This window comes from Fistularia commersonii, chromosome 26 (genome assembly GCF_037954325.1).
Source record: "Fistularia commersonii isolate RoL2024-O1a breed Wild chromosome 26, RoL_Fcom_v1.0, whole genome shotgun sequence".
In the NCBI taxonomy this organism is placed as follows: Eukaryota; Metazoa; Chordata; class Actinopteri; order Syngnathiformes; family Fistulariidae; genus Fistularia; species Fistularia commersonii.
In genome coordinates this window covers 13,888,885-14,032,011 of record NC_141309.1, presented here as the reverse complement: position 1 = coordinate 14,032,011, position 143,127 = coordinate 13,888,885, and the positions used below count along the sequence as shown (strand labels likewise).

The 143,127-nt window shown below is 40.0% G+C and overlaps 7 protein-coding genes across 20 annotated transcripts; 3 read left to right on the top strand and 4 right to left on the bottom strand.

Moving 5' to 3' along the window:
* The first annotated feature begins 1,228 nt into the window (after window positions 1-1,228).
* tas2r202 (taste receptor, type 2, member 202) lies at window positions 1,229-2,209 on the top strand. The gene has a single exon (XM_086174367.1). The coding sequence runs from the start codon at window positions 1,229-1,231 to the stop codon at window positions 2,207-2,209; it is 981 nt and encodes a 326-aa protein (XP_086030493.1).
* Window positions 2,210-3,926: 1,717 nt separating this feature from the next.
* dock5 (dedicator of cytokinesis 5) lies at window positions 3,927-47,577 on the bottom strand. Of its 5 annotated transcripts, none has more exons than XM_086174019.1 (51): window positions 47,414-47,575; window positions 38,688-38,771; window positions 38,406-38,446; window positions 38,271-38,326; window positions 37,905-38,001; window positions 37,613-37,761; window positions 37,328-37,463; window positions 37,056-37,213; window positions 32,476-32,557; window positions 31,787-31,916; window positions 30,954-31,026; window positions 27,933-28,075; window positions 27,661-27,786; window positions 27,402-27,526; window positions 24,499-24,597; window positions 24,212-24,284; window positions 24,000-24,103; window positions 23,604-23,784; window positions 23,173-23,270; window positions 22,964-23,053; window positions 22,363-22,463; window positions 22,087-22,221; window positions 21,890-22,001; window positions 21,631-21,701; window positions 21,326-21,432; window positions 21,020-21,156; window positions 20,328-20,423; window positions 20,025-20,123; window positions 16,807-16,977; window positions 16,584-16,684; window positions 16,451-16,509; window positions 16,055-16,209; window positions 14,483-14,568; window positions 13,985-14,141; window positions 13,841-13,881; window positions 13,672-13,762; window positions 13,434-13,553; window positions 13,049-13,138; window positions 12,526-12,630; window positions 12,131-12,272; window positions 11,810-11,891; window positions 11,631-11,715; window positions 11,384-11,470; window positions 11,113-11,289; window positions 7,949-8,032; window positions 7,723-7,860; window positions 7,319-7,491; window positions 6,986-7,130; window positions 6,688-6,847; window positions 6,377-6,495; window positions 3,927-6,256 (listed from the first exon to the last, which is right to left on the bottom strand). In XM_086174019.1, the coding sequence occupies exons 1-51, from the start codon at window positions 47,454-47,456 to the stop codon at window positions 6,155-6,157; spliced, it is 5,616 nt and encodes a 1,871-aa protein (XP_086030145.1). In that variant the 5' UTR covers window positions 47,457-47,575; the 3' UTR covers window positions 3,927-6,154. The 5 variants fall into 5 exon arrangements, with proteins under 5 accessions (XP_086030145.1, XP_086030146.1, XP_086030147.1 ...); XM_086174020.1 differs by having other exon boundaries at window positions 6,986-7,109; XM_086174021.1 differs by lacking the exon at window positions 13,434-13,553.
* An 11,667-nt stretch (window positions 47,578-59,244) lies between these two features.
* neflb (neurofilament light chain b) lies at window positions 59,245-61,864 on the bottom strand. 2 transcript variants are annotated; one of them, XM_086173560.1, is made up of 4 exons: window positions 60,769-61,864; window positions 60,436-60,560; window positions 59,854-60,317; window positions 59,245-59,774 (listed from the first exon to the last, which is right to left on the bottom strand). In XM_086173560.1, the coding sequence occupies exons 1-4, from the start codon at window positions 61,837-61,839 to the stop codon at window positions 59,635-59,637; spliced, it is 1,800 nt and encodes a 599-aa protein (XP_086029686.1). In that variant the 5' UTR covers window positions 61,840-61,864; the 3' UTR covers window positions 59,245-59,634. The 2 variants fall into 2 exon arrangements, with proteins under 2 accessions (XP_086029686.1, XP_086029687.1); XM_086173561.1 differs by having other exon boundaries at window positions 59,245-59,771.
* A 12,498-nt stretch (window positions 61,865-74,362) lies between these two features.
* Window positions 74,363-83,384, bottom strand: spice1 (spindle and centriole associated protein 1). 2 transcript variants are annotated; one of them, XM_086173421.1, is made up of 17 exons: window positions 83,232-83,384; window positions 82,942-83,037; window positions 82,818-82,865; window positions 82,368-82,508; window positions 82,167-82,254; window positions 81,899-82,017; window positions 81,642-81,727; window positions 79,351-79,487; window positions 79,136-79,261; window positions 78,777-79,051; window positions 78,403-78,534; window positions 78,177-78,303; window positions 76,462-76,563; window positions 75,910-76,340; window positions 75,521-75,644; window positions 75,319-75,391; window positions 74,363-74,558 (listed from the first exon to the last, which is right to left on the bottom strand). In XM_086173421.1, exons 2-17 carry the CDS (start codon window positions 83,035-83,037, stop codon window positions 74,513-74,515), a joined length of 2,151 nt encoding a protein of 716 aa, XP_086029547.1. In that variant the 5' UTR covers window positions 83,232-83,384; the 3' UTR covers window positions 74,363-74,512. The 2 variants fall into 2 exon arrangements, with proteins under 2 accessions (XP_086029547.1, XP_086029548.1); XM_086173422.1 differs by lacking the exon at window positions 79,136-79,261.
* A 359-nt stretch (window positions 83,385-83,743) lies between these two features.
* Window positions 83,744-119,480, top strand: cabin1 (calcineurin binding protein 1). 5 transcript variants are annotated; one of them, XM_086173419.1, is made up of 39 exons: window positions 83,744-83,861; window positions 84,422-84,507; window positions 84,619-84,711; window positions 84,802-84,915; window positions 85,422-85,556; window positions 85,703-85,883; window positions 85,968-86,097; window positions 86,898-87,047; window positions 87,648-87,940; window positions 88,057-88,234; window positions 88,430-88,563; window positions 88,662-88,879; window positions 88,996-89,068; window positions 89,376-89,563; window positions 89,660-89,797; window positions 89,911-90,099; window positions 90,210-90,452; window positions 91,358-91,511; window positions 91,608-91,723; window positions 92,460-92,621; window positions 93,098-93,304; window positions 93,487-93,632; window positions 93,778-94,039; window positions 94,662-94,832; window positions 95,339-95,428; window positions 95,578-95,738; window positions 95,841-95,935; window positions 97,906-97,971; window positions 98,620-98,799; window positions 98,944-99,338; window positions 100,390-100,503; window positions 106,638-106,801; window positions 106,912-107,008; window positions 107,132-107,824; window positions 109,799-109,873; window positions 115,154-115,442; window positions 116,868-117,026; window positions 117,421-117,623; window positions 117,704-119,480. In XM_086173419.1, exons 2-39 carry the CDS (start codon window positions 84,505-84,507, stop codon window positions 117,845-117,847), a joined length of 6,603 nt encoding a protein of 2,200 aa, XP_086029545.1. In that variant the 5' UTR covers window positions 83,744-83,861; window positions 84,422-84,504; the 3' UTR covers window positions 117,848-119,480. The 5 variants fall into 5 exon arrangements, with proteins under 5 accessions (XP_086029545.1, XP_086029542.1, XP_086029546.1 ...); XM_086173416.1 differs by having other exon boundaries at window positions 95,841-96,049; XM_086173417.1 differs by having other exon boundaries at window positions 83,750-83,861; window positions 84,426-84,507; window positions 95,841-96,049.
* Window positions 119,481-123,741: 4,261 nt separating this feature from the next.
* On the top strand, window positions 123,742-126,563 carry tbx16 (T-box transcription factor 16). Its single transcript, XM_086174029.1, has 9 exons — window positions 123,742-124,084; window positions 124,175-124,331; window positions 124,419-124,521; window positions 124,903-125,067; window positions 125,171-125,317; window positions 125,420-125,490; window positions 125,587-125,678; window positions 125,843-126,056; window positions 126,140-126,563. The coding sequence occupies exons 1-9, from the start codon at window positions 124,069-124,071 to the stop codon at window positions 126,561-126,563; spliced, it is 1,389 nt and encodes a 462-aa protein (XP_086030155.1). The 5' UTR covers window positions 123,742-124,068.
* A 3,774-nt stretch (window positions 126,564-130,337) lies between these two features.
* klhl22 (kelch-like family member 22) lies at window positions 130,338-137,071 on the bottom strand. Of its 4 annotated transcripts, none has more exons than XM_086173873.1 (8): window positions 136,889-137,031; window positions 136,437-136,786; window positions 135,921-136,086; window positions 135,181-135,504; window positions 133,498-133,907; window positions 133,130-133,322; window positions 132,746-132,979; window positions 130,338-131,926 (listed from the first exon to the last, which is right to left on the bottom strand). In XM_086173873.1, the coding sequence occupies exons 2-8, from the start codon at window positions 136,670-136,672 to the stop codon at window positions 131,588-131,590; spliced, it is 1,902 nt and encodes a 633-aa protein (XP_086029999.1). In that variant the 5' UTR covers window positions 136,673-136,786; window positions 136,889-137,031; the 3' UTR covers window positions 130,338-131,587. The 4 variants fall into 4 exon arrangements, with proteins under 4 accessions (XP_086029999.1, XP_086030000.1, XP_086030001.1 ...); XM_086173874.1 differs by having other exon boundaries at window positions 135,193-135,504; XM_086173875.1 differs by having other exon boundaries at window positions 131,305-131,926; window positions 133,498-133,775; window positions 136,889-137,071.
* Between the last annotated feature and the right edge of the window lie 6,056 nt (window positions 137,072-143,127).

Genomic DNA, 143,127 nt, shown 5'->3' with positions numbered 1-143,127 from the left:
GAATCATTCAAAACGTTAGCTTTTGAGCTATTAAAATGAAAGCAAAGGCTTCATCTCATTTTCATTCAGCGCATTTAAAAAGGCAGATGAAATCTGGCCTTGGGTTGTTGTCATGAATTAGCCAACCTTTTATGCAATTTCTTTAAGATAATTTGGATATAGAGAGGGAAAAATACAGTTGAGGATATCCCTTGCCAGTTTAGCAGAAAATGTTTGGAATCAATAGTTTTAAGTGTAAAACAAAATCGAGTGAAAAAGAACTTGTTTAACTCTTTTTATAAAGATAGGTGATCCTACAGCACAACTCACAGCAATACAGCACTGCATTAACAAAGCTGGTCCTGAAGGTGATTCAAAGGTTATTTGGTTTTCTTATCAGGTAAATGTGTGTTGTTTGCGACTGTGTGGGTGTGTCGGTATGTTCAGATGCGGCCAGGCCACAGAAATAACACATTTGCATGTTGAATCTGGTAATTTTGGTCTGTGGGTTAACTGCTGTCATGGTGCAGTGAGACACATACTGTTCACTCACTGGACAAGGGTCCATATCCTGGCCATCCCATGTAAAGGCAAATATCTCGCCACCACAACCTGTGGTCATAAACTGATGCAAATTATAATGCCTACATATAAATCCTCAAGGAACACTTAAATTCAAGAACTTCACCTTGTTGGTTGTGGAGAACTTCAGGCAAGGATTAACACACAGATAAATGAGGGATTCTTCAGCTGTAGCCAAAAGTATTGAATCAGACAACGTATTGTGGATTTGCAAGCAAAGAGAGAGTAAGCAGAGTCCTTGAGTGGGATTCAGAAAAAGGCTCAACCACCTCAAGGGACCTTTTCCGAGGTAATAATGGAAGATTTCCTTTTGCTCTAACTGCTGTAACAACTCAGTCTTAGCTACTGTTTCTTCTGCATATAGCCACCTAAGTTGTAGATTGCAAATTATAACCTCTGACCACTGAAGCAGATTCTAATTGAGCGTTTTTAGATTTGTTTTATCTGTTACAAAAGCTAAATGTGTAAGACTTTTCCCCAAGCCCCTGACAAACACTGACAGATTCCTCTCTGTAGAAAAAAGAGAAGAATCTGAATATATGTGCCTAATTCTGTCTTTCTTGTCATCTCCTTGAATGCAGCTAAAAAAAGGAAAAATAAGACAAGCCAAGTGCTACACATATAAATATAAAGTTGTCCTTCTCAGGGCAGGTCTAGAGATTTTGCAATGCTTGTGGCAAATAAAAGGGCCATCTGGGTAATGACAGGTCTGTTGGCCATCACCACAGTATTCTTTAACCTCTACATCTTCCTGATGAGTCTGCAGAAGTACAGGTACAAAAAAATGTGGAGCCCCAGTGAAACCATCATGGTTGCCCTGTCTGTTGCAAACACAGCCCACCAGACAATCTCCTACATCTGGATGACTATGGATGAAGTGGACAGCGCATGTCGAATCAATCAGATGCCATACACTATAATGCTGCTGCTGATTTCCAGTCTGAAGTTCATTCTGATATGGGACAGCAGCTTTCTGACTTTTTATTATAGCACCAAGCTGGTAAACACACCCAACAATTACTACACCCAGATCCAAGCAGCCATTCTCAAGCATACAACATTAACTGTGTTCCTCATCCCTCTGCTTGGCTTGGGCACCTGCATGCCAATGCTTGTGGTATTCCAGCCTGCCAATCACACCACAGCGAATAGAGATTGTGGAGTTCTGATGCCCAGCACAGAATCTGGAAAGATTTATGATGCCATCTATCTCCTCCTTGCTGATGTATTGCCAGGAATACTCATGATGAAATGCTGCATCTCCATCTCCATCCACCTGACCATCCATCTTCGTCACATGAAAGCGAGCACCAATGGCACTCACACTCCTAAGCTTGGCTCTCAGATGAGAGTGATCCAGATGGCTCTGTCTTTGGTGGTCATCTTCCTTCTCTTCCTTGTAGTGGACTTGTACGTAAACTATCAGATTGCCGTGTACCATGAAAATGCCATTGTGCTCACGTTCTTCTTCACATCTATTTATACCACTGCCTCAGCTATTGTGCTGATCTATGGGAAAAAAACTCTTTGGAACATTCTGATCAATGAATTAAACACCTGTTTAGATGAATATCCATGTTTGTCTAGTCTGAAAGTGCCTAAGCAAAAGGTCAAACTCAGCAGGCACCCAGCACTAGTTAAGAAATGAATAACATGTTTGCTTTGCAGGGTTGATGTGCTGAAATCAAATGTATATGAATGTAGTAAAATTCTTGTACTATTTAAGAAAACAACAAAAAAAAGTTTTGTTCTTTTGTACTTTGTACTACAGATGCGTCTACATCAATTACATTTTCCCACATCATACCTTTTTCAAACTTTCAGCAAGTAAAATCAGAGAGAACTGGGCAATTAATGTTTGTTACAGCTGTCAGTTCGTCATTCAATCATAGGCTAATCAGTCGTACCTTTGAATATTGATATTTCATTAGAACAAATAATAGGACAAAAGTGCGGTTGCCCAGATGTGATGTATGTCTGTGCCCATGTCAAAATGCTGAAAAATGTATGTGACTGTAGTGAGAGCACAAGCACATCAATAAAACAGGAAGAGGAACCCCAAAAACAGGAACCCCAAAACCAGACTTATTTTCCTCCTCAGGACACAGGTGTTTTGGAGGCTCAATGGTGGCAGCAGGAGCCATAAATGAAGGCTATCAGTGAAAAATCCTGCACCAAAAATACATTTAATGGGAAAAGCCAAACTAATCACATTTTTTTGACAATTGTCACACTTTCAGCAATGGCTGTGTATTTGTGCCCTCAGCAGAACCCAGGTGTAATTCTGTAACTGCGTGTTTGTGTGTGTGTGTGTGGACTGGGTGTGTTTCTGAAAAGTCAACTCTTGCTCAGCCAGCCAACCTGTGTAAATAGGAAGCAAGCTTTAAAAAAAAAAAGTCTTAGCAGACTTCTGTTCCATACTCCATTAGTTTACACCCTCTGGCACCACCTAGTGAGGTTCAAAGCTAAGATACAATAATGCAGCTAATCCAACTTAACACACACTCTAAAGATTCCTACAGCAACTGAGTGGACAAAGAAAGGAATGGGATATTTTTCTTTGATGCTGGAGAGTTGAGTTGTACCAAGACCTCATATTCCTTCACTTCTGTACTCTCTCTCTCCTGAAGGCAACTGAATTAAGTGTGACACAGGCAATATCGACTCAGTATGTAGAAAGATTATCCAAATTGTCGTAAAATTCAAAATCGCAGTGTATTTGAAAGTTCTTTGTTTAGAGGGCTGAGTTTCGATCAAGCTGCAAACACTTCGCACATATTTATGTAGAATGCTTTTAATATGCTTTCCCCTGAGTCCAATGTGAGCTTATAAAATTTAACAATACAAAGCCTGAGACAGATGTGGCCCTAGCTTTTCATCTGACGGGAAGATTTTCATGATCAATGTCCTCAGAATATTTACAACATGATATGACAACTATATCTATATGGCAGTTGGCTTTTCATGGCAATGCTTATGAGCATCCAATTATGCACCACAGTTGCAACATTGTTCTAGTTGCATGAATGAACATCACTTCAGCAGTTATTGTTGCTGGGGTTTACAGTGAGGGTGCCTCTCTTCACCTCGATATGACAAATTGTAACATAACATTACCAATCCTGATTAGCCGTATCACACTAGGCTCCTTCACCCGACAGATATTTTTTTGGTTCAAGCGTTTGTGTAAAAAGGGGCAGTATTATGTTAGAATTGCACACATCTTGCGTGCTTGATGTTTTGAGCTTTTAAGTAATTTTGTCATGATACAAGCACACCAGAGGCATTAAGGTGAATGCACAGAAGAATCTGGATGACAGAGTCACAGTGTCCTTTATATTCATTTGAATAAGAAAGCATTACCACAATGACCATGATTCTTTATTTTTGTTCATTTAACAACAGGTCTTTTCATAAATGTTCATATAAAATCTTATGGTACCTTTCAAAGCAATGTATAAAATTCATTTGATTCCCATTGGGAAATACAAACAGTGGAAAGCACAGATCCCTTGTCAAACTATTTTAAATGTAAAAATATAATTAAAATACTTAAGACCTTGATCTGTTTTAAGGCATCAAAAAGCATGCCTGCATAGATTTAGCAAACAGTGCACCTTAAAGCAGTAGGTTGAAGATTTTCAATTTATAGAAATAAACAATCTCTGTACACACTAAACGTGCAAAACAACAGAAATATTCAAATTCAAAAACAACAATAATTTAAAATTTTAACAATGAGACTAATAGAAAATAAATTCACCAACTCCTGATTATAACAAGTGAACTTCAAAGGCACTGATTCTTGTGCTATACAGTGTTTATGATTCTGTTGAAGAGTATTTGAAATTATGGGGAAATACACTTATATGCTCATTGGGATGATTATTACAACTTGACATATTGCAATGTTTACTCTAACGTAATATCTGTAGAGCAGCTTTTACAATATCTTATGTACACAGTTTATTTCTATCTGTTAACGCCATACCTAAACTAACCCCACATTTTCTGGGAAGTCCAGGTTTTATGATTATATTGTAGGTGGTGATGTTAGAGATCAGCTATTAAATTGGGGTTATTTAAAAAAAAATTGATTGCTTCTGGAATTCCTGATCGTCGAGGTCTCAGACTGCTTCTGGTGCTAGACCTCTCTGTCGCAGCCCTGGAGCAAGCCGTTGCAGCAAGGGCAAGACAGCTGATCTACACTGCAACCACATCTAGCATTAAATTGATAATGGTTGGTATGCCGGATAACAAGCTTTAAATTTTTGCTGGTGCTTTTAAATGTTCCAGATGATCAAAATGTCACGTTTGGGTAGAACTGTGATTCTCTCAACTTGTTTTTAGATATATAAGCTGGTAAAACGTAACAAAAAAAAATACTCCAAAAATGTCTTTACTGTTGAAACAAGAAGCTTGGATAATTGATATTGTAATTCTCGTTAACTGAATACTTCATGGGTATCGCAACAGCAGTTGGTGTGATTAAAAAATGCCAGATATCACAGGAAACTTGAAAAAAAAAACACCAGCAGGGAAAGTAATACGTTTCAGAGGTGCTATTAATGATATAATGTAACATTTTAATTAACTTCTATAAACAGATATAAGCATGGATGAAGAATCTGTAAGTAATAGGCAAAGTAATAAGTATCTCATGCAATGGTCCAGATTTTTCATATGTTCCATAGGCCAAGATGATATTTTTCAGTATGTAAAGCTATGTAGATGCACTTTGTTGTAAGCTTTTTATTTGAGGAGCAGAATACTCCAAACAACCTGCCCGTGTGTCACATGTCAGAATGGCAATTTATTTAACAGTATCTGGGGAAATAACTGATGGCATCGGTATTCTAAACAAACTATTAGATTTGATCAAATAAGTGTATTTCACCAAAAGTTAAAAAAGCACTTAGTAAAAGCTTACTGATGGGAAGCATCAGTTACAATATTCTGATCAACAAATATATACGAAATACAAATGCACATTCTACATCACATTCAATAATGCCATCCAGTGTTTCTGAAATATCATAATTTGGAAAACTACAGTGTGAACATTTTAACAATCGCTGCCATAAAAAATTCTGTATATATATATATATGTGTATATATATATATATATATATGAGTTTGATTTTGTATATGAAGTTTCTAGAGTCTTTCTCCAGTTCATATACGCAAAACTAGGAAATAGCTCAAGTCAAAATTAGCTGTATACTGCAACATACAAAAACAAAAAATAACATTGCAGTGTTACTCTGCTTATTCCTGTGAGTGATCAAGAAATTTCAGTTAAAGTTACTAGCACGATTAAAACAATGAACAATCAAAAAAACAGATGTTCTCTATTCTCTATTTCATTAATTGCTGTAAAACATACAGGATATAGTCGGACGTCAAGTCATTCTGTACAAAAAAAAAACATTCATCCATATTGTTTGACTTGATACCCCATATTACAGTGTCACCACATGTTCTTCCTCAACATAAAATAGCCGAAAGTCTATCAGTGTCCTTACTGACACTGTGTCTTTATGACAGACAAACAGAGTCAGTGAATCTTAAAGTTCAGTTAATGGGCACAGCTCTACTGGGGGGCGTGTTCATATAAAGGAAACATAGACTTCCGTATTTTGGGTGGTGGTGGTGGAGGCTTACTTTCAGTCTTCATTGGCAAAGGAGGAGTAAACTGAGGGGAAGACAGAATGGAGGTCAAGATGGGACTACAGATGAAGCACAATATTTGAAAATGTACATGCTTTAAAAAATAAACAAGTGGATGATTGTGGTTTTCTCGGAGCATATGTACCTCTGAAGAGAAACCAGGGTTCTCAATCTCGTGAGGGTGTTTCTTAGGAGGCATGGGCGGGGGGGTCCCTTGGGTGTCAATGGCATTCGCATCATTGTCACTGAGAAGGGATGAATAGCCTACCAAGGAAGGAGAAAATAAAAGCTTTTCAGACTGCACTCAGCTGTATGTGATGTGATTTGGGCAACAGACCAGAATGTTCTCTGACAAGGTTAGCAGGCATTATATTCTTACATTTGTGTGTATGCAAGGGATATTATCAACAGAAAAAAGATGACATGCAGTGCACCATTTTGTTTTCTGCAACATACTTGAGCAGCGTGGTGTATGAGGTGTGTGTGGAGATGCAGGAAGTGGACTGAGGGGGTTAGAAAGGCTGAGCTGAGCTGAAACACCCTGGAACAGGGAGAGAGTGAGCCGTCTGTCTCCTAATTGTAAACTCTTAGGCCTCTGCTGCTTCTCTGGAGGAGTCTGGGATTCAACAGGAAAACATAGGTAAAAGGCCACATTTAGGGCAAAGAGCCTTAGTTGAACAAATTCCAATTTCCAACTAGATAGGAAAACATTCTAAAAGGATGACATTTCATTAAGACTAAAACGGATTTTCACCTCCTCTGAGTCCAGCCTTCTCTCCAGTAGAACCTGAGATTTGCTTACGCTCCACTCCTTCCTGTTCTTTCGTGCAATCCTGTTGTCCTCTTCTGAGCGGGACAAAACTGAAGTCCTGTGATTGCTGGGGCGGGACAACAAGGAACTGGTGTGAATAATGGAAAACAAACACAGATGTAGAGACATGAACAATCATCAAAACAAACAGGGCATTTGCAGATTTAGAAACCTATAGGATTCATAATGCGCCATGCATTATGAAACCTAAAGGTAATGCAACACAGAAGCACAAATTCAAAAGGGTAAAAGCAAGGAGAGGCTGCAGGGACTGACTCTTGGGAGGAAATACAAGAAGGTCCTTCTGATGATGCTGAGGTACTTGAGAGACCTGCAGAGGCGTTGGACAGGGTTGAGACAGTAGACATGCGACGCAGGGTGGAGGACATGATATAAGGCATCACAGCAGAACCCACACGACTCTTCTTCCTCTCAGCAAGGGAGCAGGGCTGGAATATACAAATGGGATTGAGCATCATCAGGGAATCTTGGCAGGGGAGGATCACAATGAAAAGACAAATACAGGTTGCAATGGCTTGGCTAAAGGATTATGTATGAGCCAGCATTAATATAATGTACACACTGTTCTGAATGAGAAGACTTTGATAGGAAGGCAAGAGGGCCAATGGCTCAAGTTGGCAACCTTTTACATTAAATTGAGTTTGCAGCTGGCAACACACCAAGGTTATGACGCCATACTGCTTCTCGACTTTCTCCCGAAGGTCTTGAAAGCATGTGACAAGACGGTTGTGCAAAGGCTTCAACTGTTCTGTTGTCTTCTCCCCGTGGATGCGGATTCCATCAGCCAACAGAGGGATCTAGAGGATAAGTCGGACATTTTAAGTATTATGAAACATGTCGTGCTTTGAGGGCACATTTCGGGACAATGACAGTGCAAGGATTTACCTGCAGGGCAATGAGTTGTTTAAGAACCTCAATGCGCTCGTGGTTATCTGGGTGTTCTTGGATGTAGGAGTCTGTGAAGAATGCCTACAAAGGATGGAAAGTGGGAGAGAATCGAGAATCATTTAAACACACTTGTTTACAATAAAGCTGCAAGCAAGTGAATAATTTTCAACTGTGTTATAGAAACGGCTACAGTGGCTAATCTGTGAAGAGAAAAGGGATCGAGCTAGTGTGAAATAATTTTTAAAATTTTACAATTTAGAAAAGGGATGTTCAAAGTTACATGTTTGGGTGAACGTAGATAATTTTCATGTGTTGAGGAAAAATGTTATCACTCATTAAGAATCAAAAAAGAAATAGTGTAGTATAAATAATATAGTAGTAAAATGTAATATACTAATAGTATAAATAGTCTATGCAGAGACGAATAAAACATTTTTCAATTAAAACAAAACTGAGGTCAACAGTAAGAGGACATATTTGAGGCAACATGTGATGTTGCCTTAATAGGGGCATGTAGAGGCATCAAATGGACCTTAAACAATCTTAAATGTGCACATTGCCCATAGTTCTAAAGATCAGCAGGAGGGAGTTCCACGGCTTTGCCAAAATCTTCAATGCTCCATCTCCTTTAGTTTTAAGTCTTGATCAATTCACCCAGAAACCCCTAATTAGAGGCCCTATGAGACCTGCTGCTGACATAGGGCTGCAGTAAATCTCTAACGAGGAGAAGCACCACAGGCCTTACCCACAGATACCCACCCACTGTGCAAGTCAGTCAACCATAATGTGGTGTCCCATAGTATCAAATACCGCATTGAAATCCAAGTACCAAGACATTCTCCTGCATCAATATTCACAACAATTACTATCCCAGAAACCGAGAAGAGCCATTTCAGTTCTGTGCAAACCACATAGAGCCTTATCAATAATTCTATTCTGATTTTTTTGCAGTGGTGAGCTGAGTAACAAAAGCTGTTACTTGAATTTTGCCTTAAAGAGCCATAAGTGATGAAGCACTGATTTTGAAGATTGAAGCACTGATTGAAGCAGTAAAAGACAGGAATTTAATGATATTTATATTGATAAACCTTCCAAGATTTTAATGGCTATAACACATCATGTTTGAGTTCTACAAGAGTGTTTTGCATTTCATTTTAGCATGCACTATCTGCAGTATGAGTGTTAATTTTTGATTAGATCTAACTTAGCATTCTTGTAAGTCATTTTAACATCGATGTTAAAATCTATACCCAACCTAAAATTCTAAAACAAACTGATCAGGTACTTAAGGTAACCAATCTTCACCTGTAAATTTTTATATGAACCAACATGTTTGCTGATATATTTCTATTGGGTATGGATAAAAACGGACACAGCCATAAAAACTAGCTTGCTGACTGGCCAGGTTTTAACCAGGTCAGGTTTTGTACTGGGTTTGATGGCAGCTCATGAGGGAATGAATGTTCTCTGGTAGAGACTTTCAGCAAAGGTCTACCTAGTTCAAATAGGTACCACTTTGTTCAGTCCTAAAAGATTTGTTAGATCCTGGGACCAAGAAGTCAACTACACTGTGCATCAATATTCAAACTGAGGTCCAGAAAATGCCCTATATTTTGTGGTGGGCCTGATTCCTGTTAAATATTAAGCAGAAGACCAGAATTAAAGACAAAGAAACTTTGGACTTAGGAAGCTGGTGACTGCCTACTTTTTTTGCTATTAGTATATTTTAGCAATGATATACAATATTTGATTTGATTTGATTATTAACATTTAACTTAGTATGATTACTATGACTGAATTTATTTTGGCACAAATAATCACTGCTTCTTGGCCACTGTAGTGAACCACTGAGCATGAATTACACACAGCGGGTCTTATAGATTTTTACCTTAGAACATGTACCTATGATGCTGCTGCTGTAAAAGAACCAGCAAACAAGATGTCTGTTCTGCTGAGGGCTGAGGCAGACCAGTTTATGTAATTGGGCAGTTTTGATTCATCAAAAAATGCTAAACAGTAAGAGTAGCAGCAGAGTAAAAGGATTTGTACCGGTATTTTCTTTTTTCTGTCTGATTTTATATTTAAATGGAGGGGTACCTTTGCACCGAAACGACACTCTCGGGGGCCTAGTATCTCCCTTAATGACATGTCTCACTATTATCTATGAATTACTTAGTGCTGTTGGTATTTACAATTCATTATGATTACGTTTGTATAACATTTCCTGCAGTGGCTATCATAGTTATAATTCATGTTATATAGTGCATGCACAATGTTCTTTGAAAGATCTTGCGCAACAAGAAAGGTTCTTTTCTGATACATGATGACTATGGATTCTGATACAACTGACCGATTGAACAACTTATATTAACACCATAGCTTCATCATTAAAGTGCACTATCTAACCACTATGTATTCCAATGAATCAATTATTTACTAAAATATAGTATTATAGAATAGAAATAATAATGTTTATGAGGTAAATGAGGCCTTCATATAAAAAATAAATAATTCAAAAGAGTTAATAATGCTTATTTGCAAATCATGTAAGCATAAGAAGTGCAGGGGTCATTGTATATTCTTGTTGAAATCTTGTCGTGGCAACTAGGCTTGAATTTATTCACTTGAAGAAGCCTTTCGGATGAGGGGTGAAATGTCCAGTTGCTACGACAAGAAGATTTCAATAAGAATTCAGGGGTTTAGAGCTTAAATGACCAACTTTACTCTAATATAGATCTTAACCTGATTTGGTTGTGATTCCAGCACAAGTTGCCATGGTAACACATCTACCCTAAATAATAGCAGATTCATAATACAGAAAATCTTTGGATGAACCTGAAGTTTCTTTGCCAACTCGCTAATCCCACTTCCTGCTATAGAGTCCTGGTGTTTGATTATGTGACACTATGTGAATACTCCTATTCTGCTGATATCTGTTTTATGACTCACACATTGACAGTGCTACCAAACCTCTTCAGTTTCTAACATCAATTATTGGTCAAAAAAAATAACCTGATGCATCCCTATATGAGTAGTAATAGCAGTAAATTATTTCCCAAGTGTGCATTAATGCGAGAGATGATTTCAATGACATATTACATGCGCGGAAGTTGGGACAGTGACATTCAATCAAATTCCCATTTTAAAAGTAAGTGTCAAACCTTCTCGTAGTTTGAGAAGCCCCCCATGACAGCAGGGTCAACAATGCCACTGAGCATCATGGATAGTGGATTGATGGACAGTGAGCGATCACATGCTTGCTGCTGGACAAGGTTACTGAGTTTTTCATTTGCCATCTCCATGGTTTCTATGGCATTTTCCAAAGGACTGATCTCCTCCTGTGTATGGAAAGCGCATGTGGAGTAGAGTAACATTTGAAGTGGGGGGAAATATGAAAATAAAAGAACAACTTAGTCCAAGGCTGGTTCTCACCACTGAGACAGATTTGACTTCAAACCACTTCAAAATTCCAGGGAAGCAATAGGCAGTAATATATGTTGTTCTCTCAATCCACATGGTCTGTAAGACAACATTTATATCAATAAAATATCAATGGTGGTATTTTACCTCATAAAAGGCAAAGCGCAGACACAGGAAGCTGTATGTATTTTTCTTATTCTTTCATTTTTTTCAGAATTTATTGGTGTGTGCTCTCCATTAAACATTAAAAAGTACTCACAGCAAATTCATTGTCTGGGTCTTTTTCACCTTTCCTGAAAGGCCTGGAATACTGGAACTGGTCCACTTCATTGGTTCTGTAATAGCTACAAGAGCACAAAGTAGTGAGTTAATGGTTAGACGACAGAATCAAAAATCCCAGTGTATTCAAGGTTTAATAAATCAGTTTTGGTTCTGCACTTTAATATCTGCTCTGGAACTCCCTTGTCTTTAAATTGGTGTGGCACACTGAGAACTGGCTTGACAGTAAAGCACTGGATGTCTACAAGGTTCAACTAAGGATAAAAACAAGGCACTGGAACAGAGGAGGAAAATAGATTTTATCTGATTGTGTTGAGTCACTTTTGTTGTCTGAAATCAATCAGTAAATACACAAATAAAGAAACCAGCAAAAATAATTTATGTGGCTTATACCTCTGCTGCAGCAAGTCCTTTAGATTTGGCAAAAAATACAATATTCATTAAATTGGCCTTGGAAGAAGTCAAGTCATTTAAGGATACACTGTCCAGAGGAATTGCTGATATCATCTCCAGGAGGTGCTGTACTCGTCATCCGAACCGCGTTTGGGAACTGAGAAAGTAGCTTTAAGCTGAAGTCTTCAAGCCACTCATACTCCTTGCCTCTGTAGATGAACATCTTGTTCTGCAGCAGAACAAGTTGTTCAAAAAAACAAAAAAAGGTTGTGGCGATTTCGATTTGTGCAGTGACAGCTATGCAAAGTCTTGACAGACCTGCAGTTATTGTGACATTGTCTTTTGCCATTAAAAAGGCAAAAATACATTATACAACATTATTGCCAAGAGACATATTCTAAAAAGGCAGCTAACTGCATAATTACAGCTGAATGTGGCATTCAAAGAGTCTTTATTTACTAAACTAAATAATCAGTCCTTACCCTGAGGAAGGAGGGGAAACCAAGGCCATAATATCCAACAGCAAAGTACTCCGGTTGTGGCCGCATTGCATGCATTATATTTTCATAAAACTGTGCTTGTTTTTTCTGTGGCAGAAACAAAAGAAGATTTGTATGTAAAAGTAGAAATCTTATGCACATGCAAAAAGGGAGAGAAATTTTGGAAGAGGACATTTATAAAAAATGCATAGGATTACAATTTCATTCACCATTTTATATTACTGCTTAAAGAATAAAAAAAATCATGATGAAATGTAATCAATAATGTGCATAAAACATTGTAGCTATTCAAAGGGGTCTAAGAGGTATTTATGTTCAACTATTGGCATTATCTATTTTCATCAAGCCTTTTTATTTTTGATTCATTTAAGAACAGTAACAACTTCATCAGTATTAGACTTGAGCTATTTTCATGGCAGTTAATGACTGTTTTATCTTAGATATTCTAATTTTCAGAGAAATTTTGGGAAAGTGTGGTATAGTTATTTTACAATAGTCTTTTTACCAGCAGCTGGCTTAGCTCCATGAAGTCAAACATATGGCTCTCATGCATCTTGGCGAGCTGTTTGCCAAGTTCAATCGCCTTCTCCCACATCTAAGAGGATGAAAACCACTCAGTTAAGAGATAATATTTGAGACTTAAACAGTCAAGAGTACAAGCTATGCTTGGCCATCTGCTTGTCATGGCTGTTTTCAGAAAAAACTGTAATATTAGCTTCAACAAGAAAAAAGCACCCATCAGTTAGAGAACAGAATATAATGAGAACTTCAACTACGGTGTGTAATATTTATTTTCATGTTTTAAACTCTAACCATTTAAATATGAGAAGCAAATATTCACAGTCTAAAAAATGTCATGTGGTATAAAATGCAGAACAGTTCGTACTGACCTTGCCCTTGTCTAAGTAACATATGATTTCCTGGAAAAGCCTTTCTTTCAGCTCTTGTTGTGTCCAAATATGCTGACCATCTCGAGGGATTAGGTGAGGTGCACAGGGTTTATCAGACCACTGGGTGTATTTAGAAGCATTGGGATATTACAACTGCCTTAAAGGCTAATTTATAAAATGTGTAACTATTTTACAAACAAACATATAATGTAAAAACAAGACCGATGATGTCAGTAACCTCGAGTAATTCAGCATGTAGTAGAAGAGTGTAGGCCGCCTCTGTGTAGTTTTCACAGTCCAGGTGCAAATCACGCAGCTTGTACAAGTACCTGGTCGTAAGATCGCAGAAAATAGACAGTTAGTGTGCTGACCCATGAATCTGATGGATCAAATTACATCTCACTAACCTGATGTAAATATCCTCCCTCTTCTTCTCTTTGTAGAAATTCTACAAGGAAATGCAAAGTGCTATTGAGCTGAAAATGACACTGCGATTTCAGCAGAAAATTCTTTATGAAGACATAGGGTTAATCTAATGGCACAGGTCGTACCAGCACATTTACAGTGCAGCTCATGCGGTGCTCAGGACTTTCATCATGTGTGATGGTGCGATACGCCAAGAGATTCTCCAGCAGGCTACTAAGCAGCAGAGCCAGCTCCTCACCTGACTGAGACAGGTATCTATGGCGTCTGCAGTGATCCAATAACCTGCACATACAAACAGACATTCAGAAAGAGTTCTTTAACTCTAGTGCATTGTTTCTGACCACTAGTTTGTTTAAGCTTTCCATTTTTTGTGCACGTTCAAATTTGGGATTGCTCAAAGTTATATATTCTATCTCGGGCCTTATTTTGATGATTACATTTTTTTTTTATTTCAACCAACTGTTTTCTCTTTTCTAGCTCTTTTGAGGACCCTTTCAAAAGCATAACAAGAGAAAATGACCAATCGTGTGTGCATTCCCTTTTACAGTGATTGAAAGAATTGAGTGTGTTGTACAGCTAAAACGAATTGCATATCTTGTATTTGATCTGCTCCACTGCCTCACGTTTTCTCCAGTAGGACTTTGTACTGCTCATCTCCTTGGCCTCCTTCTACTTCTTGGTCCAATTGTGTTATCAGTTCATTTTCAAACTGGAAAGACAAGAGGAGAGTTAGAGGTCTATTAAGCAAAAAAAAGTGGATATGAAATCTATGCAGTATATTTTGGTTTACCAATATAATAGATCTTGAATTTGATAACCATTATGTAGCAAATACAAACTACAGGAAGAACATTAACTGAAGTGACCTCACAAGTACGATAATTTATTATTTATAGCGATCTAATCAGCTGTACAATATTTTGACCATAATATCGTAAGCCTCTTTTCATTCTTGACATTATTTGCTTGAAACAAAAAGTGGCACTGATGGGCTTGATGCTTCTCAAAATGTGGACTGATGATCAACTTTCTTTTTCACAGACATTCACTGTGATGTGTGTCTAGTTTTTTTGGGCACAACATAACTGTGCTTGCAAAATTACAAAACGATTCACTGATTTTAGAGACAGGCCAATGTTGTGTTACTATGATGCATATAAGTTAGTCTGCATCATTCAAGATTGACCTACTTTTTCATGCAACACAAGGTATTTAAATATGCTGCTTCACTGCTGAAAAAATGGGCACAATTGTCTTTCCTGATGAGTGATGATTGCTAAACATATTAGGCTTGGGTTGAAATAAATGAAGCAGTGAATGTTTCAGAGATTCAGATATTACTTAGGTCTAAAAGAAATGCTTTTACTAGACTTGCTGCAATTATTGGTCACATTTCGCCAAGAAGTGCAGGTGGACGTGATGACATGCAGCAAGGATTCTGGGTAATGGCTTGTTCTACAAAAAGCTAATATTCCTTAATACCCAATTTAATGACTTAAGGGTACAAATCTAATACAAATATTGCATTTGATTAGTCATTATTGTTTTTAGTAAGATAGCAATCAAACACTCAATCTTCAATATGGGCATTATTGTATAATTTATATTTTAAGAATAAGAATAAGAACAACTTTATTAATCCCGAAGGAAATTGCAGTGCCAGAGTTACAGAAAATATAACAGTAATAAATAATAAAAGAAAGGCAGAATTAGAAATAAAAATAAACTATAAAGTGTTTCAGTGAAACTATAAAGGGTCTTAGTAAGCAGTGATAAAACTATAAGTGTCTTAGTACAGGGGGAGGCCTCATTTTTAGGTAACATAGTTGAATATTTCAACCATTACAATACTTAAGGTGAAGGGGGAATTAGTTGTATTATTTTTAATAGATATAGTTATTATATTATGTTTTTTTTCCAACAAATTGAGTTAATATAATACTATTCAATATGGTGTTTTCATTTCAATTGTTTAGCCAACAGGGATTGAGCGTGTGTTTGCAGATCCAGTCTGAAGAACTTCTAAGTGTATTCGCTAAATGTAAACAAATTCAAGAAAAAGAAAATACTGACAGCTCCCTGATCTGTATGAAAAGCTTATATGCATGTTACCTTCATTGATTTGTGTGGACTCAATATTTGGACATAATGTACAAAAAAAGGAAAGTGCAGAACCTAAGAGTTTGCTTTTTTACCATCTCAAACGTGCGTCCCGGGCTGAAATTGTGTTCACACTGCATCATATCAAAGAAGATGGGGATAGTAGCTTTCCTCACTTCAGGCTCACGTACCAACGTGACTGCCAAAATGGGCCCTACCATAGATGGGATGAACCTCATTTTGTGGGGACCTGAGGGATAGCAAAATATTATCACACAGAAACATATTAGTATGATTTTAGGAGGAAATAAGGAGTGTCTTCCCAATATAGGACAGATGTAATAATGTGGCAAACAAAACAACACACAGTGAAACCAGACAATAAGAACTAGTGTCTTGCTATTCCCCTGCATCACTCTCAGGCACCAAATAAACAATTCTACAATACTTCATTATAATGCAAGTGTTATCAGATGGACTAAAGTACTCACCAAGATTGTACCACATATCTCGGATCTTAAAGCCCATGCTCTTCCTCATATCTCCGTATCTAAATTTAAATCATAGCTTTGTTAAATTGAGTTTCCCTTTTTCACATAATCATTTTAATACAAATTATCTTACTTGTTCAGTATCTTATTTCGCTTCTCTTGAGAGAAAGACTCCAGTTGTAGTGTGTTATGGGCGAGGAATGCCACAGTCAAATGAAAATAGTTATTCCATAGCTGCAAGGGAGGCAGGGCTTGAAATATTAATGCTGTAATTGCTTTTTCATAACATTCCCTTATGATATTCTGTGAAATAACAAGTGTGATATTAACCAAAGCAGCCAAGGACAAACGTGCACCTGTAGTTCAAAATGCGCCTGGTCTAAGAAGTACATGTTGAGGACATCTGAATACTGGTTGACTGCCCTCAGAAAGACCTGCATTTGCACCAGGTTCATGATCATCCAGTCAGCGGGAAAGATGTTCCCCATTAGGTCTTTGAACATGATGAACGTCTCCATGAGGAAATCCTAAGAGCAGAGGAGAACTTCATGGCATGTCAATTTGAAAACACTTACAAGTAATTTGAACTTGGGTAAGGGCTCTGATCCAAATATAAAACTGGGTTCAAGTGTGATTCATTAAATGTTAATATCCAAGAATGTACTGTAAGTTAAGTTATTTGAAACTGTGGTGCCTTTAAAGAACCTAAAACATTTAAATAAGTAAAAAGGAGTATAAGACATGGTGAAATGAAAGCTATCAATCAAAAGCATGCAACATGTTACTGCCCACGGAAGTATATTAATGCAAAATATATGGTGTCTACTTTGTCATGAAACTAAGAGTAACAACACACTGCTGGCAGCAGTGGTTGCTGTTGTTCTTAGCTGGTAGCAACAACAAAATTATAGAAGCAAACAAAAAATAAAAATAAAATTAATGTAATGTAAAAAGAAATACATTTTAGTTCATGACTGGGATGAAGACCGACAGTACTATTTGACCAGCTGAGTCATGAAAATATATTTTATGTTCACTGTCATCTACAGTATCAGCTGAATATTTTTGGAAATATGGCGACAAATCGTTATTGTTTCCAAACTGGAAGAAACTGCAGATTCAATTTATTTAAGAAAGTCTGACAATTTGTGTTTATACAAGAAAAATATGTCACAACTGTTAATGTAGATTCTGCAGTCTATGTATCATTTGGACTTTTTTACATTTTTTGCGCCACCCCCTTAACCCCAACAACAGTTTTGGGAAAATGAAATAGATAATTTCAGGCTTTGCAATTAATATAGTTGTGGCACAGTGGCGTGAGTGGCCTGATGGCACAAAGGACCCTGGTTCCAGTCCGACAACAGGACCCTTCTATGTGGAGTTTGCGGTCACATTACTTCCACAATCCAAAAACATGCAGCAGGTTAATTGGAAAAAAATTGGGAAAATTGTCCCAAATGAGTGAGTGAATGGTTGTACATCAGCATATGTGGACCTCCAGTCCAAGGTGTACCCCAACTCTAGGGGTACACTGATGAAAGCTGGGATAGGTTCCGGCATCCCCACGACCCTGGGTGCAGGATAAGCGGCAGATGATTGATGGATGGATGGATAATACGATTCAAGTTTATTGCAACTGTGGTCTTCTGGGGTCAATTTGACACCACTGATTCTAAGAGGGTATAATGTGAGTTATAAGAGCTTCCTAGCACTTTGAACACTTAAACACGCCCAGTAGAGGACAAGTCACACTCACAGCCTGATGGAAAATAGAACTTTATGACGGTAACATAATTCAACTTCATGAATGCCAAAAACCTTTGAAACTAACTGAAAGAGTATGATTCACCAGCCCAGAGGGATTTATTGCTGTATCATGCTCTCGTGTACAAGAAGAGAGATCTGATGTTACATTTTACTGCTGTCTCGGATACTGATTAATCTCAATGCCTATGTAGACATGATTGTGCACATAGGCATTATTTTATGGCGTAACTTTGTTAAACAAATGATGGCAAATATTCTTTAACAAAACTACAGTATTAAAAAATTAATACATGTTATGCAAACGACAGTGGACATAAGTTTACCCACTGCACAAGAGGTCTGCAATCAATATTCTCTTGAGAAGCAGTAAGTAGCCTGGGATGTTTTAGGGCAGGGATGTCAAAGTAAAAATACACACAGGGCCAAAAAAAACAATTTTAACAAGCCGAGGGCCAGATTAGTTCAGTGTTTCTTAAAACTTATTGAACTGACTGAACATAGCCTATTGAACCAAGACCTAAATATATAAATGAAATGGCATGCATTATAAACTGAAAATGTAATATCGTGCTGCTCTATGATCATATCAATCACTGCTTTCAAATAGTAAATTGAGAACTAAAAATAACTAAATCAAATCAGTTATATTCTTTCTCATGGCTCCTATCTGCAATTTTTCCCATTAACTGACAAATAAATATAAATAAATAAAATACAAAAATCTATGGCACACAGACAAAACAATAATTTCTTCAAAGAAAAAGCTCATGCCTTGTAGAAACAAATATAACAATTTAACTGAATTAAAAACTAAAAATACATTCATGCTCTGTGATGCTCTCTTGTCCAAGGCTGAGCCTGCGACTTGGTGGTGTCTCATCTTTTGTACAAGTTCATCAATGTTCAGGGTCTGGCTCTGAGCTGAGGAAATCCTCAGGATTGAGTGAAGGTGCTTATCACTATGACGGCTCCTGTGTGATGTTTTATTTAGCTTCATCAAAGAGAACAACTGTTCACACAGGTATGTGCTGCCAAACATAGAGCGCTTCTAAGCAGCTTGGATGCGCAGCTGGGGCATTGTGTCAGGGATGAAAACATGCAAACTCAGTAGCACACACTCTCATATTTTTTCTTCAGTGTGTCATTGCAGTGGAGTGCAATCAACTCCATTTGTCAGTTTGGTGGTACGCTTTCCACGTCAACTGCAAAAGGACTGCCGAGCAGTGCAAAACTGCTTTTTTGGCCTTCAAAGCCAGCAAATCGGCATCGGAAGCCGGCGGCAAATATGTTGAGTTTATCGGCAAACTGTGCACTTGGGAACATACCGGTAGAGAGCTTCTCTTTCATGGTCTGGCAGCTGGGAAAGTGGCTCAAGTTTTCCACATCTGCAGCCAAACTTTTTCCCCGTGAAAGACACACAGGTTTGCCTTTTACCTCCGTGAACATGTACTCTGCCTCCCACCTGGCTTGAACCCCCCTGTTCTCAGCATCCACCTTTCGTTAGCCATTTTTGGGGAGGAGGTAGCTGAAATTTGACATCTGCTCTGACTGCTGATGAAGAATGAAGCCAAAGCCCGCTTCCTAAACTGCAGTGAGTTCGCAGGCTACCGTTGCATTGTGGGGAATGTAGTATTGGTGCGTTCAAAACACCAGCAGGCGGCTGCGGCCTGCGGCCTGCGGGCCAGTGCTAATAATAATCAATTTCATCCCAGGGACCAGAGATAATTCGTTCTTCAGGGGCCTTGACTTTGACATATGTGTTTTAGGGCATGCTGTAGCTGACGGGAGAGAGCTGGACACTTACAATGATATCTTGTCTTGTCTTGAAGGTGCTGATGTAGTGAGCATAATGCATATCATCCATTTGCTTCAGGATGGCCGTCATGCAGGCTAAATAGTGACCCTGTCAAAACACAGTTAGATGTTAGTCACATGTTTTCACACTTAAGTGTTTCAGAAAACAGCAATTAGGAAAAATATTTTTTCACTGAATATGTTTGTTTGTGCATATTATTTATTATTGGGGTTGTTCTCATCATAGTATCAGCATGAATGCTGGTTGAATGGCTGAGGAAAAATTTAGCTGTAACACCACACTGAGTCTTACAATGAGAGGGGAGGATCGTTCCATGCTGATAACTGTGCGATTGACCCTGCGAAGCAGTCGTTCCATTATCAGCTGAATGTGCCCTCTGGTTGGGCCCTGCGCAGAAAGAACAGCTTCAGGACTATTACCAGCTGAAACCTACTTACAGACATGTTGCAGCATAGAGCATTTCTAGAGTTGCTTCACTTATTGAAGCAGTACTGAGCCATGCCAGCCTTTAACCCCAACCCTTTTCCCAGACTTTAAATGTATCTTTGATACTTTTATCTCCTAAGAGAGACATCAATCAAGTGCTCTACCAATTATCAAATCAAATAAAAAGGTAAAAAAATGAAAAATGTGAGATATCAACCGAAGATATGATTTTCAAGGACATTTTATTTCTTTTCACTTGTATCTATATCTAGAAAAATGAATGGCTGTTTTCCAGACTTTCCATTGGGCGTTCAAATTTTGCATGTGCCTTTTCAGCAAGAGGTCAAGAAGAACATCTACATCATGCCAAACCAATTCTTCTTCCATAAAGGAGTGGATTTACTTCGAGCACTACATCCCATTCCTATGGGTAGGTCCACCAACATGTAGGTCACTTCAATATGTTTGTGACTTGATTTTTTATATGTAATTTGTGTAACACAACATTTTACATTTGATATCTGCATATATCCTGCAGCTGAATTTTGATTCCTTACTACATCCTTCCGGTCCAGCTTATCCAATGCAGTGCTGAGTAGTTGGACACAAGCGTCATGGTCAGGTTTACTGGAATGGTCATCGAGCTGCCCACTTAGCTGGTCAGTGACAAGCGGCAAAAGCACATCTCGACAATCTGTCACGGAGGGAAAGCGTAGAAGAAACACTAATTGGATGGTTCCGTTATTGTCAACTGATGCAAGTATTCTGACTAAGCTGTTGGAGGTGTACAGAAGGGCATCATTTTCAAGCTTTCATGATGTGTGAAATGTCATTATGTGGTTTTAAGCCTCAAGGTCTACTACCTGGCTGCCTGAAAAGGTCACTCTCCACCATTTTACACATGCAGCCCAGCTTCTGACGAACAAGCTGAGCGTCAGGAATGCTCTCAATGAATTTTGCTAGGAGGATACTAGAAAACAGGAGATAAGAGCCAAAAGAGCAGCAGTCACAAATGATGCTGGTCCAGCTAACATCATGTCAACAAGCAACTCACATGTAAAATATTTAGAACAGTATTCAGTATCATACCCCCTTTTTGTGAGAAGAGATAATTTGTACGAAACTTGGCTATTATCACACTTTCTTTGCAAACCTTCTGGGTTGTTACCTGAGCTCCACAGGATCAAACACAGTCTGGATATCATTAATGATGCTCGGGAGGTATTTCAATATTGCCCCCTAAAAAGGCAAATAATTATCTCATCAAGCTTTGAAACAGGTTTCACTTATCTTGTAAAGACCAAAAAAGACAGCACACTTATATTATATATGATTTTCTAGAACAGTCAGATGCTTTTGTATTTTTTTTTTTTATGGCTGAACCATTTACTACAAAAACACATTTATGATAGATCAACAGAACTTACTTTTATCTTTACTCCCTCATCCAGTGGTCTGTCCATAAGAGTGTTAAAAGACAGAAAAAGGGTGCGAATGGAGTTGAAGAAAGCATCTCCATCTTCACTGTTACCATAAAACCTAAGAATTCAGGCCAGGTATTATATTACAACAAGATAACAGTATTATAGATAGGGGATTTCATTTGTGCCAGTGCCTTTGATACCTTAGATAGAGGATCCGAGATTGGACAATAAACCTAAAAAGGTACTTGAGAGCTTTGAGAGCGGCATAAAGCCTCTCAGTCAAGATGGGCTCTTCTGCATGGCTAACGTAGTAGTGGAGCACTCCAGTAAGCTTCCTGAGAAAGTGAATGAGTCTGGTATAAGGAGCAGCTATTCATTTATGCGTGTAGCTTGAGCACAATAGTTGAAGAAGCTCTAAAATGAACAGTATGAGCCTCTAAGCCATCACAGATGCAAAATTCATGAGGGAGACTTACATGTAGGCTAAAGTGGCACTGAAGTGTTTATTGATGTAAGTTTCCAGGACTGGGTTAAAGTGCTGGAATTTGATGTCAGCGATAAGGGTGATTATGAATACCTGGTAAATCAGATAAAAGAGAGAGAGAAACAAAGGTTTACACAGAGCTGCTATAAAATGCAATGTTTTAGTGGTGAAGATTGGCTGTTCTTCCTTAATGTGTTCATTTATACATTTTATTTGATCTGTTTTGTTATAAGTAGATTGTCGTGAAGTTTCTTACTTATGTTCCAAGTAAAATTAGTATTTCTTTGCTGTGTGGTTTCTTAGCTGCCGTTATGTCTAGTTGCCTCTTCCACTACCTCCATGAAATTCAATTAAGATAATTTTTTCCTGTCTATACTCTCCAAAGCTCTAACCATTCATTAAACCACTCAAATGTAGTCTTTAAATACTGTGTTTTGCAACATATTTGCACATCTTGTAATTCACATAATCTTTGTTGATCGCTAACAAAACACACAACTAAATGTGGATTTGGTCGAGTGAACACCCAACTGAGTACTCTTAATTGGGTCTTAATTGAGGCTTTATCAGATTCTATTTCTACAAAAACTGACCAAAGCATTGAACACCAGAGTGTCATAAGTGTCCTTTTCTGAGGTCTCCATCATGATGTTGAAAAGGGCGTCAAGAGTGTCCTGGAGAAACTGTTAATAAAATAAAAGACTATTAAAAAACTGCGATTAAATTGAGTATTATACAACTTCTCTAAAATATAGCAGAACATTACAGAGTTAGTGCGACATTCATGACATGGAGCACTAACTTTAACTATCTCTCCTCCTTCGACCTCCATCAACCGCTGCAGGATCTGGTCTAGGTCCTCAGCGTTCGATCTCCAGTTCAACAGGCCAAGGAGATCAACTAATGAAACATGGATATAACAAATTAGATATGGAGGGGCCAGAGTACATCTTGGGGACGGAGTACATCTCTCCATCACTTAAGTTTAAATTTTTGAAAATTAATGACAGAATCATGATTAAATATAAATGAATCAGCTCATCTGCAAAATTCAGCAATATAAAAAGTTTCAACACAATGTACAAGGACAAACCACAACATTGTAACTCTAGTTACTGCTAAGTTAATTTTGCATTTAATTTCTTAAAGATGGTTTATGAGAAAAAAGTTTTTAATTGTGTGACAGTGAAAGACGTGAAAGTTGAGAAAAAAAGAACTTATGCCCCATGGTACCATTCTGAGTGAGTTTAGTGGAGCAGGTGAGGGTGGCGATCTGGAAGCTGTCTTTTGTCACAGGAATCACTCCAGAGTGGTGAAACTGCTTGCCTGTTTGCTTCTCCTTCTCTTCCACCTCAGCCCATGTGGCTGGCAAAGTGAGATAACCCTTTGCATCGTCTGCTTTTTTCACATCAACCTAGGACATTCATAAAACTCAGATGATTCATGAAGCATATTGATCACTGGAAAGCTAATTTCGTTTCTATTGACTGTGAAGAGATTCATGCATAATACATCTACCCCGTCAGCTACTAAAGACTCTTGATTTTCTCAATATTTTGGTGTGAAGATCATTTGCCTATGTAAAAGATAAGCTATGACTGAACTTTTATCAAAGATCTACAGATGTACCTTGTAGACAATGAGTTCATGCCTGCCATCTTTGAGTGTAGTTCCATCTCCTCTCATGAGCCGGACAAAGGCCATACCAAAGGGCTTCTCTGACTTGTCTCGAGCTAGAAAATTCACAGGAGTATAACATGAACAGTATTTGTCATGGTAGCAGAATTACATGTGACAGTTTTTTTTTTTTTTTTTTATATGAAGTAGGCCCAGTCACTCACAATCCTGGGAGGATCGGTGTCGAAACATTACCCTGAGGTGAGCACGACATACATCTTCAATTGGAATTGTCACCTTGCAGAAACGACAAAATTAAGAGGACTAACAGGATTACAATGACAGAAGAGATAACATACTGCTGATTTTGAGATTTGTATAGGTACCACATTTCAACAAGAGGGCATCACTCGACAATTATTACACAACACTGAGCTTCATTTTTTGAGAACTAAATGGAGAACATTAAATGTCTTGGCCACTGCACATGCAAGGTTTGACATGTACTTACCTTCACAGTTTCATTCCAACAAGGCTGCTTCACTTGGTAGTAAATGACAGACTTGTACTCAGTGATGCCGTCATAACCAGCTCCAGGGAATACTGCTTTCTGAAAATGTTAATTTGCAAAATAGTAATATTTATTCAGAATTTGATTTTGTTGTGGTTACGTTCTCCTAAACAGTCTAGTCATAGTAGCAACTCTGATTTTAAACTGAGGAATTTCTGCTTTGAACTGAATGTCAAAATGCTAACATTGAGTAATTAGTTCAAATCACAAAGAGGACAGAAAAACCCATTAGCTCTAAATAGCCTCTCGGGAAGCAGACAAATTTGGTGGGCTACTGGGTAGCCAGAAGATATTGAGGCCAAGACTTACTCTTCTATTTGCCAATTAATGGTTATGGTCAATTAAGCAACATGGGACATGAAAATGGAATACAATATGTTTTTCATATCAGTGCTGATAAACTGAAATGCAAAACTACTATAAGAAGGCAGCAGATGGATTGAAATTTTGCATTTCACCCAATGTAACATATAGATAAATTTGTTCGTTATTAGATCACAACTGAAAAAAGGCTCTCCCAGCTTCCTCAGGCAAACTTGTTTTTGAGAAAAACATCAATTTTTAATGCTTCATCTGAATTGTGTAAAGTAAAGCCTGACTGAGGATGATTCATACACAACTTCAAACTCGATTCATCTATGCTTTGTATGAATGGGTTGTGAGATTCGACATGCAGGTTTGATTCACCATCTATAAACAATCTACTCGCTATTGCAAAATCCACATTGTAGAAGATAAACTCACACCAGAGCTTTCATCTTTTAGAGCAGTGGTCCCCAACCTTTTTTGCATCAGGGACCAGCTTTATGCATGAAAATGTTTCCACGGACCGGTCAGAGGCGCGGAGGTTCGGATGATAAAAACTTTTGCTGGTTCACAGTACACAATCTGAATACAATGATTCTTCTTCTTCTCCTTTCGGCTTTTCCCTTCACGGATTTCCATAGCGAATCAACCTTCTCCATCTAACCCTATTCTCTGTACCCTCCTCTCTCACACCAACTACCTTCATATCATCTCTCACTACATCCATAAATCTTCTCTTTGGTCTTCCTCGAGACCTCCTGCCTGCCAGCTACAATTCCAGTTTCCGTCTACCAATACATTCACTGTCCCTCCTCTGTACATGACCAAACCATCTCAGTCTGGCTTCTCTGACCTTTTCTTGAAAACATCTACCATGTGCCGTTTCTCTGATAGACTCATTCCTGATCCTATCTATCCTGGTCACTCCCAAAGAGAACCTCAGCATCTTCATCTCTGCAACCTCTAGCTCTGCTTCCTGTCTTTTCATCATTGTATCTGTTTCTAGGCCATACAGCATCGCTGGTCTCACAACTGTCTTGTGCAACTTTCCTTTCATTCTGGCTCATAGTCTTCTATCGCATAGTATCCCTGACACTTTTCTCCACCCATTCCAACCTGCTTGAGCCTGTCTATTCAACCCTTTTCCACTCTCTCCACTGCTGTGGACTGTTGACCCCAAGTACCTGAAATCCTGTTCTCTTCAAGAGTCACCACTGCAAATCATTTCTCTCGATCTATCCATATTCTCTACAACCTCCTCTCTAAAAACAACTAACTTCATGTGCTCTTTTACGGTTCCAACCCATCTCAGTCTATCCATGTTACTCCAAGAGAACCTCAACCTTTTTATATCTACTACCTTCAGTTCTGCCTCCTGACTTTTCCTCAATGATACTTTTTCTAAACCAAACAGCATCACTGGTGTTACCACCACCTTGTACACCTTTCCTTCCATTCTGGCTGAGATTATTTTATCACACTTTACTCCGTCCGTTCCCAACTGCTTGCACACATTTCTGCGCCTCTTTTCCACACTCTCCATTGTAATGGACTGCTGACCCTAGATACACCTTCTTTTTCTCTGCTACCTATAACCTCACATTTTACACGGGTCCCTCTTATTCAAATACCTGTATTCTGTTTTGCTGTGGCTAACCTTCATTTATAAATGTTAATGCCCACTATACACAACACTTCCAAATCTTTCATTCTTTTTATTTTAATAGCTGAGCTTAATTTCCAAATAAAATGTCATGTTTCCCCAATGGAGTCTTTCTGCAGTAAATTTGTTTTTTTTCTAAATTATGATCCAGTACTGCTGGCATACCAAACATACCTAATGTGTTGAATATGTAAAGAAAACTGTCAAACTTACTAATATGGAGTAAGAAGTTACAAAAAAAAAATCTAATATGCATTGGGTTCTTATGAAAACAAGTATGCAAGTCAATTTCTATAATATTGGGACCGAAAATCTCTGCTGTGATTGCTGATTCATATTCACTGTTCAAAAGTGAAAGATTTTTTTTTCAAAAGTGTTTGATAACAGTCAATGACTACAGTTTCATTTAATGCAACCTTATTTGCTGTTCAGTTGCACAGAACCAAAGCCCTCTTATACTTTAGTGATCAGACTATAAATGAAACCAGAACACTTCTGGGCCCAAAATCTTTTCCCTTGCTAAACAGATTCAGTATTCATGTGCAGATATTCATTTACAGAAATTACATGTCAGACAACCCAATGTACTGAGAAAATGAAGATTTTCAATCTGATGGTGGCACTTGATTAAAACCCAAAAGATCACTACAGAAATTACAATTCATCTCGGGAATGACTTAAATATGTGTGAAAAATCTCATGGCTCACAACTAATTGGTAGTTGTTGAGATTTTTTACTTGAGTGCCACAAGCAAAGGTATGAAGTGTAATATGGGGAGCTAAATGACAAATAACTGCTGGCTCAATCAGGCAGATAAAACTGTATTAGAAAAAAAGTTCAAAACCATTTGTAGAATCTACTAGTCTATCTTACCTCCATGGGATTGCCTTCATCATCATGAACACTTAGTATGACCTCAACATTTTTGGGAGTTTTCTTCTTACCACGGTCAAACTCCCCCTGCAGCAAGGTTACATAAATATCATTCCTTACGTTTCCTGGGAAGGGACAGTAGATGATCAGGTGAATCCACCAAGAATTCATGTATGCAGTTCACAGTTGTGTAGGCACCCTGTTGTTAAATTAACATGGTCAAGGAGTATGTAGAGCAGAAACAATGACATAAAGTCACCTGGGAGAATGATTTCTGGAAACCCCATTTTTCTGACAATTGCTGTAGTACGGTCCACAAAGTGAGGGTAGTCCTTCCTGACTTGGGCAAGATCCCCTGGGAGCAGCTTAAGTGTCACGAAAAGGCCTGCCAGAGAACATGTTAAGAAAATCAATGAGGCAGACACTGGAAAGATACATCCCGTAGATGCACATGCCCCTAAAACAACATGGTCAATTTAAAATGGCTCTTTGAAATCACAGAGGACATAATGTGTGAGCACTTAATTTTACCCTGGCCTTTGTGATTGACCTCCCGTGTGGCAATGACTTTGTTGAAAACAGCAGTGAGTGGCTCAATTTCTCCAATGACTCGTGATGGGATGAGGGGAGACATGATGAGCTGCCTCTGACGGATGTAGGTTTCCATAGCTATCCTGTGAGAGATTAATTGGTTGAAGAACAAAAAAAAAAAATTCAGCAGCCATGATTTCTAACATGATACATATATTAGCAGAAGAACTACAGACCCCCTTGCGTCTTGCAGATGTTATACTATTCCAGCGCATTTATGTACCAGTGGGTAGCAAATCACAAACTGCTAATAACTGATGACTTCAGTTTCCAGTTTATAAAACTAGCACTTAAAACTGATAAAATGTTAGTCTTGAGACTTCCTCTGGCAAAAATGCATTAACAACAACAATAAACAAAATTACTAACTTGGCAATTCACAACTTCAGAAATTATACTCTCGTCCTCTTTTGGGTACTCTCTTCAGGGGTCGCCACAGTGAATGAACCCCCCCTCCCAACCCGATTCTCTATACTCTCTTCTCTCACACCACCTAACTTCATGTCATCTTTCACTACATCTATAAATCTTCTCTTTGGTCATCCTTTTGGCCTATTACCTGGCAGTTCCAATCTCAGCATTCTCCTACCTGAATATTCATAATCACTCCTCTGTTCATGTTCAAATAATCTCAGTCTAGCCTCTCTGACCTTGTAGCAAAAACATTTAATATGTGCTGTCCCTCTGATTAACAGAAAGCACATATTGTCATCACTGGCTCTATTCATCCTTGTCACTCCCAAAGAGAACCTCATCATTTTCATCTTTGCTACCTCCATCTTTGTTTCCTGTCTTTCCTCAGTGCCACTTTCTCTTAACCATACAGAATCGCTTGTGTCAACACTGTCTTGTACACCTTTCCTTCATTTCTGCCTGATACTCTTTCATTACAAATTACCACCTTGCTTGATTTGCGTGACATGATTGAATGCATTTCTCCACCTCTTTTCCGCACCCTCCATTGCTCTAGACAATTGACCATAATACTTAAAATCCTCCTACTTCTGTATCTCCACTCCCTGTATCCTCAAGGTTTTGTTTGGGATAGTCTCACACGAATTCTGTCTTATTGGGACTAACCTACATTCCTCTCCTTTCCAGCATATACAGTACCTCCACCTCTCAAGATTTTCCTCCACCTGCACCCACTACAGATCACAATGTGATCTGCAAAAATCATGGTCAATGGACAGTCCTGTCTCACCTCATCTGTCAGCCTGTCCATCACCACTGCAAAGAAGAAGGGGCTCACAGCTGACCCCTGATGTAGTCCAACCTTCACCAACTTCCCTGTCACACCTATAGCACACCTTGATATAAATGTCCTGCGACATCTAACATAATTCTGTGTCACTCCAGACTTCCTCTTACAGCACCATTGTTCCTCTCTTGGTACCCCGTTGTATGCTTGTTCTAGATCCTGCCTCCTCTGGGAGAAAGTACTTGAGACAGCCATTTTCATCCTTTTTGCCAAGATACACACACATATATATATATATATATATATATATATATATATATATATATACAGTATATGAAAGTTTAATTTTTATCATTACATTATGGAAAATAATTAACCTTATCACAATATGCTGATTTTTTGAGAAGGATCTGTACGCACACACACGCACACACACACACACACACACACACACACACACACACACACACACACACACACACACACACACACACACACACACACACACACACACACACACACACACACACACACAGATATATATTGATAGATAGATGGACAGACGGTAAGACAGACAGGCAGATAGACAGACGAAAAAATCAACAGACGGACAGACAGACAGACAGACAGACACAAAGGGAATTTATACATTGGAGATGCAGTTCAAAAGGCCAGATGACTTGGGTATATATGAAGAAGGGATAGTGGAAACTTGGAAGGATGCTGAGGTTGGAACTGCCAGGCAGGAGTAAGGTCTAGAAGAAGACCAAAGAGGAGATTAATGGATGTACTGAGAGAGGGCAAGTTACTTGGTGTGAGAAAAGAGGATGCAGAGAATCAGGTCAGATGGATGATGTGATTCGCTGTTGCAAGCCCTGAAGGGAGCAGCCGCAAGGAGGAGAAGAAGGTTTTTCGCCAATTGTACCCATGTTAAATCATCGCACAATTTGAAGTACTAATCAAAGGGATAGTTCTCAGTACTATATAAAATATTGTATACAGCAGATAAATATCAGCACACAAAATGACGAATGAAGCTACAATAATATTGTAGCTAATATTTTGTAGTTACTGCGACGGTTAGGACAATTCATATTTCATTGTATTTCTTGTTCTTCCTCCTTTCTACTGTTATCTGTTGCTGTTGTGTTTGTTGCTTGAAACTCTGGCACAACAATTTCCTTCGGGCTTAATAAAGTTGTTCTCATCTCATCTCAATATCACTCTTGCATGCAGAATACTAGACAATTCTGTACTGTAAAAAGACACATTATTGGGAAATATTAGTTTTAAAACAATACATGTAGAATTTTACTTGACCTGGTTCTGAGTGACATTTTTCTTTCTGTTAACACTCAGGAATACATTAAACTGTGACAAAGTAAGAAGTAATAAAAGTTAATCTAGGGAAAAATTGGTTGGATCTTGAAAATCAGTCAAGATTTTATTTTGTTTTTTGAGGGAGTGCTCTTCCATCTTAAATGTTTTTAAACACAGTATCATCGTCATCCACCCACTTGTAGATGTTATGAAAGATAGTATTGAAATCCACCTTTTAGAGGAGGGGACAGCCAGCAAGTTTTCTCTTGAAATGCAAGTCAGGATGAACTATAGCATCCTTGAGAGAGATATGAAAAAAACATTAAAAAAAGAAGGGCTGCCCAAATCCTTCTCCATTAATTTGGCTTCCATTACATTAGTGTTCCAATACGAAACAGTGCTGACTCTGATAACAGCAAGAAGTATGACCACAGACTCACTGCTGAAAAGGGATGAAATGTTGTTTGTCCTCATCGTCTGCTTTACCATGTGCAATATCTGTTATGTCCATCACTGCAATGACAAAATCAATCTGGGCATCACTGTCAATGATAATCAAATTTGGCAGACACAATTAAATTTTTTTATTGCAAAACCACCCACAAATCTAGAAAGACAATGAGCAGACATCCATCAAGGCTGCCTTTTAAGGTGATTTTCAGCACTCTTTACCAGTTTGAGGAAGAAATAGCCTTTTGTTTTTCTTACCAAAATGTATTTAAAAGTCTATTTTCAATTTACCAATTATAGCTCTGGAGCATACTCTGCGTTTGAAACATAAGGTAAGCCAGGTGCTGTTGGATCTCTATCTCCCGTTGTTTGCTATGGTCAAACAGCCAGAATAGTAAGAATTGAGGACTCTTGATCTCCAGTTTAAAAAGATAAATGCAATCTGTCTGAAATTTACATTCTACCCTACTCCTTCTCTGCAGAGTTCTCCAAATATGACTTATAAGTTCAACATTATTTCTGTCTGGTTTCAGTCCATTTGTTAGACCTCTGGGGAAAATAATTCTCATCAAATCCACTCATCATCTGGCCAAGGACAAAAAGCCAGTTACTAGACCAATTTCCACAGGCTCCTTTGCCAGGGTAAAGTGGAAGCATTTTCTAGGTCAGAAGAAAGGTGTTCCCTTTTTTTATTTGACACATGGATTGTTCGTTTTTACACAATAAGATCTAGAACACTTGAAAGAATTTGTATATTTTGCGGATGAATGCATGTCATTGTCATTGTGTAAGCAAACATTCCCCCCTTAATTAAGCTGCTCACCAGCAACACCAAATGGTCTTCGCAGTCCACCCGTGTGTTTCTTTCCTTCTTTGAGCTCCATACTACCTACTCTGATAATCTGACACACCAGGAAGAGACGTTGCCTCATCAGGTCACTCCTGCTAAGATCCTAAATGAGAAGCCAAATGACAAAGTAGATTTATTCAGATTTATTTAACTCAATAAAATAAAAGGAACAATTAACAACACAATGTAACTCCAAGACAATCACACGTCTGTGAAATCAAACTGCCCATTTAGCAAGCAACTGTGAATCATTTTGGCTTGTTTTAAAAGCACAATCTGCTTTTCTACTTCAATTTTGAGTGTGACTTCAAACCCAGACCTCCATGGGTTAATAACTTTGATTTCCATTGATAATTTTTGTGTGATTTTTTTTGACAGCACATTCAACTATGTAAAGACCAAAGTATATAATAAAATATTTCATTCATTGAGATCAAGGATGTGTTTTTTTTAGTGTTCCCTTTATTTTTTTGAGCAGTGTATATCCATGTCACTAGAGCAACAGATAAGGTTGCAAATTTTGCATCTTTCAAAAAAAAAATGTCAGTAAATTCACCGCAATCCAGGAGCAAATTGTAATTTTAATCTTATATTATAAACAGAGTGGGACTGATTGTAGCCAAAGTCGAGAGAATGAAGTCAAAGAGCTGGGATTCAGTTACCGTGAATAGTGCTGGCAGGTTGTTGAGTTTTTCTATTTCTTTAGGCATTCCAGTACTGTCCCACCGCACCAGGAAGTTCTCGCTGCATGAATGTTAATGAGACTGACATTTAGTTACCATGTCATTAGATATATGGAGAAATTTGAACAATACATGAAATAATACCAAAAAATTTCTTATGTCATCTGTCTTAAAAGTTCAAAATCAACAAACAAAAAAAAATTCAAAATATAGGCACATTTTTAGAAATGCTATGAAATATATCCTTGCTGCAACTTTCTACAATCAGTAAATCAACTATGCTAAAATTGAATGCAACTGTTTTTAACCAGTTATCTCACAACCATAGACAGTATCATGTACGATTAATTACATATATTGGATATGGAAATAAAAGGAATTTATTAAATGTCTTCTATATTCAAGTTAGTCACTCTGGCTCCATTGAATTAATGACTATGCTCTGACGGTGCTTCCAGGATGGAATTGAATACTGGCCAGAGAGGCAAATTCACCACACTGAATTTGACCTTTGGTTATAAATGGATCTGCTTCATCATTTCATGTCTTCTTGTTTTGCTGTGATTTTATAAGAGCTGTTTTTTGCATAAATGAGTTTTTGCTAAAAACCTGTAATTGCCCATTGCCTTTGTCAACCAAGTTATTAGTTCATCCTTGAGTCCAAGAACACATTCTACCAAATCTGATTCATTTCACTTGTGATGTTCCCAAAATGAATCTTTTATGAGGCAAGACAGTGCAATCTTGTCTATATAGCAACACATGCAAATACTTTTATTTTCTGTACTATTTACTCTCTGATTTTCTTGCACTTTAAATAACACTGCATCACCTCACACTTCTACCAGAAGAACAACAGAAAACATTCAAGTTTCGCAACACTTGTGTTTGAACTCAAAAGACAGAATTAAGATAAACAGAGAATATGTAATCTTAAACATTACATATTCTCTGTAAATCTTAATTTTTGCTTTTGTTATACTATTCTGAAATGGTCATGAAAAAGGGAGTTTTTGGTATCACTTAATTAATTAAAAACCAGAGACAACATCCTGAAGTCACCAGGGTCCCAGGAGAAACAGGATCCCGTCGACACCCTAGCTCCACCAAGAAAATCAGTGACAAAAGGCCACCCTGGCGGAGTGCAGCCCACATTGGAAATTAATCTGACTTATTGCCAGCAATATGAACAAGAATCTGACACTGGTAATACAGTGCCAGATCCCCCACAAGACTTCCTGATGAGACATGGTTGAATGCCTTCCCTAAGTCCACAAAATACCGAATTTTCCGCACTATGAGGTGCGCCTAAAACCCTTTAATTTTCTCAAAAACCGACAGAGTGCTTTATAATCCGATGCGCCTTCTATATGGATCAATATTGTTTACAATATTGGCTACTGTAGTCAGGGGGCGTTACCGTAGTAGCAGCGGTAAAAACAGTAAAGGGGAATTATAGTCCCACACCACTTGTGTGTCTATAAAGACCCCAAAATGGCACCTTTCAAGAAACACGCTTATGACGCAGTGCTAAAACTCAAGGCGATCAGCCATGCAGAAGAACAGAGAATTCAACATTAATGAATCAATGGTACGGAAGTGGAGGAAGCAACAAGATGACCCGCGCCAAGTGAAGAAGACTGAACAGAGTTTCCGAGGAAACAAAGCGAGATGGCCACAGTTGGAGGACAAACTCAAACAGTGGGTCAAACACATACTGGTAAGAGATGCCAGTACGCATGGAACCATATTGTGAATGCACTAATTTTTTGGGGAATGAACGGAGTTGTCAGAATGTTTGTCTGTATTCAATTAATGAAGTTTGACTGACTGACTTATCTGACGGTTTTGTTGACATTCCCTTTAGCGCAGCTTCATCTAGTGGATGCATAACGCAACCACAGCCACTACATTGGTTTCTATTCTATACGCCTTATAATGTGGTGTGCCTTATATATGAAAACTGTTTTAAAATAGGCCATTCACTGAAGGTGCGCCTTATAATCCGATGCCCCTTATAGTGCGGAAAATAAGGTACATGTAAACTGGCTGAGCAAACTGCCACATACCCTCAAAGACGTTACTGAAGGTGTAGAACTGGTCCACTGATAAACAACCAGGGCAAAAACCACACTACTCCTCCAAGGCCTCACAGAACTCAACTCAGACTGCGAATACCTTGGTGACCACTAAGCTGCATGCCACTTGGCCAGCTGGCTCCCAAGCTCCACAGGCCAAAATGGCGATAGGACTCCTTTTTCAGCTTGATTACATTCCTCACCACTGTTGTCCACCAACAGGCTTGGGGGTTTTACCACTTTGACAGACACTGACAATCTCACGGCCACAGCTCCAGTCTGCCACCTCAACTAGGAGGAATATTGGCCACTCTGACTTAAAGTCCCTTGCCTCCCTCAGAGTTTAAACTCTTTCTGACAGGAGGCTCTGCCAAGCGGTCCAAACAGGCCAGGCCTGAACAGCATCCTCCCCCACAATTTGAGCCAGCTCAGCACCCATCAGTGATCAGATGACAGCTCTGCCCATCTCTTCACCCGAGTATCCAGGACATGCAGCCACAAGTTTAATGACACAACCGTAAAGTTAATCAGTCCAATAAATAAAAAAAACACATCACACGGGTCCATATCAACCCACTCCAAGTCTCATTAGCATTGAAGTGAACTTTGAAGTCTCCTAGTAGAATTTTGAAACTGAGTGTGGGGGGACTAGTAGTCCCTCCAGGGAGTCCAAAAGTAGTTCATAGCCTGAACTGCTGTCCGGTGCATAGACACAACAGTCAGAACCCTACCTCCCACCCAAAGGTGGAGGGAGGAAAAACCTCTTGTCCACCAGGCTACACCCCAACATACAGGCGCTGAATCAGGGGGCAATAAGTAAGTCCACACTAGCTCTGCACCTGTCATTGGGGGCAACTCCAGAGTGAAAAAAAAATCCAACACCTGTCAAAGAAACTAGCTTCAGAGCACAAGCTGTGCATCGAGGCAAGTCCAACTATATCCAGCCGGAATCTCTCGGCCTTAAACACCAGCTCAGGTTCCTTCCCCACTAGAGAGGTGACATTCCAAGTCCTGAGAGCCAGCCTCAGCAGCCAAGGGTCAGACCACCAAGGTCCCCTTCTTCAGCCACCACTCAGCTCACACCACTCAACCCCCTTGGATGGTGAGCCCCAGGAAGTGATTGTATTTATAGGTCATAGATTAAAAATGCTGTTCATTGTTGTTTATAGCCATACCACCCTGAACATGCCCAATCTTGTCTGATCTCGGAAGCTCAGCAGCCCTGTTTAGTATTTGGATGGGAGACCGCCTGGGAATACCAGGTGCTGTAAGCTTAGGGGCGGGGTGGCACAAGAGGTAGGGCAATTGTCTTTGGACATTCATGGTTCGATTCCCAGCTCCTCCTAGTGTGTCGAAGTGTTGTTGAGCAAGACACTGAACCTTTAACTAGTGCTGATGGACAGCAGCCTACTGCTCATGGTTCATCCATGAGGAGTTATTTGCAGAGAATGAATTTTCCCACAAGGGATTCATAAAGTTTAAATTATTAAAATGCATGGTGCATTAGGTGGTCCTACATATGCAGCCCAGATCCCAGTGACCATGAGCTTTGATCATCAACCTAACCACTGCATCATCCTGTCAAGAGTGCAGGAGTGTTTTTAGCAGATTTGAAAAAGAAAAAATCTTTGATGCAGTAAAAAAATATCACATTGGTGAGAAAAAATCCTGAGAGAAAAACTGTGAAAGCTGTCATGAAAGCAGAAAAATACACAAGCAGAAATGTCTTCACCAATGGCCAGGGATATGTGAGGTCTGAGTCAGCCAACAAAAAGTTTGCTACTAGCTGAGTCACTTTATGTTTTTTTTCTAATTTGTGACATACATGGACTATTTTGTTTTTGTAATTAATTTTAGGCATTTAGAGCTTGTGTTCATAACTTTCCATGTAAATGCTTACCCAATTTTTGCCAAGTATAGTATAATGATGCTACTTTTCTACTACAGCCTGATAACACATGGAATGAGTGGACTTCAATATTAATTTACACTGTCCTAAACCATCAGAGCTGTGCAGGTTTATGTGACAGTGATGCATAACATCCAGCTGTAATTATTATTCTCCTAGCCTATGATATAATTATATACTCAGTATAATGAACAGAATTGCAACGACTGTTCTGGAAAGACAATCACTGGGCATATTCATGTATTGGATATAATATAAATTGATGTCACATCAAGATTATTCTAAATGTCGTTAGATTTTTAACCTTCATCATGTAGATGAAACAAACACCTTTCTTCTAACCCACAAAACCCAACCAGAAACTCTCCATTTCAAGTATTTCATAGCCTCGTACTTTTCAGTGGGTTTTTCTGTGTTAAACAAAAAAAATAAATAATAAAATTTAAAGAAAAAAAAAAAACACACAAGTGTGATTTATATAATAAATAATTTGACTAAATAATCATATTTAGTCAAACTGAGGCAATAACTTTGGTGCTTTGCTTAATAATGAGGTTCCTCAAAGAGCTGACCTGATAAATTCTGACTGGTCAGGGTCATACAGAGACATGAGCAGCTCGGCATCTTCGCCTATGTTGCATACAAAGTTTTTCAGGTTCATGAGCAGGCTGTAGGTGTGCACCGAGCTGAATAGAGTCTGGCGTCTCATTTCAAGGTTTTGTAGTCGTGTCTGTTAAGATAAAAAAAAAAAAAAAGATAACATTTAAAAGACATGTAAGAATTTTAATTAAAACAGTTAAGTGTTACAATGTTAAGAAATTGATGGTATCACTACAGCGCTTGCCTTCTCTTCTTGTATCCTGTCATCGACACTTCGAGATGCAGTTTCATGTGCCCGGAACAGACTGATCGTGCTGGTCCAGTCGGGATCCAGAGTGTTTCCTGCCTCATCTCGGACGACCAGGTCCAACCCAAGTATCCTTGGCAACACAAAAGATCAAATAGCATCAGAGGAGTGTGAGCCTACAAAGCCTACGAAGACAATTTTTGCATCAACACACCTCTTTACAGTGGTTTTTCTGTCGGGAGGTCAATTAATTGCAGAACTGTAAGGCAAGAGAATACATACCGGTTTCCATAATCAATTTTTGCTGTGACTTTCTTTTTGAGCTCAACAAGGTCATCCTTGGGCAGTGTTCCTGACACTATCTGGGATCGATATTCTATGAGGCTGTATGCCATCTGCTGAACACTCCTGAAAAGGGTGCCTCTGTTTGCCTGTCAGATAAAGATTTATGTCAATTCCCTTTTCAGATGATTGGAAAGGAAGCTTACTTAAAAAAAGGAAAGCACAGAGAAGTTAACAGTCAGAGTGCTCTTGAAATCGAAAGTCTGATAAGAGAACAGCAATCTATGCATACCACGAAGAGCTTGTGCCATATCTGCGCCCATTCCCTCAGAGTAGCCCCGAGCTCCTGCACCAGTGGTAAATCTGCTGGGATAATTATTTCCTGTTGGCTACCCGCCAGTAAGAGAAAAATATTGGAAATGTGATTCGTCCCTCATAGATCATGTCATATCATTACAACAGACACAAGAGCATTTCGTTTCATGATAAATAGATGGACTGTTTCTCTACACAGCCAATGTAACAGCATTACTGAATCTGCACTTATAAAAGTTACAAGTGTACTGCTATGTAATTGGCAAATGAAAAGACAGGGAAGCAAACAAAAAACAAAGTGGACTATCATCAACATGAAATGTTTACTGATTTGCAATCTTACCCTATTCCCTCAACTGCAGCCTCTTTTAAGTGGATGTAGGAAACAGGAAATATTCCCTGAAGAAACATTTATTAGTAAATAAACACACCGCAAAGAGCAGCATACAGAAAAATTGAGTTATAATGATGAACATACCTTTTGTGATTTCTTGAGTAGCTTGTAGCCTCTATACCATCCTAAAGTGAAATAAATCCATGAAGCTACATGCTGCACTTAATGAATATATGTATAATTGTTATAAGTACTTAAAAGGAAGTAGCAATGATAAGTGAATGGGATAAATTGGAAAGACCATTCCATTACAATGCTAAGCATATTTACAGCCACTTGTTGAACTTATGAATTTAGTTCCTGTGTCAACTTGTAGAAAAATGTTAAAGAGAGACATGTCAAGGCCTGCTATTCTGGCTCACTTACCTTCAAATTTCTCAAGTATGTGCACTGTGTCCCCCACCTGTAGACACAGTTCCTGTTCACCACGGGGATCATAATTGTAGATGGCTGAAGGACAAGACAGGACTGAATCATTATGAAAAATACACGATACTATAAAAAACTGTTAGGAAAGGAAGCACTGTGAAAAGAAAAGTGTGAAAAGATTTGTTCCTTCTCAAGGTTCAGTGAATTAAGAAAGCACTGTTAAATTACTCTCTACACAAAGGAGCAAAAGTTTCATATCAGAGGTTTGCAGTTTCCTCCTCAAATTGGAAACCTTAGTTAAGGTTTTTTGCCTGTAGTGGAGTGATGTTGTTTGATTTATTATTGGCCACATTGTTTTGCTTGAAGTTGTGCATTTGTGCAGCAGGTTTGTGTGATCCAAACAGCTAAAGAATTTTACAATTCTGAAAGGAAGTGTGACCCACAGGCTTTGATAAGTATCAAGTGAAGGCACTGTCCTGGGAAAAGAGGCTTCCTGGTCTGACAATGTCACCAGTCAAAAATCTATGGCAATACAGCCTTGACATTTCTGAAACCATCATTCTGTAACCTTTGCTCAGTAGTTACACCTTACAGGTTTGATTTCTGCCAAGCCATAACTGTGAGCCCATCCCTTCTCTGGACTCTTTCTTCTAACAGCTTTCCTGCACTTGAGTCCAAGGTCTATCAGATGTGAAAATGTTCTCGGTACAACAGCAGATTAATTACTTTTTACTTTACAATACATTCTTTAATCCTGTGTCTGAGGTCGGCATTTTACAAAAATACATGTACAATGAATGCAATCATTATTAACACATTTGCCTCACAGTGTTTTACTTTGGAGACAGTTTGTTTCTGCAGTTAGATTTTGAAATGTAGCTTGACTCATGTCTTTAATTTTTAACTTTTTGAACATTACTTTCAGGAGGAATCACAAAGTAATATGCAAGTAAATGTACATAAAAACCCCACAGATGTTGTAAAACACAATTATTGGTCTTTGTCATGACATGAGGGAACTTTGTAAGTGCACAGCCACTCACTAAAACACTCAAAACGTTGGGGAGATCTCTGCCCTGACTTGCATGGTGATAGTGCGCAGCCGAAAGCTAGATTTCACAGCACGCTTCAACTGGCTCAGCTTATCACACCTTAGTTTGAATACCAACATTTGAAGAAACACTGAATGTGACAAAAATATATTTCCAGTCAGTGACAGATTAGTAGCTTTCACATTTGCACACACAGAGCTAGGTTATGGCCACATTAAGTTTGGGGTTTGTAAGGTTCAGCACTGCCCAGCCAACATCCAAGGAAGCATGTCACAGGTTGTCCATAAACACAGAGATTAACGCAGAAAGATTCATTTTTAGTTAGTGTGAACAAGGATTCGATCATCAAGGAACTCCGACTAATTGCCCATAGATTATTATAGCTATGCTAATGTGTTCTAAAAATAAGGCTAACAAATCATTCATCCCTTGGTAGGGTGGATTCTATCCAAACGTTTTATTTTGTACACCAGTGTGCTTATTGTGTTTAGTAAACTATGCACAAGAAGTACAACACCCCTGTAAGTAAAATGTACAACTGTTTTTTGTTTCCCTGCTTCCTCAATAGACTTACTCACATAAGAAACTGGTCCAAGCAGCCCCCACCATGGTGGAAGCCAAAATATTATGACCAAATGATTCAAAACCAATTAGAAAACATACAAACATACCATGTTTTGAAGAGGCTATTATTGTTCCATGAATGTGGTCTCTGGTATACTTAACATCCAGATGATAATAGTTTTTATTGCTATTCATTTCCAATCTGTTTTGGGTATATTTGAATTGATTAAGCATGATTCAAATAATTCACTTAGTGTCACAACCTAAATCCTACAGGCAGGTATGGGATGTGTGTCCAGTTTAATTGCCACTATTTAGTATTTGATGACGTATGTATTAAAGTCTATCCATCGACCTACCTATCTATCTATCTGTCTGTCCATCTACCCAGGCATCCACCAATCATGTTAAAAAGTTGCTTTTGCATCAATTTTGTTCAAATGAATATTGTGGCAGCACACGGGTCTATTTTCAGAAATAGATTATACCACAGATTATTACAACTTCTTCAGGTCAGGCAATGACACAGAAACAAATTCCTATTGATTACCATCTGTTGCAATTTCTGAAATACCTGAGATAATGATAATACTTCTGTCTGGTTACAGTTTTGAAATATTCTATCCAAAAGTACTGAATACTGCCAAATAAAATGAAACACTGAGTTGCTGTCATGGAAATCAGAGTTAAACTTATTTTCCAACAGCAATAGCAATATTTTCCAAATGGTTGATATTGAACAAATAAACTTTGATTGTCTGTTTATGGATAAGGGTGTAACATTTTCCTTGTTGTTATTTGCGTCAGCATGAATATAATCAAACTCAGGGTGTTGATTGTTAAGAATTTTGAAAAAAAAAACACATTTTCTCCTCCACCTTAAGATGAATCCACAAAACTGTTACTATTACTGGAATTTTAGAAGCTACTGTTTAGATGATGTATGACTTATTTCTTTTTATGGCAATGAACCATATCAAATTCAAGTTTCTTTTCCTATGCTAATTTTGGCCAAACCCTGTCCAATTACAATTCTATTATATTGGTGTGGTTGCATTCTCATGTCCCCATTTCAGTTGTTATAGTATAAAAACACCTTTGAATGTGATGATGCAATTTTTGATTTCCTACGAAATGAAGACTTCTTTTTTTACCCCCTCCCGGTACATTATCGTTGCAGCAATGCAGCCACAGCAGAGCACAAGTCTTTTAGAGACAGCCACAAGCCAAGATAAATGTGGAGGGTTGTGCGAAGGAAGGCATCTGGGGAAAACCTTATGTCTAAACAAAATATGCGAATGATGACCAGAAGGAACATGGATATCCAACAGACCAGGTGGAAAGGTAGCAAGGAGAAGCTTAGGAGCAGGGAAGATGTACTGTCATGACATTGACAGGGAGAAAAATTGAGTAAGTTAACTTGAAGGAGGAGTTTGTTAGGAATATTCTAGAGGTGCAAAAACAGTCAGAATTCGGAGTCTGAAGCTAGAAATGGACGGTGTAATGCTAAATATTGTTACTGGCTAGGCCCAACAGATGGGGTGTGAGTTAGAGAAGGAGGAGGAATTCTGGAGTGAGTTAGATAGAGTGATGCAGAATATCCCTAGGGGTGAGAGAGTGACAACTGGTACAGACCTTAATGGACATGTATGTGCAGACAATAAAGATGATGAAGTGACAGGCAGGTTTGGTATCCAGGACAGAAATACAGAGGGACAGATGGGGATAGATTTTGCAAAAAGGAAGGAAACGGCTGTTGTGAACTTTTTTTCCCCAGAAGAGGCGGGGACATGGGGTAACTTATAAGACCTTCGTATGAGTACACAGGGAGATTACACCTTGTGTAAATTATGTAATCTGAAGGAGTTCAGTGACTGCAAAGTAGTGGTAGGTGACAGTGTAGCCAGACAACATTGGATGGTGGCTTGTAGGATGACACTGGTGACAAGGAGGATGAAGACGAGAAAGGCAGAGCAGGTGAAAAGTGTTTGAAGCAGAAAAGGGGGGAGCTGAAATGCTCTGATTGCTATGGTTTTCAAGGTTTCAAGGAGTTGAGAAAGGTTCTGGGTGGTCAGGGAGACCTTTCAGATCACTGGACAAGTAAGGCTAATGTGATAAAAGTGACAGGTAGGAGAGCACTTGGAAGGAAGGAAGCAAGGAAGAAACGGGGCATTGAGAGAACTGAAGAGAGCAGACAGGAATACAGAGAGATGCAGCATAAAGTAAAGATAGAGATGACAAATTCCAAACAAAGGCAACTTCATGACTTGTATGCTAAGCTGGAAAGTAAGCAGTGAACAAATGATTTATACAGGCTCTGGCAAAATAGTATTCAAGATTTTGGAGATAGGACCCGCACACAGACATAGGACTCCGCACCAAGACAGACTGGGTTCAAAACAGCAAATTTACTTAGACAAATGAACAGGTACACACAGACAAGGTAGGGGAATGCAGGGCAGAGACAGGCAGACCTGGTAGGGGGACGCAGACAGGAGCAGGCAGTCCACATAGGGGGACACAGGGCAGGAGCAAGCAGACCAGGTAGGGAGATGCAGGCAGGAGCAGGCAGTCCAGGTAGGACAGGAGCAGGGAGCACAGGTGTGTGTGTGGGGGGGGTAGGTCAGAAGCGGGCAGACTTGGTAGGGAGGGCGCAGGGCAGGAACAGGCGACTTGGTGGAACGCGCTAGCATACACGAATGAGGGAGAGGCCCGGTTGGGGACGAGCGGCTAGGTGGTAGGCACTTGCATACAACAACGATTTGCTGTGGCGACCCCTGAAGGTTAGACGCCAAAAGGAACTGAAGAGGGACATTATTGTTTTAGCCATAATAATACCAAAAGCCAACATAAAAATAACGTACTTTTCATTAAGCCAAGTGTGACAAGGGTCTATTCACCAAATTGACTGAGTGTCCCTAGCTAGAGTATGGCAGTGGGCCACAAGTAGTAGCCCATCTAAGCATGTTTTGGTGCCACAAACAAATGCCAACAGCTTCGGCCTTGGCAATGCAATTGACCTGTACAACTCTCAGAAACACTGCTTCCTCTTAAAATTGAAATATTGAGGGTGTAGCTGCTGTCATAAATTCCAATAAAGCCTCTATCTGGGCAGGTTCCAGTTAATGTGCATACTGATGTTAAATCAAAGTCAGTCCGATATACACTATAAATGATTTATACTGGAAGTGGATTAGCTAACAATTAAAGAACACCATGGCTGAACAGTTTCAGCAGCTGCTGGCAGCTCACCAGTGGTAAAACAAATTAAGGTCTACTGTTCGATGCTGACTAGGTTTTAAAAAAAAATCAAAAAATATTACATTTGAATAAAGAACAAAAAAAAGTGGGAAAAAAAAGGGTTGAGACATAACGTCATAATGTCACGGTTTCTTAAATGGAAAAAAAACTCAATGACTAATGTTGTCAGACTAATTAGAAACACTCAGATTCTATTCAAATAACAATTATTTGGATTTCTCTAAAAAAAGCACATTAAACAATTAAATCACAATGGTGATGTACCTTAAAGTATTGAAACTGTAACACAGGAAATGACAGTACTTCATGTCAAATTAAGGACATGGGTTAAACATGGTAATTTAATTGGTGGAAGATTTTACCTTATTTACTTTATAGGAGGAATGAGACCAGGAATAATAATGTACCGTCTAAATTTAAAGCTATTCAAGCGCTGTCATTTCTGCAAAATGGAAAGATGTGCAGCATCTCTATGAAAAGTAATTCGATAAAAGCAACTCTATTGAAGTTTTTGTTTTGAGACAATTGAGCAGTACAGTCATGGTCAAAAGTTTTGAGAATGACACTTTCACAAAGATTGTTCCTTCAGGGTTTTTAGGTGTTTGCCAGATGTTTCTATGGTTGTGCCATTCTGAAAACTTTCGGCCATGACTGTACTTTCCATAACATAAAGGTCTTTATGGAGATGCCTTTTGCCTCCCCTGTAATGTCTAGACAGCCAAAAACAATCTTGAGCTTTTAAAACTAGGTTTTAGCTAATGAGTCCTGATACAATTATCTATTAATCAAAGATGTAATTCTAAGATTTCAAAAGCTTCAACTGAGGATCGAATTAGACCAGCATTGGCTTGTCTTTTGCATAAAAACATGCTGCCTCAAGCAAATAAATAAATAAATAAATATATGATTTTCGTGAATGACATAAATGGGATAGATAAATAGGATTACTTTATAAAGATATTTTGTAACAGGTTGCTGAATAATTCATATATCATTGGAAAATATGCAAAATTTAAACATTACCAAGCATATAGCTGGTCCTGACAGACAATTGTGTCTGAAATAGTGAGACAAACAAACCATTTACATCTTCTTCAGCCTGAAAATCTGAAGAGTTGGCAATGTTGTATGACAAAATACAGTTTCCAAGTGCAAGCACAAATCATTCTTTATAAAATTAATCCTTGAATACTGATTCCCTAAGAGAATTTTAAGAGGCAGCAGTGCTGCTTTCAACAGTATGGATACATTCTCTTTCAAGGTGCATTCATGATGCGTTTCATGACCCTCGTATTTTCTTACTTTTTGTCAGTTTCACGTGTTGGTCGATGCAGTTTTTCTTCTCTACAAGCTGATATTTCCTTAATGAGAATGAATTTTAGATAATTTCTTGCTCATTTTAAAATTGATTTTGATGTTTTTTGATAATAGTTTGTTAATTTAAATGTAACACATTGCTGGCACTTTCCCAACATTTTAAAGGAGGTATAAATAATTTAATGAGGGAAAAATATTGCTAATTGGCAGAAAATCTTATCAAATTAACAAAACAACATACTCAAAAATAGTAAAATAACATTCAGGGACTAATGCCTGGATTTAGGCCATGAGACTACAATTTGAAGATAGAGCTATGAAAAAAATGACATCACAGTTAAGCAATATCTAAAATAAATCAGCCTTATCTGACTGTCTAATATCTTCAATAAAGGTTGATGGCAAAACAAATAAAAAATAACAAACCTGAGCCATTCTTGAGCAGGTTTGGCAATTTTCTCTTATTTCTCTGATTATTTAACACTGGATGTAGTACATGTGTATTTTCATGAGTTCAGTTCATTAGTTTACCATAATCAAGTGGTTGGATCTTTAACATAAATAATTAATTGGACATTGTAAAAGATTTACTGTTGTGCGTTTCTCAGTAATAATAACACCACATAATGTGCATGTATGGCCTTCAGTGTGCAGAATTTGACACAAGACAGCTGGTATTTACATTCATCTGCTGAAGGGGGGAAAAGGTTTCTCTGTGCTAACATTGAATATCAGTTTAACACATTTACATGAATGTGTGGAGTGGAAAGTTAAATCCTCCTGCACTGCAGACAGCTTTACCCTCTTGTTAGAGATATTTACTGAATACAAGTTAAAACTGTAAAACTCTATAATCAAATATCTTTGTTGGAAGTGAAAGTTAAAAGTATGAATGGTTGTATCAAGAGATCAAGAGAAAAATGATTTTTTAATTGCTTTGATGAGCACAGTGGAAGACAAGTCTTCCATATGCTCATTGCGGAGACGTTGCTTCAAAATGAACAAGGGCACAGTATATAATCATAAATGTGAGTAATGTAAACCAATATGCAAACATGTAAATAACTTCTATTTCATTTACCTTAATCGCGTCACTTCAGTGAGGTTTGAAGTAGCTTTTTTCTTAAAGTATTATGATGTTAAAATATGACTTTTGAAGAATGTGATATCTTGAGCACATTATTTGCAATTCCTTTTTTCAAGTATAGCAAATACAATAATATCTGAGATCTCACAATCTCTTCTTTGACATAAAAACTAATAATTTGTATCTGGGCAAATCCCTGGTTGACTAATCAGATTAAAACCATACCTTGTTGAGGATGAAATGCCATATTTAGGATTAAGTATGATGTTAGAGGTGTTATAGACCCCTGTCCAGTTTCTGATGCCAACAGCATCACAACAACATAATCTACAGAATCAAGCAGGGCAACAATTTTGAAAGTCATACTGGGATATAAAAGGATTAGCAGAAAAAAAATCCTCAACACCAGCCACTAAAGCAAGGTCACACAGAACTAAGATTGCCCTTGTTTGTTCAGCAGAGCATTCTTACATTAATTAGGCAGCTGAAATATTTTTAGTACAGCAGCACAGAACTTAATTAAAAACTAAAAGATAAATCAGTTAGAGTAAGATACAGGTTTAGCGCGCTCAGTGTCTTTCGATCTTGACCATACACTCAGCAGTGTCTCCAGTGTCTCCATCATGTTTCTCATTTTGTAGCTGATGTGTTAACATCAGCCACAAAATGAGAAACATGATGTAGCTGTAAGAACTGATTTTGCTGCAAGTCATTGTCTTTACAATAACGGACCAACCTGTACTGTTGATAGTGACAAAAGTCACCCAGAGAAAGATTTTCTCATGAAGACTCTTGTACGTTTACTTTGAGGGTGTGTGGAACTAGATGACACACCTTTGTTAGGCTCCAAGTACAAGCACATTCAGCTGCCAGGTGTGAGCAACATGCAAGCAAGGAAAATTATCTTTATCACCGCAATGGTACTAATGACATAAGCCTTTCCAAGAAACACTGGCAAACCAATATGTATGCAAATGGGCTTCTCAGCCACACAGGCTTCCATGTGGCCCAACAGGGGTTCTTTGAGGGGCCTTGCGGAACCTTCCAACACAACGGGGGATATATTTCCGCTCACGGTTACTTCGAAGCGTCACCTGCCAATATGAAATAAAAGAATAGCAGGCATCTTCACCCGGTTCCCCTCGCCCCCTTCTCATTATTCCAGAGCGCTTTGCCACTGACGCTCTTATAAGGGGTCCGTGTGGTAATAATGGTTTCTACAAAACAAGTTCAGCGACGCTCAGCGCGGTCCTCTGGGGGGACAGAACTTGCACAGTGTCAGCAGCGCCGAAGTAGCCCTGAAGTTTCACTTGCCAACTTCCCCTTTCCCCTCTTTCCCAATGGAGTGAGTTCCCGTGGTTCGCTCAATCCCATTCGACGGACTTTCAAAAAGCACAACACACCTCACGTTAAGCTAACTACCTTACACAAATACTACTCACCCACTCCATACTTTTCTCTCTTGGTGGGGATCCAGCGGGTCATAGCCAGCGAGACGTGTTCTGAATCAAATAAAAATAGTATTTACAGTATCCGACAAATAAAAATTAAAAAGTGTTCGGGCCGTTTATACGAGTCCTCCCGACGTCTACAGGTCCGCCATCATGAGTTGTAAACGGGGAGGGGAGGGGAGGGGTGAGAAAGGGAGACAGGGGAGCGCCGGGGGGGAGGGGATGGCCGCGGGGAGGGAGGGGATGGCCGTGGACGGGTGAGAGGCGGATCGGCGCGTCTGTGGCACCAACATCCGTGGCAGGTTTGCCTCCCACGCTCCGTGGCCCGTTCCATGACTCTGGGCACTCTTATACACTTGACATGCAGCAAATATCGAGTTAGTTATACTTGGTCAAATGCAACATTTATCCAAATTTATTGATTGGTTTTTTTTTTTTTTCCTTGTTTGTTCTGTTAATTTGATTAGTGTGTCTTGTTGACATTTCTTAGAACAACAAAAACTAACTTTCCCATCAGTCTCCATTCGTTATGATTTGAATTTTTTCAACATTTCAGTAAACTCAGATTCACATGAATCTGTGTGCGCACGTGAGTAGTATACGCATGCATGGCAAAAGTCTGTGGAGTATTTTACCTTTTATGACGATGTTGTCAATTTTTTTCTGCAAGGATAGAACAAAATAGAAATGTATAAAACCAAGGTTCAACAAGTAAGAATCATTAGCTTCTCCAATGACTCTGTTGACGATCAATCCAAACCAAATTAATTTACAAATTCCTCATTAATTCTCAAATGATCGAAAATGAAATTCAAGGACATTAAAGTGAGATGCAGTTGTTCCTTTTTTGCCCCAAGGATCGCTGATTGTGTTCATTATATTCATTTTTTCTTAGCACACAACCCAACAATCTAGAGGAGACTCCATTAATTAACACTATAAATCTCTAATGTGTCATAAATAAATTATTATTAAGTTATTGATGTTAATCTAAAATGAGATTGACTTCTAAATTGTACTCTGCCTACATTGACCGATTCAAAGTCAACTGGCCTGTACTTGAAGAGTGCTTCAACAAACTTTTGTGTTCACATGTAAGAAGGGTATGTTTGAAATAAATGAGGAGACTGAGTTATAATTCACAATGAAAAGCTGCTCAAACAATTGCTCATCAGTGAAGCTATTTGCGTCATGCAGTTTCAACTTGGCCAGTATGTCACAAGAAAAACCTGGCTACCTCTCTCACTGCCCAGTGAAGAAATTTACAGCTGTTGGCTGAGATCTGTAGCCCAGTCACCTTTTGGTTCACCCATCATGTATGTTTGTGTTTTTCTGCTGGTGTCACTCAGCTAAATGGTGCTGTCAGTATAGTTCAGTCATTCAGTGCTTTTGTTATTCCTCTTGACAAGTCAATATCCATTTTTGCTATTTGCTGCAATGCGATTGTTAATGGAGATTTTCAAAAACACTGAAACCAGAACCAACCCGAAATACTTACTAGACATAACAGAAAAATGGATGAGGCTACTTGGTGGCTTAGATTTTGTTTTCAATTTCGTAATTCAACAATTGTTTCTTGTTTCCCTCATATAGTTTATTCAAAGTATATCAGTGCTAGTTCTTCTGTTCAGTTTAAATCTGGTAGTAATCCCACATAGTAAAGAGACACGGATCACACTGACTGAACTCATGATGAAAATCAGACTCGATAGAGGTTCCACAGAGCTTTAAGAAGAATTTTCCAGGTTACAACCTGAGCTCTTACTCATGATTATTGTGACCTATTTTCTGCTGAGCTGTATGTGCTTACAGAGTGTAAAATTGTTGTAACGGTATGTCAGATACACTCTTGCCCTCTTCACCTCTGAGGCACCTTACATCTTTGGTAATGTTTCATCGTGTCAAATGTAAAACATCCCTGCTGGACCATTGAAAGTTAAAAAGAACCAGATCAGTAAAAAGGAATACAATGTTGCCATCACCTGACTGCTTTGTGCTACTGCGGACAGTTCGCGAAAAGTCTCTGATGGAGACCAACAGTGTTGTGCAACTTTACAGATATCTGCTGATAAATTACTCTTGCTAACTGTTGTGCACGCACCATCACTGAGTGGTAATCCCTGAGGTTTTGTTGATTATTTTTGTTTCAATGATGTGTGTGTGTGTGTGTGTGTGTGTGTGTGCGTGTGTGTGTGTGTGTGTGTGTGCGTGTGTGTGTGTGTGTGTGTGTGTGTGTGTGTGTGTGCGTGTGCGTGTGCGTGTGTGTGTGTGTGTGTGTGTGTGTGTGTGTGTGTGTGTGTGTGTGTGTGTGTGCGTGTGCGTGTGTGTGCTCAAAAGTAAATCCCTTTAAGAAAATACGTGAAATATTGTTCAGAAAAAGAGCCAAATGTAAAGATAAGATAAGAAGTGGTGCGCGAAGCTGAGTGATTTCGACTACATATTGTTGGACTCATTTCAACGCACAGCTTGAGGGAACCAGGCCTCTCATGAGGGGCTGGACTCTTTCATTCTGAAGTTTCCCCTGTTGAGAGGCCCCGGGCAGGTGTGGGCATATTGATTGCCCCCCCCTCTCGGTGCCTGCATGTTGGGGTTCAACCTGGTGAACAAGAGGGTACCCTCCCTTCGTCTTCAGGGGGGGGAAGGGTTCTAACTGTTGTCTGAGGCTATGAACCGAACAACAGTTCAGTTTACCCACCCTTCTTGGGTCCCAAGAGGGACTGCTAGAGAGCACTCCAACCAGGGACTCCCTTGTTATACTAGGAGACTTAAATGCTCACATGGGGAACGACAGTGCAACTTGGAAGGGGGTAATTGGGAGGAACGGCGCCCCCGATCTGAACCCGAGAGGTGTTTTGTCATTGGACTTCTGTGCTCGTCACAGATTGTCTATAACAAACACTGTTCAGGCATAAAGGTGTCCATATGTGCACTTTGCACCAACACATCTTGGGCCACAGTTCTGTGATGGACCTTGTGGTCATATTGTTGTACTTGCAGCCACATGTCCTGGACACTCAGGTGAAGACCAGTGGACCAGCTCTATATCCTCGGCACGGTTCTCGAGGTGCCATGGGAGTTTGCCCGACCAGTCCACATGTGTTTTGTGGCTCTGGAGAAGGCATTAGACCGTGTCCCATGGACAATCCTTTGGTGGGTGTTCCGGGAGTATGGGGTACCGAACGCCGTCATACGGGCTGTTCAGTCCCTGTATGATCGGTGTCGGAGCTGGGTCCTCATTGCCGGTTGTGAATCGGACCCGTTTACGGTGACAGTTAGACTCCGCCAAGGCTGCCCTTTGTCTCCGATTCTGTTCATAACTTTTATGGACAGAATTTCTAGACACAGCCAAGATGTCGAGGGGATCTGGTTTGGTGGCCGCAGGATCCAGTCTCTACTATTTGCAGATGATGTGGTTTTGTTGGCTTCATCAGGCCATGATTTCCAGCTCTCGCTGGAAGGGTTTGCAGCCCAGTGTGAAGCGGCCGGGACGAGGATCAGCACCTCCAAATCCAAGACCATGGTGCTCAACTGGAAATGGGGGGAATGCCCACTTTGGGTCGGGGAAGAGGTCCTGCCCCAAGTGGAGGAGTTCAAGTATCTCGGGGTCTTGTTCACAATTGAGGGAAGGATGGAGCGGGATCGACAGGCGGATCGACAGGCGGATCGCTGCGGCGTCTGCAGCGATGCAGACTCTGTACCGCTCTGTCGTGGTGAAGAGGGAGCTGAGCCGAAAGGCCAAGCTCTAAATTTTCCGGTTGATCTACGTTCTCACCCTCACCTATGGTCATGAGTTGTGGGTAGTGACAGAAAGAACGAGATCGCGGATGCAAGCGGCCGAAATAAGTTTCCGGACGGGAGACGGAGGTCTGGGGCTCACTGCTCCGGCTGCTGCCCCCGCGACCCGACTTCGGATAAGTGGGGGAAGATGGATGGATGGATGGATGGATGGATGGATGGATGGATGGATGGATGGATGGATGGAACACAAGATAAAACATTATTGATTCCTTGTAGTGAAATTGGAGTGCCACAGCAGCACAGGGCAAGTGGACAGGTATCAGAAGACATCAAAAGGACAGAGATTCAACATTAAATAAAAACATTTAATAGGACAAGGACAACAACAAATAAAAGATAAAAATATATAAAAACTGCTACATGCCCAATTCCCTCTGCACCTGGCTCATGATGAGGGGGAGGCCATGGTCAGTGGGTGGGTAGGGGGGGGTTGTGGTTGTGTCAGTGTCCAAGGGGATGTGATGATGGAGTTAGGGGGAGCTGTACATGGACACTGCTGATGAGCAGAGGGAGGGGAGGCAGGCAAGGTGTTAAGGGGGTGGGCAGAACCAACAGAAGAGATAGATCGCTGTCTCATTATGGGTAAGAAAATGGTTGATGAAAACAAATGAAGCTAACAGCCCACAAGACAGACAATGAATGAACCTGACAGACAGTTAAAATAATAAAAACTGCTTCTATGCACCCCTGTTTATCAACCATGAATGTTCATAAGTTTGTATATGCTCGAGACCATTTTTGTGTGTGTTTCATTTTTCTGAGATGCAAAACAATGGAGTATATCAATCGTCCATTTCTAAGAAATGTATTCAGTAAGTAATTCTTGACCCAGTTTCACACCACTGTCTTTTAAAACTGAAGACTAAAGGAACTGTGATGTTCGGGATGAGTAAATACAATGGTTCAGTCACTCACAGAGTGCTGGCAGGCATGTAACAAAAATGCCAAAGGTCGATGGGTACAAAAGTTCAAGCCTCTTGTAAAATCATTTGACAATAATCTGATCCAGCGTTAATTGTATGACATTCAAAAGTGGCATTCAATATGTATACATACAGTTAGGCCCAGAAATATTTGGACCGTGACATAAGTTTGTTATTTTAGCTGTTTACAAAAACATATTCAAAATACAATTATAAAATCAGTATGGGCTTAAGTTGCAGACTCTTTGCTGTAATTTGAGAGTATTCACATCCAAATTAGAGCAAGGGTTGAGGAATTACAGCTCTGTAATATGTAGCCGCCTCTTTTTCAAGGGGCCAAAAGTAATTGGACAACTGACTCAGAAGACTGCAAAAAAAAAAACAACAAGGCTTCATGGGCTCTTCCCTCAGTAACCTGTCATCAATGAAGCCGTTAAAGGTCTGGAGTTGATTCCAGGTGTGGCGTTTGCATTTGCTCGCTGTTGCTGTGAACACACAACATGCAGTCAAAGGAGCTTTCAATTGAGGTGAAATAGACCAGATCCAGAGGCTGAAAAAAAGAAGAAATCCATCAGACAGATAGCAGAAATATTAGGTGTAGCCAAATCAACAGTTTGGTACATTCTGAAAAAAAAGAGTGCACTGGTGAGCTTGGGAACTCAAGAAGGCCTGGACGTCCACAGAAGACAACAGTGGTGGATGACTGCAGAATCCTTTCCATGGGGAAGAAAAACCCTTTCACAACATTCCAGTGAAGAACACTCTCCAGGAAGTAGGTGTATCAGTATCTAAGTCAACCATAAAGGTGAGAGTAAATACAAAGGATTCGCCACAAGGTGCAAACCATTAATCTGCTTCAAAAATAGAAAGGCCAGAATTGACTTTGCTAAAAAACACCCAAAGAAGCCAGACCACTTCTGGAACAGCATTTTTTGGACAGACTAGACTAAGATCAACCTGTACCAGAATGATGGGAAGAAAAAAGTTTGGAGAAGAACTGGGACAGCTCATGATCCAAAGCACACTACATCTTCTTTAAAACATGGCGGAGACAGTCTGATGGCATGGGCATGCATGGCTTCCATTGGCACTGGCTCACTTGTGTTTACTGATTAGAAAGTTGATTAGAGTATAGATGGGCAATGATCCAAAACATACTGCAAAAGCAACCCAGGAATTTTTTAAAGCAAAGAAGTGGAATATTCTGCAATGGCCGAGTGAATCATCAGATCGCAACCCAATCGAGCATGCATTTCACTTGCTCAATACAAAACTTGAGGCAGAAAGAAGCAACAACTGAAGACAGCTGCAGTAAAGGCCTGGCAAAGCATCACAAAGGAAGAAAACCAGTGTCTGATGACGTCCATGGGTTCCAGACTTCTAGCAGTCACTGCCTGCAAAGGATCCTCAACAAAACTTTGAAAAGTAACATTTTACTAAGGGTAATGTTATTTGTCCTATTACTTTTGAGCCTGTGAAGTTTAGGAGCATTTGTATAAAAATGGCCACAATTCCTACATGTTTAATCATAGGATTAAACATGTTCAACCCCTTGAATAAAACCTTAAAGTCTGCACTGCTATTCTGTTGTAGTTGTTTTCATTTCAAATCCATTGTGCTGGCATGCAAAGCGCAAATAAAGATTAATGACACAGTGACACATAAAGATTGTGTCGCTGTCCAAAAAATTCTGGGGAACTGTATATTTGCTGTTGCAGTTGTATCTTGGGGTTTTTTCTCCCCCATCTTTTAATTCAGTGGTTCCTTTTTTTTTATTATGGTGATATACTGACTTTTTTTATCCGTTTCCCAATTGCTTTTGTTTGTTTTTGACTTAATTTTTCTCAAATGCATGCTGCAATCAGCAATAAATCACAGAATTCAAAAATACAAATTCAAGACTGCTTTAAAATTAAAAGAGCGAAATATATAGAAATCAGAAAGAAATCAAGTGAAAACTGGCAAATGCATACCAACAATCAGAGAGAGATGACATGGAAAAGTAATGTCAAGCTAATAGAGTATTGCTTGACATTACTCAGAAATAAATATTGAACCCTTCAAAAATGGCCAGCAGTTCCCTGGAAGTCAGTAAAAAAAGAGTTCAGAAAATATGAGGTGATTGAAAAGAGATGACAACCAGTGACAGAAAATTCATATCTCAAAGATCCAAATTTCTGAGAGGGAAAATAGCATTATTGTTCTTTGCTGCAGATTCACATAATCTGCTTGTGGCAATGTCTTTTTGTACTTAACCAAAAGATTATTTAAAAAAAATGCAAAGATCAAAAGGTAAAGGGCACATTGAAGAAATTGTGAAGGGTCTGGCTCTGAATCAGCCTGATTGCTGATCTTGCTTGTGTGTAAGAGTCTAAAAACTGATAAAAGCTCCTCCTCAGGTGTTCAATTCCCAACAAAAATAAATGAAAGGCTAATGGATTTGTGGGTCCACTGCCAGAATAGAGCAATTCACCTCAATGTGGCTGAATGGCAGCAGGATCAGATGGTACTGTAGGTCCCTGTGGCTCTAACCAGGCACGGTGACTATCATCCTTGGGCAAATGTAGATTATGATTTTTTATTTTACCCGTCCTGTTCCCTGGAATCTATTGATAAAAAGACTGTGATGATGTTTCAAAATGGTAACTATGAGAATTTATTTAAAAATGTGGTACAATGAAGCGAAATCTATAAATACTTTTCCAATTTTATTTTTTTTAATAGGAAGGTTACACTTGTGGCCCTGCTTAGAAAAGCACTGTCACGACAGTCATTAATATTTAACGTTAGTGCATGTGATCACAGAATCAGTTTTCTCTGGGTCAGTTAAGGTCAGCCCATATATATCCGCAGCATCTAATTTCCACGTTGCGATGCATGACAAAGGATGCTGCCAGCAAGCTCCCCCATTTGTCTCTATCTGACTCAATGAAGCATCCTTGTATTGCCCTGCAGAGGGTACATGAGGTCATCTGGAACTGCAAGTACGCCACAAGAAGCAAATATCTATATTTAGCCCAAAAGTCACACATCCTTAAATGAAATAGTGACAGTCTGTTCACAGACCAGTGCTGAGGTTTTTTAAGCAATAACAATGGGATCATTCTTTGAGGTCAACCACAGGGAGACCTAACTATTACCTGAGACTTACTTTGTTTGCAGACAGAAATGATGGCTTTGTGAGAATCAGACAGTGACACAGCAATGTGACAACCCTCACTCTCCAGACTGGAGCTGCAGAAGTTTGCTACTACAGGATCAGTCAAAACAAGGGTCAGCCTTTTCCCATGAGGGAGACCACATTGGTTTAAATGTTATTCTCATGACTGATTGATGTAACTGTATCTCTCCTCTTGCTGATGCTTCTGGATAAATAAAGAGCATTATGTGATCAAACTAGCCACTTGTTGTCACAAGACTGCTCATAATGTAAATTCAAAGGCTGCCATATTTGACGAGGTACAAACTGAATAACACCCTGGATTGTCGGCTGCACATTATTTTTCAGTAACGAAGTCCAAAATATTGTTGTCCTATATTCTTCATTCATATACTGTAGTTTAAGGCATGGATGTACCAGCACGGTATTCTGCCCAGGATATTGTGGCCCTTGCTTGTCTATGAATTTCCTATATCCACCGTGGAAGGGTTTGAGCGGAGGGTCAGCAGCCACCTCCGACGCTGGTTGGGGCTTCCCCGGAGTCTCAGCAGCATTGCCCTCTATGGCAATAAAAACAAGCTGACCCTACCAATCAACAGCCTTACTGAGGAGTTCATGGTCACCAGGGCAAGGGAGGTTCTCCAGTACAGGGAATTGAAGGACCCAAAGGTTGCTCAAGCGGGTATCATGGTGCAGACAGGCAGAAGGTGGAAGGCGCAAGAGGCGGTGGACCAGGCAGAAGCTCGGTTGTTCCACAAGGAGCTTGTGGGGTCCGTGGCAACCGGTCGGGCAGGCCTGGGAACTATTCCGACAACGCACCTCAGTAAGTGCAAGGGCAAGGGAAAGGCGGGACCAGGTCCGATTCGAGGTGTGGGCTGGTGTTGAAAAGCAGCGTGCGAGCCAGTGGGTCAGGCTAAGGCAGCAAGGTGCATGGACTCGATGGGAGGAAGCCATGGACAGGAAGATCTCGTGGACGGAGTTGTGGGGGGCTGAACCCCTCCGCATAAAATTCCTCATCCAGTCGGTCTATGATGTCTTGCCCAGCCCGTCAAACTTCTTTCTTTGGGGCAAGAATGAAACGCCATCATGCACATTGTGCCACGCAAGGGGAACTCTGGAGCCCATCCTTAGCAGCTGTCTGAAAGCACTTGGAGAAGTGGCAGGGCGTGACATTCAGCAGAGCCGGGGAACAACCTCCTTCTCAACCAAAGACCCAAAAAGGGCTTCTGGGAACTGCGAAGGACTGGCAGCTAAGGGGGGACCTCTGCAAACAGCTGAGGTTCCCTGAGAACATCATAGAAACCCGCTTAAGACCAGCCATCGTCCTACACTCAGTCCTCAAAGCAGGTCATCATGCTAGAGCTGACTGTGCCCTGGGAGGAGAGAATGGAGGAAGCCATTAGAAGAAAGAGGGAGAAGTATGCTTAGCTGGTGGAAGACTGCCGCAACAGGGGTGGCAACCACAATGCTTACCCATTGAGGTCGGGGAAGGGGCTTTGCAGGGAGGTCTCTCTGCATGGCCTACAGTCTCCTGAGCATCAAAGCAAAAGGAGAGCCACCTGTTCAGCGTCAGAGGCCGCTGAGAAGGCATCCAGATGGCTCTGGATTCAGACGGACAGTGTGGATGAGCGCTTCTTGGACACGGGTTGGGAACTGATCACTCCCGGCCGGGTCACCTGGGTGACGGGGTCTGAAGTTGAAAGACCCGAAACCCCCGTGACCTCAGGCACTATCACTGATGATGTGTCCAACAAACTGCATCACAGGATGTATCTCATAACCAAACTGTCTTGTCACATAGAAATTGAAAAAATTTGATATCAGTGTAATTAAAGATACTCAGTTGATGAGAAATAATCTTTTGAATACTAATGTCATATTCATGTACAATTAATCCACAAAGGCAGTGTGTCACAACAGACCAGTTTTATTAGTTCGTTATGATGACAACAGCTTAAAATCATGATATTTTCACTATAGTCAAATTACTGCTATTAATGGCCGCTGCTGTTCAACTCAAGATGTGATAAATAAATAATGCTAAGTCATCTGCTGCACCTTCAGTGTTTTGTTTGTTTTGCAAAGCTTGCAAACAAAAATCACAAAGCTTAGAATTAGTGCTTTTGACTCTCCTGCTTTCTCTTCCGTGCAAATGTCTTTGCTTCATACTACAAGGTTCGATATCTTAAATCAGGTCATGTTTTCTGGATAATCTTCTTTTGGTCTTTCTGGATTTCTCTTCCTCTGCATTTCTTTTCATTTCAAAATTAAAGCCCATATTAGTGATATTGTACGGCAGTGACCCACCACGTTTTCAATAACAGACCTTTAAATCAACAAGATATCAGGAAAAATTGTAAAAATGAGAATAATTTGCATAAGAAGCAGAAAAACACATGGGAAAAGGATAACCCTTGGGAAATGAGAAAAATTATGCTGTTTCTGATTTCCACTCATACAATATTTGTGAAAGTCAAAAAATGTCACATCTCTGAAAAAAGGTAAAAAGGTAGAGGAGGCACCGCATACACTCACGCACACACACATACACAAACAAATACAAACAGACAATCAGTCCTGTACACTTGCCATTGTTGTATGCAAAATCCAAACGCTTTGTGAATTTAAGTCTGTTCGATAAAGAATCCTTAGTGTGCCTGAAATTTTTAATCAATAAGAAAACAATTAATATATTGCTATCTCCTTTAGTGGTGAAAAGTATGGGTAAGCTTGGCGAAAGTCATTGCAAAGCAGTTTATCTAATGATTTAATTGAGTGCTCTTCTGGACTGCCTCAAGCCTTACCATAGCAGCAGAGCAACAAGAAGGGGACGATAATGTAGTCTGGCTCAGGACAGGGTAAACTGAGGACAAGGAGGATGGAAAAGAGGTAATGAAGCCCACACATTATGACTTTACCTCAGCATAAGCAAAATTGGCTATCACATGTATTACATTAATGTAAAGAACATTTATGTCCTTGATGAAAGAAGCAACATGTTTGAATGCGATTAGATACATCAAACCAAAGTTCCCGCTTGGCTTCTATTCCTTTGTGTCTGATTCTGTGCGTGAGTAGAGCTGACACGGGGTGTGTAAAAAAGCTTTGCACCACTGCAGGGCTGCAAAGGAAGCCCCAGACAGGCTACCTTCTGCTGGATGAAATAAACTGTCCTCTGTCAGGGTTTAGTGCAGCAAGGAATTTCTCTTCTGTCCACCTCCTGAGTCATCCCTCCACCACTTCCCTTGCCCTAATGAAAAAATTAAATCTTTTCTCATCCAGCAGTCCTGCAAGACTTGACACTTAGCCATATTCTTCTTTGTTGCAGAGAAGCTGAGTCATATAATTGTCGCTGTGCCCTGATTTATGGAGAGAGATTTAGATGAGGGCGAGGCTACGCAAAAAACATTGCTTTCAGCTGTCTGATCAACACACACTACTTGCATTTGAGGTAAGAGAAGACATGTTGACTCAAAATGTAGATGAAAAGCCCCCCCTGTAACTCTTATCCACCAAAATTCAAGGCAGGCAGTATTGCTGCAATTTACTGGCATTTCATTGTCAAAAAAAAGAGTAAACTATGTGTTGTATGGTTTTTAATACCAATATGTTTTCATAGAATAACACATTTTCATTTTCTAAAAGAAGCTTAGTGTTACTCAAAACAGTCTACATGTATTGTCTGTTTCAGTCCTCCCTTCTACTGATTAGTGTCGTGATTCATAACTACAGAGAGAAATAATCCCTGTTTGGCTGAGTTTTTCACTTAAATGACATCTGTAATGCTTCATAAAAGTAAAAAATATTGAATTCCAAAGAACTGTAATTAGCAAGCAAGTATATCCAAGGCTGGATATCTGTCTTAAGATATATGGAAAGCTCAGTAATCGTGCCTTATTTGAATCATTTTTTACTGTTAGAAATGAAAATCACTGAACCAGTTTCAGATTTATAGCTTTGAGGCTTTATTGGCGTTCAATGCAGCACATCATAGAGAGCACTTAGTGAGGGCTTGGGGTACCCAATTTAAATCGGTCATTGCACGTACAGTTAGTCTTAAAGGCATTTTATGGTGACAGTAGAGCGCACGTGTGCTTGCTAAGCAAACTTTTCAACTTCTTTTATAGTTTCACCTGCAAGGTTTGCTTTGATACTGTTGATGATGTTTGCTGACAGTGTACACACATGCATACACGATGTACTTCACCGGCATTCATTCAGCATATCATTGGTTTGAATTAGAGATCTACAGGCAGAGAGAGGACATCCTTCAGGGACAGGCATTGCAGGTGCGATAAAGCAAAGATATTAGACACTTTTCTGTCTGTTCTTCATTTTTTATCTTCGGCTTGCACTTGCTTGTATCCCTCCTCATTCTTGACATCAGCGTCACCCTTGTCATCCTCTTGCTGTTGACTCTCTTTTTCTCCTTTCTCATCATCTTCTTTTGCATCATCTTCTGCTTCACCTTCTTCGAGGTAAGGAAATGAAGTTTATGTTACAATTCATTTACCAGTGCACATTTATCTAATTAGATAAAACAAACTCACCATCTTTTTCTTTTTGTTCCTCAACTTCTTCATGTTTGTCCTCTGTTTCTCCTTCTTCCTCTTTTCCTTCTGCCCCCTCTTCTTCCTCTCCCTTCTCCTTCTCCTCCTCCTCCTCCTCCTCTCCCTCTTCTTCTCCTTCTTCTCCCATCTTTACCTCCTCTTGCTTTCCATCATCCTGTTCTTCCTCCTCCTGTTGCTGCTGCTGCTCCTCATCATCCTCCTCATCTTCGGGGGGGAATGACTCTGCTTGCTGTGGTCGGCTTCCAGATATCGTCTCCTCCGTGGTAAATTTTGAAGTGTATAAGCGAGCGCTCCTCAGGAAGGGGGTTGTAGAGCATATCTGAGGCTGCACAGTAGTGTATGTTCTTCCATAAGATGGTGCAGCATACATGGCTTGAGAGTAAATGGAAGTAGACCCAGGGCTGGTCCCACCAAACCGATTTTCTTCTCCCTCCAGTAGCTTCCTAACAAAGTGAGACACACCAAAAAAAAAAACACTTAGATGTTGTTGTAATTCACATCGCATTTCTGCAATTTTAACACATTGTACAATAAAGAAACATTGTGGATGAAGCTCCCAACCTGTAAGCTGCAATTTCAATATCCAAGGCCATCTTCACATTCAAGAGGTCCTGATAATCTTTCAAGTAGCGAGCCATGTCATTCTTATTCGCCCTCAGCTCATCCTCCAGTTGCCTTATTGTCTCCTGGAGTGAAAAGATACAGAAATTTGTTGAGAGATGTAGGCTATTTAAGATACAACTTTTTGCCACATAATGTTCTAATTCATCACTTGCAAAAATATATACACATTCATTTAAATCATGAAATATCTTTATATCTATTCGCATATATATGGAGATTTTCTCTCAATTAAAGACAATATTTTGTGTTCACTGTCTGTCAGTTATTCACCTGCATAGCAGAGATTTCGGCACTCTGCTTTTCCTCGACCTCCTGTAGTTGGTTTTCCAGAGCCTGGTTCATACCACGACAGGCATCAATCTCCAGTGTCCTACTTTTGAGGAGCCGCCGGTATTCACCTGCCTCATCTTTAGCGTTACGTGCACTTTCTGTATCACGAGTAGCACCAACTGCCATCACATTCATCTTGTTGCAAAACCATTCATCAGCTGATTGAAGGTTGCGTTGTGCTAGCTTCTCATACTGCATTCGGATATCCCGGAGAGCCGCAGAGAGATCAGGCTTAACTATGTCCATCTCCACAGAGACCTCTGCACTAAATTGTATTTGGCCCTGCAATTCTGCAATTTCACTCTCACAGAGGTGCTTTAGGAAGGCCAGCTCATCCAGGAGGGTTTCAACCCTTCTCTCAAGCTCGGTTTGCCCCAGTGCAGCCTCATCAGCTACCTTCCTGGCATCCATGAGCCTGCACTCTGCTTCCTCCCTCCCCTGCACTTCATCTTCATAGTGCTTTTGCAGGTTTTGCATCACATCTTCCATCTGATCTCTGTGGTCCTGGGCAGCTTGCTTCTCATGGCGGGCCTCTTCAACAGCAGCACGAAGCTGACGTATCTCATGCTCATACAGGGCCCGGATGTTGGATGGCTCAGTTTGCCTCTGCCTAAGAAGTAGGAGTTCAGTCTCCAAGAGCTTGTTCTGCTGCTCCAATTCATGGACCCTCTCGATGAAGCTGGCAAAGCGGTCATTCAGGTCTTGCAGCTCCGCCTTCTCCTGGGTTCTTATAGCTTTGAACTCAGAACTTACCTCGGCTGCTTCCTCAAGGCATTGTTCAGTTACAGCAGCAGACAAAGGAGCAGAAAACAGCATAGCGGAGTAGCTGGAAGCAGATCGGCTGTGTGTTGGATAATTTCTGCGTGAAGATGCATAGGAAGTTATTGGTGCAGAGTGGCTTGAGTAGGCAGACCTGGATCCGATTCCTCCTCCAGCTCCATATCCTGCACTACGCACTACTGTCTGCTTCTTGTAAGAAGTGAAATAAGGATCAAAGCCAAAGGAAGTCATGGCTGCTCGCTGGAGCTGCTGGGTTGACTGCACAGTGAATCTGCATTACTCTGACTTTTATAGAGCCTGTAATGACTGTGACGTAAGTGTTTTTTTGCAGGCATGCTGACAAAAGGAATTGATAATGGAGCCAGCAAGCCAGTCCTAGCTAAGAGAGAGGTGGGGTGAGGATGAGTGTGGAGGGCAGAGGAGGCGGGGATAAGGACTGCAATAGTCAGGGTCAGTGAGGACAAAAACTGTCTACTGTTACTTCTAAAAACTGCATGTTATCACAGTCTGCCACAAAAAAGCCTTAAAGACAGGTGTCTTTGCACAGCACAAACATCCAGAAATGCTGTGTCATAGATGGAAAGAATGGAGCATTTTGTAAAACAATGCTTTTTGCAAATTCTTGCAAATTCTTATGTGAGTGCAATGACAAACTAAACAAATTATTTGCATGATTGTGACTTATGATACATTACAATGTTTTATGTTAGCAGTTACTGATTATATAATCGTATATATTTCCACTCAAAGACCCACCACCTCAGGTGTTGGAGAAGTAGGCTAATATCTGTCATTTACACAATAACTAAAGAAAATGTAAAAACATCAAGAATTTAACCATACATCTGCGAAATAAAGTCCTGTTGCACAGGGCAAAAAAATATATTAAATTAATTTTCACGACTTGTTCAATTCAATATTCTGTTCTCAGTAAATGAAAAGCTTTTTTTGCCACACAAATGAAATTTTAGCTACATGTATATGTAGCAATGACCTCTGCCTACCATTTCAGAAGGGATGTTACTGTGTTCTCTGATTTTCTTGACAATCATGCTTACAGTGCCCCGACTAAGCTGAAACCTGGACTATCCTTTCTGGATGGTCCTGCAGGATAAATACCATCTAATAAAGACAACTTTCTGTCTGAGATCATCAAAGCTACATGCATATACACAATATATAGTGTAGATACATATGCAGAATTTACATTATGCATACAATACAGTAGTACTGTCACAACTCATCGGGTCCCCGGGCAATTATCCTCCGCACCTGGTGACCACGCCTCACCAGGGAACAATCCCACTGATCATTCCTGAGAGTATTTAAGGCTGACCCATAGGTTCAGTTGGCATCTGGTCTTGTATGAGAACACTTGAATAAACCAACCTGCAAGGCCATGTACCTGAGTCTGCCCTCCATGGGGATACCGCAACAAGTACAGTACACACATACACACGGTCGTTAGTTAGCACAGTGGTTAGTGCTTCTGCCTCACAGCACTAAGTTCTCCCTGTGTCTATGTGGGTTTTTTCGGGGTTCTCCAGTTCCTCTTACAGTCCAGACATATGCAGTAGGTTAACTGGAGAAATAATGTAAAATTGCCCAGATGAATGAATGGTTGTCTGTCTGTATATGTGACCCTGTGATTGACTGGCAACCAATCCATGGCGTACCCCGCCTCTTGCCCGATGGGAGCTTGGATAGGCTGTAGCATCTCCCAGGATGCTTAGTAGCGTGAGCAGTAGAAGATGGATGGCTGGATGGATGGATGGACGAACGAATGGATGGATGGTAACCCCTCGCGGAAAATTGTTTCTCAACCAATCATAGATGGACCATGCCACATAGGGGTTCCTGGGGAGTGGTTAGGGGTTGAGCCTCTTGCTCAACAACGCTTTGACAGCAGGCTTGGAGTAGTGCAGGAATTGAACGAGCCATGTTAGGTTCCGAGGACAAACACTCAAACCTCCCAAGCCACAACTTGGTAAGTTCAAGGTATCTGGGGAAATTTTTGAATTCAGCATTAGGTATTGATCATTACTGAATAAAATATATCCTAGCAAAGAATTACATTAGTCATTTGGCAGACGCTTTTATCCAAAGCGACTTACAAAAAGTGCAATTCAGTCACCGAAGATCCAAAGTAACAGTAGTCGGTAGTCAAAAGTCATCACTCTACCAAATAGCCATCTTGAAACCATCTACATACATACATTAATGTCTTCGTTTTTAACTTCTAGACTGTTATGCTGCAACAAGTTTCTCAATGGTTATTTAGTTAAGTGAGTTACTGGAGCGCCGAATACTAGTCTCCTGGACTCTTCTCTGTTCTGAATTGCAATGCATATTCGGAATAGTACCTATTCATTTTAAGATGTGTGTGATATGCACGATATATAATTACCCAAAAAACAAAGTATTTTTCATCATATATTTGGGGAAATGGATTGTATAGGAATGATGTCTCATCCATTCATCCATCCATTATCTGCCACTTATCCCACACTAAGGGTTGCGTTGGATGCTGCAGCCTGTCCCAGCTATCACTGGGCGAGAGGTGGGGTACAATCCGGACTGGTGGCCAGTCAATCACAGGGGCACATTTAGAGATACAGAACCATTAACTCTCTCATTCACACACTGGACCATTTTCCCAATTAACCTTCTGTGTGTTTTTGGATGATGGGAGGATATTGGAAAACATGGAGGAAACCCATGCAGACACAAAGATAACATGCAAACTCCACGCAGAAAGGCTCCCTACGGAAATCAAACCAGGGTGGATGTGTATATTATTCAAGATCATTTGTAAAAAATTGTAAAAAAAATAGGAATTTAACCACAACTGTGTTGCTTTCAGGAAGGTATACATTTCCCAAATTAAAAATCATTGTTTGAGTCTTATAGTAGCCCTGTCTGTAATTTTCAAAACAGCTTTATTGACCAAATATGTTTACACATACAAGGAATTTGGCTGTTGACAGTTACCACTCCATGAAGGTAAATAATAAAAATGTATCCTTTATTAATTCTTATGGGGAAATTCATTCTCTGCAATTAACCCATCAGGGATGAACCACAGTGGGCTGCTGTACACCAGCGGCAGGGGAGCAGTGGGGGGTTCAGTTTCTTGCTCGACAACGCTTTGAGACACTAGGACTAGGAGGAGCCGTGAATCAAACCAGGAATGTCCAAAGACAATTGCCCTACCTTCTGCGCCACGCTGCCCCGTATAGATCTTGGTGGGACCTTGATCTTTAATGACTGGATATAAATAATAATGGACATGAATAAATACTAACTGGAAAAGAACATTGGATATAGTGCAAAACACAAATATTTTTATACTGTATCCCATGTTTAATTAATCAGGTGATGAGCCATGGGAGTGATGTGGTCAGTGAGATTAGGTAACTAGATAAAAGATCTGCTGTGTAGGACTAGGTGTTGGTATCCCTTGATGAAAGCATACTAAAGGCACCGATGAGACTCTGTGGGGTTTCAAGTGAGCGATGGCCTCCTTCGGGTTGTCAAGTGAGCGCCCTCCTTCATGCATGTTTCGCTGATTGGCCCACGACATCTCCAGAGGGTTCAGCAGTGAATCCCAGCGTCCCAGGTTCACTCCCTAGATGCCATCAGCTCACCTGAAGGCCCACGTTGGATCTCTTCTCTTCAGTCACAGCCACTGGCTCCCATTTTCAGCAGCCCTGGAGAAGTCCTTGACTGCCTGTCTGTGGGCGCGTCCTTTAACTCCCATCTCCCTGAGTAGCCTCGATGTTGACGTGGCTATGAAACCTCTGCAGCCTACTTCCACTGGACGAACCTTCGCTTTCCAGCCTTGTCGCTGAGCATCTGTGACCAGTTCAGCATATCTCAGCTTCTTCCGTTCAGAGGCCTCCTCCACTGCACCCTCCCAGGGCACTGTGAGCTCTATGATGTAGACGAGCCTGAGAGACTATGACCACAGAACAAGGTCTGGTCGCAGGTTGGTGGATGCGATCTCAGCTGGGAAGCAAAGTTTCTTGTCCAGGTCCGCTAGCAGCTTCCAGTCCCGTGCACTGGCCAGTGGCCCAAGGTCAGTTCTAGACCAGTCTCTCCAGCTTTTCTACCTTTGAGAGTGGAACCTCATAGAGGGTTAGTGGCCACAGGAGGCGTGGGAGTAGGCCATACTGCAAGCACCAGAGCTTTAGCTTGCCCGGAAGCAGGGTTCTGTCAATGTTCTCCAGGCTGCTGGCAACCTCCTTCCTGAGCTGCTCTATTTGCTCTTTGTCCTTGAGGGAGGCATCATACCAGCGACCTAGGCTCTTAACAGGCTTCTCCGAAACAATTGGAATGGGTTCCTCAATAAGATAATAAATAAATTAGACAGGATATCAGATAAATTAAATGTTAATAAGAAACGTTTATTAAAAACATCTAAATGTAGACTTACCTCCAGCTCACAACATAAGAAAACGCATTTCTAGCCAGTAGTATTGTAATATTACTCACTTCCAGTTTTACATTACCACAGAGGTCCAGGGGCTCCGAGTAGGAGGAAGTGGGGTCTCCTAGTAGTCCAGATTCAAAATGGAATCAACCCTGGACAACGAGAGGGAAACATTAAAATGAATCAACTTATTGTTTGTGTTGCTGATTTTCCACTCTGTCAGAATATATATATATATATATATATATACTGCCTGTGTTTTGGTCAATGGCGCATTAATTTCCTCAAATACTTTACCATTAACTTATTGCTGACATAGTTTGGTAGATATTTTTTCCAAGTTTCAGTTTAGAATTTGGGCAATATTCCATTTAATTTTACAAACATTTCAATTTCTGATTCTTGGTGTCTATTCTTTCATTGTTTATTTTCACTGCTTTTCAGTTGTTGGTTAGTTTAATTTCTAGTCATTGTCTAAAAGACTGTTGGCTGGTGCCTCTGGGCACTCAAAGCTGTTTGTAAATATTCTGTCCACCGAAACAGAAAGTAATTACTGTTAAGATTCTTGTATGTTTCTGATATTTTACCTGATTAAAAAAAATGTCACCCCAAAGTCCAACAATGGATGGAACTGGGACAACCAAACTTGTAACAAGAACCGAACTTGTACCCAGATCATAATGAAAAGATTCACTGTGCTTTTTTTGTCATCCTCAACAGAAACTGCTTGAGACCCTCCTTATGCCTGGCTCAAAAGTTGGAGGCTCTGTTGGCTGGTGCTGGACCTCTGGTTCTTCTCCTCTTGGAAACCTTGGGTTGGCTGGGTGATGTTAGAACCACATCAACTAAACAAACTGTGGCTTAAATTAGTTGAAGTTCTTCTCATCTTATTAGCTGCCTATCACTTACAGGTCTGTGATCCAGGTCGACTGGATGGATGTCATGGTTTGTCCAGCATGCACATGGATACCACTAGACAAGAAGGGATTGTGGGGCCAAGTCCTACTAGGTCTTGCTTTCCAGCTGTGATGAAATAGCAAGGAGTGCAATAAATTCAAGATTAACAGGACCTCGGGATCCATTGACTACAAAAATAAATATAATTAATATAATATTATATATAATATATTATATATTAATACATATATATATATATATGTGTGTGTGTGTGTGTGTATATATATATAATATACAAAATATATAATATGTAATAAAATTGAATCATAATCAACAGGAAACTTCAGGCGTCATACAGCAGGAGAGTTCCAGGTAGATTACAATTGATCTTTACCTAAATGAGGAGGGCTGGAAGTGGGGGTCAGCGGGGGAGAGTCCAGGCTCCCTCAAACTGATACTCAGGAGCTGCCGTCATACATGTGGGATGTCAGAAATTTGGGTAATTTAAAAACACAATTTCTGGATAATTACTGAAATATTGCTGTTCACTGAGAAGTCAAACTGTCACTTTCTCACCAGGTTTTCAGCAGTAACTGGTCAAAATGTAGGAGTTGCTAGTTTCCTCTCCACAGAGAATGACAGTGAATCTCAAATTTATATTTTCTTACTAAAATAAATAAGCAGTTTATAAAAGCTATCCTGCTCTTTAGTGTGATGGTTGGATCAAAAGAATTACGATAAAAATGTCATTCTGGCTTCTTAGTAAATTAAATGTCTTATTTCAGACAACAAAATGGGTCAGACCCTGACTGCTATCCCCTACTAACTCCATGAAAATCTGCAACAGAGATTTTGGTTCTATCTCAAAATGCCTCATCAGAAGAAATGAGAATAGACGTTGGGCCCAAAAATAACTCCTTTTTAAAATAATAATAATAATAATAATTACATTAATAACAATAATAATAATAATAATGGTAATATATAAATTATGTAGACAAAGCTTTGTTACCTCAAAGGATGCAGATATTGATAAGCTACCGCAGATAGAAATATATGTGCTATTTTAAAAGACTTAAAAAACGAATCAACTGGAAAACTATATATTTAGAGAATCTAAGACAGGAGTGTCAAATGTACAGCCCGCAGGCCACCACCGTCCTGCCAAGGGGTTTATTCCAGCCCGTGGAATAAATCTACAATTTGAAAAAATACATAAAAATCCTTAACTAATGTAGCCTCAGGCCAGTGTCTCCCTGAGCCGGTCACAAGCCGGTATAAAAGAAGAGGGTTGCATCAGGAAGGGCATCTGGTGTAAAATTTTTACCAAAACCAAATATGCGAATCAAGCATAATAACCAGATCATACCGGATTGGTCGAGGTCTGGGTTAACAATGACCGCCATTGGTACCAGTGACCTACAGGGAACCAATGGAAACTGGACTACTGTAGGTCAAAGACAGAGAGGAGGAAGACATGTTCGGAAGCAGAGAGAGAAGAGGAAAGGCAAGAGTATGGGACTGAGAGTCGGGACTTTGAATATTGGGACTACAACAGGAAAATGTGAGAGTTGCTCGAAATGATGCAGAGAAGGAAAGTGGATATACTGTGTGTCCAGGAGACCAGGTGGAAAGGTAGTAAGTCTAGAAGCTTGGGAGCAGATTTAAGTTGTACTATCATGGTACTGAGAAGAAGAGAAATGGAGTAGGCCTGATCTTAAAGGAGGAGTTTGTTAGGAATGTTCTAGAGGTGAAAAAAAATGTCAGATAGACTTAATACTGGTAGTTGGAAACTGGAAATTGAAGGTTTGATGCTCAATATTTTTAGTTGCTATGCCCCGCAGGTGGGATGTGAGTTTGAGGAGAAGGAGACATTCTGGAATGAGCTAGATGAAGTGATGCAAATTATCCCCAGAGATGAGAAAGTAGTAATTGGTGCAAACTTCAATGGGCATGTTGGTGCAGGCATTAGAGGGAATGAAGAACTGATGGGCAGATTTGGAAAACAGGATAGGAACGCAGAGGGACAGATGGTGGTAAATGTTGCAAAAAGGATGGAAATGGCTGTATGAACACTTTTTTACAGAAAAGACAGGAACATAGGGTAACTTATAAGAGAGGAAGTAGGAGCATGTACAGGGCCTTCTCAAAAAATTAGCATATTGTGATAAAGTTCATTATTTTCCATATTGAAATGATAAAAATTAAACTTTCATATATTTTAGATTGATGACACGCAACTGAAGTAGTTCAAGCCTTTCATTGTTTCAATATTGATGATTTTGGCAAAAAAGTAAAGAAAAAACAAAAATCCCTATCTCAAAAAATTAGCATATGTCATCCAACCAATAAAAAAGTGTTTTTAATACAAAAAAAGTCAACCTTCAAATGAATATGTTCAGTTATGCGGTCAATACTTGGTCGGGAATCCTTTTGCAGAAATGACTGCTTCAATGCGGCGCGGCATGGAGGCAATCTGCTGGTGGCACTGCTGAGGTGTTATGGAGGCCCAGGATGCTTCGATAGCGGCCTTAAGCGCTTCCACAGTATTGGGTCTGGTGTCTCTCAACTTACTCTTCACAATATCCCATAGATTCTTGATGGGGTTCAGGTCAGGAGAGTTGGCAGGCCAGTTGAGCACAGTAATACCATGGTCAGTAAACCCTTTACCAGTGGTTTTGGCACTGTGAGCAGGTGCCAGGTCGTGCTGAAAAATGAAATCTTCATCCCCATTAAGATTTTCAGCAGATGGAAGCATGACGTGCTCCAAAGTGTCCTGATAACTAGCTGCATTGACCCTGCCCTTGATAAAACACAGTGGACCAACACCAGCAGCTGACATGGTGCCCCAGAGCATCACTGACTGTGGGTACTTGACACTGGACTTCAGGCATTTTGGCATTTCCTTCTCACCAGTCTTCCTCCAGACTCTGGCACCATGATTTCTGAATGACATGCAAAATTTGCTTTCATCCAAAAAAAGTACTCTGGACCACTGAGCAACAGTCCAGTGCTGCTTCTCTGTAGCCCAGGTCAGGCGCTTCTGCCGCTGTTTCTGGTTCAAAAGTGGCTTGACCTGGGGAATGCGGAACTGTAGCCCATTTCCTGCACACGCCTCTGCACGGTAGCTCTAGATGTTTCTACCCCAGACTCAGTCCACTGCTTCCACAGCTCCCCCAAGGTCTGGAAACGGCCATCTCCACAATTTTCCTCAGGGTCTGGCCACCTCTTCTGGTTGTGCAGTGTTTTCTGCTGCACTTTTTCCTTCCCACAGACATCCGACTGAGGTGCCTTGATATAGCACTCTGGGAACAGCCTATTCGATTAGAGATTTCTGTTTGTGTCTTACCCTCTTGCTTGAGGGTGTCAATGATGGCCTTCTGGACAGCAGTCACGTCGGCAGTCTTACCAATAATTGCAGTTTTGAGTAATGAACCAGGCTGGGAGTTTTTAAAAGCCTGAGGAATCTTTTGAAGGTATTTAGAGTTAGTTTGTTGATTCTGACGATTAGGTTAATAGCTCATTTAGACTACCTTTTCATGATATGATAATTTTTTGAGATCGGAATTTGGGTTTTTCATGAGCTGTATGCCAAACTCATCAGTATTAAAAAAATAAAAAGACCTGAAATATTTCTGATGGTGTGCAATTAATCTAAAATACATGAAAGTTTAATTTTTGTCATGTTATGGAAAATAATGGACCTTATCACAAGATGCTAGAAGAGTGATAGGAAGATGAAAAGAGTACTTTGAAGAGCTGATGAATGTGGAAAATGAAAGAGAGGCAAGGGTGGAAGAGGTGACAAAGTAGAGATTAGTAAAATTGAAGTGAGGAAGGCATTGGAGGGGATGAAGAGTGGAAAGGCAGTTGGTCTTGATGATATACCTGTGGAGGTATGGAAGTGTCTAGGAGAGGTAGAGGTAGAGTTTCTGACTAGATATTTCAACAGAATCTTAGAGAGAATAAGGATAGAAAAGGGGGGATGTGCAGAATTGCAGCAACTATAGAGGGATAAAGTTGATGAGCCTTACAATGAAGTTATGGGAAAGAGTAGTGGAAACTAGACTGAGAGCAGAAGTCAGCATTTGTGAAGAGCAGTTTTCCTTCATGCCTCGGATGAGTACCACAGATGCAGTATTTGCTTTGAGAAGGCTAATAGAGAAGTACAGAGAAGGCCAGAGGGAGCAGCATTGTGTTTTTGTAGGCCTAGAAAAAGCATATGACAGGGTGCCAAGAGAGGAGCTCTGGTATTGTATGAGGAAATCTGGAGTTGCAAAGACGTATGTTACACTGGTGCAGTATATGTATGCTAGCTGTGAGACGGTGGTGCAGTGGGCTGTAGGGGTAACAGAGAAGTTCAAGGTGGAGGTGGGACTCCATCAGGGATCAGCTCTGAGCCCCTTCTTGTTCGCAATGGTGATGGACAGGCTGATAAATGAGGTTAGTCAGGAATCTCCATGTTCCATGATATTTGCAGATGACATTGTGATCTGTTGTGAGAGCAGGGAACAGGTTGAGGAAAATCTAGAGAGGTGGAGGTATGCGCTGGAAAGGAGAGGAATTAAGGCTAGTCGTAGCAAGACAGAGTATTAGTGTGTGAATGAGAGGAGCCTGGGTGAACGGTGAGGCTACAGGGAATGGAGATCAAGAAGCTGGAGGATTACAGACACTTGGGGTCAACAGTGCAGAGCAACAGGGAATGTGGAAAAGAGGTAAAAAGACAGGTTCAAGCAGGTTGGAATGGGTGGAGAAAAGTGTCAGGGGTACTATGTGATAGAAGACTATCAGCCAGAATGAAAGGAAAGGTGTACAAGACAGTGGTGAGACCAGCAATACTGTATGGCCGAGACACAGCTCCAATGATGAAAAGAGATGAGGCAGAACTAGAGGTCGCAGATATGAAGATGAAGGTTCTTTTTGGGAGTGACCAGGATGGATAGGATCAGGAATGAGTCTATCAGAGGAACAGCTCATGTTAGATGTTTTGGAGAGAAGATCAGAGAAGCCAGACTGAGATGGTTTGGTCATGTACAGAGGAGGGTGTGTGAATTTATTGGTAGATGGATGCTGGAATTAGAGCTGCCAGACAGGAGGTCTCAAGGACGACCAAAGGAAGATTTATGGACGTAGTGAGAGCCGATATGAAGGTAGTTGGTGTGAGAGAGGAGGATACAGAGAATAGGATTAGATAGAGAAGGTTGATTCGCTGTGGCGATCCCTGGAGGGAAAAGCCGAAAGGAGAAGACATCAAAATCATAAACTCCTGTTTAAATGAAAATGCTGTTCCTATATTGTCTGCTAGGGGCGCACTCTTTTAGTTAGTGTTAGCAACATGGCACAACATTATGTGTCACAGCAGATGGCGTCAATGCTGCTTCCGGCTCTGTGAATAGCATTTTACTTATTGTTAGAAATGTACTTGCTTTTCCATTGGCCCGAACACTCTCATTAGCAAGATGTTGTTGTCAAAAAAGAGAAAAGTGGACATCAAGTGTAGAGTTTTCCAAGAAAAATGGATCACTTCTTATTTGTTCATTGGAGTTAATAAGAAACCTGTATGCTTGGTGTGGATGCACCAAGTTTCGGTGCCACTATGAGACTCCCCATGGCGAAAAAAACAACAAAATGCACAGAGAACTGAGAAGACAGAACTGAGGCATAGTGTTGTTGAAATTGCACTTACTTTTTTAGATAATCTGAGGTTATTCGTCCTGTATTTTTTGTAAGGAATTATTCATTACATATAAAGATTTTCATAATTTAGCTGTTCTCCGTTACAGTAAAACAAAGGAAATAATTGGACTTAGTGATACTTCTGGGTAATTACGGTATGATTTGACTGGTCCTCTAGACATCCAATTTGGCTGTATGTGGCCCCCAGACCACAATGAATTTGACACTCCTTACCTACGACGCTATGGGCCAGTGGTTCACAACAATGTAACAAATGAATGTATGTTTTCTTTTAAAAAAATGGGTTTATTCATCACTCCCCACAATTTTGCTGGTGGAAAAGCCTCTCATGATGTAACAGACCACTATGAGCTGAATTCAAGATGCTTATTATGTAACAACAAAAATGGCTAATCGTGGTACGGTAATTGACTAGTAACTGACAGAAATGGTTGTAATACAGAAATAGTGTCAGAACCGGATGCTTCTGTGATCTTTGAAGTGACAATATGAAGTGATTGTATCTCAAGAGCATGAAAAATGGCTCTGTTGCACATACAAAAGGGACCTGACATCCATGCTTTAATGGGAGTCCAGCAGTCTCCGCCACCCGAAGAGATCAGTCCAGCCGCAGTCAAATGATTCTCTTGTTTGTTAAAATAATTCAAACTCACTTAAATGTAAGTATTTTTCTTTTTGTCTGAGGAAATCCTTTGGAACTGTCAAAGTTCAGGCTTGGGGCTCCCAACGGCAATTGGTTCCCATCTTTCTCATTCTAAAACTGATCCCAACATTCTCTGCTGTGTGCTTTTAAGTACATCTTCATATGGTTGTTGTAACCATTTCCAAGACAAACGACCTATAGCTGATACTAGGCTTTAAAATGTGAGATCTTTGAGATCTAGGTTAAAAAAAATCAATTATGTGCTTGTATTTTTCAAGTTGTGTTGATGGCTATTTCAGGCATTATTAGATGGCTTTGGGTGTTATCACTATTACTAAGAATTATTAATGATTTACAAGAAAAAAAGATATCTATGAAACACCCAGGAATCCTCTCAAGAACATTTGAAGGCTTCATTTGTGTTCAGTGAACAAAGCTACATGGAGGCACGCTTCTGTTCCGAATGCCACGCTTGTGTTCAGGTAGATTTCTGATTCCTGCTACCCTAAACTTTGCACAGACTTGTTTTCTGAAAAAAATGTAAATTGGATATATTTAATCGATACTTCATCAATGTTGAAAAATATCTCAATCTAATTTTTTCAATTTAAACAATTTTTCGTAACAATAGCATTCTTACTTTTGCAGTCTATTTTTGCTCAGTAGAATAAGAAATTAAATACCTGATGAATTTTAGGTACTGGAGGTTAGAGTTGACAGGTGAATGTTTGCATGATTGCAAATGAAAAATGGTGCTGTTGTTAGTCTTTGCAGGAGTGAACCTGATCAGTTTTAAGCTGCCTGAACACAGAATAGTTATAAACTGTCATGGCACCAGCTAGAGAATTTAAAGTATCTCAACTTGATCTAATTAGTTTTTCCATATCATATGAAGAACACACTTCCACCAATGTGACCCAAAGTACCTACAACCCGCCAATAGATTTTTATGTTCAAAAGGAGAGGTGCTATATCAATTTTTCAGTTTTACTACTTTCAAAACTCCTAAAATTGTAGTTTTTGCTGCCATTTTGATGATAAAACACAAATCATATATTAAAGAAAAACAGACTAATGCATTACTCAAGAATTATATTGTTTATGCAACCTGCTCAAAAAACATACAATTGTTTAAACGGATGTTATTTAATTTATATCACTTAAAAATGCAAAAAAATAAATTAAGACCTTTAATACTCCAGGGTTTTTCTGATTATTCTCCTTAACATCATACATTAGCAAACAAGGTGATCTCCCTTCTCCCTTGCTCTGCCTGGCCACCTGTTCAGAAGAAAGAATGACACTTTTACATCCATATACCAGCAATTCAGTCATGCTATGACATAGTAATCAAATAATGAGAAAAGGATAATTTGTGGTATTTATTCTTATAAAGATGATATTCACATTGACCCAGTAAATGACAAATACAAAAATAAAAAGGTATTTGCAGATGTAGTACTTCTCCAAATTTGCTCTTCCACTTTTTTCTTTCATTTTATTTTACAGTTTTGATATAGTGTGGAAGACCACTATCAAAATTATTTAATCTGTTAATTAAGCAACATTTTGTAAATGTAGTTATAAAAATGGTCTGAAAATCTTTACAATCTTAAAATCAATTTTCTTTATTCAATTTAATATTTGAAAATGAGACATCTGTGCAGTTATGTCAGATTTTTTTGTTAATTTTTATGTTTTCTGAAGCTTTAACAAGTACTCAAAAATGGTGGACTTGAATGCCACAGAGCAATCGACAAAGTTAAATTTTGTATTGTGATTTTTACATTCCTTAACTGTGATATATATGTCAAGTAAAAAGTGCTTCTTGACTTATTATTTATATGCTCTCATGTCTGCCATAATGATTGAAATTCTTATTAAGAATAGCATTTGCAAGCTGTAACATTTCTGAAATGAGCAATTAGCGCATTCTGTTCCATTTATCATTGTGGTTTTATTTAGTAAGTTTTGTCTGTCATTTTTTAAGCTAGAACCACAAAGTACTGATAATATGAAAAAAAAATTTGGATAGACTTACTCCCATCTCTCGGCCCCACTAGCCTTTGATAATCGCTCCTCAGCTGGAATCTGGACAGGTACCTCTGGGTTTCCTATAAGTTGATAAATATATCATGCTTGTCTTTTAGCGTTCAAGTGGATGTTGTGATTGATCCAAAGTACCTCCTGTATGTTCACTTAAGACAAAGAAGGGATTGCGGATCTATGGGATGAAACTTTACCTGTATCACTTGGTTTCTGTTGCTCAATAAGTTGGAGTAGTCGACCTCGGGCTTCTGCACTTTGCCTGTTCAAGTCGAGGAGGCGCTGTTGCAAACTGCTTGCACTGACAGCGTTTGATGTCCCCTTACAAAAGACAGACAAACTATTAGATAAATCAGTTCTTAAAACGTCTTACCAAGGGATCCATTGCAAATTACTTATACGTTTTATTGAAGGTTTCAGAAGTTACAAATTACTAATTCATGTTTTAAAACCTCACAAAGATAGTCTAGAAGCTAGAAAACAAGAACAGTTCATCTCATACTATCATACTATATATAAACAATTTACTTTAGGAAAAAAAAGCTCAGAAGTCACCTGAGTGTGCACTCGACAGACTAGACCTTACCTGATGAGTCTGTTGCACTGCTGCTGCGGCCTGGATGTGCTGAGTTCTTGTTTCTCTCCCGCTGGACACTAGTGTCTTACTCTGCCCAGTACCATGGGGTAAGATTCTACCAGTGCTTATGCGGCTTGCACTCAAACTTATATGATCTTCACTATTGCGAGATGATCCCCCAATACCTGACTCAATGACTTCAGTCTGGCTTAGCTGGGCCCTGATCAGGTCATTTTGACTGCCAAGCTGAAGATTTTCCGCCAAGATGGCCTCTAAGTCAAATTGTGAGTTGACAGAGTCAGGGATCAGTGATGGAGAGGAAGAGGAAGGAAGACTGGTAAGGGGCAGGCTGATGAGACTATAGGCTGAGCTCAGTTTGTCACATGAACACAGGTGATCTACTAGAGGGATCTCCTGGCCAAATGTAACAGACTTCGTATCTATTGAAAAAGAAACAGACAATGGGGAAACGATAGGCATCCTTGTATGCACAACAACAAACTGTAGATGGCAAAAAAACAAAGTAAGAAATCAGAGAATAACTGCAAATCATCAGGTTACCAGAAGTTTGGTGACCACTGTCTTTCTGTTGAGGTGGGGAGAGAAGGACAGCAGGTGAAACAGAGACTTGTGTTTCCTCAGGGGCATGTGCAGACTGATAATCTGTAGAAAAACAAAGTGTTATTTTAACAGACACACAGAGACATTCCAGGCTATGCAGAATAAAAGACGGATAAATGGAATGGAATATCTTGGCATTTATATAAATGAAACACTTTTAAAAGAAAACACCACAGTATTAGCTTTCTTAAAAGATTTTTTGTTTTGCCCATCAAGGCTTATCCAGAGAAACACATACACTTTCACACCTCAACAATCAAAGTGGCTCTGACGATATGAAAAGATCCAGCCAAAATTATTACATTTTTCATTAAGCCATCATTAAGATATTCGAAAATTCAAATGAATTCCCACGTTTCAGATGATCTGATATGGTTAACCAGCATAAGACCTCTTAATTTCTTAGTTCTAAAATTATTGTAGTCTGACTTTTTTTTAACAAGTGTAGACAATGGACTGTAGCAGCAGTCCATATCCATATTAAACCTTTTAGTGTAGGTCTTAAAAGAACAAAGGAAGCCCTGTATTATATTGTCAAATGGAGTTATACAGTACATCCAGCACTTTTCTTGTTAAATGTATCGCTCAACAGTACTTTGACTGCCAAGCAGGAGCTTGGTAATTGAACCAGGAACATTTGGTTCCAAGACAGCCGCTCTTACCACCAGTCATGCTGCACCCAAATAGACCAAACTGAACTGTAAAGAATCATAATAGTTATCATTATTATTAAAATAACCATGTGTTGCAAACACAAGTCTATCAAACATCAAATGTTTGATTATAAACTCGAAGGTATGAATATCTAGGCTACAGAAATAACAGGTTGCCCCGGCTGCTACAATTGACCTGAGATATGATGCAATATGTGTGTACTGAACACTAACCAAATAATGAATACTGAATTAATAAAAACCTGAGCCAGTCCCAAGTCCAGATAAATGAAGAGGGTTGTGTCAGGAAGGGCATCTGGCATAAATCTTTTGTCAAAACCAAATATTCAAATCAAATCTAACAATCCCGTATCAGATTGGTCGAGGCCCGGGTTAACAGCGACCGCCATTGGTGCCCATGACTTAAAGGGTACCAGAGGAAATTGGGCTACTGTGGGTCGAAGAAGGAGAGAAGGAAGGCGTGTTCGGAAGCAGAAAGAGAAGAGAGAAGACATCTTGTATAGACGAGGTAATCTGAAAGAGATCAGTGACTGCAAAGTAGTGGTAGGTTTTGTGCTACCTTTTTTTCCCTTTAATGTTTATATTTGCATGAATATCGGCCAATTATAAGAGCAGGTTAGCAAGTACTATACATTCTCAATCACAACTCTGCTGCCAGAGCATTTCGCGCATATTTTAATATTATCGCAAAGCCCGTCATAACTTCGAGTCGTCGCTAACCAAGTACATCGTTAAGTGAGGACCACCTGTACAGTGAAGTTATGGCAAAAGGTAGTATTAAATTGGACTGAGAGCAGAAGTCAGAATTTGTGAGCGGCAGTATAGCTTCATGTCTAGAAAGAGTAATAAAGATGCAGTACTTGCTTAGAGAATGCTAATTGAGACGTATAGAGAAGGTCACAGGGCGCAGCGTTGCACTTTTGTAGACTTATAAAAAGCATATGACAGGCGCTAACCACTGTGCCACCGTGCTGCCCTTACCTGCAGGTTTGACATCTGAATTTTCTGTTGAAGTAATGTGTTCCCCCTGTTCTCCCAGTCTCCACATTGCTGACACAATTGTGTCCAACTTTAGTTCCATTTCTGCTGTCCGCTGCTGCAACTCAGTCTAAGAGAAATGGAAGAAGAAAAGAAAAAATATCATCACAAACATGTTGACAAGTGTTTGAAAGTTGATCCATTATTACATCTTGGAATTAAATCTCACTTGCAGGGAGATGACCAAATCTCTGAGAATCATTGCTTCAGCAGTAAGTGCATCAATAAGCATTTGCTGGTTGCTCAGCTTATCTTCTAGGCTTCTTCTCTCCTGAGCTGCACTTTGCGCTTTCTCTTCTTTCTAAGTAATGACAAAGAGCACAGTTAAGATCATGTTCTGAAATCAGGAACAAAGTCAAAGCAAAAACAAAAATGAACTGAACATTAAAGTGAGACATAATATAAGAAAGTGGCATCTTTGTGAGACCAAAGGGGTTGTTAACATTTTTTTACTGATAAAACAGAGGGATGAAGCCTTTTTTATACATAGTATCAACAAAAGTTGACTGTACAACATCACTGTAAATGTGCTAAGTAAAGCACCTGTCTGAGGAGCTGCACGAGGCGTGCTAAAGTAGAGACCAAAGCAACAGAGAATCCAGTTAGGCCTTGTCTTCTGTGCTGTTTTGGACTATGTGCTGATGTTGGTTCTGTTTCAGAACATAAATCATTCAAGTCATCCTCCACTTGACCCAACATGTCCTGCAGCAGGCCCAGACTGGACAGGTCAGTATTCGGCGATGCAATGGAGGAGCCGTCCACCACTGAGTTCCTGGCAACATGCTTTCTGAGCCCAGCGTTTTCACCACTGATTCTGCCTGAAAAATATGGAGACCATGCCATGACGAAGGCTTGGTTTTCCAATACGAACTTATTTTGAACAAGTATTTTGGAGACATTACTGGACTGATCGAGAAGGAGCTCAGGAGTATGCACATGAGACACCATGACTGAAGACTCATCTTTGTCCTTTTCTGACTGGCTCTGTCTGGACTGCAAACGTCTAACAGCCATGGTGGCATTAAGAGCTGAAACATTAGGAGTTTGTGTGCAGAAAGAATTTATCAGCTTAATCTTAATAGACCAACACAACTCGATAAGTTTATCCTCATCCTACCTGCTTGATCTGACGCCCTCTGTGATGTGCACATATGAGCATTATCTGTCTGTATCTGCTTTGAAGAGTGACGATTAACTCGCCACTTTTGGGGTAATTTGCCTTGAGTCTTCGCTTTTACGGTCCGTACACTGGTCCTTCAAAAAAAAAAAAAGTCAACAAAAAGAATGACACAGTGTTATCAGAAGTAATTGTTACAAAATAATGTATTGGTAGAACTGTTGAGTCTGTCAGTAACTTGTGAATTCAAGATACATTTCAACATTACAATGGACTGGGATATTGGCAGAATAACTCATATCTTGTCTAACATATAAATATCAATTGCTTAGAAAATGAATGCAAAAGCTGCTAAGGATTTGGTAAGGTTTTCAGAAAGAGACCATTATTTTGATCAACAGATGGATTGCATGATTTTTACAGAAAATAGTCTTGGGGTGTGATTACATTTTTTAATTTCTTTGAGAGTTGATGGTATAGAAGTAACATCATTCATTTAAATGTTCATGTGATGTAAATGAGAAACAAGTTTGGGTTTTTAACAAGCAAGATCAAAACTGTTCCTTTGAATATTTTTGTAAAACATGGTGAAAAGCCATGAATTTTAGTCATTTTCCTGACCCATATTCAGAGATGTCATGCCATCATTGCATCTCTGCAGCCCACCTCTGCAAAGTCAGATACTACAGCATAACCATAGCACTCTAGGTAGTTTGTTTGTATCTTTACAATACTCTGTTTAGCTAAAGGACAGAGTAAAAGCATAGCATGTCACATACTGTGAGTGTTAATCTATTGCAAGTTGTAAGTACCATAAAGTTTGCACCAAAATATGCATTGAATATGTTTCATGTGTTTCAGTTGGTTAAGAGTCCCTGTATCTCAAGTAAGATTAGCAGATCTATCTTAAGAAGCACAAGGAAAATATCCATTTAGGTTCCATTTCAGAAAGATAAAAAAGGTTTTACAATCACGATTAATGTCAGACCACCGTGTGATCAACTGAATACATTCACCCAGGTCACACTCTTTTCTTAAAAATATTTTCCAGGACTTTCCCACAACATGTTCGGCTGCTATAATATGCATTGCAGAAGTGTTCTTTTCCACAGTTTAATTTTGCATTTTTACCTTGATTGCTTCTACGTTTGTTCCTCTTCTGCCCCCAGAGGTCTGATTCAAAAGTTGTGCCATATATTTCTTTAATATATGTATGACACAATCTCTTATATTATTAAAAACAATGATAAATCAATCAGAGAATGGAGCAAAGACACCTGCTAACTGTCACATTTAACTAGTAATTAACTGATGTACAACATTGGTTTGGGTAATTCTCACCTCAGCTCTCCCTTTGCTCTTACTGTCTCTATCACACTCTGGCCATCTACCTCTTTCTGTTCTCCAACTTGTCAAGACAGAAGGCCGCCTACATCGAGCTCAGATCTGTCTAAGGTTTCGTTCCTGTAAAAGGCAGTTTTCTTTGCTCTTGGGGCATGTTAAATTTGGTCTGTACCTACTCTACATATAAAGTGTCATGAGAATACTGTACTGTAATTTAGCACTACATAAATAAAATCTGACTTAACTAACAACATTAAACAACATACCCACTACAGCTTTCTGCAACAAACTTCATCTGAAAGTTGCTAGATTAATCTCTCGGCACTTCTTTGGAAAAAAAAGAGAAGTCCTTACCAAGGTCAGAAAGGGGGCTAAGTCTTATGACAATGTCAATTGAAAACACTGGGGAGCAGGACGGCTCTGAGGGGACATACAAATTTGATTGACCAGTAGCGTCATGTGGGACACTGTGCTGAAAAGAGGCAGAAAAGTGTTGCATGTCATGTTCATCCATCCATCTGATGTCTACCACTTATCCTACTCAGGGTTGCAGTGGAATGTTGAAGACTATCCCAGCTGCCCTCAGCCAAGAGGCGGGGTACCCCCTGGACTGGTCATATATCAATCACAGGGCCACATAGAGAAGCAGACAACCAATCATACACTCATTCACACATCTGGGCAATTTTCCAATTTTTGCAATTCACCTGGTGCATCTTTTGGAGTGTGGGAGGAAACTGTAGGTCAATGTAGGTCATTGAAACAACTTAGATGCTATTTGCATGCACTCACAAGCAAAGAGAAGCATAGGGAGGAGTAATAATTTTCTAGGCTGATTTAAGCTTTTCCAGGATATTTGACCCCCACCCCCCCCCCCCCCCCACACACACAATCAAGAAACCCTAAAATAGTTTTTCAGGTTAGATTGTCAAGGAGGTATTATTTACCTTTGGAAAATGTTTAAGTCTGGACTCCTTGCAAAGGCATCTTCAACCCTGGTGTCTTCCATTGAATCCTCAAGTCCATGAAGAGCCTGAAATGAATCCCAATTGCCAATAACAGGACAGGTGACATGAAAGAAGAGGATGCAGAGAATAAGATTAGATGGCGATGGTTCACTGTAGCAACCCTTGACGAAGTCGGACAAAAGGTAAAGAAGTCAATAGTGGGACAAATTTAACTTGATCATGACACAGTTATATACCTGTTGTGCCATCACAGACTGGCCAAGGAGTGGCAGCTGGGTTGGAGGATCTGGTCTCTGGTAAAAGGGTAGGCCTGAGTCAGAATCATTCTTCGGAGCCACAGTTATACTTGGGTGCCCTGTCGAAACACACAAAAAAATGATCAGCGTCAACCTGTCAGATGGCATTAAGGCAAAATAAATACAAATATTAGTGTGCAACTCATCAGAAACGGGAGTTGTACTAACTAAAAGCCAAGGACTAATATACAAAACAGAGATTACTGACCAGTCTGTCTACATGGAGCATCTCCAAACAAGTCTTTTACCACAGCCATGGCTCTGTCAGAGTGAGCCAGAACATCCTGCAGCAGCAACTGGTTGGAAAAAATTACCGTAATTTGAAAAAGACAGACCAATTTAAGACGGGAAAACCAGTTTTCTTTGACAAATATGATCATATGAAGAAAAAAACCTTAAAGTAACACACCTCTTTAATGATATTGAGACTGGTCTTATCCAGAGGTGGTGGGCTCCCAGCATTTCTTTGTTGTTTTTTTAGGGCTCGCTCTCTCAGATCCCACTGAGCAGCAGCCTTATTGTGAGACTTATGAATCTCATGCCGATAATTCTAGGGTAAATCCAATTAATTAAATATTCACATATGTGTTATCGAGTACCGGTAATCTAAATTTGTTTTTTAATGACGCATGGTTGCTGTAGCTCACAAAATCCTAAGTAATGCTATAATTGAAAGGGACACACATTTTAGCTTTTTGTAGCCTAATATGAAATACACAAAAGCACATACAATGCCTGTTGAAACTCGATGTATGTGCAGTATATTAATCTGCTGTTCATACAGCAAGGGACTAGTTTTCTCATTCCTGCTGCTTCTAATCGTTTTATTGGAAAATAATTAAATAAAACAAGTACTTACCAGTTCTGCAGGTGTGAGCTTATACACAGACATGTCATTGACAGTGCTCTGAAACCAAATAAGGACGACATTACTACGTACTGTTTCGTAGTTATGGCTAAGTCAAGCACGGGAAACAGCTCACCACCCATTCTCTCCTGGAGGCACTTGTCTTCTTGGGATGCATTGTCCTTTTTCCTCTACCGTTTTGCTCTGGACGACCTGATCTCGAAAGTGACATCTGATAAAGACAAACTTTTTGATTATGATAGCAATCACATGTACATTATACGTTCTCCACTCCTCAGGTTGGTATTACTGCATAAGTAATCAAAGTTGGAGATACTAAACTGTCACCTGTGAGTTTTCCTCAATGAAGACACGGGCTTACAAATGATTTCAAACGAGGAAGGTAATTATTAAAATAGTACTTACGTTGTGAAAGACTGCGGTTATAAATAAAACCCTGACCTCGTTTGTGTGAAAGAATACTAAATTTACTTAAAGGTTCTGAGCGGCAGTAGGCTTGAGAGTCTACCTTCAAGTGTGCTGTTTAAACATTTCAACAGTTGCGCGCCACTTCCTGCGCTGTTACCGCATATGTTACGTTACGTTACGTTAGAGCCTTATGGGAAATGAAGTCAGAACGCCTCTCGGTAAGTTTAACAAGTGCCGAAATAATTGTGATTGTATATCTTCAAGTTCAACTTGAAATGCTTCCAGCTACGAGTATAACGTAGAAGTCGCATGATATTATTTACAACGCTCAAGGAGATGCCCCTTTTTAACTATTCTGATGCGTACAACGACTGCGTGAATAGCATCACCCAACATCACAATAGATGATTGGTTACAAATAAGCCAATGAGAAATATCATTACTGATTGGCTGGGCGTAAACGTCATGCCGTGACGGCAGCCGTTATGTTAACAACAAAGGTGGATGAAATACGAGTTTTAAATTAAAGTTATACTTCATGTTCATACAAGGCTACAGGGTTTCACCCTTTATTGCGAGGAGGTCATATAGTAACATTACCGTTTCTGTGAAATCCGAAAATGAATGGTAAGATATTTTGCCTCGCAAAAGCCCAGTCATGGCACCAGCGAGTCCATACAATAGACCTGCTAATATCAGCTAGCTTTGACGATAATAGGGCTATTAGCTAGGTTCATTGCCTGACTAGTTGTTCATAATGTACCTGGAACACATATCTGGCTGTGTCTCCATGCAATAAGATTTTCGTTTGCTCCAGAGTGTGCCTCAATGTGTTGGGTTCAGCTAACCACCTTTGATTTTATGTGACATTCAAGACACGGTCCGTCATTTGGTACCATGCCTTGTCTTTGGATTAGGACGGCTGACTTGCATTTGATTTTTTAAATTTATTTTTATTTTGCAACTCGACAAGCTCCACACTTTGCTGCACAGAAGCTGTCACATATGAGGCAGTTATCTGGCACTCGAACGTATTCTTCAGGTACCTTGGCTAACGTTAATCATTGGGGATTCCTGAAAGTAGAACATCGACGATGCGGTTCTCTGCCATTTTTGTCATGTAGCTTTTTGCTTCACACAATTGACTATATTTTTCTATTTGACACTGGTCTTAAATTTTGCACAAGACAGTACATCCCCGGTGGAAAGCTGATAAGATACATGGTGGTGGTGCTGCATTCAGATCATCTGTGATAGAGGCTCTATAAAAATGGTAAGCCTTTTTAATGAACTGCTGCATTCTACATTTGTAAAATGAAGTAATCACTGCCTGAAACAACTGATGCTGGTTCCTAAGTTCTATAAATATGTTTTGTCCTCACAGATTCGCATTGCAGCATTGAATGCTGCTTCATCAGCAGCAGATGAATCCCAAGACCCCTTGAGAAATAACAAAAGTCAGACTAAAGAGGCTCAGGTGCTGTCTGCTTGGAGATCCTTCCCCTTGTTAGCACATTTTTAACTGCATTTAAACATTTGCTACCCTTTCCGTTTTTTCTCTACATAGGAAGCAGAGGCTTTTGCATTATATCACAAAGCTTTAGATCAGCAAAAGCATGACAAGTTTGAGGAGTCTGCTGAAGCGTATCATGAGCTTCTTAAAACTCCACTAGTCAAAGAGGTAAAAGAAATCATATCATGCTGTTTTCGTCTTTCAAAGTTTTTACATCAAAGAATCGTGTGTATTTTATTAATACTGGATGCATCCTCTCAAATAATCATAACATACATGTATGTGTGAGTGTTTTTGTATGTATCTATGTGCGTTGGTGTGTGTGTGTGTATATATATATATATATATATGAATGTATGCGTGTGTGTGTGTGTGTGTGTGTGTGTGTGTGTACCACATGATCATGCATTAGGATTAGTTTGTATTAGGTTTAGTTTGATTATATAATTACTGTATATCATCTGTGGCAAATTGCTTATGAATTAACATACAGAGCAAAATTGATGATTGGACATTTGTATCACGTTGCAACTAATCTTTGTTTGGAGTACCCACCAACCTAATTCTAGGCATTGATGTTAAATGTTTTTGATTATGAATTGGTTCTTATCACTTACTGCCAGAGGATTGAGGATTGAGGATTGTAATTTTTTTTGCATCTACTTATGATTTAGGCCATGCCCTCAGAAGACCAGAGCATTGGTCTGAAGCACCCAGGTCTGATGTTGAAATATTCAACTTTTAAAAATTTAGCCAGTATGGCTGCATCCCGCGATGACCTGGAAACAGCTATGGAGTTTTATTTAGAGGTAAAATACACTTCATTTTTATTATCTACCCCCATACACCAATTCCACAATCGCCCTCATACACGACAAGTCTTTCACATCGCTAACATAAACCTTATCAAGAATACAGGTTTTTATTACTATCCTTTTCCCCATTGTTTTCACAGGCAGTAATGTTGGACTCTACTGATGTGAATATGTGGTACAAAATTGGACAGTTAGCTGTGCGACTTGTGCGCATTCCCTTGGCTCGACATGCCTTTGAGGAGGGATTGCATTGTAACCCAGACCACTGGCCCTGCCTGGACAACCTCATAACCATCCTCTACACCCTCAGTGACTACACCTGTATGTCACACTTGACCATGAGATTTTAGTCTCTGCTTCTCACATTGTCATTTGTAGTCACTATCATCTGCTATATGCCTCCAGGCTGTTTGTATTTCATCAGCAAAGCACTTGAAAAGGATCATTGTTATGCTAAAGGTCTGGTGTTGAAGGAGAAAATGTTTGAGGAACAACCTTGCCTGAAACAAGATGCGATGCAGATGTTCATGAAATGGTGAGAGGAGGTTTCACTAAAGCTGGGGACAGACTACACAGTTTTCACAGTTGTTACCAATTTTGAAGTGCACACACAAACCAACTGATTTCATAATTTTTTATGACGACAGAAAGACTGAGGATCACACATTTAATAACTGCACCTAAAGAGGGATCACAGACTTTATAATCTGTCTAACCAACTGAACCCAAATTAATGCATCAAACTCAGACAAAGCCATATCTACTAGAGTGACCATTATTTGTCTGGTTGTTGTATGCACTGCAACCAACATTATACAGTCACTCTTGCTGCTCCCATAGCCCTACAAATCTTTCTTCCATCAGTGTAGTCAAGTTTCGTTTAATTGGACGTCTACCTCCTTCGCTGTTCGCTTCAGGTTTTGATATTCTCACTAATCCCCGCCGGCTTCATCTTCTGATGCTATTTCCCATGTTTCCCCACCCACTGTTTCTTATTGGCTTCTGGCAACAAGTGTTTGCAGTTGGGTCAGTAATTATCATACACTGTCCAATTCTGTCCAGTCAGCTTGACAATTCAAAAATGTCTGATTGACTGAGGCTTGGTTGGGTCAATTCCCTTCACATGCCAACAGATTTCTGTGCCAACTAGCCATGCTGACAGTCCCAACTACTGCTAACTGGTGCCGATTCTGCCCAACTGTGAATCATGAGTAAAATTGGGTAAAAGATCTTGTAGTGTGTCCTCGAGATACATTTGTAATATCATTATTTAGCATTAACTCCATGGGGCTGTATTGATTCACATTTCTGTCTTTGCGCTGTGTTTTATTGTAGTGATATGTCTGTTCACTATGTGGAAGTGGAGGAAGAGGAACGCAAATCCATTATAGATGAGGCACTGAATTTACGGAAACGCAGACAGGCTCTGTCTTGTGGTGAACCAAAGCCTGACCTCTTCTTGAGTCAGCCCATCCGCTGTCTCTCGTGAGTTCCTTTCTCTATCCATCCATCCATCCATCCATCCATCCATCCATCCATCCATCCATCCACCCACCCATCCACCCATCCATCCACCCATCTTCTGCTGCTTATCTTGCACTCAGTCACGGGGGGATGTTGGAGCCTATCCCAGCTGTCATCGGGCAAGAGGTGGAGTACACCCTGGACTGGTTGCAAGTCAATTGTAGGGCCACATACAGACAACCATTCACTCACTTACTCATTTGGGGCAATTTTCCCAATATTTCCGATTAATCTGCTGCATGTATTTGGACTGTGGGTGGAAACTGTAGGAACTATGTAAACACAGGGAGAACATGCAGACTCCACACCATTGTACCACTGTGCTTCTCTTCCTTTCTCCTTTCTGCTGACAAATATTTATTTGCCGATGTCTATCTTTAAAATGTTTTCATTCGCAAATTATTGGAATTGCATTGTCCACAATGCTTTTTAAATTCAAGTTTGATCACTCCTTGAAAATATATCCTTCTTTTTTTCAACCATTTTCTCATCAATTGTTTTTAAGATGTAGGAAATGCTGATGCACTATGAATAATAAATTCTCTTTCGTTGTGTTTTCAGGTGGAAACATGTTGGGGAAAGTCTCATAGCAATGCACAGATATCAGACCACATGTGAGCTGCCACGGCCGAGTCTTGGGCGCAGGATTGACTTATCTGAGTATCGGGACCCAAACTTCCTCCAAAACCTCCCACAACCCAGAAGCCCAGTCAATACGGTCCAGAGCACTGCACTAAGCAGCAGCCCAAGCTCATCCCTGCCACCAAACAGCCTTCCTGAGCCAGCGGTACTGTCCCAACCAAGCAATCAACCTCAAATTAATATTGTGGAGATCACCGCTGCTCCCCCTGTTGGTATGTTGGTCATTATAAGAAAATTCTTTATCCTTTCCACATATTGTTAAAATTTTGCATTTCATGACAACTGATTTAATGTAATATGCAGTATTTCCCCCCTTTTGTATTCAAAGCTACTGCAATGGAAGTCTCAATAACAGACAAAGGAAGGAAAGCTCAAAAAAGAAAACGTGTAGTGGAAGATAATGGAGAAACAGCCAAAAGACGCTCAGCACGGGTTCGAAACACTAAATGCAAAAAGGAAGAGAAAATTGACTTTCAGGAGCTACTTTTTAAGTATCTACCCTCTAGGTATGTAAAATTACCCTCACCAGGTTTCTTTTCCAAAATTAACACTTTTGTTTTTTTGCTTTAAGCAACTTTTATCTAAAAACTGTAGCATCACTAAATGTGTATCGTCTACTACAACTGTTATTTTCAAATTCTGTCTGGCATTAGCCTAAGTGGTTGTGTTCTCTTAATATTAAATATCCTGCATTGTTTTAGGCTAAAGAAGTTTGATCCAGACAATGATGACGAGAGTCTGAGTAATCTTGAAACGCAGTGTGATGGGAAGGAAGAAATTCAACCCAGACATGGCAGGTGCTTGCCTATAGACTCAGTTGATTACATGGAGTCAGGTATGTATCCAGCACATATCGGTTATTTGTTTTAATTTGCTTTATTACCAGTATTTCACCTACAGTTGGCTAAAAAATATGGCGTTTTTGCTTTGTAGAACAACAGCATGTTCACAACTTCCTCCTCAGAAGTATGAACAATGGTGGCATCTTGGATCTGATGATGCACTATCTGAAAGCAGTAGGACAGAAGTTCATGGAGGACTGGCCATGTGGTCTGACAGCTGTGGTTCTTGAGGTCTATCAGATTTGGAGGAAACACAGCAGTGGACTTCCTAACCCTTTACTTCGGGACTGCAGCAACAAACACATCCGGGTAAATGTTTATATTTTTAGAAGAGTATTAAGTGATGTATGTTTAAGGCTCAAATTTTATACAAGTCTCAAAATTAACAAAGGTTTCTAATGAGAGTGTATGTACAAAATGTACAGGAAATGTTGGAAATGAGTTTGGCGTGTATGGAATTGCAGTTGGAACAGTGGTTGCACAACAAAGGGAAGACAGGTCGGTACCAATGAACTAACCCTTACTTGCATTACTTTGAAATAGAATACATTAAATCCTCACCCACTGATTTGGATCACATCTGTTCGGACTTTGATAACACTTAATGAAATTTTGTGTTACATTTTTTCCAGGCTGAGTTATCCGGCCCTCAGCATGACACTGCACTTGTATCTTATATATGCTACATCACAAGCTGTCATGAAATTTGTATTAGGTGCATACAGTTGTTTGGTTTTCATTTTTGGAGTTTTTCAGCATTCATGAATGACATTTAAGTCTTTTGTTTTGTTTTTTTCTCTTGTAGAGTCTCCAAGAAGAAATACCGTTGATACCAGCAATGACACAGCAGATTCTGAATTCCCAGGACAGCAGTTTCAAGGTGATTTGTTACTGCTGGCATTAGGTACATCTCAGAAAGATCTCTTTGGGGATGACTGGCTAGATGTCATGGTGCGTGTGTACTGGATGAAGGCACGCTTCTTGGCCATGCAGGTACTGTTTATTTTTCTTATTATTTTTTTATACAATTACATTTCCCAAAAGTGGCACCAAAGTCTGGAGACTGAAGACTCTTCTGTTTTTCTCCAGGGAGACATGGAGTTGGCCCAGGAGAGTTATGATGTCTGTACAGGCTTGTTACAGAGCATACCAAAGACTCCAGATGGAAAAGATTACACTATCAATTTGTCTAACCTACGGGTAGATTCATCAATCTCAATAGAGGAGGTAAGTACACTGATGAATCATTGATTTATTACTTTTATAATTAGTTAGTCCCTCACATAGTTGGTACTTTTTGTTGTAAGTTTCACTTTAGTTTTCTTTATTTTCATGGGCAGATTGACAAAAGACTAAAGTCACTGGAACGTTGTCAGTCTTTGGAAGAGATTCAGCGCCTCTTTGAGTCTGCCGACTTTGAGTCAGTTGTGCGCCTATTGCAGCCCACTCTTAATTATGGCAGTAGGAGTAAACCCCTGGAGTGGGTGAGCTCAGCACCAGAGCGGCCTGCTCAGCTGATGCTTCTACAGGTTAGATTTGCTTCAATAATTCTTTGTATCAAAAATCTATTAATCTTAACATTGTTACAGATGTGTTTTTCTTGACCTTGCTAATTCTTTTCCATAATTCTGTCGCAAAGAATACACTTTTGAAATTAGAGGACTACCAGCAATGTCTTGAGTCAAGCGAACTGGCTCTGAATGAAGCCTTGCAGCAGCTCAATTCTGCTCCAACCAGCTCTCCACCCGTGAAAGAGGAGTGGGTCGGCACTATTGGGAAGCTGCTTGATGGCATCGAGGTCTGCTTCATCAAGAACCCTGAGCTTTTTAGCAATGTCCCCCACTTCTCCAGCATGGCTCGACTGGCAAACAACTTAATTCAGGTTAGAGTTACATTGATTCTGTATTTAAGCATGAAATGCTAAAACTAGTTTGTGGGAGTAAAAAGTTGCTTTGTTTGATTGGCCAATAAATACCTCTATTTATTAAAAAATAAGTAAAGTTTGTTGTGTACTTTACTGTTAAGTTGCACTTTATTCTAATTATTTTGTTCATTTCATGTCACCATGGGATAGTGAGAAATGTCTTCTCAATTTCTCTGTATGTCTAGTACATATGAAGAAACTGACAATAAAGCTGACTTTGACTCTACAGTTCTCTCAGGTGTAACACAGGTATTAAAAATAATTAGGAATGCATAATGTTCAAATTAGTTTTTTATCTAGTATTTACTTGAATTTTAGCCAAATGGATATTTGGACAACACCCTCAATACAGGTGAGGTTTCTATCCTGCATCCAGTGTTGTTCAAAAAAGATAGCCACATAGATGCCAAACTCAAGTGATAGAATTCAACAAAATGTCTCTATTGCAACTGTGTTGCTGTTTAATGTTTCGAAGACATTAAATTATAGAGGTTTGGAATATATTAACTTCTGGTTTTAAAAATAAATCAAGGCATTGTCGACTCATTGCTGCTTTGGAACAAGGTCAAGTGATGTTTTGAGTACACAAAATGTAACTGAAGCATGAATGTGTTAATACCTCCTCACAAAAAAAAAATGAAGTGAACAATTATAATCCATTCTAACTTAATTTACCAAAATGTGAAAAATTAAACTCTTACTGCTTGTGTGACATAATTCAAATGTTGAAAAGTAACGGCATGAATTTGCTTAAACTGGATCATGGGAGTTGCTTTCATTGGCATGAGTTCATAATAACTGATTTTTTTTTTTTTTTTAATTTATTGGAAAGTACTGAAGTTGCATATCTTTTGTCTTTTCAGTTGATTGATCTCAGTATGACTGTCACCGATGATCCCAAGGAGCCTTATTTCTTCTCAGTGTTGCCATGGATTATTCTGTATCGCATAATCAAACATGAAGAGGCTGCCTTTAGTTGCATACTACGGCAGCATATTTCGATTGGAGATGAAGAAGGTTTGTTGAGTCCATGTTGTAATGCATCCCCCGACTGTTGGTGTTCTTGCCATAGCACTTGATAGAATAAGTGACCCTGCCAATATTCATGTTTAGATGACTCCGACACTCCAATGCTCCCCTCCTCCCTGATGCTGCTGAACACAGCCCACGAATATCTTGGCCGTCGTTCCTTGTGCTGTAACTCAGATGGTAAACTCCTCAAGTTCTATGTGAGTGCTTTTAAACTTTCCTCTACAAGCCAGACACTTCAGTTTTGACATGATTCAAATATTTATTACATACCTGTATATAGTTTAAAGAGCTGATGGCCATTTTTCATGAACCTCTCACATTTTTGTTTTTTTTCATAATATGGTAATTTATGTGTTACATACAAACATTTTACTATTCTAGGCCAAGTTCAACTGCATTTTGTTACTCTGTATCCTTACATGTGTAATGACAATAAAGTTGAATCCAATCTAAAGAAGGGAACAGATCAACAAGAGGTCAAATGACTTAATCTTACAATCTTTTAATGATGGCAACTTTTAATGCTTCTCATAGTGGGGTGGGGGAGTTGTCATCAAAAACAGTTAATCTTTCACTTAACCTAACTCACTTTAGTGCATTACAGCCTTTAAGTGTGTGTTGAAAGGAGCTGCATAAGCCCCTCCCTTGTTGAACCTATTGACACAGACCGCAGAAGCTACAAAAAGGACATTGCGGATGTTGTTCCGCAGAATTATGTCATTCATAGTAGGAACATTTGACGTATTAAAAATTGGCTTTTGCATCAGTGTGTTCAATAAAATAAGTCAAGATTTATACCATAACCAGTTATTTTTACCATTCCTACAAAATACAGTGCAATCTGAACTCATCTATGATAGTTACTTTTGCAGATAATATTGCAGATAATATTAACATAATTGATTATCTCTTTTTCTCATAATTTGTTTTTAGGTTAAAGTTTTGGAGAAAGAGCTGGCTGCTTCTTCCAATAATGACTTGCACCCCTACAAAGAGGAGTTGGAAATGGCCTTGGAACAGTGCCTGTTCTGTCTTTATGCTTACCCCAGCAAGAAGAGCAAGGCTCGCTTCCTTGAGGACCATTCAGCCCCACAGGTCAAGATTTTAAAATTACCACCACTTATTCAATTTATTTTTTGTAACATAGTCATTGTAATTCAGTCAGTCTTAGAAAAATTGTGTGGGCTCGTCTTAAAGACTTTTTCATATCATTGGAATTGTACAATGCTGCTGGTGTGGTGCTAACATAACACAGAGCAAGCCTTATGAAGTTTCATTAGTGAAGCCAAATGATTTTGTTATACAGATGTAGTACATACTGAACTTAAAGCACCTGGGATGCTGCTTGTCTCCTTAGTATTTGTTTTTGTCTGTGCAGCCACCAGGTGGCAGTCATTACCATATTTGGTTGCCAGTGCTTCAGGATAAAATGCTCACTATAATTATGCAATGGCACTGAACAAGTGACTCCCCATGAGACTCAGGAATGACCAAGGAATAACAGCAGCTCCACTGCTGTTATTCTCTAATAACTAATTTCTCTAATAATAATTTGAATTAATTGATTGCAGGTTGAACTGCTATGGAGTGATGCCCTCTTCATGTTCCAGTATTTTAAACCAAAGACACTGCCTGAGTTTGACAGTTACAAAACAAGCACAGTATCTGCCGACTTGGCAAATTTGCTAAGGAGGTTTGCTGTCATTGCCCCGATTAGTGACTCTCCAACCTTCAGCATGGATGAAGTAGGAGCATACATTGAGGGCATGACAATGAAGGTCAGTCTGGGATTCCATAATCAGCTCACAGAGCATCAACTTATGCAAAGTAGTGTTTTTTTTTTTTATTTGATGGGTGTTTTGTTTGTTTTGGTGTCCTCTTGACCCAATTACTATTATAAACCTGTTTTTCCAGTGTAAAATCATAATCATTGATAGTACATATTTTTCGTATCATTAAGGTCCCGTGCCTCCCAGAAAGTAGCGCTCCTCCACCTCCAATCATTAATGAGATCTACTACTTGTTGGCTGATTACCATTTCAAGAACAAGGAGCAATCCAAAGCCATAAAGTTTTACATGCATGATATTTGTGTGTGCCCAAACAGGTAGTTTGTTCTAATCCTTTCGCAGATTTCTTTTAAGACACATTTCATAGGGCTTAGAATGTTAGTAATATCATGATAACGAGTTTTTCTCTGTTCTTTTGTCTTAGTTCCACAGAAAACCTAACAATATCTGCCTCTCCTTCAGGTTTGATTCTTGGGCTGGAATGGCCTTAGCTCGGGCAAGTCGTATTCAGGAGAAGCTCAACTCAAATGAGCTGAAAAGTGACATCCCAATATGGAAACACTCCCAGGCAGTGCTTAATTGTTTCAAGAGGGCCCTGGAGATAGACAGCTCCAACCTGTCTCTATGGATTGAGTATGGCACCATATCATATGCACTGCATTCATTTGCTTCACGCCAGCTAAAGCAGTGGCGCAATGAGCTCCCTCCAGAGGTGGTCAAACAGGTGAGCTACTTGTTAATATCAGTATATATTAGGTCTATATATACTATCACTTATGGGTGCAGTGTTTCTACCCCATTTCAAACAAAATTACAGACAAAGAAACAAAAATTTCAAAGGTAAAATAATGTATCAATATAAGAAATTAGTTTTAAGACCACCAAGTTTCTAAGTAATACTTGGTTGATCACCAGTACCTGCAATTCCTGGTTTGATTCCTGCACTCCTCCAAGCTATTTAGTGTTTTTGAGCATGACACCGAACCCCTAACCGCTACCCTGGAGCCACTAAATGGCTACCCATGGTTCATACATCATGGATTAGAGGGAAAGAAATGTATTTACTTCAAGGGATTAATAAAGTGTAACAAAAGAAATCGGTGAACATAGCTTAACAGAGTAGTATGATGTTCTTCAACGATATGTTCACTTCATCATTTCTCTCCTGTTTTCAGGTTAATGCTGGATTTGGTGTTTAGTTTCTTCCAAACAAATATGTGGGCTAAACACTTTCAATTTTGATTGTTCAACAGTTAATGAGTTTTGGTGTAAATCTGTCACCTAGAGCTAAATTACACATCTAAGCTGGTGTGTGTGTGTGTGTGTGTGCGTGCTTGCATGGTCAGATGGAAGAAAGGAAAGACTCCATGCTAGAGACTGCATCTCAGTGCTTCCAGGGTGCATCCCGTTGTGAGGGTGACAGTGATGAAGAAGAGTGGCTCATTCATTACATGCTGGGGAAAATAGCAGAGAAACGCAAACAGCCTCCCATTGAATATCTGCAGCTTTACAAAAAGGTAAACAACTATGGAGACTTAAGGCTAGACCTACCTGTGTTAAAAGCAGTGGGGATACTCATGGTTTTGACAAAACCCTGCAGATATACTTAAGATAAAGACCTGCATATATCACTTAAACTGTTGATGAACTATACTGACTGGACAGTCTTAGAAACTATTCAACATAGTATTGACCAAGTTGTTTGCAGGCAATTTCTTCCCTTAATATTTGTTAGATAATCCTCCTACAGAAACAAAGATCGCTGCCCTTCTACCCCCCTTCCCCCGCACATGTATATAGTTTGTCATAATTTTGCAGTTCTTTTTTATATCAGTGGTGGCAGTTTAAATTATTTGAATATTTGTTATGGATGTTAGAAGGGGTTGTAAGAACATGGTGACACCATGTTTCAACACACATAACTGCCTTTAGTTTGTTTGCAACCTGTCCTTTAATTTTATCTGTTTCATGTCACTAGAGAAGTATTTTAATATTGTTGACTTTCTCTTCTGTGGATGTAAAGGCAGCAAACTATCTCCATGAAGAAGCTGCCAGGTACCCTCGGAAAATCCATTATCACAATCCTCCTGACCTGGCTATGGAGGCCCTGGAGGTAAAAGGGCTGTGGCTGTTAATTCAGTTTACGCATTGACACAACATGGAGTTATTTGCACCAATGCTGTGTAAATGCACGCATAATGAGATATTTCTTCGACTTTCATACAGAGCATTTAAGTTTTTTTTCTACCCTATGTCTTCTAGTTGCATTTCCGTCTCAGCACTACCATCTTGAAGCTACTTGAGGCTAATCAGCCTGATCTAGATCATGAACTCTTGTTCAATTTGCTGGTTGAAGCAGCTACAGGGCCATTTGCCAGGGGGGAAGAAAAGAGCATGCCAACTTTGCACAGAGCTCATGAAAAGTAAGTATCTGATTTGTAATACACAGGGAATTATGGAAAACTATTGATGTTGACTTTTAAAAAAAAAAAAAACATTCCTAACATTGTCACTAAACATTTCAGGGAGAAACCCACCTCCATGATGGATGAAGACTTTAATAGCTCATCAGTCTGTGTAGGAAATGTCCTAAGCTCCCTACCATCAGTTGCCACACCAGGTCTGACATCCCCTCCTTATGTGGCCACGCCGTTTGACCATGATTACGCCAAACGCAAAACACTCCGACGGCAGCAGTGGCAGCAGCAGCGGCATGAGGAACAGCAGGCTGATGGTACAGTCCCAGTCCTAGACACTGTCCCTGGGCTTGGGCCCTTTGCCCTCTCTGCACTGGGACAGGAAACCCATAAGGGAACGCTCAGTTTGATAATCACCATGCTTAATGGCTTTGGTTTCAGTTCTCCCCCTGCACTGGGTGATCGGGATTTGGTAAAATGGGCAATATGGCTACTGATTATTTGACTGCTCTTATTTCTGCACAACATTACTGAAAGAAGTGGATTTAAATATTTAGTTTTGCAGAGGGCAGAAAGGCCTGAATGTGTTTACAAATCCTCTTTTATTATAATCAAAGCTGATGACTCTTCATATTGTCTGTATTTGACAATCACCTTTCTTTACCTGAAATGTTTTTTTTTTTTTTTTGTTTAACTTAACCAAACTCTTACAGTTACAAATAAAATTGAGTGTTGCCACATTTTTAATGTTTATTGAGGATTTCAAGAATAACACATTAATTGGGGTGTATAAGTTTTACTGAGAATGCTCCTGATGAAGCATTCATGTGAAAATAGAGTAAAACAGCCCTGATAATAGCTTTAAGTAAGGCACTACACTCACATTAGTGATTCCAAGAATGTGCACAATACATGCTATGAACATTACAACTGAACTCCAGTTCACCCATATTAACCATTTTGTATATCAGCCCTTGTACATATGGTGTTGTAAATCATGCTTTGTGCTTGTAGAATTCCGAAAATTTAAAGTTTTTCACCCATGTTATTGAATTTACAGAGAAGTGCCCTCATACTTTTTTCAAATTTATACTGTTGAACACCCTGCATTTCAATGGAAGAAACTGAATAAATAGTTCTATCTGCAAGGATCTTTTGAAACAAGCAGTAGTAAGCTATTTGGAGAAAACAGCTCTGGCTATGATTTTTCACATAACAAAAAGTGACATCCTTCCACCCACTTCATGTGTCATGTTAAGCTTGAATGTGCAAATAATGCAGCCATATTGCCCTTGTTGCCAGTTCTGTCACCCTTTCCAGATTCCTTCCTACCTACCTACCTACCTGCCTGCCTGCTACCTCTTGCCTGCTTGCTTTTACCACCTGCTTTGCCATTTATATGCATGTAGTTCTAATGGGGTGATTGTCTTCACTTTTGGAGAAAGTCAGTCCTTTATCACAATCCACTAAAAGTTGTCTGGTGTTTCATATGCTCACATTTAATTTGAATTTTGTGGGCTAAATTTGGCAGTCTCACTCCGCAGGGATATATCCAAATGTTATGTGACTAATGTCTTGGCAAATTGAAAATTATGTCTAATTAGTACAGATTGAAAAGAATGTGGCTGGTTCATTATATTGAGTTACAACTGATATTTAAGCCAAAATGTGCTGCAATGCACATTCACCTATAGGTGCTCAATCTCTCTTCTTAAAGCACATCTAGGTTAAGGTTACGTTGAATCTATGGATCTTTTTCATAACCTATAACTTTGAAATATTTCTTCTTGATTTCTACCACTATTTATGACTCTCCAATATGCCTGTCGCATTGCTGAAGATGCTGCTCTTGGGTTTAATCTGTTGATAATGTCAGAGAAATTGGCCTTCTCTTGCTTCTCACTTGGAAGGGCAAATGTGATCTTCAGATGTACTGATTTTTTTTTTTTAACCAGCTGGTCTGTATTCACACTTGCATGTTGCGTGTGGTCTCAGAAACAGACTTTTTTGTCTGAATTTGGTTCTACAAGGGGAGTAGTGTTTGAACTGTACTCAGTTAACAAAAAGGTAAATGTGTTTTTAAGGACAATTTGCTTATTGCATTTTAAGATACATTCAGAGGTACAGTTTTGCTTGATTACATTGTAAAACCAGCTCCCCATATCTTCAACAGCCTCACCAGAGTTTGACCATGATTACTGCTTGCCCAGGTCTCCAATGTGGCTGGCTTCCCTGAATGGTACTGCTCTCCAAACCCACTGAACTCTTTCAGAGGCTATGCTATCAGTCAAAAAAACAGTTCTTCAGAACTTAAGAAGTGCGTTTGGATAGAAAGCACTACTTATACATTATTTACACAAAGCTCATAGTGTCTTGAGACATTTGCTGTTACCTTTTTCCCCTCTTAAATCTCCAAGGACTTTTTTCATAGATGCCGAACACAGCATAGCAATTAAGAAGAACTCTGGCATTTTGGTTTCAGATCAATTTCATTAACCAACTCCTATCCTTCCCTTGTATAAGGAGGTTGTTACTGCTTACAAACTCATGGATATCTGTGGCTCACAGCTTATTTTGGTTAATTCTATTCTTTTCATGAAAATATTTTAGCATGCAATAATGAGGCATTTGATAGCTCAAACAAGCCCACAAAGCATGCTTGTAAAGTATGCAGGCACACAGCTTTTATGATTTGTTCAAATACACAACTAATTATCAAATCTATTTACCTGTCCCAGTAATAGATTTTGCAAATCAGTCTATGAATTGAAAAAGAGACCCCATGTGTAGGACAGGAGTAACTTTTATTACTGTTCGTTATCTCAAGCTAGCAATTTTAACATTAAACTGACTTTTTTTTGTTATGTTTGTTTGTTTTGGACTGCAGACCGCAGTCAAGACAGCGAGGTCGTGATGCTTTCGGACTCTAACTCCACCCAGGATGCCTACACAGATCCCACCAGCTCACAAGACAGCAATCACAAACCTGCCCCAGGGAAAGGCAATTCATCATCATCAGAAAGCACAACCCCTATGAAGGAACAGCAGCCTACATCTGAGGACACAGGTAAAAGAGGGTTTGAGGTCTTTTTGTTATTTGCTAAGTTGTGGATACATTTATCTTAAGTTTCTTTCCTTTTAGAAAAAAAAAAAATCTTTCTAGTTATCAGTTAATACATCAGGTAATTTCATTTTACTTTTGGTACTTCAGTTTCACATGAAGATCATACCGCTCTCCAGTCAGAAGAGAAAGTTGTACAGGAAGTGGTGGAGACCGTGGTGGTAACAATCCCTGAAGCTTTAGCCCCCAAAGTCTCTGCAGATCCCTCTCTTCATCCCCTGCTTGTCCCTCCCACCCCACCAAAGACGAGTTGCTCTCAACAGGCTGTGTCTCAGAACCCTGCAAGTGAGGGTAAAAAGAAACCCGAACCTCCAGCTGAAGTGATTGAGGTACCCAAGGCCCTTCCTGCAGAACATGCAGAACAGAGACGGATGTTGGTTGAGATGTGTGTCCGGGCTCTCTTCCTTTGCCTCAGCCGTTTCCCTCAACACTACAAAAGTCTCTACCGCCTGGCCTTCTTCTACAGTAGCAGCAGCACCCATCAGGTCAGTCTGTTCCTGACTCTTATTGTGTTTTATCTGCCAATTGATCTATAAGTACTTCCTGCTATTGTTGGTGATGTTCACAGAAAGTGAGTCTTAGTACACATCCTTGACTGAATTTTCATGGACTAAGTCATACACTTTTATCAGGGCTGCAGTGTGTATTTTATTTTTTCCTCTGTCTTTCTTGTTTACATCTGAGATCAGCATTCATGTGCAGGGTACTGAAACATCCAAGTGTACTGGATGTAATGCGCTACAGGCAGAGGTGTGTGGGTGGGAGCTGTGCTCTCAGCCAGTTTGGCACAGAGCGGTTGTGTAGTGTTGCTGTGGTGGCATCCTTCTGTCCTGACTGCTTCTGGAACCATTTTAATTTAACCTTTTTACATGTAGTTCTCAATAACACTTCCTTTGAACTCTACACTGATTTTCTCAAGGATGAACTAATAACAGAACAACATTTGGTTAATGATTATACAGGTGTGTGTGTGTATGTATGCATGCGTGCATATGCGTGCGTCCAAGAAAAGCAGCAATGCAATTGTACATGGTCTGTGTCGTGATGACAATCCGTTGATGTGATACTGTTGACACAGGTAGATTAGCTGCGCTCACAACCGGACACATCCAGTGTTAAAAGCCTCGGCTGCTTTTTCCTAGAAAAACTGTTCTACTTCACTCATCAGCTCTGTCCTAACTCAAAAATGGAGGGGGGGGGATCATATATTTTTCAATAATAGGTTACTTTGTAAAGTAAAAGATAATGTTAAGTGGCATTTGCTAGCTATCTTTCTAACCCTGGCACTGGTGTAGACTCTGATTTGTGAGTCATCATGCTGCAAAAAGAGGTCTGCATTTTACTAATTGCAATTGAGCAGAATTTTCTCCATTTTCCTCTTGTAGTTCTTAAGTGCTACACACCAGGATACAACTGTTTTATTTACTGTATTTCTCTGCCAGTATATTCTAAAAACAGAGTGTGATCTACATGGTTCTTCTTTAATTCTGTTTCTATCTTATTATCCAAATCTTCTCTTTTTATTTTTTGCCACAGAATCTACAGTGGGCCCGAGATGTGTTGCTAGGAAGCAGTGTCTCATGGCAACAGCTGAAGCACATGCCAGCACAAGGACTTTTCTGTGAGAGAAACAAGACGAACCTTTTCAATGTAAGTCAGGTCCCCGGTGAATGTTTCCTTGTGTCAAAATGTCCGCATATTACTCTGTATTGAAAAAAGGTAATCATTTGATAAGTGTGGTTAGTTAAATCTTTTTTTTTCTATCTTGGAGTAGTAGAAGAAAGAAGAAATAAAAGAAAAATTATGGTGATTTTTTTTTTTAAACCAAAATTATGCCGCAGGTGTGTTGTTACTCCTGAGCATCTCCTACAGAAAATAGATTTCAAAAATTAACATTCATATTATCATGTTGTAGCTGAAGTTTTTTGTATTGTAACTGACAGCTTTTCTCCCTCAAGGACAGGGTTGAGATGTAAGATAAATATTGCGTTAACTGGGATAAAATATGGCTATATAAAAATTTCCAGTTGTCTGCATAACATTTGGTTTGCTACGCAATCATGTGACCTCTGCACTTTAAAATTACATTTCACAGATTAATAGAAGTAGAAAAAAATAAGGAAATAATTATTGCTTCCACTAATAAAGTAACACCTGACATCAGTCAGCACATCTGAATCTATGTGGAAAAGTTTTTCATACAGTTCATATCAAGAAAAGAGAATAAGAATGGTCATGTAATTAAGTGACACCCATGTACTAGAAACAGTGTCTTTAAATGTACGTTCTTAAAACTCAATATCACCAGACACGCTAGCTCAGCCTACAGTCAGTTTACACATGTTTTAACAAGTTTTACATTGGAATGACTGTCAGCCTGATTAAGTTGAGATTGTTGGGTAATCTGATAGATTTGATGTCATCTTGCTGCCTTCTTCATGCTTATCAAAGCATGTTAAATTAAATTTCCCCCTAAGGAAGATTGAAGGTGTGTGTAATATCCTTCCATCCTTATGCAAAAATATACTAACATACCTCAAATGTACAGGAAGGTACCACTCCCCATATACTGTGGTCCTTTTCACCTTTTCTATAACATAAAAAACATAACTACGTGGTTGAAGCTAATGCTAACTGCCTGAGGAAAAACCTGCAAAACTCTTAAATGCATACTACAGTTAAGTTTTACCATTTTTCCATACATATTAACCTCATAATCCCCTCTGATGAGCCAAAATCAGGGCAATCTATGTGTCACAAATTCTGCTTTAACTGAAGTCACTCAGTGGAACCTTGTTGAATGATCTGTCTAATTAAGGCCTCCTTTTGGTTTCTGCTGGGGGAGATTACTGGCTTGGTCTGTCAGATGTTTTTCATGCAAGTTCATTTATGTCTTTCAATTTTTAGAAGATAATGCTATTTTTGTCCCCTTAATGCAGCAATCACCTTACTGAGTTCTGTTTTTGTTCCTTTCAATGTCAAATGTTCCAGAGCAGATAATGCAGAGGGATTGTCATCTCCTGTCTGCAACTCATTTTCATTTAGTTGTCGGGGTATATTTTGGCAGTTTGTGCTACAGAGCGAATGCTAACTCCAAAAAAGCCTCTGGCAACAGATTGTAAAAGTGATGTGGGCCAGGTCTGAGTTGGAGCTCTTCAGTGCTTTGGTCCCCACTGGGTTCTAACAGAGCCCCTTCTGGAGGGAAACCTGCCACCCTGGCATGCCAACTGTTAGAGCTTTGCTGTTCCGTCAAACCAACCCTTCCCTCTACCACTGAACAACCCACTCAAAATGTTAAGCAAACATTCCTGTTTTCCTTATAGTCTGTGAGTTCATGGCAGTTATTTCATGGCAGTGGACTTGTTGAAACACTTTTGTTCAATCTGAGTTTTCATCATTAACTTTTGCTAAGATTCTGTAGAAGGACGCAGTCTTTTTAAAAACACTTTTCATTCATCATTTCATTTTGGATTATAAGTCTTTTCGTCCCACAAGTTTGGCAGTTTGTCTTAAAAATCTGGAAAGTCAAGCAGCTTGAACACACTGTATTAACTTTGGAAAAAAAAAAGCTCTCAGCTTACAGGCTACTTCCTATCGTTTTCTCTTGAAAAACTAAGGTAATGCTTGATCATTGCTTCAAATTTGGCCAGACACTTAAATGTTAGTATGAGGCACAGCATATTACTTATTTAGTCATCATGCCTATCTGCTTTGCACACACTACTTGGAGCATGTTGCTAAATGTTGTATGCCTTTGGTTTCCTAATATAGGTCATGTTGCCCCATGTTCTGCATGCTTTGGCTTGGTTGCATTAATTTGACCTGTATTTAGTAACCCATATAGTCCTGTTTTTCAATGATCAGTGCTGCTTAAATTGTTTTGATAAACACAAGTTTGTTATTAAAGCAGAAAGTACTACTTAACAAAACTAGCAAAGTTTTCAATAAAATCCTAATGACATAATGGCACATCCAACATTTCTATAGCCAATTGGAGGGACAAATCATTGATGTCCTATGACATAATATATGAGAATACTTTATTGATATACAGCCTTTGTTTCTGTGATGTCATGTCAGCTGCTTTTGTTTTTCTCTTTAAGTTCTTAGCTTTAAACAGCCAGGAAGTGGACATCTTGTTTAGACCCTCTTTACTTATTGCTATTTGTATGTAAGCTCTCAATAACAATTGACAGTACATTATTGAGGCATTCTACACGAAATTAATGATTAACCCTTATAAAGATATACAAAAAACCCTGATAGAGAGTGACAAGACCCTTTTCAGAGCATCACTCATATTAGCCAGGGCTGCCATACAGTGAGGAGCCCCTGTGTAATTTTCACATGGGTTCCTATCCATTTGCCATTTTTTTCACAAAAGAAAATCTGTTCTTATCCTGTACTGATCTCTTTACAACTATGCTTCCCTTTTATCTGAATGCTTGGATGGCAATATGCTTATAGGTAGGACTAAGTGTCTTTGTGAGTTATGTTACTGTAAGCTTCCAGGCAACAACTACCCTTTCAGTATGTACATCAGTTTGATGTATGACTGAAATATTTGTGTGTTCAGCTGCAGTGTTCTGTATGTAGGTGGAGCTTCTCTTAGGAGAGCCATGATTTTTTTTTCCTCCGAGGGGAGGGAAATTGGCTTGTGATTACATTTTGTAGAAGTTGGTATTTTGACTTGCATGTGGGAGGGTTAGCTCTGACTGCCAGTAGGTTTTCCATTGCCTTTCTCAGCTCTGTGGTTGGTTGAGCTTGACGTTTTTCCCCCCTTACTTACTCAGCAGGAACCAGGAAAAACAAGGTGTGTTTACTTATATTTGTTTATGGTGACCAGCTGCAGAGGCAAGGCCAGTCTTGTAAAGACAAGGGAGGAAGAAGGTGAGGGCTCTTATCAGAGCACCGTTGGCGGGGGAATCTTGGAATCTTGTCTTTTCCGGCAACGTTCTTCATCCTTTTGTTTTCTACAGGTCATAGTTTCCTTACTTATTTAAGCAGGTTCTTCAAGTTTTGTTTCTCTTTTTAATGTTTCCGTCATTTTAATCCATCCCACCATATAAACATGGTTGCAGTTAGTTAATTCTTCAGCCAGTTTGTTCTTTTTTGCTTGTTGCTGTCTTCTCGGCATGATCATGCTCTGCCCCTCCCCCCGGCTGTTATTCTCTCTACTCATGTCTTGCTGTTTCACTCGTTCTGTTTCCTCATTACTCTCCCTCACTTCTCGGTGTGTATTGTGTGGGTGTGCGTTGATAGGCTGGACTTTCTCTGCTGATCGATGATTGGCTGGCAAAGGTCTACAAGGGTTGGCTGTACACTGAGTATAGTGCAGGCGAAAGAACAGGAGGAGGAGGGGTAAGAACTCCAGCAGCCTGGGGTCATAAGAGAGCAGAGACTGTGTGCGTGGGTGTTTTTGTTTTGAAATGGCTGTGTTTGAGAGCAGGAAAGGAAAGAGTCAGCTTATCTGTCAGTGGCGTACTGAGCATATAGGCCCTGACTCCAGTGCTGTTTCTCCTCTTGCAAAAGCTGCTTCTCTTCTCTTCTTCTATTCCTATTCTTCCATGTGCAGCTGCGTTTCCCTGTCTTCCTATTATGCAGCTTTTGCTGCCCTTGCACCCAAATGCAGCCCACCTTTTGCTCTCGGAGCGTGAGCCTCTTTCAGGGTGGAGGTGCTGCCAGGGATGCAGGTACTACTGCCAGCAGGAAATTGTCCAAAAGAATACTAACACAGGCATCGTGGATTAGCATTCTTTGGTGATGGTGAGTGTTTTTGATTCGTTGTTTTAGTCTTTTTTACATTCAAAATCATCACCAGTCCCTGTTTTTGTTATATAAATTGTCAATTTGTGTCATTTGGGGGGAATCCATGGTGTATTTTGGGACTGAAGTCTTTTATTGATGAAGAATTAAACAGGAAATGCACTCAAATGACGATTCATAATTCTAATTTTCAATTTCCTAGTTCTAATTTCTTTACTTAAAGTTAAAGTAGGTAAGTGCAAAGAAGACGACCAATGTTCATCCACCTGCCAAATTCGATAGCGATGGCAGATGGGTCAACTGTTTTTGGATAAAAGTCATCTTTGCCCTTTGAGCTGCATATAGCTGGCATAATGGTAGAGACATAGTAAGTTGTAAACTGCCGCAGGAAGTGACTGCTAAAGACACATGACTACTCACTATTCTTTCCAACACTTTCTCAGGGTTATTTTAACCTTTTTTTTCCCTTGTCATCAGTAGTGTGGTCAGAAATGTAGAATTGACATTAAGTTGCCGTATAATTATTGTCCAAGGAAGAGGCTGGATGTACATTCAATTGACTTGATTTTTGCTTTGCCAAACTCCATGAAGTTGCATTACAAGTTTGAAAATGCCCTCCTCAATCCCAAGAACCAAACAAGGATGGAGGAAATATTAGATTCTTTTGTCATCATCTATGCATCTCATTCAACGCCCTGATGTTTTTATTTTTATTTGTTTTGGACTATATTGGTATGTCGGTACTCAAATTGTATTTTGTAGATACAAACACTGCTCGTTTCATAAAATAATTCTAGTTGTCATCTGCTTTGGCTTTTTTTGCAAGATTATAAGCTGTGTAAAGCCATGGCTTTGCTCTCCCGAAACAGATTTGCTGTGATGATGGTTTGCTGGTTCTCTGAACAATTCTCTTCTATTACATATCCTTTCCATAGTGAGCAAAGCCAACCCCTCATCATACTTGCCTGCTGCTGTTTAAGCCTTTTTGTAATTTAAACATTGAGAGGTCAAAACACACTTTACAAGCTTGTTCTGATCGCATCATATGATGCAAATTACAAATCTATTCAGTCATACAATGTGTCTTGTGTTAAGACATTGTGTCTGTTGAATTTGGGGGGGCAATAAGTGATAAACCTATCCTGTTCACACCCCGAGATACCATCATTGTGGTGTTATATAATTTGATGGGTTTATGCCACCTCTTTTTCATACTTTGTTCCAGTCCTGGGAATTGGGAGATGACATCTGACAATTTGGGGCCGTCTGTTTAGTGAAGCACCTCGCTACTCCATGCCCCCAGTAGCTAATGAGGCTTTTTCAGTTGGTTTATTCCATTCTGATAGTATTAGCATTGCTGCATTCTGTGGTGTGCAAAGCCTATCTACTATCTGCACTTTATATTCATATCATCAGACTTTAGAGTCTCACTCACTTCACTTGCTGGAAAGACTTGGTATGGTTACTGAAAAGGTAGATTCATCTGTCAAGGAAAATCCTATCCAGCCTTTTGTATTGGAAGGCTTGTGTTTTTTGGCATCCAGTCTGTATCATTGCTTGTACTGTACTGAGCACAAATGAGGCTGCCAGTCATGTGTCATGTGAGAGAACGTTCCCATTTCTTTCTTCCCACCTCCTACAACATGTCCTGTCAGTCTGCAAGTTCCATCCATTAGGACTTCTTTGAAAACTTGTTTTTAAGTTACAGATCAATTAATCTTTATTGTACCTCCCTTTTTAAGTTTCTTTTATCAGTATTTCAAAATTAAAATGAGAAGATTGAGCTGCTTATCAAAATATGCACTCTGACAAATCCACAATTTTTTTTAGTGTTTAGTGTTTCCTTTTAAGTAAGCCACCTGTTGCATTAAGGTACCTACTGTTCAGCATAATTTGGCCCGCTTGCTTTATTTTGAATCATGTTTTAGAAGTAGACGGTGTGTCATATTACTTGTTATTTGTACTATGGTTACACGTAATTATTTCTGCTTGTTGTTTTTATTTTCTTCCACCTCCAGGGCATCTGGCGTATTCCAGTAGATGAGATTGATCGCCCAGGAAGTTTTGCATCTCATATGAACCGATCCATTGTTCTCTTGCTGGAGGTGCTGTATCAGCTTAAGGACCACGATACTTTGCTGAAAGTCTCTTTCATGCTGCAGAGAACACCTGACCAGGGAAAGTGAGGACACTTTTCCTGCAGTAGTAGTACTGTTTTTGTTATGGATTTATTGTTCTTTGTTCAATGTCATCTCGCTTCTGATACAATCATTCTTCCCCTTCTTCATCAAGGAAGTATTTACGGGATGTTGATCGTCAGGTTTTGGCCAAGAGAGCATTTTTCTTAACTGTAAAAGTCCTAGAAGACAATCTGAACAGTCTCTCAGGGGTAAGAAACCACAACTCACTGTATGTACACTCCATGTACACTCCATGAGCTGCAAGCTACTCAGCTTATTAGCTGTCTGCCAAGCACCAGCTTTGTGCTTTGACAGGGTCTGCTCTTTTTCAGGTGTCTGAGCAGCTTCCAAGAGCACCCGCGCCCTCCATGGGGGAGATGACCACAACAGATGCATCCAAAAAAACAAGTTCAGAGGACAGCAAGAATGACTTACCTAAGAAACCAGGACTCACAGAAGGTGCCTGCTCCACTGTCACTAGTGACAGGAATCCACTAGAGTCCAGCCAAGCACAGATCACCCCAACCACACCATCAACAGATAAAGGTAGCAAGGTTCTTGAAAGCTACTCTGAAAAGGTGGAGGCTGTTGGAATTATGGGGCTCAGAGCAGGACCAGGGGAACCTATGGAGCTGGACACTTGCCACTGGAGGAGGCCCTCTACTACTACCGATTCCCAAGTTGATAATCCAGAAATTGAGACCCACTTGAATGTGGTTGAGGGCCAGCAAAAATTGAATGACAGCAGTCGAACACCGGAGCTTTCCCTGGAAGAACTAAGTATTAGTTCTAGGCAACAGCAGCTCCAATCGTCAGTAACCAAGGTCTCTGTGTCAGCCAGTGGCACTGATCCAGGCTTATTGAGAAGGCCCAACAGGAAAAGAAAGCTCCTAGAGGATGTGGAGTCAGGAAAAACTCTTCTACTGGATGCCTACAGAGTTTGGCAGCAAGGCCAGAAAATCATGACGTATGATTTGGGGCGCATTGAAAAAATCATGTCCGAGACGTATATGCTCATAAAACAGGTATTTCTCTTCAAAATCCTCTGCTCAAATGTGCATACAAAAATACCTTAATATCAGTTACTACTTTTCTTACTATGCAAAGTCATGCATTTGAACATCTTGTACAAAATACTGGTGTCAAGAAATCCCCCTCACAACTGATATCTTAACAGTATCCACTTTGAACAAGGACCGTCCTACCATTTTCAAATACTACTAATAGTGTGATTTAGAAATTTTTGTACTTTAACTCTATGATAACCAAATCTCATCACAGTGCATTTGGTTTATTACATTGATCTTAATGCTGCTTCCTACGGAACAGTTCTTCATTCAGCCTATTTATTTATTTGGTTTTCAATGTTTTGTTTTTTTTCTAAATGATAAAGCAATGACGCACACATTCAGTCTAAATTAGCTTCTGACATTTTAACAAGGGTATTCCTTGGTTATACTGTAGAAGTAGTAGTTTTGCAGCTTCACTGTATGAGGGTGGCATAACAGTGTCTTTGTGTAACCAGCGCAGCCCAGTATATTCATGATTTTTGTGGGACTACATTTATAAGAGCTGGTTAGATTGGCTGAACATGTATTATATTTTAACTTTTCCAAAAATCCTATTTGATGTGAGAGTTCCCCTGAGTGAAAACCAGGTGAATGACGAGTTCTCAGGTGCTTTGATGCCGCACAGTGACCCCTGTGATATTGTTTTCCTACATAGCCTAAGGTATCAATAAATATGTATGAACAGTGGCTAGGAAAAAAAACAGGCCGAGAATGATATTTTGCATTTAGTTAACAAACCCATCCTGTAAAAGTTGTGTTTCTGAATTAAGGCTATGTTGCAATCAGAATTGTTTATTTCTCCTTGTGAGTATTAGCATGAACCTTTCAAACACATAGCTGCTATCAGGAACAGAAATCAGAACAACAGCAAGCAACAAAATAGGTGGTTGTAGCGTACCTTAAAGACTTCAAAGCTCATTTAAGTTCCTCGATATATTTGCTCGGTTTTTTCCCCCACTTTTGTGTCTGAGAGAAGAACGAAATGGAAACAGTATATTATTATTATGCTGTCTGCTTGAAAATATTCTTTAATTAATTCGCATTATTCAAAATGTAGTAAGCTTGGAAATTATATCTATGAATCTGATCAGTCTTTAAAAATGTAAAGAATATGAAAACCACACATTCAGATTGCTATTCACCTACAAAATCTGCATGCACATAAACCCTGTTACACAGTGTTGCTGGCATTATAGCAGGTATTCAAACACTGAGATTAATACATCTTGGCCCTGATACAGTCAGCTCTTTGAAATTGTTTAAAAAAATGGTGTGTTTGGTCTTCTGGGGGCCCAGGCATATCAGGTTATACTTCAGATGAATGTGATCTTGATGTCTAGAAATTTGACAAATTCCCCAAAAAGTTACAATCTCACACAAAAGTTTTAAAATAGATGAGTAACAACAGTATGTCCTCTGATACTACAAGAGACTGACTCAGTCCATTTACAGGTGTTGAAATTCCAAAAGTGGAATGAGACTGTAAAATCCCTCCCTTTGGGATTCTGAACTGCTGCATAGCAGGTTGCTATCAGGAACAGAAACAGTTTTGTGAACAAGAGTACTGTCAATTACACAATGGTTTGCCGTTGCTAAGCTTGACAGCTCCCATACACATCACATTCACTGTCAAAGCAACGCCTTTATGTTCGTATCTCTCTACTGCTATGGTCAGGCAGCTATCCTGGCTCTTCTCTTGAATGACAGATTGGTATAGTTCATTGTTGGTTTGAGGTCTGTTCACTGACAAAACAACCAGTTTTTACTGCAGAAATGAAAGTCACAAAGAACTGCAAATCTTGAACTAAATTGTGTGGTTACATGTATTCAATTTCTGTGAAGCATTCTTGAATTGGAACATGAAGTAAATGTCACAATTCATCATTGTTCTGACTTGATGTTCCTGTGCTCCTCACGTTTTTACCTCAGGTCGACGAGGATGTAGCTCTGGACCAAGCTGTGAAGTTTTGCCAGATACAGTTGGCTGCTTCTGCCCAAAGACAGGTAAGCAAACAGAGCTCGGCATACTGCCATCACACTGCTACTTTCCTTCCCCTCCCAAGTATTTCTTCCCAAGTATTTCTCATGTTGAAGTGTGTACAGAGAGCAAAAGGGACATTTTTTTCCCCTCAGGTTAACTCTAAATATCCATTAATCTCAAATGATAGGGATTAAGCTGCTATAAACCAAGCATTAAAACAGGGATAAAAACATCCCTTATTTTATGCATTGAACTAAGGCAGGTAATTATACTGATATACCAACATGTCTAACTATGGAATCGTCCCTTGGTTTTCAAAAGATATATTACATTTATCTATTTTTTTTCAAATTAATTGGTGCTATATTGCAGTTCATTCATGATTTTTGAAAATGCAAGGTGAATTTTACAGACTCATTTGGTTATATCCCATGTCTTCTTACCAAGCAGAATCAACGTGATCCAATTTAACTTGATTATCAAACATACAGTTAACATTTCCGTATTTACCCTGATATTGTAACGTAAATCAATATTTGAGTTTGACTATAGTTTATTTTGTTTTGTTTGTTTAGTTCGTTTTTAGTAGCTGCATTTTCTGGAACGTTTTCGTGAATTTGGACTAAGTTAGTCAAGTAGTGTAAAGAGAAAATGGTGTTACACAGTTTCAAAGATCAGATCTTGATCATTGTTTTGCATACTGTATGTCTTAATTATGTGTTTGCAGTTCTGTACTTTTTGTAAATTCTTTGCTCCTTTGCTCCACAGAGTAATGTCTTTAACATCTTGTCATCTAATTCTCAACGATTTGAGAATTACAAACATGGCATTCTTTAATCTCTTTCTTTAAAAATATGAATTTTCAATGCTGGGACTGTTTTAGATTATATTTGGAAAATGTCGGGGTGCTGCTGCATTAGTTTTACAAGCATTCATGTATGAGTATTATTAAACTATTCATCATGCTGTGGATTTACCCTAATTAATTTTTATTACGGTATCTGTCAAGTTTTCATTTTTTTTCCACCTGAGCTGATATCAGGCTATAGTTGATTAGAGCAAGGCTCTGAATATTGTATTATTCATTATTTTTCATATGGCCCTGGCCTAACTTTTATTCAGTCATCCAACACAACTGCAGTCATAAAAATTAGATTTATTTTTTCATCCAACAAGCACCTGAATTCATCTTCTCTTCTCATGTTACTTCTGCCTCTTCCCTCTCATATTCCTCACCTGTTTCCTGTGCTCTCATGGCATCACTGCCAAACCTCTTCTTCCAGTGATGTTTCCCAACCTCAGACGATCACTGTTTCCATTCTACTGATCAAATAATCTAATATCTTGCGTGGCACTTCAGCTCTATTATTATTTGGTCTATTCATTTCTTACATGATGCTGATTATGCAAAAGTATGTGCCATGCTCTTCACATCTTCCATTTTTTGTAGGCTGAATAGTGCAGTTGTTTTCAAATTCTCTCTTTCTCTCTCTCTCTCTCTCTCTCTGTATATATATATATATATATATATATACAGAGAGAGAGAGAGAATATATATATATTCATGTATGTATATATGTATTTGTGTGTGTATATGATATATATATATATATTCACATACACACACACACACTCATATGTATATATATATATATATAAACACACACATATATACATACATACAGAGAGAGAGCGAATTTGAAAACAACTGCATTATTCAGTGTGTGTGTGTATATATATATATATATATATATATATATATATATATATACACTCACCGGCCACTTTATTAGATACACCATGCTAGTAACGGGTCGGACCCCCTTTGCCTTCAGAACTGCCTCAATTCTTTGTGGCATAGATTCAACAAGGTGCTGGAAACATTCATCAGAGAGTTTGGTCCATATTGACATGATGGCATCACACAGTTGGCGCAGATTTGTCGGCTACACATCCATGATGCGAATCTCCCATTCCACCACATCCCAAAGATGCTCTATTGGATTGAGATCTGGTGACTGTGGAGGCCATTTGAGTACAGTGAACTCATTGTCATGTTCAAGAAACCAGTCTGAGATTATTCCAGCTTTATGACATGGCGCATTATCCTGCTGAAAGTAGCCATCAGAAGTTGGGTACATTGTGGTCATAAAGGGATGGACATGGTCAGCAACAATACTCAGGTAGGCTGAGGCGTTGCAACGATGCTCAATTGGTACCAAGGGGCCCAAAGAGTGCCAAGAAAATATTCCCCACACCATTACACCACACCCACCAGCCTGAACCGTTGATACAAGGCAGGATGGATCCATGCTTTCATGTTGTTGACGCCAAATTCTGGCCCTACCATCCGAATGCCGCAGCAGAAATCGAGACTCATCAGACCAGGCAACGTTTTTCCAATCTTCTATTGTCCAATTTCGATGATCTTGTGCAAATTGTAGCCTCAGTGTCCTGTTCTTAGCTGAAAGGAGTGGCACCCGGCGTGGTCTTCTGCTGCTGTAGCCCATCTGCCTCAAAGTTCGACGTATTGTGCGTTCAGAGATGCTCTTCTGCCTACCTTGGTTGTAACGGGTGGTTATTTGAGTCGCTGTTGCCTTTCTATCAGCTCGAACCAGTCTGGCCATTCTTCTCTGACCTCTGACATCAACAAGGCATTTCCGCCCACAGAACTGCCGCGCACTGGATATTTTTTCTTTTTCGGACCATTCTCTGTAAACCCTAGAAATGGTTGTGCGTGAAAATCCCAGTAGATCAGCAGTTTCTGAAATACTCAGACCAGCCCTTCTGGCACCAACAACCATGCCACGCTCAAAGTCACTAAAATCACCTTTCTTCCCCATACTGATGCTCGGTTTGAACTGCAGGAGATTGTCTTGACCATGTCTACATGCCTAAATGCACTGAGTTGCCGCCATATGATTGGCTGATTAGAAATTAAGAGTTAACGAGCAGTTGGACAGGTGTATTTAATAAAGTGGCCTGTGTGTGTGTGTGTGTGTGTGTGTGTGTGTGTGTGTGTGTGTGTGTGTGTGTGTGTGTGTGTGTGTGTGTGTGTGTGTGTGTGTGTGTGTGTGTGTGTGTGTGTGTGTGTGTGTAGAGATTTTTGAGACGGCAGTTGTCCCGTGTCCTATATTTTCATCTGCCAATTCAGGGATTACTAGTGCGACCTAGTGGCTGGCAGCACTTGTTTAGAGTGATTGGAAAAAGAAACCAGAATAAACACTTGGAACAACAGTTATCATTATTGCCAGCTATCAGTGTGTGGGTTGGTTTTTTTTTTTACTTTTTTAACTTAATTATTTACTTGGAATGTATGTGACAGTGAGAAAAAAGACAATGCCTCCTTTAGACTGATCTTATTGTTGAAGTTTTGTGGTCACTGCTATCTGACAGAGAAGCAAGTAGATCTGTGACATCAGTCTGATAAGTCAATGCAGTGTATTCATACTCAGAACAAAAGATGATATGGCCAGCTGAGCAAAATACAATTTTGTTTTCTTAGGTGTTTGTTTTTATTTTATGAAAATAAGTAGTAGTTCACCATCAATGTACCATAAACAAACTTTACTTCCAAGTTGCTGATTATCGGGTATCCGAGAACTGTGGGATTTTCTGCTTGAATAAAATGTGACATCTGCTCCTTTCAAAATTGTTAAGACATTTTCTACTTCCAGGCATTCATAGCAGTTGTATAGTCTAAATTGGGGAGGATGTCTGATTTTTATAGAGTCTCACAATAGTTTAAGCCCTGACAAGTGCAGAATGAGACCCCGGATGTGTTTGTTTTGATGGCATGACTGACCTGGGGTCCAACAGGAGTCAAATGTATTCATATAATCCAATGGCCTTTTTTGCTTCTGTCGGCTTTGCAGTGCAGTAATTTTAGCCATAAATTATCTATCCAGTGTCTCTCTGTGTTAATTGGAACGAACATGGTGCTAAGTATATAAAAGTATAAATACTTTATATTTACTGTAGATTTACAATGAGTAAATGAAAATCCAATTAACCTTACATTCTTTATAACTGCTCTACTCCCTGTATATCTGCTGAATGTGAATATTCTAACTTTATCGTTACTATCAGAGTGGAGATACTTGGTTTTCATCTCATCAAAGGCCAATTTCAGTGATTGCTAAGAACTAAATTACAAGCTCAGACCTCAGTTCAGCCGCCAGCAGGTCAATCGTGCAAAACGTTCGGCAGTTGATGGAGGTCTTCGCTGGCTCCAAGCTTTGCTGCAATGCTATAAGTTACATTGTTTGCCTCTTCAGCTGACTTGTTGGTATCCTTGCTAGGGGTTGTTTTATTCATGATATATGTATCATCAAACTGGATTTGGAGCTGCTGTGCCACTTTGTGTAAGGGTGAAGGATGGTCAAGGTTTCTGAAGCCTAGTCTTATGTATCTGACTTGCCCATGCTCTGCTCTGTGAATCCTGTGGGGAACGCCATATGAATCATTCAGATAGAGAGCTCACTTTGACTGTAACTTTCAACAGATAGAATGACAGCTCTGTTATCAAAATGTTATCTTGTGCTAACGTATTGTCAGGTGCTGTAGCCGAATTACTGCATTTTTTAGTGTTTTTAAAATATTGATCTGGATTACAACCAGAATCAGAAAAACCTTTTTTTTGTCCCCGAGGGGCGATTTGGGGAGATATTATTATTATTATGCTCTAACATGACAAACAAGAAACCATACTTCTCTTGCATGCATCATGTAGGAACTATAGTTTACAGATGTTTTAATGTGTATAAATTCATAATTCACTTGGCTTTTGACACAATTTAAATTAAGAATTTAATATAATGGCTTAATTGAGCTTGCTTTTATCAACTGTTCATCCATTTCAAAATGAAAAGTAGAGATGATATGTCTTTCTTTTAACTGTGCTTCTGTGTGTTGCCATGGCAGCAGCTGTAGGAGCTGTTGTCACAGGCTGTTTATTCAGGTTTTATAAGTGGTCCTCAGAAGGACACCCTGAAAAGTGGCAAAGAATATAGTTGTGAAGGCGTGTTCATTGCTGTTACCTAAGTCTATGAGTAAGAGTAAGATGGAGTAACATCATAACTCTGAAGGATGCTGTTTTTTTTTTGTTTTTGTTTTTTTTTTTTTTTTTGCATGAACGTGCCTCTAACTAATACTGCCTGTGCGTTGTGTGAACAGTAGCATCATCTACAACTCCTGTTGTTTGTTTATCACTGACTCTGGGAGCACATTGTTTCAACAGGGAAGCTGAAGGAACCCCCTGTAATGGGTCATCAGAACTATTAATCTTGCTCTTTCTCCTACAGGCCACATGTGATGCCCCAACCACACCTAAATACACCAAGGAGCATCGAGACATATTTTTTCCCGCCTCCTTACCAACATCTGTCCTGCTGAGTCATACCACGTGCCATCCACTGTCTGCCCAGGACAGCCAAGCCAAAGTGGTGTGTGAGCCCTTAAGCAAGTTGTCCAAACCCCAGATTTTGGGCTTCCACGAACAGCAGCAGCAGCAGCAACAACAACAACAGCAACAGCAGCACAGGAGACCAACGTGTCACCCTGCAGCAGCCGTGTCTTTTATGCCTCCCACAGGTACAACTATTTAATTGACAACAAAGGGTTGGTTCACGATATCCATGTGAACACGTTTTATTGCTAAGTATGAATTATTCTACATCCCTGCTAATTTGCAATTCCCTTGATTAAACCGATTGCTCATTTTGTGGAAATCCCAGTCCTGTACAGAAAAATGCTGTCTAGCTGTCATCATGTGACCAGCAGAGGGCGCTTCTGGCCTTCTGCAGATCTATTATATAACACTAGTTGGTGCCCTTGTTTATCTTTTGTTTGTCAATTTTCCACAAGTTTTACGGCAAAAAAATGTTTTTAGGTGTTACAAAATATTGTCTCATACAAATGAATTTTACTGATGGATGTAGTTGCTGTTTGTAACATATTTTAAGAGGAAGACCTAGATGGGCATTTGGAAAAAAAACATTTTTTATTGATTTAGTTTCTTCATACATTTGTTGAACAGGAACAAATGCATTAAATATTTCATATAATTAACAAAACCAGCAGGTCTCTACCCAAGGCTTAATTTGCAACTCTTGGTTTGCCTTGACTATTAAAACAAAGTTCAAGAGCCAAGTTAAAACAGTACAGCAACATTAAAATACAAAACAGGTGAAAACAAATTCAGAGTAACACAAACTGCAGGAGAAGGGGAGTAGAAAAATAACAGGGCAGGAGGAAAATAAATTGTACGAAAGAGTATGTAAGAGTCAATGTTGTAATGGTGCGGTTTTGTTTCCTGCTTTGTGCCGTGCGCACTATTCTGAGTCCGTGTTCTTATCTGAAAACTTGAATTTATATGCATTTAGTAGTAGTGTATTTGATGTATAAAATCCGCTTATTTGCTTAATTTTAGTTTTAGTCCACAATCATTTGAGGAGCCTGAAGACAGCAATCCCTGTATTCGATGCAGTATTTGTTTCCTTTTTTCATATTTTAAATCTGTAATGAATGGGAGCTCCCCCAGTTGTCCCTTGCATAGATGGGTCATATTTTGCAGCTGGCAGCCACGTTTATCCTTCATGATACATGATCACCTCCAGCAAATGATATCTGCGTGTACCTAATTTCAACTGGAATAAGCTATACACTTCAGGGCTGCAAATATCAGCAGTGTATTTAGAATTGCCATTTGGCTAATTTTTGCTATTTCATATATTGTTTAGTGTTTCTTACAGCAGACATGTCCTGTTTGCATATGTAATTCTTCATATTTGTTAGTTTAGTACTGATTAAAATGTCATTATCAAAGCGTTATGATGTAAATATGTTTTTAAAAGAATATGTAAATTTTTAGATTGTCAATTGTTGTCATTGTATTTTATTGAACTTTACCTTTGTGGAAATGGTTGAAACACATGTATTTACATCAGAAAGTTCTCCGAAAGTATGAGTATAAATGTGTGTTTTGTTTTGTAACATTTATGTTTTTTTTCGTCATAGAGGAGCGGGAGGATCCCTCTGAGCGACTTTTGTACCGACAGCAGGAGTCTCACCTTTGTCAGAAGATGAAACTGGCAACGGTCTCCCAGGCCCAAGAGTCAGCCCTAGGATGGTTCCAGGAGGAAGTTGCCACATGTAGCACCACCCAACCCTGCCCAGGTTAGAACCGGCTTTCTAAACTTTCAGGAAAGAGCTCTTCAGCCAGTTATCACCACATTCCTGTAGCTTCATTCTCACAAAGCAGTATGAATGTGGCCTTGCTGTGCCCTCAGGTGAGCAATATGACTAGGTTTTTTTTTTTCCTTCAAAATTCTGGTGTTTACTTCTTACCGGGCAAGATGATTGATTGCGAAAAAGAGTTTTGTTTTTGACAGTCTATTAAAGTAATTGATGATGGATAATATCTGTCCATATAATATTTGTAGTACCATTTATTCTGCTTATTCCCAGCCCTTCAACTCAAATTCAGAAGTGTGACAAGAGGATTTATGGAATGATTAATTATATAACTAAGTAAAAGCCAAAGTTTTATAATTTATTTGTTGTCCCTCAGACCAGCCGCACAATGCCAGCACTGAGCAGCTAAAGCTTCCAGACCCCAGCCGCATCCGCTCCCGAGTCCCAGCAAACATGCCAAAGCTTTTCATCCCTTCCACTGTCACTAAGTTCCCCCCAGAAATCACAGTAACACCTCCGACACCCACACTCCTCTCCCCCAAAGGCAGCATCTCAGAGGAAACTAAACAGAGGCTAAAGGTATGACGATTGTGTTGTGCCTTTGTAAATGAGCAGCGTACATTTTCTGCAGTAACCCCTGCTCTCTGCTCCCCACACAGAACGTCATCCTGTCGTCTCAGTCTGCAGCCACGGTGAAAAAGGACACTCTTAGCCAGCCGTCGCTGGAAGTGCAAGAGATGTCAAGCCAGGAGTCGTCTCTGGAGAGCGAGTCAGACGAGGAGGAAGACTACATGGACATCTGAGCTTGTTGGGCGTCATGTGCGAGTCAGAAAAGTCCAGACTTTGCCTCTCTGGGCCACTGTCACTGCAGCTGTCTTTAACGCATCACTCCCTCTTGTTAACTTAAAAATTGCAGTAATTCTGTTGGTTGTCACATCAATGTTTTTCTCTGGGATGGTGTGTTTGACAGACCACAGCTTTTGGTTTCACAGCATGTTGTTAAGGTGTGCCGTTCATGCATATTGCAGCTTCTCCTGGCAAACGATGGATTTGGATTTGAATGACTTGTAGCCTTTAACGCCAATCAGCCAATATTCATGCATCTTTTTCTATGTTGAGTGATAATTGTATCTCCAAGCTGCAGCTTAATCCTTACTTGCAGAACTCATCAAACTGAGGTACCTCAGCCTCAGACACTCAGTAACACTTTCGGCATGAGAATTTCATCCGCACTACATGTGCATTGTGTTATATCAAGGAGCAAGGGGGGAAATGAGGACAATCAGCTGCATCTGAGGTATACAGCTAATGTGGAGCCAACATGCCACACAGCCTCACAACCTGTAGCAGATTGGAAATGTTTACACTTAACATTTGAGATGTTTCTCAGTTACCACTGAATTTTGTGCTATTTTTATACTCGCTATATTTCTTGTAATATTTTGCCCTGCATATAGTTTCCGATTTGGGTGCATTTGTAGCGAAGGGGGGCAGTTGTTACTCGAAAGACACCCTGACACCAGCACTGATATGACTGATATGAGGAAAAGGTTATTAGAATTAGTTTTGTACATATCCTAATCCAATATCTTTCCAATATTTTGACTTGGTTGCATTGTGTGTGTATAGCTAAAGACTGATGTGCACCTGTGAGAGTGTGAGGGTCATTTCAATTCCAGTTAACTCAGGAAACACGCTGAGTTTATCTGAGTTCAGTGGAGTGGAAATATGCCCTGAGGCAGCCACTTAAATCTTGATGCCTTTCCTTTAGAAGCATTTGGTAAATGTCACAATTCAAGTTGAACTCAGTGGAAGACAACAGAATGTTTTTTTACAGATTGTTTTCTATAAAAAGAAAGATATTTACGGATTATGTTTCTTGAGAGCTGTCTGAAAAGGATTTTTAAAAAAGGACTTAAATCAATAATTGTAAATGCTCATCCTTAATATAAAAGAGAACTTCATATTTTATTTGAATATTATAGTTCTTTTGCTTGTAAGATAATTTTCTATCGTTCTGAACATCTTGGAATGTACCGCAGCGATGAGGTGAACTGTTTTGTCGGGAGTGAATGCATTATAGATGTCTAACCAAAAATGTATTTGACAACCGCATACAGTATATGTTGTGCTACTTAAAATAGCATCCAAGTGTGCATGAAATGTTACCTCACAGGATCCCTGCATCCAGGACATCCTGGTATTTCTGTTTGCTAATGCTGTCTGTGGCTGTCGTGAATAAGAGCTATGGGAGCAAATTGCATGCTGGTTCACCAAATCATTCTTACCTGTAATTATTTGACTTTATGAAGCAGGAGCAGAATTCCAAGCCTCCTGAATCTGTTCCAAAAATTGTCTTTCACAGTTTCTGGTTCTGTAACCTAACAGTAAAACTTTCACTTTCATCTTAAATATTAAAATCCTGTTCATTTGTAATGTTTTGCTTGCCCCAGGTGGTTCATTATTCTTTTTTTTATGTCTTTGCTCAAGAATTATTCATGAAGTCCATGGAGGTCAGAAAACATAAGAATTAATTTTCAAAGTAATTTTTCATAGAATAAACATGTCAAAATGTAATTAATGATTTTCTATAGCCATTAGCTGATGAGAAGTGTTGCTTCCAATTTAGAGATGTAACAACTTCACATAGTACAACTTTGGCTAGTACTTAATTCATTTAAAGAGACAATGCACATTGATAACATAGTAGAAAGGCTCATCTTCATGACTGATTTAAGACAAAACCTTTGTCTGCTGTCAATTTTTCCCTTCTTGCAGCCTACCAGATCCACAAAGAAATCTTCGCAATGTTTAGAAAAGAAAATTCCTTCTAATCTAGGATTTCTTTAGGGATTTTAACATGCAGATTTTTTCTTAATAAGGGTTACACGTAAATGTGTTCATTCATTTGAAAACGTTAACTTTGACCATTTCTGTCTTTTAATATAATCTTGTGCAAATTGTCCAGTGGTGGCCAATAAGGCAGATATTAGTGTCTTTGTCTTTGATTTATGATGATGCCTTTATCCACATACATGAATTGCAATTATTGAATCTTATAAGATTATGAAGGGGGAGAACAAATAATCTAAGACTACTTTGTTCTCATTTCTGAATATACAGTATTTTGCTTGACATCAATGACAACCTAAAAATCAAAACATCAGTCGAAACAAAGATTATTAAATACACTCTCAGGTATACAGTTAAATCAAGATGGCAACGTGCAACATTTCGTTCAATGTACTTTAACTTCTGGTACATAACAATATAAGAAGACGTTTGATGGCTTATGCTGTCCATGTTCCTCCAGGAAGGTGACACAACAGAAAACACATTCGAGTTCTGAACTGAAGTAGCTGACTCACGATGACTCGGCTTCCCATGTAGCGAGTCACATTCCAGAACCTGAGATAACGTTCTCTGATAAACAATGATATATTTGACATATGATTCTATTCTAGTGGTATATGAAATGTCAAAGCTTAAGTTAAGAAAGAACATCTGACAAATCTTGTTGTAACATTTACACTTTTTTCTCGCTAAATATTTCCATCAACAATTTGGTGAGGCTTCCTTTGAATCAGTAGAGTGTAATTAATTCGTGTAAGCTGTTAAATCTATTAAAAAGAAACAGAAAAATCTGCATTACATCCCATGAATTTGCCAGAAAAAAGTAGGAAGGTTTTATCCCAGAAAATTCTGAAGAAAGCAATTACACCAAGAAATCAGCCAAAATCAATAGAGATTGAAAAATCAAAAGGGGAAGAAATCTGCTTCCAAAGCAACAAGGGAATCATTTCAAAAAATATATAAAGAAATATTTTTTAATGCCTCATTTTTGTCCATGTATGCATTTTCTGTATGATTTACGTTGGAACTTGAGGAGTCTGCTTGTGTGAACTGCCACTCCGTTATTGTGAGCGCTACGACAGGAGGAGAAAGGAGTATGTTGGCGTGTTCATTGTGGTGTTTTTGAATCCTGCTACCAACAGACCACCCTGCTGACCACATGAACTTTGTGGTCAAAGGGCTTGTACACTTGGGTGCGAAGTCTGCGACACGAGGGAAGTCATTAGTCTTCATTAGCAACTTCCAGGAGTTTCTTATGAGGTGTTGTGAAGTTGTCATTTGCCCCTTTGCCAGGCAAGCTAGATCTGAGGTTTGTTTTCTTATGTTGGGACCAAATGTGAGCTGACTTGGGCATAAACTACTGATGTGTAAATCCCCCTCAATGTTTATGTAAGCTATGGCTGTCTAACATGCTAAAGGTATAAGAGATTATCACTTCTTCCACCACCAGTGAGATCTGATTAATTATCATATCTACAATATGCTGACACAACGCCTCAGTGTTTTGCAAGCAGACCCCTAGACTCATCCCTGGTTACAAACATGGAGATGATGCTTTGGTTCAATGCAAAGTACATAAAATGAACTGATATTTCCCTTGCCAATTAGATTGGTGGGCCCCCTGTGACATCATGAGGCTTCTATCACTCCAAACCCCTCCAAGTGGCCAATTAAGCATCAAAAGGGCATGCTGCATGACTAATGTGAGAGAGGGGTGTGAGATTTCTCGTCAGTCCACTCCGGGGGCTCTTTATTGGGCTGCTAGAGTGCCGTCTGATCCTCTGCCCGGCTGTATATTGGCAGCTGTTAACTGTTGAGCACAAGAGGATCTGTGCAGTTAAAGCAAATGGCCAAAGACTGACACCTGGGAAGTGGACCATCAGCACGAAAGGTGATCTGCAGGGAGACACAGTAAGACCAGCGGCCACTTTGGACCTTAGATCATATATTAATATTCAAGATATTTACCATCATTTATTTCACGTCATTCAACGTGGATCCCCTGTATATGATAGGATTTATATTCTGAGAAGGCTGCCATCAGAATCCAGCAGGGTGCAGTCTCTCCATGCACCTATGCCTCATGTCTCAGTCTGTTTAAACTGGTCAAAACTCGCTGCTCCACATAGAAGAGCTGCCTGTCAGTTTTTGCCCCTGGGCCATGTTCTCCTGAGGCCTCTCCAACCATCTCCCAAGCCACACCATTATGGGATTGACACTGACACTGCTGAAATGTACACCTAAGCTGTGACTCCGTGAGGGCTTTTCCTTGTCAGTATTAGCCAGTGGGAACTCTGAAAAAAGACTTTTTGATTTGCTTACTTTAGTGCGCGAGATTACTCGTGGTCTGTGATCCAGTCTGGGCTTGTAACTCATTACCTGTTTATTTCAACATCAAAGCTCTCTTTTTCTCACAGCATCATGATTTTCCTGTCTGTGAAAGCTGTCAGACCCAAGAAACTGGCCAAGCGAGAAGAGCAACGCTTAACTGTCAGTTAATCATTCCTCAAAAACAACTTGTTTCACATATTAAAGATAAAAATGCACCATGTTTCTTCAAGGTCAAGGTTACACAACAAAGTTCCTCTACTTAGGACAGAGTGGGGAATTTAACGTCGGCAAGATGTGAAATGATTGTTTCTGAAAGTGCATCATTACAAGCTCAACATTATTATCCTCTTTATTCTGCATCGATCAGCGCAGGAGTGTGAAACCAGGTCCTCAATATTTTCACAGGGGACTCTCTTTAGCTGTGAAAACGTCTTTACGACCTAACTGCTGAGCCTGCAGAGTGAGATGCTGTTTTTGAAACTGTGGTTATTTCAACAAAGCAGGCATTGCTCCATACAGTAGCGATTCTGATGTGTTCTCCATAGAATTAGGAAAGAAGACATTGTATGCAATATGCAGAGACATGAATACAATGTGAGTGGAAATGGTGTGCCCACGCCAGGAAGTGGTTGAATGAGTCACGAAACTCACTTAAATTCAAATTTCTATGCCAGTGAAAACCAGAAGAAGACACTCCGCTTAGGCCCACGTTGTGTGTGATTTGTTGATAGCGTGGTATTAGACGAGCCAATGAATGACGCCTTGGGCTTGCCGAAAGGTTTGCTGGTGGGAGGACAGTCGGGGTAGTTGTGGCAGGTCTTTATTATCTGTCCCTCCTGTGCCATTCAGCCCTGACTTGGGCTTGTAGTGCTAACTGGTTGTTAATTGCTAGCCTATACACACGCTTTCACCAAATGCAGAAACTAGCCCCTTTCAGCTTGATGAGATTATGTAGCAGAGCATGGGCCTGTCTAGCCACCCCAATACACAACCCCCCTACTGCTGGAAATCCTGCAGGCCTCAGAGGACGCCCCCAGGTAAAAGTTACCTGTGGTAAGAATGCATGTTATCATCACACCATTATGGGTTTATAAAGCGTCCCTCCCCGTTCATAATTTCTCTGGTGGAGTTGAAGGAGTGTGTTGATTATCATATTTCTAACAACAGAAAATGTCTTGCAGATTCATCAATTTAAAATGGCACCATAAGCAAACATGTCAAAAGAACGTCTTAAGTAAAGACAAAGAAAGTAAATAAATTCAGTTACTGCGTATAGACTGATTTGTAAATATAATGTCTTACTGCCTTTTTATTTATTTTGCCATATTAAGAGAAGAGGCCATTTACACATTAATGGTATTTTTGTCTGCAGCAATGTCTGTGTTAAGGATATTGACACCGATTCTGGTGCCGCGGCCGGTCCTGAACTGCATCCATATTTGTTTTAAAGTCTCTTAGCAGTTAATAAAGATGCATTTCCTCCATCCCCCTTCCTGTGGGGACGGTATCAAGACTCTGTTAAGTCTCTTTGATTTTCCACCATCCTCCAATCACAGTGGGACACTGACTCATCATTGTGCCACTTCAAAGATGGGAATGGCTATCTTGACCCCACCCACTGCAGGAGCCCCTTAAAAGTCATGGTCACTCAACCTTGCAGGACTTCTTGCAATAAGACTTCATCAGACTTTCAAGTTATTTCCAAATTGGACTTTGTTTTTGCATGAGAGGAAGCAAAGCGGTCAGAGTTGAGCTGAAGAATATCACTGGATACCACTTGGATTTCTTGTAGGTCCTCTGTGCATGAAGCGTGTCTCTGTCCCGCCACTCAGCCTGAAGAATGCAGTCCATCAGAGGTAAGTGTTCCCACACTTTTGACAGTCTCATCTTGGATGCCTCTAGTGAAAACTTCTCAGGCTAATGCGCCTGTGATACTTCTGCTCCAGACTTGAAGGGCAACTTCAGTGGCCCTCCTCCCTCAACCATGGCCGCAGGGCCTGATGCCTATCTCCAGGGCAACATCAGGATGACTCTGGAGGACCCTGAACTCTGGAAGACCTTTCATGAGATTGGCACAGAGATGATTATCACAAAACCGGGCAGGTACAGTAAGAGGAAAGTCAAATACAAGAAAACAGTCCCTGCCCTGTTGTTCTTGAGTTTACTTTGTTTTTCACATGTGTTTTTCAGGAGAATGTTTCCACACTGTAAAGTGAATCTATCGGGTCTTATTCCATGCGCCAAGTACATCTTGCTGGTAGATATGGTACCTGAGGATGGTTTCAGGTATAAGGTAAGCAAAATTAAAAGGAAACTGAATTTTACATTTAATCAAAAGAAACAAGGTGTGACTTTGTTTGGGGCTTCGGCTGTAGATTTGTCTGCCACCCCCCACCCTCAGACAAGACGGTCTCTATTTATCACCCTCCTCCTCCTCCTCCCCCTGACATCGTACATCAAAGGGAGCTATCTCTTCCTGTTTTTCTATCCCCTGCTGGGATACCACTGTATTCCCCCGAATCTCTGTGGGTGGTACCGGCCAGCCATCGCTCTCCCATCTATCATCATTCTCTCACTGTGGGAAGGAGAGATGACGCTCTCTCTGTCACTCACCCCTCTCTGTATGACAGATTGCCCTTTAATGATACCCTGACAATCTGTCTCCTTCCTACAGTGGAATAAAGACAAATGGGAGGTGGCAGGAAAAGCGGAGCCTCAGCCTCCCTGCAGGACTTACCTCCATCCTGACTCTCCAGCCCCGGGGAGTCACTGGATGAAGCAATCGGTCTCCTTCCTCAAACTCAAGCTAACCAATAATACACTTGACCAGCACGGCCACGTAAGTCCTAGCCCTTCTACAGTTTTGCCTGTCGGTCTCCGCGTCTTCGCAAGAAACGTAAGAAAGATTAACAAACCACGGCGGCCTCTCCTCTCATCTACAGATCATTTTGCACTCAATGCATCGCTACCACCCACGCTTCCACATTGTTCAGGCAGATGACCTCTTCAGCGTCCGCTGGAGTGTTTTCCAGACCTTCACTTTCCCTGAGATGTCATTCACAGCAGTCACTGCCTACCAAAACACAAAGGTGGGTTTCCATCTCTGCAAACCAGTGGAAGTGACCAGTGGGTTGCTATGGTTTGCTGAGATGTTAACTGACTCTGTGGCCTCCACCTTTTCTCTTTCACAGATAACAAAGCTGAAGATTGATCACAATCCATTTGCAAAAGGTTTCCGGGATGAAGGCACAACAAAGAAAAGGTTGGCGCTGGTATTATAAATCAGTTTGACCCCCCCGTTGCTTCACCATTTAAAATGACCTTACTGAAAAGGTTGTCTCATTTCAATTTTTCACAGACGTGCAAACAAAAACCCAAGCTGCCCGGAGAAACAAGCCAAGATGTCAGACCTTTTGAACAGAGACTCTGAAGAGGAAAGTCCAGCAACAGGTATTACGTTTCTTGGTCTCACAAAGAATAAACCAACCTATTGATTTGGACACGACTTAGCTTTGATCGTCTACAGGAAAAAATTAACATGCTATGGGAAGTGCTGGAATTGTTTTAGTGTGGAATGGAATTATCGGCCTACTGTTTTTTGTTTGTGTCTGCAGATTTCTGCCGGTCGTCATATGAGGGTTATCAGGTAGAAGAAGGAGACCTGCCCAAAAGGAAGGAGGCTGATGCAGTGAAGGAGGAGCGTTACTCACCCTGGGCTTCTGACAGGGATCAGAGTGTGAGAACTGAATCACCTGCTGCGACAGACGGCCGTGACATTTACAACACAGAGCAGCTGGTTCCTGCTCCAGCATCCTACCAGCCTTACAGGTGAATGCTGGGAAAGATCGGTGAGCCAAGAGACCCCTCCTGTCATTAGAGGCGGAACTGACCATCCTTCTGTTGCTCCCCAGGTTCCATGAGTATGGAAAGTCCCCTTCTCCCTCCTCCAGCATCGGCAGCAGCAACAGCGGATCAGGGCAAAGCAGCTTTGAGTCCAGAGTGGCGGATGTCGCCACTGTCCCTGATCATGACTCCACAAAGCAGCGCACCAACGAGATTGGCCCCCAACCCTGTGGGCCCCAGCAACTACTGAACCCTCAAGAACATCACGGGGTGCCCCAGTCCACCAAACCAGCTGTTCTCGGCCATCACATCTACAGCCCTTTTACCACCGAGCCACCCCTGCCTCAGTGGAGCAGCCCAGGCCCAGCTCAGTACCCCCCTCCTCACCACCTGACCACTGACTATGCCGCACAAACTGTTCACCATGGCTATCACCATGGCAACATGGCTGAGTGGAGCCAGTACCCACTGTTCTCATATTCCTGCTGGTGATGGACCTCTGGTGACTAAGAGGGAATTTTCCCCTGCTGTTGATCTGAAAGACCTTCCAGAAATCTGGATGATGCTATTTTCTTTCACTTCCTTTGTTCCCACTGGCAGCATTGAGACTGTAGTTGTGTTGAACTGAAGTATGCAATGACATACTGGAGACCTTGTTTTATTGTCTATTTATTTTGTATTTCATCCTTCCTAGAAATGTATATATTATTTTTGTAAAAAAGAAAAAAATTGTTTTAACCCTAAGTATGCAAGTTATTTCTGTCATCTGAATGTAATGTAATCTCAGAATAAAGTCCTAAATTTATCTGGTCTCCTTCCTCTTTGAGATGTGAATTTGTGAGTTGTTTTTTTTAAATCTGCACATAACTTTAGAAATCTCTCAGCTTTAAACATTATAATCGTCAATGCCAATTATCTTTTTCTGTCCTTCCACTCCATTAGAAGTAGTTTTTTTCAGATGAGTATGCCTTTTCATATCTCATTTATTTTCAACATCAGTAGAGTTTCACTGAAGAAAAGATTATGTTGCAAGTGAAAAACATACCCGATTAAAACATGTAGAGTTGTAATCACATATTGCTATTTCAGATCAGTACAGGAACACAAAGCACCACTCAATAATAGCAAAGAAACAAAGATACAATTTGCTTCCCCCTCTAAAATATTTTAAAACACCTGTTTAAAATGTGTGCTATTGTTGCTGAAACTGGGAGAGAACAAGAAATTAAGCATTATTTGCCATGAAATATGGGTTCCCAACCAAGTAGCACATCTATGCAGGAAGGATGGGCAAGACTGACAACGGATGCAACACAATTACTCCTGGCAGGTGTGTACATGGGAGCCACTAAAGAAATTACAAATAGTAAGCATCGATAAAACAAGCAAAACACCCATCCCTGCTTTTTCCAGCTATATTCTGTACATTTATGTAAAGTCTCACTATAAACATCTGAATACTGGCGAGCCGAGCAGCTCTGGGAACCAGTGCATCATGGAGTTGGGGTGTTTATTTGTATTTGCCCTTTGTGGATGTAACGAGCACCACTGTGTGGTTTCGATGGGCCCAGCATGCATTAAAGGTCCCATATTACCGAGACTCCAGTTCAACTGCCGGGGTTTACCCACTAGCATCATAAAGCATTGCACAGCCCTCATTCTTCATCTCAATGAGCCTTACAAAGCATGAAAATGGGGGGGTTGTTGCCCCATTTCATGACTGAAAATCACAGCACTTGTCTCCACCCTGGATGGACATGAGTCACTAATGACGGCTGTAAAGATGGAGGGGGGGAGGGGGTCATCCTTCAGGAGCTCTGGTATCTTGTCTTCTTTTCAGTGCAATTCATTATCTGAACGCAAGACGTCCAACATGATAGTCCTTCACCTACTTCAAGAGCAAGAAATTCATGGTGCATTTAATAATTTCACAAAGAAAATGGATAAATGCAGGACCCTGCAGACCTGTTCGACCCCAGTCTACTTATGAAAGAAAAAAGGAAACAATACAGATGTTTGAATAGCACTCACTGATTTAAGATAACACTAAGTAGTTCATGAAATAACATCAAAGAAGTTTTTTTTTGTATAGCTTGGTTTAACCATTTTTATTCAGACACATTTCTGTTGCTTAAGACATTCAATAAAAAAATATCAGTTAATTGGAAATTTGAAAAGTGATGGCAAAACAAGCAGCAAGGGTTTACATTTTTCAACATATTTTAATCAACCTCAATCTGGAGTCATTCTCAGATAGCCTTACAGCATATTTACTTTGGAGTAAAAATCTATTATTTCTTTTTGTAAAATAAGGCAATAAAAATTAATTACATCTTCTGCAATACAAACATAGGATAACCTCTGTTGATGTATGCCAGTTTAATTTTGGGATCTTTTTGTGATTCCACATTGCAAAAATTCATGGTGCTTTATGAAGATCTTTCAAAAATAAATGTGTCTACCAAATAATTTAAATGATTTCAAGTCACATTTAAACACTTCATTGGTTGATAATATAGCCGGTCAAAGACATCAAGCAGTAAATCTGCTTTTATAAAGCACTCTATCTGTATGATTTTAGTCATACGTAACAGAAAACAAAATATGTTATGCATGTTATGCAAACTATTTCTGTAGCAACCCTGGCACATTGGGTGTTAAGTAAATAATAATAGCAATACATTTTATTTATACTTTCTTGAAACTGAAGACACAATACAGACATGTACATATTCACAAAATAGAGTAGTTAACTATTTTTCTGCAATTAAAAACAATAAAAAGTCATAATAACCAATAAAAAAAAATTGACATTATTTTCATATATCATCTGGCAACTGTAAACTGAACGTTAATGTTCAAGCTGTTTGCCCACACACACACACACACACACACACACACACACACACACACACACACACACACACACACACACACGCACTTATTTAAAGAGGATTTCTGGGTGTTTCATATTATCATTTTCTTTTAGTATGATATTTACATCTGGAAAATATTACATCAATGCAGAGACACAAGTGAAAATCCAATATCTATGGCATATATCTATTACTTTGAAACAAATTAAGATTAAGCCAAGATATGATAATACTAGACTAGACGAGACGAGACGAAACGTTAAGATAATTCATCTTTTTTGTTAAGGGGAAACAGTAAGTCACACAATGAAAACAGGTCTTTCTGAGTTATTGAGCTCTTCTCTGCTCCACAGCAGGAGGCCAAAGTTGAAAGCAGGCACTTTCCCTCTGTACAAACATCCAGGGTTCCTTGGGGTCTAATCTGCATAGTTCTACATCGATGTCTGATGGGGGCCGCTTGATTGCTCTGATAATGGTCCAAAAAGCAACACATCGACCTGGACTCAGACTACTGGTATAGTTAAGTGCATGACAAATTGTCTTAAGTATTCCCCAGGTGGTCCTAGGTGGAGAAAGAAAATGCAGCAGATTGTTGATGCTGGCTATCTATGTCAGGTGTCAGCAGAACCCACCTAACAAGCGGCACAATAGTGTGAAAGAAGGAGGGGAGGACGGGCTCCCTCCGCCTGCCCAGGAGGTAACAGATGTAGATGAAACAGTCCCAGAGAGGAAAGCAGCAGTCAGCCTTCATAAAGCTTATGGAGAGCAGGGCCAAATGGAGAGGAACTAGCGGAGACAGGCAGACATAAAGGATAGCGGAGGCCACAGCCAGACATTACTGGAGATTTCCTGCTACATTCATTAACTACTCTTTGACCACGTACCAGCATTTTAATGAACCTCTGAAACCAAACTTTACCGTTAAATCATCGAAAAAGTTACCATTTGTAGTTTTGTCGACTTTTAGAATCAAAAATCCTGTCTATTTCTGTCTATTACACTTGGAATCTGAGAATGTAGGTCAATGAACATGAATACCTCAAAATGTCATTTGTATGGACTGCAGACAACGCATGAACACATTCATAACCCAGAACAAAAATGTGGTGATATATTAGCCTGCTAATTCTTTTAATTCAAGTTAAAGTATTGTTAACAATAAAACAATCACTCCATAGAGCTGTTCAAGAGATGTAAACTTACAGAAAGTTGCATTGATTGAGGATTTAAGTAAAATTTAGGAAATGTACTTTTAGAATGGGGGTTAAACTTTTCAGGAGACCAAGCAAGTGCTACCTGCAAGCACGCATGAGTGCATACACAAGCATCAATAAAATACTGTCCATCTTTTATTCCACTTTAAACATATAAACAGCACACCGGTGTACTTCTTTTACAACAGCATTTTTTTTAATCCATTTCAATTGCAGAATCCATTATTTGCAAAATATTTTCCAACTTCCCAAGCCATGGGACTTTTCGGTAGCACAGATATACATGATGCATAGTGAAGAAAGAATTCCTTAGCTTCCACCACTAAGAGACACAAACCTTAAAAATCATATTTTTTAAAACTACTCTTCACTGTGATCTTTGGGTTTGGTCATGTAATATCTTGAACAGTAATAGAGCAGTGAATAAATCAATTTACTGTACACCAGACACATAGCCATGAAAACATTCAAACAACTTTGCACCACAGCCTAATTTAAAGTGTTAAATGCAAAAATGCTTTATTGAAGCAAATCGTGATTATCAGAGGCACAAACACAACCCTTCCAACATTTATAGACACACACACAAACACACACAAGAGCAGTGCAGGATGTAAGCAAGAAAACAAGGCATTCTGTAAAATTAAAAAGTGAATGTTAACTCAGTGGTGTCAACAGGCTGAAAAATATAATGTACATAGTTGTACGAAGGGGTTTGAAGAGCAAAAATAGACAAGGAGTGCTCACCCTACAGAAATAACATCGTCTGATTTATGTGCCCTCCTGTGCCCTGCAGATTACTTACTCCTTTTAAGCGATTTCTAGAATATTTCAAGAATATCTCTTCTTTTTGATGATTTCTAGCTAACTTTTGACAACTTTTGTCAAATGTCTCTTGGTATGTTGTCTTGAGTTTGAAAACAATTAGAAATTTGTTGACAATAAAGTTTATGATCAAACTAGCAAGAAAGAAACGATGAAAAAAATGTAGGAAAAAGCTAAATCACAGCATTTTCTTGTTCATTTTAAAATATTGTATTTCCATCTTTCTTTTTCTATTTCTTGTGACAGATATGGCTAAAAAAAAGGTAATTTGTTTTGAAAATGTATCTTGTGACCCCCCCCTCCCCCTAAGCTATGCAATTTTTTTCTTTTTAAGATTTCATTTATTAATCGATCAAGTGACAGAGAATATTAAAAGATCAGCAAAAGCTGGAGCTTTATCTTGCAAGTGAAAAAAGGGTTCGTGGACAATCTGATCATTTTGAGATATTTGAGAACATAAAAGGTGCAAAGGTCTTAAAAGACACATTCAGAGGCACTCACCACAGTCACTATGCAAGTACACAATGAATTTCATATTCAACATGCTGAAAAGTGCAACATGTTTTTCAATTTTCATTAGTACAGTTCAACAAAATACATGTTAGTCACTTGAGTCCTCTGAGTTGTCAGTGTTAAGGTTTTCCCATGAGGTCTTGTTGCGCTGCTCCCAGGTCCGGGCGCGAGCAATCACAGCAGGGGGCATTAGCACCACGCAAGCCGCCAGGCCTGAAACACGCTCCTTAAAGTCCTTCTCATTCTCCCAATCATCTGTGTCAGTGTTGAGAACATGTATATATTTCATTCTGCTGCCTTTGTCATGAGAGCGGCCTCCCAGGATGTAGATGCGATTGTCCAGCACCGCAACGCCAGGCTCTCCATGTCCATAGGGAAGGGGGGTTACTTCAGTCCAAGTATTGAGTGCAGGGTCGTAGCACGCAGTCTAATGAAATAAATATATATATATATATATATATATATAAATATATACACATTTGTAAAATTATTTATGACTGAAAGGGCCTCACAAATAGAAAACACTGATTGAAGATGTCGTGAATTGTGATGACTTGGATGAAAGTCAAACAATTAATCCAAAACACTGGCTTTAAGGCCCAACTCTACTAGTGTAATAAAAACAATATACACAAACACAGACACAAACACAGATGTGCATGAACAAATTAAAAGGTGGTTCATAATATATCTCTATTGATAAATTCAAAATTCTAACAGATAACCAACCAATCCAATAAGTGATTTTCTTGATTTTCGCATGCACACACACACACACACACACACACACACACACACACACACACACACACACACACACACACACACACACACACACACACACACACACGCGCACACACACACACACACACACACAGATAACTGACTGCACTACCTGTGTATTATGCTCTAAAATCAATAATAAGGGTGTAATATACTTCAATGTCACTTTGGTGCAAATAGAAGGCACTAATATGTTCAGATTTCTACATAATATATATGATGTGGGTATATTTATACCCCACATTTTTATACACTTCTTTCTTATTAACACCCCCTTTTTGATAATGCTTCTTCTAACACCTTAAATTTCCCGATTTGGGCCAAGTAACATGGTATTTCATCCTATCTGACTATGAAAAAAAATACATTAGTTAGACAAACACAGGAATTTCAGAGAATCTTAAAGGCTGTTTTCCAGTGTAAACATTGCACTAAACACCACTAATCTCAGTTGGCGTTCTACCTTAAGGACGTCATGCCGGTATCCATGCTCATCATTGCTTCCTCCGATGACATACAGACGTGTGTTTACAGTCGCCATGCCGTGCCATGCCCGCTTCACTGGCCCCTCTGCACATTCAGTCCAGTGGTTAGCCTCTGGGTCGTAGCAGTAGGTCTCTCTGAGATAGACTGATCTTCGGCGTCCACAGGTTATGTAGATTTTCCCATTAGTCACAGCTCCAGCATGAGCATAAAGCTAGAGGGAAAGGTTGAAACAGAGTTAAGGGAAATCCATGGGGAGTGAGATATACCTGGGGTGCTGTAGGGAAACCCTGAATACAACAGATTGGTGAGCATGTAGCACCATCAAGTGCTCAGCGGCAGTATGCCAGTGGTACTATTGTACCTCTCTCTTCAGGGGCGCCACAAATTCCCAATTGTTGGTGTGCGGGTTGTAACGCTCCACTGAGTTCAGTTCATTGCTATAATCTCGACCACCGATGGCATAGATGTGAGACCCCACCACACACACACAATGGTCAGCATGCTGCTGCTGCAGAGATCTGATGGAGCACCACTTGTTGTACCGAGGGTCATATCTAGAACAAACACAGGAAGATACATGTTGGAGGAACATGTCTTCAGACATCTTGTCAGCAGTGACGAGAATATTTGCAGCTTCAAATGACAAATGGATACCATTAGAAGAGGGTCGAGCCATAGAATCAGATTTGGGTTAGTTGTTACATGTACTCCACATCACTCTGGTCTTACCTCCAGCAGCGGGTCTCTGCATGAAATCCACTGGTGTTCTTGTCTCCACCAATAAGGTAGACAAAGTTGTTGAGCACAGCAATCCCCTGGTTGGACATCCGGGGGGCGTGGGCCGCCGTGAGAGTCTTCCATTCCCCCCAGCTCGGGTGGAATACTTGAAACATACGGTCGCTTTCTGGATAGGTAGTGGAGTTGAACATGCCCCCAAAACCCAGGATGCAGCGGAAGGTGGAGCGCGGCTGGGTGAGAGGGCTCTGCAGGACTGGTTGCCACATCTCCTGGTCATGGTAATAAAGGGCAGCAGACACAGAGTCCTTCAGTGGACACTTTTCCAGTCTTCCGAACAACCTCTGCAATACTTGTTTGTCGATCAGGCAGAAACGAACAGCATCAAGCATCATGAGATCATTCTGCGATTTAAAAAGACAAATTTGATTTTACACTATAAGTGTGTCAACAGATATGCATGAGATGTTTAAATCAGTTTGAACAGATTCCAGTCTCTTTCACTGGTTCACATTCTTTTCTAGATAGTTTTCAAGACTTGTTTTGGTTATTTAAGTGTGGCATTCTTCCTCAAACTACTGAAAACCAAAAGCGCAGAGAAAAAGAGTTTATACCAGAATTAAAGAATCCTCCACAAGAAAGAAACAGCACCACCACTTTTTTCATCATTTAGTAAGTTAGAAAAGAGTCTTTTCCAATTTGATATTGGATTATTTGCTAATTTTTTTGGTCTAAATAAATTCATTTTGAGTCATTTTGAGTTAGGTCTTTATTAAGGCACCAGGTCAGTTATTTTAATTAAAAGTATATATAACAGAGTGAATAGTCTTGAGGAATGTAATTACCTTCTTTTTTTTAGAAATTTAACATCTGATCATAATATTCAAAATGCTCTTGTCCATAAACTAAAATAGCTATTTGAATAGCTCAATAAAACAACCTCTCAAACAGGAATGTGATCTATCTTTGAAACAGCAAAACGTGAAATTATTTAAATAATTTTTCGAATACAACCTAAGATTTCCCATAACAGTAAGTTCTGTGTTTTATTCTCTTGTTTACCATGTTTTCACTGTGTGACTTGTTTATGGGCTACATGAAAAATGGCACTTGAGAAACAGGTGTGACACATTCCATGTAAAGATGGTTCAAGATAAAGATCTTTCTGTAATAAGATCTGGCTATGAGAGCAACGGAGAGCTGGGTGGGGATTTGAACAGCCTATATAACACATACATAAACATACACATAGCACATACATGTATGTATGTGTGAAATCTATACATGGATTTGTGATCTACAGAAAACAGAATGAACTTTCTGCTTCAATGATATCTAAATTTTAAGACCAAAAATCTTGTCTGCTTCCTGTCTGTGTTGTTTTCTATATCGCTAATAGTACTAAATGGTAGATTACAGAGCAGATTAACAGGACAGGGACTTGATCCTCAGCTGATGAGATCATTAGTGACCCCCTATTGCGGCTCAATCTTGTGGTTGAGTTTGTAGCAGACGGTGACTTACAAATCAACAATGTCAGAGGCGTTAGGTGAACACTCAGCGGATCTAATTGCTTGAGGTCACGTAGTTAGAATATGGTTTCAAACACACATAATTAAACATGTGTACTTGAGTAACAATACATGTATTTGAGCTCAGTAGAAAATGAGGACCCACCTCCTCACTGACCTTCACATAGACTTGGTCACTTTCCACCTGCTCAGGACTGTAGTGGTAGTGAAGCGCGGCTTCATACACCTCGTTCTCGCTGTCAACCTGAAGCTCATCACTGCAAAGCGCCTGGTATATTTCATCTGAGGGGAGCTGTCGGTATATGTCGGAGCGGGACAAAGTCTGAATATTGTCCAAGATGTAGGTGTGCACCCTGGCATGTAGCTGCTGCAGTCCGTACAGATCAGCAAGTTGATGCATCTCCAAAATATTGCTGTCCTCCATCCAGGAGAAGAGGAAATCGCAACAGAATCTGATGACATTCTCAAGCTTTAGAGCAAAAAGACAAGGATTAATTAAAACATTTCGAGTCTCTTTATCTAAGTAATCTGATGATGAGAATCAAATCTGGGCATGTAAACATTTCCAATAAAGCTTCGGTTAAAATCTGCTACAAAAATCATGTTATTTGCTATTACTTCAGTAAAGAAGTTAAACGCTATATGTTACTATAAGGGAATTCCATTGCACTGGATATTGAATACAGTTTATTCAAAAATAATCTATTAAGGTCAAACTTAGCTTGTCTAGACATGAATCTAGTCTGATTATCATGTTTTTTTTTATTTCAAACTTTTAATCATTTCAAACTCTGGTAATACTTTCATGGAACCGTCACTAGGATTACGTTATAATCCTAGGATATTACGCGACATGAGAACGAAGAGCAACCCCATTTATCCTACCTGCAGCAGTCTGGCACCTATGAGGACCTCCTCCACGCATTCCAAGTCTAACTCAATAGCTGATGTGTAAATGTAGTCAAGAAGTTTTTTCATCGCAGTATAGGAAATGCCATGGATGGGGATTTCCTTTTGCTGCGTTTCCCTGAGGCCTCCTGCGAACATCCCTCTGTCGAAGGACAACAATACATTCTTAGATAGTTTACAAGAAACAACTTAAGGTTTCAAATGGCACGTTACAGAGATATAACATAGTCGATCGTGCCAGATTTCTTGGATGCTTTGATGCGATTTCTGTCTCCAGTTGTTGTGGGATAAGGGCCGAGGGCAAATAGTCAAAGATTACAAAGCACTAGAAACAAACAAATTCATTGGTTCAAAAGTTAAAACTGATATATAGACTTCTCTTTGATTTCACAGGAGAACTGGAGACCATAACATCAAAAATAACATTTCGAAGACTTTTCCCCCTCTTTTACGCGAAAGAGAACGCATCAGTCACTCAATCTGAAGGTGTACCTGAAGTAGTCGCAGGAGGCTGCCAGCAGTACTCGGTGTCCATGCAGAGGTCGACCCTCCACCAGCAGCACCACATCGAACAGGACGCCGCTTTGCTTGAGCGCCAGCAGGCTGTCCAGCAGGTGGTGGGAATGGCTAGAACTCCTGTACGTGTGACAGCACGGCCGGGCTTCTCTCATCGATGCGGGCGAGCCCTGCTCGGCCGTCCCGGCTCTCCGACCCACAGGCGTCATCATGATAGTCTCTTCGACGCTGGCATACTTCCGACCGACGCACAACTCATCCTGAGTGTGCAAAAACCACTCTCATATCGCCGCATCTACCGGGCCTCTTCCTCCTCTTGTTCATTTCTGCACCGACAGTCAGATACATGCAGGGGCACTTAAGAAGGAACGTAAACAAAGTGCGCACATTTTAAGGATAAAAAAGTCAACAAAGTACTATATACTTACCTACAGAAACATCTACTGCTTCCTGTTACTGCGCAACAAAAACGTTACATAAAGTAGCCTGCTTTTACTGCTTTTCACAGCGCAAATTCGCAGTGAAACCAAAGCACTATGCAAAAAGACGTCGTTAAGTGACACATAAATTATTTAGTCACAAAATCGGTCGTTAATCCGCTGCAGAAAGTCAAATAGGCTTGTCCGGGTTTGACATATTTGGCCTGTTTGTTCTTTGCTGCCAGGCGTTTGCACAGAGCTCAAAGGTTATTGGTCATTCTTGTCTTGTGGACTCGCCCACTTTTTCTAAAGAGCCAATCAGAAACGTCCGACTCCAGGAACTATAAATAACTGACATTTTCACTTTGTAGTTTTCAAGGTAATAATATAATTCACTCTTGTATTAAATGCCGTAAAATTAATTTAATTCATTGCTGATCTAGAAGCTTTTTATCGACCTCTAAGAAATATTAAGTCAACTTTAGCCTTTTAAACATTAGAGGGCGCCGTTCGCCTCTCAAATGTTTGTGGTGCCGGTTCCGTTGCTTGTCCTCAAGATGTCCACCCTCAGCTCTGCCGTGTATCCTCACTGCAGGTGGAGAGCGACTCACTGGACCACCTCTTTGTTTATTTTGACTATTTGGAGAAGGTAAAATAAAATATAATATACATCATCATTAAATATTGGGATTATTTTGATAGTTCCATTGCATCACACTATGGTGTCTGTAGGACAACCACGAACACTAAAATCAGCAAGACTATTAAAACTATGGATGTATTTTAAAAAAATCAAGAGCTTGATATCGTTATTAAGCCGGTCCTAGTAATGACTAGAAGATAATAGATTAATGCATACGTCAAACTATTTTTTTTTACACTGGCAGGCACTTTTAGGCATTTAAAAAAAACAAAATAACGTAAAAAATGTAAGGATTTTTTTTCAGATTTTACAGGTCAGGCATGGAACTTTGTCATGATTTAAAATAATGTTTATTAAAATAAAAAAAAGGGGATTAATACAAATCATTTCCAAATTTAAATTAGTCTGGAAATCATATCATATCCCTCCATATACACCTCCCACTCTGTGTTATTTCAAATATTCCATTAAAATGACTAAATACACTTTTTAGCATCCTCACAGTTCTGGAATGTATTACCATCCATCCATCGTCTGACGCTTATCCTGCACTCAGGGTCGCAGGGGATGCTGGAGGCTATCTCAGCTGTCGCAGGGTGAGAGGTGGGGTACAACGCTGAACTGGTTGTCAGTCAATCCCAGGGCCGCATATACAGACAGACAGCCATTCACTCACTCACTTCTTAGAAGCAATTTCCCTAATCAATCAGCTGCATGTTTTTGAACTGTGGGAGGAAACAGGCGAAAACCCGCACAGATGGAGAGCATGGAAACTCCACACAGAAAGGTCCCCTTGTCGGAATTGAACCAGGGTCCTTTGTGCTGTGAGGCCGAAGTACTAACCACTGCTGCCACCTTACCGTGGTGCAGGGGTTTGTGTGTCCCACTGATCCTGGGAGCTATGTTGTCAGGGGCTTTATGCCCCTTGAAGGATCACCCAAGGCAAACAGGTCCCAGGTGAGGGCCCAGACAAGGCGCGGCTCCAAAGACCCTCCTGAAGAACACAAACTTTGGACCTATTTTTTACCCACAGGGCTTGGCTGGGCACAGCCCGAAGGATTGACATGGGGCCTTCCTCTTCTGGGCTCACCACACACGGGAAGGGCCAAGGGGGCGATCCGGGCAGTGGCCAGGGGACCTTGCCAGTCCGATGCTCGGCTACAGAAGCTGGCTCTTGGGACATGGAATGTCACCCCTCTGGTGGGGAAGAAGTCCGAGCTGGTGTGCAAGGCTTAGAGATAAAAATGTAATCTAGATATAACTAGAGATAACTAGATATAGTCTGACTCATCTTGACGCACAGCGTGGGGTCTGGAGCCAGGCCTTGAGAGAGCGGCTAGACTCTTTTTTTACTCTGGAGTTAGCCCCGGTGAGAGGTGCTGGGCAGGTGTGGCCATATTGATCGCCCCCTGACTCAGTGGCTGTACAGTGGTGTTCAACCTGGTGGACGAGAAGGTAGCCTCCCCCTGCCTTCGGGGGGGGTTCTGACTGTTGTTTGTGGCTATGCACCCAACAACAGTTCAGTCTACCCAGCCTTCTTGGGTAACTCCCACCTCCGGCACATCCCGAATGAGTCCGAATGGGCCATGTTCCGTGCTTCTATTGTTAAGGCAGCAGACTGGAGCTGCAGCCGTAAGGCGGTCGGCCCCTGTTGGTGCGGCAACCCTTGTGTACTCCAGTGGTGAGGGATGCCGTCAAACTGATGAAGGAGTCCTATTGGCCTGTTACGCTCTGGAGGCAGCTGACAGGTACCAGCAGGCCAAGAGGCAGCTTTGGTGGTTGCCGAGGCAAAAACTCAGATGTGGGATGAGACCATGGAGAACGACTTCCGGTGGGCGTCGAGGGGATTCTAGTCCACCATCTGGCGGCTCAGGAGGTGAAAGTAGTGCTCCGTCAACACTGTGTGCAGTGGATTGATGATGTAGGGCTGTCCTGGATGACATGCCTCTGCCGCATTGCCTGGATGTCAGGGACAGTGCCGCTGGCTGGTGATCCCCCTTTTTAAAAGGAGGGTGCTCTCCAACTACAGGGGGATCACACTCCTCAGCCTTCCTGGTAAGGTCTTTTCAGCGGTGCAGGAGAAGAAGGTCCGCCGGGTCGTTGAACTTCAGATTCAGGAGGAGCAGTGTGGCTTTCGTCCTGGTCATGGAACAGTGGGCCAGCTCTATACCCTCGGCAGGTTCCTCAAGAGGACATGGGACTTTGCCCAACCAGTCTACATATGTTTTGTGGCTCTGGAGAGGGCATTTGGCCGTTTCTGGCAGAGCTTGGTCCGCATTGTCGTTTGTAAGTCGGACCTGTTTTCGGTGAGAGTTGAACTCTGCTGGGGCGGCCCTTAGTCACTGATTCTGTTCATACTTTTATGGAATTTCTAGAGCATTGATGGGATCCAGTTTGGTGGCCGCAGGATCGAGTCTGCTTTTTTCAGATGATGTGACTCTGTAGCTCCTGTTGGCCGTGATCTCCAGCTCTCACTGGAACAGTTCGCAGCCGAGTCTGACGCGACCGGACTCCGGATAAGCGGGGAAAGATGGATGGATGGACAATATAAAAGTTGAATATTAACCTATTATGGTGGAACTGGAAAAATATAAAATCATTTGTTTTGATTCAAACCTGGAAACGTTGTTGGTTTAAGAGTCGGTAATGCACATTGCTCCCCAAATAATGAATGAATCGATAAATGTCATATAAAATGTATATATTTTGGGGTTGTTTGAATGCTAATATTTGTAATAGTTGAAATCAAAAGTCCAAATGCATCAATTTTCTATAACCACAATACTAAAATAGTCATCCCAAGCCCAAAACACAAAAAGAGAAAATAAATGTTTATAGTGGTGAATGATTATAGCAAAGACAAAAAATGTATAATTGAATCCTCCATCTTTGAACCTTGATTTGAAAATATGATATATTTATAAAAGATTCAGTAAAGACAGGAAAATATGTTTTAATCCTTACAAGAGACACTAACAAAATCAATTTGAATGTGGGAGGGCATCTTCAGTAGTATACCTAAGATTCATTGGGTGTACTGGTCGTAACACTATACACCTTTACAAAAGGCATTAGGTGTCAGCCTTTCCATGGCACTATGAAAGGCAGGGTTGTCCTCTTCTCCGAGTCAGTAATATCATCAAGACTAGATTTTACAATGTGTAATGAAATGGATTTCATTGGAACAAAATTCAGTATAGGTTTGTGCAGAAAATACTTCTAAAATTACATTCAAAATAAAAAAAAAAATAAAAAAAGAATTCAATTTTTTTTTTTTTTTTACTTACTCAGAAAAAAAATTAAGATACGGTTTTACATGACATGATGAAGAAAAGATCTGGTGCTGCTCATTGTGAGGCTAATTAAAAACGGTGGAGGGCTCCTATGCTCCCCAGATATAGAAATACAGGACCTAAAGACGATGTTGAACATGGCTCTCATATGTATCTTCAATGACTCAAATCCTGTCAAGTTAAAAAAAAAGTTGGTAATTTGAGACTGTATTGCTTTGTGGATGTACATGAAAAGGACAAGCACTATATTAAATGCTACAGATGCGGTACTATTTTTAATGGCTTGGCTGTGCACTGAACACTGAACAATAGATAGCAATGGAAAATTGTTGACAGCCCTTTGGTGCATAGTGTTAGAACACAAGATGGGCACATTAAAACTGAAACAGAATTTCATTTCACCTATCATAAACTTGAACACAAACTTGAAGTTCTGCTTCAACATCCCAGGGGCAGCTATCCCTACAATCTCAGAGAGCCAGTCAAGAGTCTGGGCAAGATGTTTGACAGCTCTCTCAAAGATGCAGCATGCATAAAGACAGCTTGTGTTGAGTTGGATGTCTGGTTGAAGTCTGCGGACAATTCCGGTCTACCTGGAAAATTCAAGGCTTGGGTCTACCAGCACGGCATCTTCCCCAGGATCCTGTGTCCGCTCCTCATCTATGCCGTCCCACTCTCCACAGTAGAAACCCTGGAGAGGAAAGTCAGTAGCCACCTCCGGAGATGGCTGGGGTTACCAAAGAGCCTGAGCAGCATTGCTCTCTATGGGCGCAACAACAAACTGCAGCTGCCCTTCAAGTCCTTGGAGGAGGAGTTCAAGGTAGCCAGAGCCAGAGAGGTGGCGCTGTACAGGAATTCCAGCGATCCGAAGGTGGCTAATGCTGGAATCCAGGTAAGGACAGGCAGGAAGTGGAAGGCAGAGGAGGCTGTACAAACAGCTGAAGCTAGGCTGCGCCATAGGACTCTGGTGGGAGTCATCACACGGGGCCAAGCTGGCCTAGGTTCCTTCCCAACCCCCAAATGAACACCAGGGGGAAGGAGAGGAGGCGCCTGGTCCAAGAGGAGGTGAGAGCAGCTGTGGATGAATCAAGATCTTGCAAGGCGGTGGGCATGAGACTGCAGGGAGCCTGGACAAGATGGGAAAATGCGCCTGAGAGGAAAGTTACCTGGACGGAGATCTGGAAAGCTGAGCCCCATCGCATCAAATTTCTTGTCCAGGCAGTGTATGATGTGCTGCCCAGTCCATCGAACCTGCATACTTGGGGCTTAGCGGAGTCGCCAGCCTGCCCATTGTGTTCTAAGAGAGGCACCTTAGAACACGTCCTAAGCTGCTGCACCAAAGCATTAGGAGAAGGGCGCTACTGATGGAGGCATGACCAAGTCCTGAAGACCATCGCTGAGGCACTCAGCACAGGGTTGGTTTGGGCAAAGCAGTTCCGCCCTGCCAAGAACTCCATTTGCTTTGTCAGGGCTGGGGAGCAGGCGGCCACAGCTGAAAGAACACCAGCAGGCATCCTGACATCTGCAAGAGACTGGTGGCTGCTAATGGACCTTGGAAAACAGCTTAAGTTCCCTAGCCATATTGCAACCACCACCCTCCGTCCTGACATTGTCCTTGTATCAGAGGCCACCAAGCAAGTGATAATGCTGGATGACCGTCCCGTGGGAAGACCGCCTGGAAGAGGCTTTTGAGAGGAAGCTCTCCAAGTACACGGGACTGGTCAGGGAGTGCCAGCAAGCAGGATGGAGGGCAAAATGCCTTCCAGTGGAAGTGGGCTGCAGGAGATTTGCGGCCCGGTCCTATGCCAGCGCTCTGGGTTGTGTGGGCATTGTCGGGCAGCATGGGAGAAGAGCCATCCGCAATACCGCCGAAGTGGCAGAGAGGGCCTCAAGATGGCTGTGGCTCAAGAGAGGAGAGCCATGGAGTCATGGTAGCTAGCGTGCCAACTGGACACAAGCCGGGGTCTGATCAGCCCGGGCTGGGTCACCTGGATGAGGGTGTATTATGTTGAAAGACCCGAAACACCCAATGATCCCAGGAACATCACTGAGGATGTGTCCAGGTGCGTTAGTATATGTATTTACACAGTGAGGCCAATTAAAAACGGTGGAGGGCTCCTATGCTCCCCAGATATAGAAAAACAGGACCTAAAGACGATATTGAACATGGCTCTCATATGTATCTTCAATGACTCAAATCCTGTCAAGTTAAAAAAAAAAGTTGGTAATTTGAGACTGTATTGCTTTTTGGATGTAAATGAAAAGAACAAGCACTTTATTAAATGCTACAGATACGGTACTATTTTTAATGG

Excerpts from the sequence above, each read along its gene's own strand:
- tas2r202 (XM_086174367.1), top strand. The coding sequence starts at position 1,229 with ATGCTTGTGGCAAATAAAAGGGCCATCTGGGTAATGACAGGTCTGTTG.
- dock5 (XM_086174019.1), bottom strand. The coding sequence starts at position 47,456 with ATGACCCGCTGGATCCCCACCAAGAGAGAAAAGTATGGAGTGG. Across the intron at positions 37,762-37,904 it reads TATGGCACAAGCTCTTCGTG|GCAAACAGAGGCACCCTTTT; the intron begins GTATGCATAGAT and ends TTTATCTGACAG. Across the intron at positions 13,139-13,433 it reads GTTACTTAGACAAGGGCAAG|ATGTGGGAGAAGGCGATTGA; the intron begins GTCAGTACGAAC and ends TCATCCTCTTAG.
- neflb (XM_086173560.1), bottom strand. The coding sequence starts at position 61,839 with ATGACTTCCTTTGGCTTTGATCCTTATTTCACTTCTTACAAGAAGCAG. Across the intron at positions 60,561-60,768 it reads CCGAAATCTCTGCTATGCAG|GAGACAATAAGGCAACTGGA; the intron begins GTGAATAACTGA and ends TTTTCACTCCAG. Across the intron at positions 59,775-59,853 it reads GGAACAAAAAGAAAAAGATG|AAGGTGAAGCAGAAGATGAT; the intron begins GTGAGTTTGTTT and ends CTTACCTCGAAG.
- spice1 (XM_086173421.1), bottom strand. The coding sequence starts at position 83,037 with ATGTCACTTTCGAGATCAGGTCGTCCAGAGCAAAACGGTAGAGGAAAA. Across the intron at positions 81,728-81,898 it reads AGTCTGTGATGGCACAACAG|GCTCTTCATGGACTTGAGGA; the intron begins GTATATAACTGT and ends GATTCATTTCAG. Across the intron at positions 79,262-79,350 it reads GAGGGCGTCAGATCAAGCAG|CTCTTAATGCCACCATGGCT; the intron begins GTAGGATGAGGA and ends CTAATGTTTCAG.
- cabin1 (XM_086173416.1), top strand. Across the intron at positions 91,512-91,607 it reads TTCGATTGGAGATGAAGAAG|ATGACTCCGACACTCCAATG; the intron begins GTTTGTTGAGTC and ends ATTCATGTTTAG. Across the intron at positions 115,443-116,867 it reads GTCTTTTATGCCTCCCACAG|AGGAGCGGGAGGATCCCTCT; the intron begins GTACAACTATTT and ends TTTTCGTCATAG.
- tbx16 (XM_086174029.1), top strand. Across the intron at positions 125,068-125,170 it reads CACTTGACCAGCACGGCCAC|ATCATTTTGCACTCAATGCA; the intron begins GTAAGTCCTAGC and ends TCTCATCTACAG. Across the intron at positions 125,318-125,419 it reads CTGCCTACCAAAACACAAAG|ATAACAAAGCTGAAGATTGA; the intron begins GTGGGTTTCCAT and ends TCTCTTTCACAG.
- klhl22 (XM_086173873.1), bottom strand. The coding sequence starts at position 136,672 with ATGATGACGCCTGTGGGTCGGAGAGCCGGGACGGCCGAGCAGGGCTCG. Across the intron at positions 136,087-136,436 it reads GCCTCCTGCGACTACTTCAG|AGGGATGTTCGCAGGAGGCC; the intron begins GTACACCTTCAG and ends GTCCTTCGACAG. Across the intron at positions 133,323-133,497 it reads GCAGAGACCCGCTGCTGGAG|ATATGACCCTCGGTACAACA; the intron begins GTAAGACCAGAG and ends TGTTTGTTCTAG.